Raw genomic sequence first — 144,179 nt, 5'->3', positions numbered from 1 at the left:
AAAAACAATTCAACAAGAATGTGGCTAAATTTTTTAACCTGTAGTAATACTTATTTTCTTCTTAAAAGCCCAAGATAATAACCAGAAAAAGAGCAGTTATAATTATAGACATGTGCTATTTTACTTTTTTATAGCAACTCAGAGTTCTAGCATCTTCTCAGCAATGATGTTGGAGTTTCTTAAATTTCGTATCATCAGGGAATTAAAGCTGTTACTGTTTTTTGTTTGTAGTGATTTGTTTGATACCTGTTATAGGTATGTTTTGTGATAAATGTACAGATTATTTTTCATTTGTATTAAAATTATTGAAAGATATTTTAATTTTATGTTGTGTCTTGGTGCTTTAGTTTGTCAAAAACAAATCAATCAGTCAAGGAGAAGAGGAAATTTGGATGACAACAAATGCCGCATAACAGAAATGTGAATATACTTATGATTTGTTATAATAACAACGAGGGCAAAGAAGAAAAACAAAACATATCAGTCTTGAGTTTTGATTTGTTGTATGTTTTACGTCCCATATATGATTCGAGAATTTTTCACTCGTATGGAGACGTTGAGTTTTGAACTAATAATTACCACCTGGTCAGTTACACATTGAAACTGTTGATTAAATACGGGGCTAATAGATTGGGCATTCTGGTAATCATTACTTTTGTTAGATAATAATTTTATCAAGAATGTATTCTTTGGGAAAATGTTTGTTATATACATATATGTAAGACTCTAACTAATATGAGACCTCGGTTAGATTAGATGACTGCTTAACTTTTGGAAAAAGAAAAATTGCCAGATTCTGAGGTCGCTTCTACTTGTAAGGTTTAAAAAAAAATAAGGGACAATAATCAGCAATGTTAGTTATGATAATTATAACCATCCTCAAACATAAGCAGCTTAATTCGTAAGGGATAAATATTTCATTGAAGGCAGTCATCAAATCCTGCGGCTTTTTGTTTTTAATAAGAGGTGAATCATCATAGCGACTTACATTTTATAATTCTTAGTGAATAATGATCTGATCTGAAAAAAATTATAATAAAATATTTAGTCTCCTTTTACCATAAACATTGGATCCCTTTCTTTTGCAGCAAAACAATATTTTGACGATGATTGACCGCGACGTATGGTCATATTTATTGACAGATCTAGGGTTCAGATGAACACAACGTCAGTTTTTGAATGTATGTTACATACGTTCCACTTCTAACAATGGGTCAGATTCTCCATACGGGAGACATACTAAAAAATAATAGGTTTAGCAAAGAATGCAATACATGTATATGAGATATACTTTAAGATTCTTAAAAATAGTATGACTATTTCAATTACAAATAGACTACATTTTCTGTCATTACTCATTACAGATGTACACGTACATTGGACATACGAAAATTATAATGCAATTTCATATGCAATCTTTCAACTTCTGGAAGCCAGATTTGTTTACTAACTAATTTATATTTATGTCAAACTTCAAAGCGGTTGTAGGACGTATTTCTGTTTTCAAGACAGTGACGTTAAGTTTTCAGATACTGTATACAGGGAGATTTTCTTCCCCGTTTTTAGCACACCTGAGCTGAAAGCTCAAGTGAGCTTTTCTGATCACCCGTTGTCCGTCGTCCGTCCGTCCCTCTGTAAACTTTTCACATTTTTGACTTCTTCTGAAGAACCACTGGGCCAATTTTAACCAAACTTGGTACAAAGCATCTTTGGGTAAAGGGGAGTTTAAATTGTAAAAATGAAGGGACAAGTCCTCATCAAAGGGGAGATAATCAAGATAATACAAAAATTGGGTGGGGTCATTTAAAAATCTTCTTCTCAAGAACCACTGGGCCAGAAAGGCTGAAACTTATGTGGAAGCATCCTGGGGTAATGTAGATTCTAAATTGTTCAAATCATGACCCCCGGGGGTAGGGCGGGGCCACAATAGGGAATCCAAGTTTTACATTGAAATATATAGTAAAAATCTTTAAAAATCTTCTTCTCAAGAACCACTGGGCCAGAAAGGCTGAAACTTATGTGGAAGTATCCTGGGGTAGTGTAGATTCTAAATTGTTCAAATCATGACCCCCGGGGGTAGGGCGGGGGCACAATAGGGAATCCAAGTTTTACATTGAAATATATAGTAAAAATCTTTAAAAATCTTCTTCTCAAGAACCACTGGGCCAGAGAAGCTGAAACTTATGTGGAAGCATTCTGGGGTAGTGTAGATTCTAAATTGTTCAAATCATGACCCCCAGGGGTAGGGCGGGGCCACAATAGGGAATCCAAGTTTTACATTGAAATATATAGTAAAAATCTTTAAAAATCTTCTTCTCAAGAACCACTGGGCCAGAGAAGCTGAAACTTATGTGGAAGCATTCTGGGGTAGTGTAGATTCTAAATTGTTCAAATCATGACCCCTGGGGGTAGGGCAGGGCCACGATAGGGAATCCAAGTTTTACATTGAAATACGCAGAAAAAATCTTTAAAAATCTTCTTCTCAAGAACTACTGGGCCAGAAAGGCTGAAACTTATGTGGAAGTATCCTGGGATAGTGTAGATTCTAATTGTTTAAATCATGACCCCTGGGGGTAGGGCGGGGCCACAATAAGTACTACGGAGGGGGTGTGTGTGAGAGAAATCGGGTGAAAAACAGCAAGGCCAAAATTACTTAGGTGAGCGCTGTGGCCCATGGGCCTCTTGTATTTTCGCCCTTTCTCCCTACTCACAGGTGGGCAAATTTTAAAAAGGGGGGGAGGGGAATTCAAAGAAAACAGTATAATTTCTTAAGCAGAATTTTGACTGGGCGAATTTGAAACGGGGGAAAAGTGTGAAAGGGCGAAAATAACCCTGTACACAGTATATCTATCTAAATGTTAACAGGCATTTAATATACAGGTACCTCACGAAGATAGAGGTATAAAATATCGAAATCAGGGATTTTCTGTTTGTATCTTAAGTAAAATCTAACAGAGCCCTGAGCTAAAAGAGCCATTGGTATGATACAAGCTGGTTGCAGCATAAAAGAGGTCAGGTTCTGCAATTTTCTCTGTTTCAGTGGCTATTTTCATTACTATGAGAACCTTTAATTTTGATTCCCAAAACATTTGTGCATATTTGCTAAAAAAAAAGAGAAAAATGTGGACAGTCAAAACGTCGGGTAACTATACGGCTCATCGTTATATTTACATGATTTCGCTTTAGAGAAACCTGAATTTAAGTGTCGAACACTTATCCGTTTAATTAGTGGTATAACATTAATTTCACAGGTATTTCATCCAATATCAATTAATAATGAAATATTAATTTAAAAAAAAGAAAGAAAAATTACTTATCAATTGTTTTTTTTAAATAATCTTAATGTTACCGCTAGTAATATCGCATAATATACTGAAACGCAAAAGAAACGCAACAAGCAGTGATCTACAAATTCTTGAATTCTTTATCTGATGATTTTCAAAATAAATACAGTAAGGTAAAACACGATTTAAAAACATCAGAGATTTGATAAAAATGTTAAATGATTATCCTTTAACCTTAGAAAGTAACACATGACTGTTAAAACACCCCCACCCCACCCCGGCCACTCAATTACAGCGTGCAAGACTGCCAAGCACAACAATTGCAGCTTGATTTCTACGATGCAATAGGTTTATCTATCTCGAGATCTGAGCGAAAGAAATATTCTTTGCCATTTTAAATGCCCGTTTTTCAGATGATAAGGTCGAATTTTCTCTAGCCTAGCGCAATGTAGTAAACCTTGGACTTCCGGTCCAAGGACTGTCATTCATGCTAATGATAGGTAAGAGTCTCTTGAGGCGTGATGTAGTGCATATTTGCATCTGCAATTCTCCATCACCTTTATTTTGAGATTTTCCAGCAAGAGCAATGGAAATGAGTACTGACATCATTTTCACGAAGCCTTGGCATCGCTTACGGAAAAGAAAGGAAAATTTATTTTTCGGAATATTGCTTCATGACTTGTGATAAACAGATACCAACCTTTAAAACCCCATATTATTGCCAAATATTTTGTTAGACATGGCATTGCAATTTTTTATTTCTGTTAAGCGGACTCAAACTTAACTTCCGGTAATGGTATGAAAATCATTCAACCGTTAAATTACCGACATTTACAAAGTTGAAGATGTCCTTACTTTTTAGATACAAAATTATATCCTATATGTAATATTTCCCCCTAAAATAGGATGTTGCGTTTCTTTTGCGTTTCAGTATATAACGTCAGTACCTGTGCGTGTACATTAGAGTTTTGATTAGTATACTTGAGTCAAACGTTGTATTGTTCAGGTATTTCTAAGTTTAAATAAATAACATGTTCCCAGTACGTTATTTTTCTTGGCTTAGTGGACAAAAGCAGACTAAAATCTGTGAATTTCTGGACCTATCAGAAATTATATTCCGGTAAAATAAAGCACAAAAAAGAAACTTGAGTTACAACCAAAATCATTAAAGAATACATTTTATTTCAGATTAAATTGAAAAAAAAAAATTATCAACCAAATGTTTTAAAGTATAGTGAAAACAAACATTTAGTTGATAATTATCATTTAAAAAAATGCAATGGTATGCTGGCAAAATAATGAATTGTCACATATCTTACATGTAAAGTTGCAAACAGATAAGCAGCGAAAAATAAATCTGCGTTATTTTTCGAGGCAGGAAACCTGTATTTTGATGTCTAAGTTTATATTCCAAAAATGTTTCTGAGTATGGTTGATTTAAAGTCCCCAGATCTATTTTCAATCTTATATCTTATAAACACAGAATTAGATACCGGTCTCCATCCCTCCGAAGGTTTGAAAGATGAACACAGTTTCTGAAAAAACGGGAAGAAGAAAAGTATCGATTATTAGAAGAATTATGAAAGCATATCAAAATCATATTAATTAATGGCTTGTGGGATTATTTGACGAGTGGCAACCTGACGATCTTAAAATGTTTAAATCATTCATTCATGTTTTCTTCTGTTTAAAAACGTTGAAATACTAAACGTTATCAGATGCACAGAATATCAAATCATCTGAATCATTCGACTGTTGATAGAACCTTAATTTTACATGAGAATTTTAAGTATCTGCTTTGAAAAACTTCGTTTCTATTCATTTTTCTTCCAAGCCTCAAAACGTATTGCCGAGGACATTCCCGTTTAAGTGTGAGTTTTAAAAAATAAAACATCAATGAACTGGAACAAATTTATAGAAAAACTTAATCATTATCTTTTTATAACTGACTTCATGTCATTGGTTAATTTTTGATTGCCAATCAGATATTTCCCTTACCAACAGCTACTAATCAAAAGACATAAAGGTACATACAGATGTAAATGAAAAATCTTAGTAGATAGACGACAAAATCTCAGCAGAGAATGGCTTTACCTTCCATACTGTATCACCTTTAGACCGTCTTATGGCTCTTATCGCACAGATGGGTAGAGGTACCATAGGAAGGAAGGCCACGATCCAGCCAATAGCCCGACCGTACGCCGGATACGTGTAAGAACCAACCATTGGCGGCCGGTACGTGTATATAGAAAATACGGATAACATCTGGTAAAAAAAATAAAGATGTGAAATTATAATATAGATTATTATTGATAAAATTTGACAATGAAATAAAATGCTTTCTATATTTGTACAAATGAATTCAATTTCTGCATAGTTCTCAATTTGAAGCGTCACTGATGCAGTATTTCATCGCTTACCACTAACAGGAAGGGCGTAATCACACACCACAAAATCCTCATATAAATAGGTACACCTCTTCCAATCATCATTTCAATGTCACGTGACAAGTTATCTGCCCCTTAAAGTCATACATAATAACGCATCATTATATGTTAAGATATTTATTTGTTAATGTGTGAAGTTTTATTCCATATGATTAAATGGAAATCATGTTACTTAATTTTAAAATCATTATGGTTTTTTTTTTTACCAAGGAGCACACTTAATAGCAGTATAACATCAAAACATAATGTAATGAGTTTCTTAAAGATACTTTCCTTTATACATTTCACATAATAGTCTGGCGCCATAACGAGCTATTAATTAAAAAAATTCTATATCACTTGGCATTTAGTTTAATTACAGTTATTCGTTTGTCGAAAATAATCAATTTTTGCTAACTTCGATATCCTATCTTTTGAAATTGATTTCTTTTCACAATTTGGCATTTGAAATGATGTAACAATTCTTGCTATGAACAATATTTTCCCCCTGTTTTTAACCACTTAACAGAGAAATGACTTAAATTCAGACATTATTAAATTGTATTGTTCGTAAATTATTAAATTTTGACTCTTTCCATGATTCCAATTTGGAAGCAGTTTAAATTTGAAAAAAGTTTAAAATATATGAAAACGATTTTAAAACTTTTATTTTAAATCTTTCGAATGTATTGTTATACTGTAAAATAAATTATTTTTGGGGGGTCAATTTTTCGTGGTTTGAGGAAAAAATATTGTTTCGTAAGGATTTCATTTGGTGGTTGAAGAAAAAACACATTATATTGTAGTTATGAATTTAAATATTAAGTTGGGACATGAATTCGTTGGTCTTTCCATACCACAGAAACGACGAAAATTACCCCCCCCCCCCCCCCGAATATATAATATGCCTACCATTGGATATGAGATGACGTTTTAAAGTAAAAAGATATGACAGAGGTCAGCGAACTTTTTGAACAGCCCTCGTACAGTGTATACACATGTATGTTTTTTCCGTATATCGACTATAACCTTTCCCCCTTTTCAAAGGCTTGACTATGCAAGACATTTTATTGATCGAGAAATGAGTCTAGCAAAAAAGATTCGCACGCCTTATGAAAGCCGAAAACCAAGCAAAAATCATTGCTAGAATTGAGTGATAACTATCGTACCATTAAAAAGTCATTAAAGATATACACGCTATATAAACGCGATTTTTTATTTGAAACAAAACGATTAAATGATTTGAAAAACATGATGTGTAAAAAAATAATTACTTTCCACAAAGTTTTACTAAATAAGTCGTTGTAATTACAAAACAATTAAGCAAGATTTGCAAATTAAGAATTTTGCCTATTCATGAATATTGATGAAGGAAGTGCGTAAACAGTATATAGACACGCATGTCCGCGAGAAATCATAGACAACGAGGTACATTTTGACTACGATTTTGAATAAGAGTTAATATCTCTCATTTCAGAGTAGATGGATAATACTGGTTGTTTTAAAAGATAATACCGCATATTTGAGCTCGTCTCACAATATGCGTCGTTATCAAAGCTCTACCCTGTTATTAATGTCATCATTCGCCTCTTATTTTGCGTGAAACTGATGATTGAGTAAAGTCGGAATTTTGTTATCCACCCATACAGTGTTGGTACTTAGTCACTATGTTTCCGGGTTATCTCCCCTTTTCTATGCAAGTGAAAGGTGGGTGATGAAAGTATCTGATTTAATTTTTTGTATTTTGAAATACCCTCCGACCTCAACCCTTGAGCTAGGTGTTTAAGTATACCCTTTCTCCTTTCGTACATCTACGTAGTTTTACATAATTGGGCTATACCTATATTTATTGACAGTTATGGAAATGTTATTGAGATTCTTTTCTGCTTTGGGTTGTTTTGTTTTTGTCTTTTCAGAAATTAGCGGTGCCATTGAAGGAGACCAACAATGTTGATCAGGATTGCCGGTTATTTCCGTTAAGGACCTTTTGAATGATTTGGGCCAAATACAGTATCCTTCCGAGGAGTTCGGGGAAAACCATACTTCACAGTGGTCAGATTGGCGAAATCGGTCACCTTCAATTTAACCATTGAACTATTTATATTCTTGACTTTTTGTGGTTGATGTTGATATATGTGATGTTTGATGTTGATATGTGTGATGTTGACTTTGAAAATTATATCTCATATAGAGTAAATCTAAAGCAAAATTATGTAATATAATTGATATAATTAATTATAATTAATATAATTAAAGATAATTTATGTTGAAATGTGTCCGTAGCACGATTGAGGTCAACCCAGCGTGCTACTTTTCCCGTCAGGGAGGGCACAACTTAATTGTTGATGTTGGGGGATGTGCCAGTTTGCCGGCTGCCCCACTGTTGTGTAGACCACTGTGGACAATACCTGCCAACTCGAATAAATCATATAAAATAAATAAGGCATTTGTTTTAAATATATTAAGGTCTTTGATAAGTATCTTTAAGCATAAAACGTATGTCATCCATGTCAAAAGGTATTTTGTATACCAAACGGCCTACCTCGTTTTCTTGACGCCAGTTTTGTTTATCAATCTAAAAGTAGCGACGGTGTCACATGATGCATGAATTTAAATAAAGGTATTACTTTCCTAGTAGGATAATAATAATTATAATTTGAGATCTTTATAATTGTCAATTGTTTGATACATATATATTGACTGTTTTAAATTATGGGTGTGAAATTTGGGACTTCCATAGATCACCTGAAATAGAACGCATTCATCTTATGTTTTGTAAAAACCTACTAGGAGTTAAAAGATCTACTTGTAGTTATATGTTTTATCGTGAATTAGGTCGTTATCCATTAATCATAACCAGGAAAATAAGAATTATGAAATACTGGTGTAAATTACTTCGTACAAATAACTGTATATTGAAATCTTCTTATGAATATTTATTGTATAATGCTGAAAATAAATTACATTCCAAACTTAACTGGGCAAGGGATGTTAAAGAGGAGTTGTTTAGAATGGGACTTTTTGGATCAATCAAGATTTTATTAATCCAACACAGTTTATATCTCTATATAAGGAAAGACTGTTGGATATCTACTTTCAAGATTGTAATGCATTTTTTGAAAATTCAACAAAGTGTTTCTTGTATGAGAACATTGTGTGAGACAATTTTTCCAAAATTCATGCATATTTGACAAAACCTATTAATTCTAAGTTAAAGACGTATATTACTAGAATAAGGCTTTTTTCCCATAGCTAAAAAATAAATTCAAGTATACAAACAGGAAGATATCAGAAAATAGAAAGAAGTAATAGAATATGTCAATTTTGTAATGATCACCGTATCGAAGATGAATATCATTTTTTGCTTGAATGTCCTGTATATGATCCTTTAAGAAGAAAATATATCAAACCATATTATTTCAGATCTCCAAATATGTACAAGCTTACTCAGCTACTCAGCTCTCTTGATGTTGGTGTTTTAGTTGGATTAGGGAAATTCATTCTTCATGCAATGATATTAAGAAATGATGAATAATTTAATTTATATGTATATTATGTATAGATATTTTTTCATGTGTTAATGGAGAGTTTATAATGCTTACTGTAATTGTTGTAGCTGAGGAGTCGGACAGATGGGGGTTCCACCCCCGTAGACTCTCGCCATGCGTTTATATTTATGTTCATTTTGTATATGCTGATGGGCCGTATGGCTTAAAGTTGTTTAATAAAGAATTATTATATCATAATGCGTTCATTTCCAATTGTGTAATTTACAATATTTTCGTAACTTTATTCGGTAAACAAAATAAATAAATTTCCAACTTTATTTTTAACTGACGCAAGTTATAGCGTGTATATCTTTAAGCAAATTGAAGTGATTGCTGGATCAACGTGCATTTAACAAATTCTCGTCTTACATGTTGGTGGAACGGAGATGTATTTTCACTTTGATTTGTCAAACTCGATATTGAAGAATTGATTCTGTGCTATCTCATTAATTTATTTTCTCTCATAGAACTTTGGCGAATGTTTACCATAAATCCAGCCAAACACCAAACATTCAATCACTCCAAAAAGAGGTATACTAAAGGCTGCAATGTACCAGTCTAACAGCTGGAAAATGTAGATTCCACACTAAGGAATAGAGAAATGAAAAAAATATTGTAATTTCAAACTTCGTGTTATTTTCATAAAAAATATGCATTTGTAAAGGGTTTTCTTTACACATGAAATCGACTAAAACCAAAATTATTACAAACTAACACTTTTCAATTTTTTTTACAGATATTTATCAGAGATTATAAATATGTTAAACTGATCATTGCACATCATGCGGATCATGACATATTTGGTTTTTATTCCAGCCACATGAATCAGTATACATGTCGTAAGTATACTTACCCCAGTGCATAGTAGCAATCCAACGAGAAAGAGAAACAGACAAGAAGACATTGCCATTAAGGCCTTGTGATTCCGCATACGAGGAAAAATATCTGTGAAAGCGGTCAAACAGGATTCCAGGGTGGTAAACTTGTGTAAATTAAAGAAGAATACAATATTATTTAAATATTTGAGAGAAAATATCAACTCTCGTATGCGCAAAGAATAAGAAAAAAAGTAAAATTCAAGTAAAATTAATAAGCTTGTCATTTAAAAAATGACGAAAATCGCTACGGTTACAACAAACTGCCTAGTTGAAATGCAAACAAACAGGGTTCAGCAATTCTAGGTGATATGCCTCATCTCAGAATTATGCAAGATATATTACCATGTTATAAGTAAAGAAAATATAACGGATTGAAATTTTTTTTAAAAAATCAGTTTTGCTGCTGATGCAAGAAAGACATTTAAAAAAAATCTTGTGAAGGTGATGACACACCATTTTTTTTTTTACGGGGGGGGGGGGTGGCTTAAAATTCTTACATGTAGGAAATAAAATGCAACAACAATATGTAGTTTCAAATAATCAAAATCCATATATACTATAGATTCCTTTCCATATTTTTAAAAAGATGATGATCCTTGATTCTATTTCATTCGCTTTACCTGACTGTCTAATCCAACAGTAAACAATGTTAAGAAGAACAACACAGCCCAGACATTTGGCAAAGGAAGCAGCGAGAGAGCTTCTGGATAAACAAGAAAAGCCAGTTCGGAACCTGATGTGAAATCCGAAACAAAGGTCTTTCTTTAGTTCATCTGTGAATATTTTGTACCTAAAGGATACTTTTGGTGATTACTATCCAAATCAATATATCTGTGACTTTTCATGATTTATAGCAAGGAAGTAAATCAAAAAAGCGAATGCATATTGAACATATGGAAACAATCACTGTGTGTGTGTGTGTGTGTGTTAGGGTGTGTGTGTGTGTGTGAAATTAGTGTTTTGTGCCTACCTGCCTGTACCACTTTATCCACTGGTTTACCCGCAACATGAGCCATGTAACCAACAATGGTGAAAATGGCAAATCCTCCAAATATACTTGTTCCTTCGCTTATCATAGATAATATGATTGAATCTCTGTCATATAAAATTAATTTTAAATAATGTGCTTTTGAAATAGATGATAATTTGCTAATGAATAAGATGTATCTCCTTAAAAATTATGTCTTCGTACAATTAGTTATAGTTCTATTTACCTGTAGCAGTTATTGTTGAATTTATTGAAGCTAGCCATGGTAAAGAGAGGTCCCCATGCGGGTCCTAGAGAATAGAAGACTTGAATTCCTGCTTCTAACCATACCTATGAAAACAAAATAATTCTCACTTTATTGAATATACATTTGTTGTCTATAAAAAGGTACAGGAATTATACAAACGTAGGAAAAAATACTTACTCAATATATATAATTTAGATATATGAACTGTCATAAAACTAAATCAAAACATATTCAAATTCGAGTGCATTTTAAACAATTGAAATACTCTATAAATTATGATTAATTAGATTTAAATTCATTTTATTATATCATATATATAAGAAAGATAAAATAAATTTAATCAATCATGATGTATTGAGTATTTCAATTGTTTAAAATGCACTCAAATTTGAATATGTTTTGATTTAGTTTTAAGACAGTTCATATATCTAAATTATAATTCTATACCTTCATTCAAGGGAATATTAATCCAGTTTTATGATATTTTTTTTTTTACTATATACTTACTTGAACACTGGTAAGTTTATCAAAGTCTGGTCTGATGTAGAAAAGGATGCCATCAGTTGATCCAGGAAGCGTCAGGCCCTTGATAAGAATGACGATCAGTAATAAATAGGGAAGGGTCGCTGTGATGTAAACAACCTATAATAAAGTTTTTTTCATTGTTTATTTAAAAAATGTTAGCTATCAACCCGTAGGATTATTTTCTTTCCAGTAAAATATTGTAGTGAGAGGGTGATTAAAGATTACAATGAAAAAAAATTCTTTTGTTATATGTTTTGAAGTACATAATTATCGCGTACCTTCCCAACAGATTTCACTCCTTTGATCAGACATATGCAAACCACGATCCATGCTACGAGAAAGCAGATTGTTAGGCGCCAGTTTAATCCTCCAATATCATGGAGTCCCTCTGACATACGAAGAACACGATAACTGTATAAGAAATTTTATATTAGTTAAATTATTTGATTCATTCTATTGCATAGTTACCATTGTATGTTTTTCCTAAATATATGACGATTCTTCAAGTAAACAGCTATTCGATGCTTTATGGATCTTAATATAATTTTATTAAGTAACACTTGGTAGTAGTATATTGTTTTATATATTTTATTTACCCCTAGTAAATTAATCACTTTTTTCTACACACTTTTTTCTTATAGAATACTTGCAAAGATATAAGATAAATGCGGTTTCATTGTTCTTTAAAGATGAAATATGTGGAGAAAACGAACAGTATTCGAGCTCAAATGTCCATTAAACATTACAAAATAGGAGCAGAGCAAACACGGACCTCTAAGACATCAGAGGTGGGATCAGGTGCCATGGAGGAGTGAGCATCCCCTGCCGACCGGTCACACCCGCTGTGTGCTCCTTGTCATGATCGGAAAATAACGGAAAAAATCCGTCGACAATTCAGTGTATAAATAATGACCTAACAATTAGTATGAAAAAAGTCAGTCAGCATTTGACTTACTGAAAGATTGTATTTGCTGACAAGGTCATTGTATCGACCATAGAACTTAACAAATGACGACTATAAACGAGTCTGCTGACATTCTTGTTTCATCAACTTCTTTGTCAATAACTTACCTCGTTTTAGAAATCGTTCATACGTAGAGCATGCTCTGGCGTATCGAATCAACTGAGAGATATAAACCCCGTATGCAGGTGATAAGGGTATATTGCTGCATAAGTTAGGGAAGTTGACGATTGAAAAGTTAAACTCATCACGTTTATCATAAAGCTTTGTTGTAAGATTACCATTAACGTCTTTTTCTAATAAAATATCAAAATATAAAACAGATGTGTCAGACTCTGTGGTATCTTTTATCTCAAGCTCAACGGGATATATCGTGTCGACATAAGAATGGAAATAACTCCTGTTAATTGACAATACGTCGTCGATATATCTAAATGTCGAGTTGAAGGCCACAGCAAGTGTTTTATTCTTTTCATGTAAAAGATTTTGAATAAATTCTGCTTCATAAGAATACAAAAATAGGTCTGCTAATAACGGGAGCAATTGGTACCCACGGGGATTCCAATAGATTGTTGGAAGACCTGGTCTCCAAAAACCACATAGATATTGTCAATCAGAGACTCGAGTATCTTTTTAATGTCAACTTCAGAGTACTTGTGTGTACAATCAGATTGCTTTTTAACAAAGTAATTTTGCAAATGACCAATGACAAGGTAAGTAAATTTTCGAGTTCCATTTTTGTTGAAAAAGCAGTTGTCAACGATCTCAGAAAGTCTGGACTTTAATTCTTTGTGGGGAATAGTTGTATATAAAGTTGAAAAAATGTAAGTTTTTATGTTGCTGATTTTGGTAAAATTTTGTGGTTTCAAATGTTCCAAAAGTTCATTGGAATTTTTTAATATCCACATCTGATTTACACCACTTCTCGAATATATTGTTGCACAGTACTCTTGAAGTTTCTCCTTCACTACTGTTAATATCTTAGTGAGGAGTAAAATTTGTTATAGATCAAGTGAAAGAAATCAAAATAAAGTTTGGTGAACATATGTTTCTCATAAATGTAAGCGTTGTTTTTATAAAGTATAATGCTTTAAATTATTGAATACCGGTATTTACCTTTACATAGTGAATTCAAAATATGCAACAAGATAAAAATTGTACTTTTTTATTTGAATATTCTCATGTTTCAATTTATCCGTAATCTAAGCAGATATCGATACATAAAATTAGATTTTTAAAACTGAATTTAATAAATTTAACATAATCACTCACAACCAAAATTCCTCTTCACTTGTTGAGCTAAGTATAGTTTCTTTTGTTATGTTCTCTACAAGGGAGGCAGCTCCGTTGTAGTGATACATTTTTGAATAAGTTTTAGACAAGTTAGATGTGTTATACGACTCTTTTGTTGATCCATTAGAATCATGCTGAGAAGACATGTTTGAAATGCCATGGAAACATTCTAGAGTATTCCAATCATTTTCACAGACTGCCCATGGAAGAGGCGAGAAAAAGGAACTTCCGAGATAGAAGATGGTCCAGGTGATGATGACATTGTAGTACAGTGTGATTACAAAGAGAACAATGAACATCCCCACTCCAAGACCTTGGTAAATAACAATCTGTCATGAGTATACCAGTATTTTTATCAATTCGACACTAAAAGTCCTATGCTTTATTCGTTAATATGTATTTGTCGATCAAATTTATGCTATAAGTAAGGGTTTATTTTATTGTGATAAAAATAGAAAAGGAATCTTTTACCTTCGAAAAAAGGACAAGCCTTCCAGACATGAAAAAAACTTCTCCCTGTAAATTGTCCAACAGAGCTTTCCAGAAAAAATAATGGAAGACCAGCAGCGAGGAGGAAAAATATAAATGGGATCAGAAAAGCACCTACAATAGTGGATAGTTTTAATACAATTCAGGATAATTTTTTCTACAATATATACATAAATAAGTATAGATATCTGTAAAACCATGTTATCCCTATACATCAATGTTTCTAAATAGCATTATCCATCTGAGAAAAAAAAATAACACTCCGAACATCCGTTATATACTTTTATGCATGCATTGTTTGAGAAGCGGTGGCGGATAGGAACATCTAATTTTAATTAGATTGACCAAAAGTGTATTCAAAGTTTGAGGTGAGAAACTCTTTAATTAAAAAATCTTCAGTACGATAACAATCGTTTTTCTAACTTACCTCCTCCATTTCTCATACAAAGATACGGAAATCTCCAGATGTTACCGAGTCCAACACAAAAACCCACCATAGAAAGCATATAGTCTAACTTTGCTCCCCATCTTCCCCTCTTGTTTTCTAATTGAGCTCTCTCAGTATTTGATAATTTGTCCACATCGTCCAAGTTACTGTCTTGATTCATCTCCATTATCTGAAATATAGATTATATTTTATCATTTTTGAACATTGATAGATATATCTGAAAGATTTAATTATCTACATATATATATTCCATTTCATGAGTAACATTTTAATCGCTTATCTACAGTTTTTTTATGTAAAGGCCATTCTATTTTTACGACAAATCTATTCCTATATCCCTTCTTTCAATAAACATTATGTTTTTGTGTAATGTAAGCGTCTTTATTTTGACAAATAAAGGACCAGAGCCAATCAAGCTATGTGTATTTGTTAAATCAATTACTAGTATGTGTAAATGTGCAAACTTTTTCCCCGTTATTTCCCAATCATGACAAGGAACACACGGCGGGTGTGACCGGTCGGCAGGGGATGCTCACTCAATCATGGCACCTTATCCCACCTCTGATGTGTTTAGAAGTCTGTGATTGTGCTGCTGTTATAATGGACTTTGAGCTTGAATACTGTTTGTTATCTCCATATTTCATTTAGCCATCTTAAAAAAAATTACATTTTGCGTGCTAACTGACGTCCCTTTTGTAATAAGGGTGTCCTCCAAACACCCACAGTTTATTGTTTTCATATTAATGAGCATCATTTTAATCAGGCAAATCAGCATTTTAAAACTGGCCAGAAATTGAAACATGATTTACACTGATTTTTTTTAAAAATTTAATTTTATAGGTTTCAAGATATTTCCCCCATCCATTCAGTCTAACTGTCAGTGCACAAACTAAATAAAACCGGATGTAAAAGGTTTTTTTTTCCTCGGTACACGTCACAAGTCAGCGGGTGTGAAATACCCTTAAACATGAAATTCTGATGAATGCAGCACAAAATTCTTTCATTTCTTTATGTGTTCTCAAAGTGTTCTCAAATTTTATTTTTACAAGCACGATATGTATTTCTAATAATTTTTCTCGTTACATTTCTTTATATTTTCATGATCAGAGTTATTTGGGAAATGGCAATCATTTATTGTACAACCGAACATGTTCTTTAGACAACAGAGGCATTGAAATTTCAGTGTGTTTTAATGACGTCAAATATGTCATTTTCAAAGACCCATATTTTTAAAAGATGTAAAATTGTTTCTTTTCTTCCTTAGAATAATGCTTTATTTTTTTTTTAAATACCTTGTATTTTGTTCTAGAAAACAAAATCTCTCACTATAAACTGTATAAATAAAAAAAGGTGAGGGTCTCGAACAGTGATCGATCTAAAAAAAAAAAAACCCTACAAACAATTCAAATCTGTGAACACGGCATAAAACACGGACCCCTGGAAATTCCAGAGGTGCGATCAGGTGTCGAAGAGGAGTATGCATCCCCTGTCAACCGGTCACATCCATCGTAAGTCCTATGCATTGATGAGGTAGATGGAATATTCAAAATTTTATTCAAATTTAAAATAAAACAAGGACCTAACAATTGGTATATTGCACATATGAAATATGTCAGTCAAAATACGACCCAAAGGAAGCTTATATTTGCTAACAATGTCATTAAATTTACAAAATACTGATATTACACGAGGTTGTTGAAATCCCTGTAACATCAATTTATCTGTCAGTAACCTGCCTCTAATTAAAAATTGATCTTGTACTTAGAGCATGCCTTTGAGTATCGAATAAGTTGGAAGACATTAACACCATATGAGGGAGATAGCAGAATATTACTACATAAATAAGGAAAGTTGACCATGGAAAAGCTGGAGTCATCTCGTTTGTCATACAATTAAGTTGTCAGTTGGCCCTTATCGTCTAAAAGTCAGAAAAACATTCAGTTATGAAACAGATGTTGTGGCCTCTGTAGTTTCTTTTACTCCGAATTCACTGAGATATATTGATTCGACATACGAATGAAAATAACTATTGTTAATTGATAAAATGTCGATATGTCGAGTTAAAGACCAAAGCAAGTGTTTCTACTCAGAAATGTTTTATGAAATCTACTTCATAGGAATATATAAAAGGTCGGCTAATAAACGATAAACAATTAGTGCCGATCAGAAATGTTATGCGATTTTAAATTATCTAAAATTCTTTGGAATTTTTGAGAATCCAAATTTGCTTTACACCACTTTTAGAATATGCGTCAGCACAGTACGTCTGAAGTTTCTCCTTTACAGAAGTTAAAATGTTTGTGAGGAGTAAGGATAGGAGCTTTGAATAGCATTATCTAGACCTGGCAATGTATCTTTCTAACGACTTTTAAGAAGTTTGGGAATCCACTATAGGTAGGGTAGAGCGACCTCACCTTCGTTGACTGGAATGTTAAAAGTATTAAAGACTGAAATTTGATTTTTGAGAATTTCATCATTAGAAAGTGAGCTATAAGTAAAGGTTGGATAAGTATAAGATGATAAGCCGCCACATTGGAAAGGAGAGTACTTCCCATATAAGAAAAGACTATAACCAGTAATTTGGCGTATAGACCAGAGTATAAGCTCCATACAACATGCATGAAATGGCATTTTTAACATTCTTAGATATATCAATATTTTTTTAAAAATCAAATGCAAAATTATATTGATAAAAGGAAAATGAGCTACAAAATACATATAATCTTCAAAATGTGGCAAATCACAATCACACGGAAATTTTCTTTATCATTTATTTTGGCGATTAAAGGCAAATAACAAATCCACAAGGGTTAACAATCATAATACCACATTGGCTAAGATAGTCAGAATGTTTTCTGAAATATTTTCAAAAGTAATCAATCTATTTCAATCTTTTTCTTTATCTAATCGCCGCTCACTGTAGCTCAGTCTGTAGAGCGCTCGTTCCGTGATCGGAAGGTCGTGAGTTCGCATCTCTGCCACGACTGACCTAAGTCGAAACAAGAAAGGTAGCAACTGTTCCTTCGCCAAGCGCTCGGTACTTTGACGTAAGAGTTGCGGGTTCTTCGGATGAGACCTTAAAATTCGAGGCCCCGTGTCACGGCAGGCGTTGACACGATAAAGATCCCTCACTGCTCAATGGCCCTGAGTGCCGAGTAAAGGTCTAAATTTGAAGTCCTTCGCCGGTATATATGAGTTATTGGCAAACACTGAACGCTTTGAGAACGATGATAACGAGCGGCTGGGGAACGATGAACGCAAAACTGAACGATGAGCTCACGGTGAACGCATGCTGAACTAGGAGCGAACGGCAAATGGGTACTTAGAACTAGGATTGTAGTTATTAAATGTAAACTTAATTAAGAGATGATCATATTTTATCGCCTTTAGCAATGCTTCTTGTTCACTTCTTTTCAATTGATTAATCATATAAAAGCATATAGAAGCTTGCTTGGCTCCAGGTGTGCATTTGCGATTGTGCTCCTCAGTTGATGATGAAGATAACAAAAGAATTTAAGAGCGTTATTTTTTGTATGTTTACAATATAAGAAGAATTATGAAAGATTATCAAATCATTGTTTGTTTTTTTTTTCTGGTTTTTTTTTTCCAATTTTAATTTTGGCTGGTATAATCTTTAGAAACATTTGAACACCTCTATAGCAGTCCAAAACGTTTTCAAATGCCCAAGATCCTTTTCAACATAATCAGTTGAATGTGAATTTAATACTGATTTTACATTATTTTTTTAAAGAGATTTCAAGTATACTCTATTGAAAAATAAATTCGTGTATTATTGTATCATGCAGGCCTCAAAATTTTTTGCAGAGGGCAGATTCAAATTTCCGTATAACGATTACTATAAAATCGACAAATTAAACATACATTTCTATTATCAAAAGACATTTATCAACAGACATGCAACTTATCAACTGAATCACTGAAGTATCAGAGAATGGCTATAGTTTACCTTCCATACAGTTTCAACTGCCCAATGACATATAACACACAGGTAAGTAGATGAACTATGGGAAGAAAGGACACGATATAATCGATACTCCAAGCATAAACGAAATAAGTATGACAAAAGGTATAAGGAACAACGATTGACAAGCTGGACGTGTAAATTGATAATACTACTAACATTTAGTAAGAGGATACAGATGTTTTGTAATTGTATGTAATCTACATCGTGCTTATTAAGAAAATTAACAATGAAATAAAGTGTATTTCTTTTCTATACTTGCACACATAATTTTTGCATCTGAATGTCAACTTATATAACAGAGTCAGCTGAATACAATGTGCAAAAAAAAAAAAAAAAAAAAAAAAACCATTCACCGGGTTGGGGGCTATCTTACCATAATAACACATTTCCTTAGTTAAATTGATAGATGTCTTCCAATCAGCATTTCAATGTCGTCACGTGACAAGCTCTTTGCCGCTAAAAAACATTCTATGCATTTAAATTTATATATGCAGTAAATCTATTAATTATGAATTGCCAAGTAAAGGCACAAATTATATTGGAACCTATAAATGAATCTCCAAATATCAATATATGTATTTTTTCCTATATCGACTGAAACCTTGCTTCGTTTTCAAAATCATTGTGTAACAACATTTTTGAAATAACAATACGATTTTCCGGTTACCAGATCTGCAAGATTCGTGCGTTCATTGCACTATGACACAAAATTTAGGTTGCCTCCACTAGACTGATTAGGATTGCTCTTGCACCCAGACGAGATATATGGTTTAGTCCTCGCACATTATTCGATTGGGTAGGCTTTGTTTCACGAGGGAGAGATTAAGGTTAGATCTCACATAACTGGTAACACCCAAAAGTATTTTAAAAAGAGATACAATGTTTTAAATTAACAAGACGTTACGCGCAATGTTAATGCCATTTTACAATTTTAGTACCTGACCTATTAAACCCATCGGTGATTAAAAAAAACAAACAAATCGCAATATGGGTGATATTGATATGAATGGACAGGTTTTGAACAGAACTACCCGATTCCAGTCAGAAAATAACATTAAGATAAATTTTATGCAAAATATAGAATTTTAAGCGTGTAACGCGTTACATTTTTTAAGCAGGGATCGCGCATTTTTCCTGTGTATAGTGTTCAAAAAAGAATCTCGAGTTTTCATTTTTCTCACAAAACCAGAGGAATCCATGTCGTTTTTGACTTCATTAGCGGTTCTGTATTCCATGGTGGCAAGAAAAAGAAAGCGATAGTTATTTACATAATAAGAATCTGTAACGCTATTAATCAAAAACGTGCATGTCAATATAGAGATTGATTTTACTCATTTACAAAAAGTTTAAATAGAAACAATTTAAATCAAAATAATGTGCTTTTCTTATATATTTTAAATATTTCATCAATGTTGATATTAAACTGCATGCTTTATACTTAGTTTATGGATTACAAGTTCAACAGAAATTTCCAGCGTCTAAAATGACGTAAAAATGAGATCAATCCGTTTTTCTAGGGGTTAGATTCTATTTTTTTTTTTCATCGATTATGAAAAAAATTATATGTTAAAAATGTGCTAATATAAACGATCATATTGAATGACAGATTAATATATTTACTCTATTAATTATTATTTTACTCAACATTTAGGAGGTTCAACATATTTGTCCGGTGGACGTTCTTGACGCGTTATTCGTTTTGCTTCAACGTAATGCATGTAAGTGCGTTTGAGAGTGCTTTGAGTAATTAACAAACTTTATCAGATACAAATCGAAAGCACCCTTTTTTAAACTGGTTTAATTACAAGTAGCCTATGATTTTTTTTACTCATATTTCAAGTACAAAGACATAGCGATATGGTACCAGTCAAGCTAGTAACACTATTACATTGTAGAAGCATTACATCAATTTTTCCATAGCGCTATAAAAACGTAACGTCAAACGTCACCAACATCACGCGTAACGTCCTAATATAATCAGTTTAATTAAACATTCCAAGATATCTGTTGTGAAATATGGACATTAGTATTTTCTTAATTTACCTTTGATTTAGCATGTTTAATTAAATGACTTTTACTGAACTATGACGTCATAATGCTATGACGTCATAGAGGTGGCTATGACATTATGTATACAACAAGAGGAGTTCAAAATAAACCACTTTACGATACAGAGGTGTTTTACTTTAGCTACATTCCTAACATTGGTGCCGTGACCAAAGAGTTATGATTTCAAAACTAAGAGCAGTCCGAGCAGGACAGAGAAGTGCAGTAACTAGACTTTTGAAAAGACTGGATGAGGAAAACACAGATTCAGAGGATATTGAAACAATTCTGGATACACTGACAGAAAAGCAAGAAGTTCTCAGAGATCTTGATGAAAAAATCTTAACAGAAACAGCAGAGGAGGAAACTGAGAAAGAAATACTGGAGACAGATGAGTACAATTTGAATCTAAATTCTAAAATGCGGAAATTTAAAAAACAACTGTTAGTACAGAAATCAAGTTTAAATGAAACTGCCACCAGTTACTCACACCACAATGAGAATTCGCAATTCGGAGAGAATGGTCAGTCATCACATAATTTCAGTGAAAATTCCAGAGCTATAAGCTTTCATTCTAATTCCAATTCCAGTAACAGTTCTAACTTTCACAAATAACCAAAACTGAACTTGCCTATTTTTGAGGGAAATGTGTTGGAGTGGCAGTCATTCTGGGATTCATTTGATTCAGCTATTCATAGCAACAACACGTTGACTGAAGTACAGAAGTTTAACTATTTAAAGTCTTTAGTAGAGGGAGAGGCATCAAACACCATTGCAGGATTTGCACTCACACATTCCAATTACAACAGAGCGATTGAGCTTCTACACGAAAGGTTTGGACAAAAACACAAGATAATTCAGTCCTACATGTAAGCACTTTTAGAACTACCTGCTCCCAAGAATAATCTCACAAGCCTTCGTCATTTTCATGACCAAATGGAGACATATGTCAGAGGATTGGAATCCTATGGTCAAGCTCAAGAGACATATGGTTCACTTCTTCTACCTGTGATTCTTAATAAATTACCTAGTGAATTACGCAAAAATTTGGCTCGTGAGCATGGATCCACCAACTGGTTATTAGGTGACTTGAGAAATAGTCTTTACAGGGAACTTGAAATATTAGAAGCTGGAGCAAGTATTAATGCAACAGAACCAAGCGCAACAGCTACCTTTTATACCCACTCAAAGTCCAGTAACAAGCAACTTCAACGTAACTCTAGTCAAAGGAAACCTCAGGTATCCTGTGCATTTTGTAAAGAGTCGCATCGTTCAAATGATTGTACAAAATACAAAAATTTCAATGACCGCATGAGAATTGTCAAACGAGACAAGTTATGTTTTAACTGTTTAGGCAGGCATCGTGTTGCAGATTGTCAATCTAAATTCAATTGCAAAACTTGCAAAAAACGTCACCACACAAGTTTGTGCTCAAATCACGAGGAAGTCAAACCCATTAAGGAGAGTACCCCTTCATTTCAATCAAAGATTACAGAAAGAACTGAAACATCAGTGATGCACTCATCTTCACATAGAGATCAACCAAATGTTTTGTTACAAACTGCAGTTGCTCCTGTCACATTTGGAAAACTAACAACTGATGCTAATATTCTGTTTGATGAAGGAGCTCAAAGATCATTTATCTCTAGGAGTTTGGCTGACAAGATAGAATTAACACCAACAGGATACGAGGATATCAACATTCTTGGATTTGGGGATTCAGGAAAAGACAAAAGAGTTCAAAAGTTACAGACAGCTCTAATCAAGGTCCAAACTATACAGAGAGAAGAAATACCTGTCAAAGTCTTGGTGGTCCCTGAGATAGCAGCTCCAATTAAAACGCATGTAGAGACTGCAGCAAAATTATCGCATTTAAGGAATTTGAGATTGGCACATCCTGTTGCCCAAGATGACGCATTCCAAATTGAATTACTTATTGGAGCAGATCAGTACTGGAATTTGGTGGAGGATGAGATAGTTAGAGGAAAGGGTCCAACAGCCATCAAATCCAAACTTGGATATTTACTTTCCGGACCATTATATGGATCACAATTCCATGTAGTTGAATACAACACATCAATGATGAATGTTATGGTGTCACACAAAATGGAGGAACACAATATTGAGAAGTTTTGGCAGATTGAGGCAATTGGAACTGAGAAAGAGTATGAGGTATCAAGTAACCAGGATTTTCACCTATCATATGAGAAGGATTCCATACGATTTCAAGACAATCGCTACCATGTAAGGCTCCCATGGAAAGAGGACCATCCTACATTGCCCTTAAATAAAGATAAAGCATACCATAGAACGGTCAGTGTTATAAATCGCCTCAAAATTGAACCCAAAATGCTAATCAAATATGGGGAAATAATTGCTGAACAGGAGAGACGCGGATTCATAGAAAAGGTAGACAGCGAACTTCCAACAAATCGTAAAGTTCACTTCATACCGCATTTCCCAGTAAAAAAGGATTCAGTTACAACTCCTGTAAGGATAGTATATGATTGTAGCTGTCATGAAACGCCTAACACTGCATCTCTGAATGATTGTTTAATGAACATCCCACCACAATTGAATGATATTGCTTCGATATTACTAAGATTTCGTCTCAACAAATACGCGGTGACAACAGACATCGAAAAAGCATTCTTAAATGTAGGATTGGAAGAGGAAGACAGAGATGTTACAAGATTCTTCTGGTTTGATGAACCCACAAATCCTAATGGACAGTTAGTGAACTACAGATTTAAATCTGTCTTATTTGGAGCTACTTGTTCCCCATTCATTTTAAATGCTGTTCTGATGAAGCATTTAAAGGAGAATGCATCTACATGGACACAGAAGTTAACAGAAAACCTTTATGTTGACAACATAATTTCAAGTTTTCCAACAGAAAATGAATTAATTTCATTCTACAACTGCTCTCGTACTTTGTTTGCCAAAGCTGGATTTAACCTTCGATCATGGGGATCAAACAGTGAAATCCTACAAGAGCATGCTAAGAAGGATGGAGTGTTAGACAAGGATAGTGTTGTCAAAGTTTTAGGAATGAAATGGAATGTCAAAGAGGATACTCTAACCTTTGCTAAACAAGAAATAGCCAACACAAAGAAAAACAGCGTAACAAAAAGAGAAGTGGTGAAACAATCTTCAAAAATATATGATCCTTTAGGATATATTAGCCCGATAACAGTCAAGGCAAAGATGTTTATTCAAGAGTTGTGGAAAAAGAAAATAGACTGGGATCAAAAACTGCCACAGGAACTAGCTGACAAGTGGATTGAAATTGCACAGAACACAGAAAAAGCTACCTCCTTGGAAATACCTCGTATGTGTATTCATGAAAACCCACCAGAAACGACTGTACACATATTCAGTGATGCAAGCATCAAGGCCTACGGAGCATGTGCATACATTGTTTCAGGAGACCAAAGTTCACTAATTATGGCCAAAAACAGAGTTGCCCCATTAAAAACACTTACAATACCTAAACTGGAATTAATGGGAGCATTACTTGGAGCTAGATTATTAAAATTCATCAAGAAAAACATCCAGTTTTCAGAAGCAGTCTTATGGACAGACAGTCAAATTGTCTTGAGCTGGTTAGAAACAACAAAAACTTTAGGTACATTTGTGAGGAACAGAATACAAGAAATCAAGAAGTTAACTGAACAGTACAAATGGAGATACTGTCCAACAACCTCAAATCCTGCTGATATTTTATCTCGCGGTACTGACTTCGACAGATTTAGGAAGAATGAATTGTGGTCAAAAGGACCAACTTGGATTACTGACACATACAAGTGGCCCATATATGACAAAACAGAAAGTCATATTCTTGCAAACATAACAGAATCTGAGAAATGTGGATACCAGGAAGACTCACAAGAAAAGAGAAACGTCAAGCTTGGCGCCAGAGAACAAAAAATTTCAGAAATTATTGATATCTCAAAGTTTAACAATTACAGAAAATTGTTGAATGTTACCTCTTATGTCCTAAGATTCATACAAAACTGTTCCAAAAAACAAAAAGTTACAGGTCCACTGACAGTCTCAGAAATTGAACAAAGCTCACTGATATGGATTATAAATGCTCAACAGAAAAACTATCCAGATATTTTTGGAGAATTACAAAGAGATGGAAAATCTAAAAATTGTCTATCAAAACAACTGAAATTATATCTAGACAATGAGGAACTGATCCGATGTGGAGGGAGAATACAAAATGCACCAATCAGCAAAACAGCAAAGCATCCAATACTCCTACCGCCAAATGATCAACTGACCACATTGATTATTTTAGATGCACATAGAAGAAATTTGCACTCAGGTGTCAATAGTACAGTCACATTGTTGAGACAGAATTACTGGATACAAAGAATTCGCCAGAGTGTAAAATCTGTATTGCGAAAATGCATTACATGCAGAAAAATCATGGGAAAACCTTATCCCATTCCAGAAGCGCCGCCTTTACCTAAAGACAGATTGAAAGAAGAACCTCCTTTTACTGTAACTGGTGTGGACTTCACTGGTGCCCTGAAGGTACGAAAAAAGAATGGACATGAAGGCAAAGTATACATATGTCTTTTCACATGTGCTAGTACAAGAGCTGTCCACCTGGAACTGGTAACGGACCTCACTGAAGAACAATTCATTTTAGCCTTTAGAAGATTCTCCAGCAGGAAATCACTTCCAAAACTTATGATATCTGACAATGCAACCACCTATGTTGCTTCTTCTAAGGAAATTGAAAAGTTAACATCTTCACACAGTCTACAAGAAACCTTAAACACCCATGGTACAAGATGGAAGTTCATACCTAAGAGAGCACCCTGGTATGGCGGATTCTGGGAAAGACTAATAGGACTCACAAAGAACTGCCTAAAGAAAGTACTGGGACGATCCTTTGTGAATTTAGATGCCCTAAACACAATCATTGTAGAAATTGAATGCATTTTGAATGACCGTCCTCTAACGTATGCATCAGCCGACCCATTGGACGAAGATCCCTTAACACCATCTCATCTACTATATGGTAGGAAAATCAGGTCATTACCTTATCCTGGGAGTTCTATTGATGTACATCTAACAACTGATTTGAACCACTCATCTGCAAACAAAACGTACAATATTCAACAGCAAACTATTCAACACTTTTGGGAACGTTGGAGAAAGGAGTATTTAACGTCCTTGAGAGAATATCATCGCATCCATGGAAAAAATAAACAAAACATTCAGGTGGGGGACATAGTTCAAATTTATGATGAAAACCCTAGAATTTTGTGGAAACTGGCAAAAATTGAGGAGCTTATTCCAGGCCAAGATGGACTTACAAGATCTGTTTTATTAAAGACCAAAAATGGTGTTACTTCTCGACCAATTTCAAAACTGTATCCTTTAGAACTGAATTCTGGAGACGAGAATAAACATTCCATACCTTTAAAAGATCGAAAGACCAAACTTAAAGCAATGGAACAGATCCGCGCTTGTACAAAGTGAAATAATTTTTTTTTTATGAGACGTTGTAAATAACTTTTTTTTAAGAAAACAATGCATTTTTTATTTAAAGACCGCTTCTTATTTTTTGGTCCAAGGACTTACTCAATTCATACCTTTGTGGGCCGGATAATGTTGTGAAATATGGACACTGTTGTGGGCCGGAGAATGTTGTGAAATATGGACACTGTTGTGGGCCGGAGAATGTTGTGAAATATGGACATTAGTATTTTCTTAATTTACCTTGATTTAGCATGTTTAATTAAATGACTTTTACTGAACTATGACGTCATAATGCTATGACGTCATAGAGGTGGCTATGAAATTATGTATACAACAAGAGGAGTTCAAAATAAACCACTATACGATACAGAGGTGTTTTACTTTTGCTACATTCCTAACAATATCCTCTACTGACCCTCATCCGAATATATATATATATATATAGAGAGAGAGAGAGAGAGAGAGAGAGAGAGAGATTGAGAGAGAGAGAGAGAGAGAGAGAGAGAGAGAGAGAGAGAGAGAGAGATGTCTCTCCTTCAGAATTTACATTACAACTGCATGGCTAACTACAAAATAAATTCCACTGAACATATTTTATGTCAAATTTCAGTGTGTAAATAACATTATTCATGAACATTCTTCAGAATAAACTAATGTCAGATACTAGTGATTAATAATAGCTGCCACCTTCATAATGTTCCTTAGATATTTGTCATTGGTCCTTATCATGTGAGTAGAATTGAGGAGAATTAAGCACACTACCTAGGTAACCTTGATAAAAATTTATCGTAGATTCTTATGAATATCACGTCAAATTTTCAGGACATGTTTTCTCGGGAGATTGTTTATGCTGTAAATCCTCGAGCTAACTTAACATTGCAGTTTTTTGCAGTAATACCTCGCTTATTTGAAATTATAATCATATGCTTTTTCTACAGGTAAATACATTGAAATAGTCTGTTTAATCGACCTAAAATTACAAATTCTTTCAAAAATATTTGCTAGGAACTACACATTGATATATTTACATTTCTAACTGTTTTCTCTGTGATAACTCTTTGAAAGTTAAGCGTATCGATTCTCCGATATTTACGACTATATGTAAATTTCGCCAAGTGCCTAATATGGATGTCAATTTTTCGCGGCTGTCATTTTGTCTGATGTCAGAGGGCGGGGACCATGGAAATTTATAAGGAATGACTCGTGTTCCTGTACGTATTTCAAATCTTTATATTTTTATTCACTTATAAATGTAAATATAAGGAATCCTGTCCATTTTGCTGGGTATCTATGACCATTAACGACAGTTGGAACGTGTAATAATTTATGCATTTTATGCGAATTTTTCCTGTTTCTAACTGTCGTTAATGCCCTAGCATATCCAACAAAACTAGGTAGTGATTCCTTAAACATACGTATATAATTTTGCATTTCATCTTTAAACAATATATTTGATGCAGTAGTAATAATTCGTCGTTAATTAAGGGCAGATGATACAAACAAAACGAAGATATTAAAATGGGTATAAATTTAACAAAAAAAAAATCAAATTTCTAAAAAGTCTTATTAAAAATTGTCAACTTTCTATAATGCTCAAAATTCTACCTTTCTGAAATTACCATTATAAATCTATACAATTTTTATCACTTTATAGGACATTCTTCGTGAAATAATTGAATGAAAAATTAAATTATTTGCGGATAAACTTATTCATTTTACTTACATACAAATGACAAAAATTGTCATTTTTATGGTTTTAAAAAGTTTGTTTTTATCGTCTGTCCTTAGGATAAAAACATGTTTACTTTTCTCCATTTATTTTGTATATTTTTGCGTAATAAATAAAAGCTAACTAAAATCTGTAAATTCCTGAAATCACCAGAAAGTGAGGTCCAATGAATCAAGTCGAAAACAAGAAAAGAGTTACAACATCTCTAGATAATGCATGACAAAAAATCACGTGTATATGACATTACGACCTTATCCATGTAATATTTGTCAAAAGGGCTAGGATATCATTTTCGATCAATGTGAAAGAATGAATAATTTTTGATAAGACAGTTTATGAAATATTTAAAAAGTTGTCCGGAATTAGATTAGTTCTTTTAAATAGGGATCTAGATTGACAAGTCTAAAATGCAATTAATTTGTGTTCATTGACATTAAATTGGTTTTTATGAGGAACATTTTAGTATTAAAATCAAAACTTATGACGTATTTTGAATGTAAAACTGTTTGCAGAAAAGGGAACAAATCTGTCTTAGGTTTCTAAACAGATATCTGACAGTGTTTTTTGGTCGTCTAAGCTTTTTTTTTCCAAAAATGTTTTTGAGTATGGTGGATTTAAAGTCTCCAGATCTGTTTTCAATCTTATATTTTTCACACTCAAAATTAGAAACTGGTCTCCATCGCTCTGAAGGTTTCAAAGATGAACATAGTTTCTGAAAAAATAGAAAAAAGTGTCAATAAATTACAAAATCGTAAAAGTTGATCAAATCATAACTTAATTTCCTCATGGTTTAAGTACAGCTTGTGAGATTTTTTTTAAGGTTGCAACTTGACGATCTACTAAAACGTTTTAATTATCTATCCATCTTCTCTTCTATTTAGAAACTTTGGAACACTTCTATAACAATCCCAAAACGTAGTAAAATACCCAAGACTTTGATTATCCTGAATCAGTCGAATGTTGATTGAACATTGATTGCACATTTAATATTCTATAAGAGAGTTTCAAGCATATTCTGTAGAAACCAGGACTTGTATTATAGAAGACTACTCCGTAAAAGTATTATTTCGAAAGGTTTTATCGTGGAGGGTCCTTAATCATTGGTATTCCCAAATTGGTGGCATTTCAAACCAAGAAATTTATGCATTTTTGTGTAGCCTGCAGAGCATAGCGACGCTTAGGAATCACTTTATCCGGCGTCTTTGTCTGTCCATCTGTCTGTCTGTCTGTCTGTCACACCTTATATCTCAAGAACTGTAATAGGCATAGATTTAATATTTTGCACACATATTGCTTGGCACATTGACTTTTTATAAACTTGGTTACCGACCTCATCACCTTTGAACTTGACCTTTGACTTACTTTTCAAATTAGTTCAAAGTGCCGATATACAGCATATTTTTTACTTTTAAGTGGTAAGTTTCTGCTGTTTGACATATGCATTGTTTGTCATAAAATATTTTTAAAAAATATTAGCATAACAGGCCACTTGACCTCGACCTTTGACCTACTTTGCAAAAAATACTCCGGACTGTGTAATTTAACTGATGTCTTAGTTTTAAGAGGAAGAGTTTTGATAATTAGCATTTATATGTGCTTTTGAGCTCATGACTCTGTACTTTGAAACTGTAAAATATACAGTTACCACATAAACTATGAAAATACATTGGGGTCAGTATACCAAAAGACCCCTTTTGGGGTCCCTTAAGAACCCTCTTAAGAACCCTTAAGACTAACAATTGCAGTAAAGACAAACTGAAATCCTTTTGGAGAATTGTTGGAAAGATGTATTAATAGAATGATTAATAATTATTTCTAATAATTTCAATTTCATACTTTATTTTAGCTATGAGGGCTGGGGAGTATTATTTGTATTTCATCGTAAGATTTTCTCGCAGTCCTACTATCTGCATACCTTTCTTTGCAGGCCAATGGATGAACAATAACGCTAGTAGCAAATAAATAGCTGACCACTCCTCGATTTATTTACATTTTTATAAAGCTATATAGCAGCGACACATGCGTTCTTTGGAACACTCTAGTGTTAAATATATCATATTGCTTGTTAATATGGTGGTTAACAGTAAATAATAAAATAAAACTTTGAAAATTCCAAAGAAACAATTAGATTCGCCATTGTTTTAAAAAAAATTAGAAAAATATGCTATAATTTTTGTAAGGTAATATATTTTAAGTGAAAAAAATTTAAATTAGAATTCCTTAGCAGTATGCAATCAAAAACAAAATCTGCGCAAAAGTTTATCATCTATACATTAAACATAATGTGATTGTTGTTTAATGTTCAATCATTAGTAAAACTACAGGGGACACCAAAAGGTTTATGTCTATTATGCGTTCCGTGAGTATTTTTTAAAAGACCAGTTATATTTAGATGGTAAATAAATTTACAATAAATACACACTTATAGTTTAAATGTACTTTTACAAGGTTTAAAAGAGAAATGTTTTATCAGTAAGCATTTCTGACTAGAGCAGGTGTTTGTCACATGATCCCAGTGTAGTCATGAAGTGTGACCGTTACACCATTTAAGTTTTACTCAAAGGAACACGTTATCATAAGAATGATAATTTTTTTCATCAAATATGAGAGTTATCCAAAAAACTGTAGACAATGTCTACAACTTTGTAAATATTCATCAATAGAAGTCAAATTTTACATGAGTATTATTTATTCGATGTTTGTCAAAATTATGGTTTTGAAAATATTTCTGTCAAAACAATAAAATAAAACTGATTAATAACAAGGTCGATATGGTCCGTTCTTGCAAAATCAAAATCCGGAATAATTTTTGTCTATAACCATCAATTGTGCTCCTTTTTCTAATAATATAGGCAACATTAAATTAAGATAAAGGAAAAAGTTCGAGTAATATGTCATTTTAACATAAATGAATTCATAGACACAGGAGTGGAGACGTAGTTTTCAAAGCTTACCCTGAATTGAGTTTGCCGCAAATGGCGTCGCGAAAAACACTACTAGAGCATAGAGATATGATGAAATACATGTACGTGTATTTTGTTGAATATGGAAAAAAGTTATAGAAATGACTACAACACAGAGAAACGTTAAAAGAGCAGTTGTATATAAATAACATAAGATATTCAAGGACAGTTTGACCTTGAGGATATATATAACATACACAAATATTTAATGCATGAATTCATATATATTTTTTTGACTGATTTTGAGAAGAAATGACATAAGTAAGTGTTTATAGAAAAATCGTAAATTTTCTTTGGTTCTTAAATATGCGACTTTGTACCGTTTTCAATGTTAATCTTTACAAATTCTGCACACATTTTTAACATTATTTTAAAATCTTAGAAAAGGTTTGCACTAACCCTGGCAAACATTATTCAGGTTACCTACATGAACATAAATGTATGTGATATATTGCTGATTTTTCAATACCGAAAAAGGAATACCGAAGAGGAAGAGTAACTACTGTCAAATTCAGAGGGTGAGAAAGACTATGGATCGAAATCAAACTTTGCGTATTTTTCTTACTGAAGGTCGCCTTGCGAGAACTGAAATTTGAATCTGATGACGAAATTAGACAAACAATGATGAATTTCAATTCATCCCTGGATGGTTTGCCAGTATACGTGACAAAAGGGTGCGACGGCGCGAGAAGTGTGTTTTGAAAATGAGCGATCATGACGTTACTAAAATCATAATTTACGTTAAGTTTCTTTCGCTAATATGCTTCCGTTATTTTTACATAAAATGTGTTATTATGAAACTTGAAATTAAAGATTGTTAAAGATTGTTTTTTTTTCACTTCTTGCTTATTTCCAACGAAATACGTTCCCCGGGGGATATTATTCAAACTTCAATGACCATAGAACACATTTTTAAAGCAGAGAAAATACTTTAATCGGAACTGTTGATATCAGATCTAAATTGGCAATATAAATACATTTCTCTTTTTAAAAAAATACTTTTTTTTCAACAAATATATCATTTGTTATATTCATTTGAAAAAGGATAAATTTTAAAAGATAAACACTAATAATTTAAGAGTTGAATCACTAAAGTAATAGCGAATAACTATAGTTTACCTTCCATACAGTATCACCTTTAGACCGTCTTATGGCTCTTATCGCACAGATGGGTAGAGGTACTATAGGAAGGAAGGCCACGATCCAACCAATAGCTCGACCGTACGCCGGATACGTGTAAGAACCAACCATTGGCGGTCGGTACGTGTTTATAGAAAATGCTAATAGCATCTGTTAAAGATACAGATGTTGTTTCAATCTTACAGTTATATTCAATATATTGAATTTTAGGAAAATAAACGATTAAATAAAGTGCATTATATATATATATATATATATATATATATATATATATATATATATATATATATATATATATATATATATATATATATATATATATATATATATATATATTTATAGAAATGGTTTAAACATCTTAATGTCAAGTTGCAGAATCAGTCAAGTGCAATGTGTAAGAAGGTATTTTAGCAGGGAAAACGCACCACTAAAAGGAGGGGTGTAATTACACACCACAAAATCCTCATATAAATAGGTACACCTCTTCCAATCATCATTTCAATGTCACGTGACAAGTTATCTGCCCCTAAAAGTTAAATTCAAAATTTTATATATATATATATATATATATATATATATATATATATATATATATATAATATATATATATATATATATATATATATATATATATATATATATATATATATATATATATATATATATATATATATATATATATATATTGCTGATTTCTGAACGAGTTTTCTCAACACCGAAAAAGGAATACCGGTATATGTTCATCAAAAATAAAAAAAACTGTAAAGTTTGAATTGCCAATCATAGACGTTAATTGTATGGAAACTTATAAATGAAGGGCCCCAAATCGCAAGGAATATATAATTTTTCTATAATAATCAACTATATACATTTAATTGTATTATTACTTTGAAGTCATTAGCAAAGTAAACCCATTGTTTTAATGCAGATCAAATGTGCAATTTTATACATTTATCGACCGATTTTCAACACTCACGAAGATGGAAGGGAGTTGTATTCTCTACATTGTATGAAGTATTATCAAGTCTCAAACCCCACACTGAAATATGGGTGGATTACCTCTGTGTCATTCCATATATATTTGCTTTTATAATAGTTTAGCAAACAATTACCATAAATCCAGCCAAAAATTAAACATTCAATCACTCCAAAGAGAGGTAAACAAAAGGCTGCAATGTACCGGTCTAACAGCTGAAATATGTAGATCCCACACTAAAAGAATACAGAATGAAACAGTTATTATAATTTCACATTTCATGTTATCTGCGTCACAAATATAGAAAATTTGTAAGGCCGCTTATACAAAAAATTGAGCATAGGTAATTTCATTACGTAGTAAACATTTTTACATGTTTTATTGAGGTTTCCATCAGAAATAACCTTATTTATACTACTTATCACTACCTATCATACTGACCTTGACGCGTTCGGTTTTTATCCAGCCACATGAATCAGTATACGTATTAAGGTCAAGATCTAGTGAATGAAAGGTGCCCACAGATTTCTCAAATTTGAGATACACATTCTTTTAATGATCCTTTACGAATATATCTTGGTAAAATAAGGTGTATCCGGATATAATTTTGGGGTAAACTCGTCGGAAAAACGTATTATAAACTGCCTATTTTCAATAAAAAATGAAGAAAGTCTGGTATAATTAAGGGAGTTTTTTTCCATCTCAGACAAAAGAAATGTATCAATATTGCCTACAGTCTCTCAGAAAACGGTTTTTCATATCTACTTGATCTCTACTTTAAAATGATATTAAATGGAATAAGGGTATCGGGGTTACATTTGACATGATTTCAAATTGAATTCCATGAAAGTGCTTTATTTTCTACATGATTCTATTGAAGCCGCAAAGTACGGGAAAAATTAAGTTTAAATCAATTATGACGTCATAATGAACTAGCACCAAGAAGAAAGTCTAAACTCATTTATTAGATCTTGACCTTAAGTATCCTTACCCCAGTGCATAGTAGCAATCCAACGAGAAGGAAAAACAGACAAGAAAACATTGACATATCAGTCTTGAGTTTTGATTTGTTGTATGTTTTACGTCCCATATATGATTCGAGAATTTTTCACTCGTATGGAGACGTTGAGTTTTGAACTAATAATTACCACCTGGTCAGTTACACGTTGAAACTGTTGATTAAATATGGGGCTAATAGATTGGGCATTCTGGTAATCATTACTTTTGTTAGATAATAATTTTATCAAGAATGTATTCTTTGGGAAAATGATTGTTATATACATATATGTAAGACTCTAACTAATATGAGACCTCGGTTAGATTAGATGACTGCTTAACTTTTGGAAAAAGAAAAATTGCCAGATTCTGAGGTCGCTTCTACTTGTAAGGTTTAAAAAAATAAGGGACAATAATCAGCAATGTTAGTTATGATAATTATAACCATCCTAAAACATAAGCAGCTTAATTCGTAAGGGATAAATATTTCATTGAAGGCAGTCATCAAATCCTGCGGCTTTTTGTTTTTAATAAGAGGTGAATCATCATAGCGACTTACATTTTATAATTCTTAGTGAATAATGATCTGATCTGAAAAAAATTCTAATAAAATATTTAGTTTCCTTTTACCATAAACATTGGATCCCTTTCTTTTGCAGCAAAACAATATATTGACGATGATTGACCGCGACGTATGGTCATATTTATTGACAGATCTAGGGTATGGAACGCCATAGCTGTCTTAAGGTATGATACATCATATTACATGGTGTGTTCTATATAATAAAGGGTTGATTCAATATATTAAATGGTCATCACTCCTTGTTAAAGGGTGAAGGGCACATAATACATGGTGCGTTCAATATAATAAATGGTCGGTTCATTATGTTAAATGGTCAACATTACTTGTTATAAGGTGAAACGTACCTAATAAATGGTGTGTTCAATATAATAAAGGGTGGGTTTATTAAGGTAAATGGTTACTGCCACTCATCATAGAGTGAAACGTACATAATACATGGTGCATTCAATAAAATAAAGGGTTGGTTCGTTGTGTTAAATGGTCACCACTACTTATTATAGGGTAAAACGTACATAATACATGGTGCGTTCAATATAATAAAGGGTCGGTTCATTGTGTTAAATGGTCACCACTACTTATTATAGGGTGAAACGTACATACATGTAATAATTGGTGCGTTCAATATAATAAAGGGTCGGTTCATTGTGTTAAATGGTCACCACTACTTATTATAGGGTGAAAGTACATAATAACTGGCGTTTTCAATATAATAAAGGGTCGGTTTATTCTGTTAAATGGTCACCGCTACTTGTTATAGGGTGGAACAAAATAAATGGTTAGTATTGCATTACAAAAGATACGTCAAGTACATTACTTGGTGTGCAGCTAACAATATGTTGGCTTAAATGGTGTCTTTGGAAGGTTTAAAATGCCACACTCTTCTTTTGATATTCTTATTTTAATTTTGTGTGTCAGTATGTGTGTGTGTAGGGGGGGGGGGGTACCCAAACTTAAAGAATAAGGGGGGATACGCAAACTTGAAAAATCTAGTTTAGTAAGGGGGTTAGGTACGGTCTAGGTCAGATTATTTATTTTCGCCCAAGTGGGAGACAGATTGTTTATTTTCAACAATTTCATGGACAGATTATTTATTTCCAAAATCTTCCAGACCTCCCCTACCTCAGAATCAGTCAAGTTTATCTGACACAATAAAATAAAATATCAATTAAGTATCGATGTAGGCCTGTGGTTCGAGGGGGAAGGGTGCACCGATTTGATATGAAAATTTTCATTCAAAGGCTGCCTGCCGCCCCCCCCCCATATTTTTGTAGCAGCATGGTTGAAATGTGTCCCACTTTAATGCATTGATTTAAGACAATGTCGAAAAGTTATAGAAAGATACTACAACCAACCCCCAACCAACCCCCCACCCCCAGTAGGTTTTTTTAAATTCTTGTCAATTTTTTTTTATCCCCCGTTTAAAAATGTTGCTATGGGCCTATGTGGCAAATTAAAAGCGTTGTATACTGTATAGACACGACCCCTCCTCCAGTTTCCACACAAGGGGGGGGAATAATTTTTACGAAAGGATTGAGAGAGGTGTGGTCTTTCTATAAACAATTTTTTTAACATAGAAAAATGATATTTTTACAGAGGAGGAAATATTATGTAATAAGTGACTGTGATGTTCCTTAGAAGATTACACATTACGTACGGCAAAAAGAAGATGACACTAAACTCTCCCTACCCTTCCATCAGCCGTTCTTTTTTATCAATCGTACTTGATAACGATATACATTTAAAGATACATGACATTTGTGTACTAAAGGCAAGTACCAAAAACGAGTACTGATTCACATCACATTTCTTATAGAATTAAACGAAAACACAGAAGAATATTATGGAAAGTAATTTGATTTTGTGTTGTTGGGGCTGGGAGATTCTAGATATAAATTATACTAGTATTCCCCCACTGCGAAGAAAAATAAATAAATGGACCTTGTTAGGTGGTACCACCCTGAAAATATAGAGTTTGGGTACCTCCCCGCAATAAAATATTTTTTGGCATGTCAATCTTAATGAACATGAAGAGGAAAATTAAATCTGACCCAGATCACCTTTAAAATAAGTTATCCGTCCTATACCGACATAAAAATAAATAATCTGACACTGAAAAATTTGCCAACGCCCCCCTTTCAGAATGAAATGGCCGATTCCTAAAATGTTCCGGGAAATATAGTTTTACGGTACGTTTCATTGATAGTTCGCACAAGACCTCAATGTATATTCAAATTTGCATAAGAGGTCGCAGCGCCCCCTTTCGTCCTAATTTGCTTAGAAAATTTGACCCGGATTACTCATTCTAACTTTCTTATTTTAACATTTTTACTATTACTTACTCTTAATTTCTAACTCCGCCTTTACACATTTTTTACTGAAATAAAGGAAGGTGTATATACTGAAATAAGATTTTGAAAGTTTCTTAAAGAATCAAGTGTCTTTGGAATATAATCTTTCAATTTCAGCCTCATAAAGTAAAAAATAAAAGCTGTACGGTTCTTTCGGTGACCAAGTAAATATTCAAATTTAGAAAGTCTGTAAAAAGGTCAAAATGAAATGAAAAATTGAATTGGAAAAACAAAATGTTAGAACAAAGATAATAAATAAATGAAATATTAAAATAAAATTGGAAAATCAATAAATTAAAGTAAGAATACTAAAAGAGAACTGTGCCACGGAAATCTCTCCATAAACACCAGTTAATTAAATCAACATAGCTAACTTTTAATGTGTGTTTTCTGAAACCATGTGAAATTAGCTGCACACTAATTATATGTACTTAACGCATTTTTTAAAACGTGTTAATTTCTATTTATTATGTGCCTTTCACCCTATAACAAGTAGCGGTGACCATTTAATACAGTAAACCGACCCTTTATTATATTGAACACATCATTTATGTACCTTTCACTCTATAACAAAGAGTGGTGACCATTTAACATACTAAACCGACCCCTTGTTATGTAGAATACACTATTTCTTAGACACCCTTAACCGTATGACAAAGGATGGTGATCATATAACATAATGAACCGACCCTTTATTATATTAAACGCACCATCTATTATGTACGTTTCATCCTATAACAGGTAGCGGTGACCATTTAACATAATGAACCGACCCTTTATTATACTGAATGCACCATTTATTATGTACGTTTCACCCTTAAACAAGTAGCGTTGACCATTTAACATAATAAATCGACCCTTTGTTATATTGAATGCACCATTTATTATGTACGTTTCACCCTATAATAAGTAGTGGTGACCATTTATCATAATAAATCGACCCTTTATTATATTGAATGCACCATTTATTATGTACGTTTCACCCTATAATAAGTAGTGGTGACCATTTATCATAATGAACCGACCCTTTATTATATTGAACGCACCATCTATTATGTACGTTTCATCCTATAACAGGTAGCGGTGACCATTTAACATAATGAATTCACCCTTTAGTATATTGAACGCACCATTTATTATGTACGTTTCACCCTTTAACAAGTAGTGGTGACCATTTAACATAATGAACCGACCCTTTATTGTATTGAATGCACCATTTATTATGTACTTTCACCCTATAATAAGTAGTGGTGACCATTTAACACAATGAACCGACCCTTTATTGTATTGAATGCAAAATTTATTATGTACGTTTCACCCTATAATAAATAGTGGTGACCATTTAACATAATGAACCGACCCTTTATTATATTGAACGCACCAGGTATTATGTACGTGTCACTCTATAACAAGTGGCGGTGACCATTTAACATGGTTAAATGATCCTTTATTATATTGAACGCACCATTTATACACCTTTCACCCTATGTGATTAGGGGTGATTACCATTTAACATACTAAACTGACCCTTTATTATATTGAACACACCATATATAATGTATTTTTCACCGTACAACAAGTAGTGATGACCATTTAACATAATGAACCGACCATTTATTATATTGAATGCACCATGTATTATGTGCTCTTAACCCTTTAACAAGGAGTGGTGACCATTTAATTTACTGATTCAACCCTTTATTATATAGAACACACCATGTAATATTATGTACCATACCTTAAGACAGCTATGGCGTTCCATACTAGGGTTCAGATGAACACAACGTCAGCTTTTGAATGTATGTTACATACGTTCCACTTCTAACAATGGGTCAGATTCTCCATACGGGAGACATACTAAAAAATAATAGGTTTAGCAAAGAATGCAATACATGTATATGAGATATACTTTAAGATTCTTAAAAATAGTATGACTACTTCAATTACAAATAGACTACATTTTCTGTCATTACTCATTACAGATGTACACGTACATTGGACATACGAAAATTATAATGCAATTTCATATGCAATCTTTCAACTTCTGGAAGCCAGATTTGTTTACTAACTAAGTTTTATTTATGTCAAACTTCAAAGCGGTTGTAGGACGTATTTCTGTTTTCAAGACAGTGACATTAAGTTTTCAGATACTGTATACAGGGAGATTTTCTTCGCCGTTTTTAGCTCACCTGAGCTGAAAGCTCAAGTGAGCTTTTCTGATCACCCGTTGTCCGTCGTCCGTCCGTCCGTCCGTCTGTAAACTTTTCACATTTTTGACTTCTTCTGAAGAACCACTGGGCCAATTTTAACCAAACTTGATACAAAGCATCCTTGAGTAAATGGGAGTTTAAATTGTAAAAATGAAGGGACAAGTCCTCATCAAAGGGGAGATAATCAAGATAATACAAAAATTGGGTTGGGTCATTTAAAAATCTTCTTCTCAAGAACCACTGGGCCAGAGAAGCTGAAACTTATGTGGAAGCATCCTGGGGTAATGTAGATTCTAAATTGTTCAAATCATGACCCCCAGGGGTAGGGCGGGGCCACAATAGGGAATCCAAGTTTTACATTGAAATATATAGTAAAAATCTTTAAAAATCTTCTTCTCAAGAACCACTGGGCCAGAGAAGCTGAAACTTATGTGGAAGCATTCTGGGGTAGTGTAGATTCTAAATTGTTCAAATCATGACCCCCAGGGGTAGGACGGGGCCACAATAGGGAGTCCAAGTTTTACATTGAAATATATAGTAAAAATCTTTAAAAATCTTCTTCTCAAGAACCACTGGGCCAGAGAAGCTGAAACTTATGTGGAAGCATTCTGGGGTAGTGTAGATTCTAAATTGTTCAAATCATGACCCCCGGGGGTAGGGCAGGGCCACAATAGGGAATCCAAGTTCTACATTGAAATATGCAGAAAAATCTTCTTAAAAATCTTCTTCTCAAGAACTACTGGGCCAGAAAGGCTGAAACTTATGTGGAAGTATCCTGGGATAGTGTAGATTCTAATTGTTTAAATCATGACCCCTGGGGGTAGGGCGGAGCCACAATAAGTACTACGGAGGGGGGGGTGTGAGAGAAATCGGGTGAAAAACAGCAAGGCCAAAGTTACTCAGGTGAGCGCTGTGGCCCATGGGCCTCTTGTATTTTCGCCCTTTCTCCCTACTCACAGGTGGGCAAATTTTAAAAAGGGGGGGGGGGAATTCAAAGAAAACAGTATAATTTCTTAAGCAGAATTTTGACTGGGCGAATTTAAAACGGGGGAAAAGTGTGAAAGGGCGAAAATAACCTTGTACACAGTATATCTATCTAAATGTTAACAGGCATTTAATATACAGGTACCTCACGAGGATAGATGTATAGAATATCGAAATCAGGGAATTTCTGTTTGTATCTTAAGTAAAATCTAACAGAGCCCTGAGCTAAAAGAGCCATTGCTATGATACAAACTGGTTGCAGCATAAAAGAGGTCAGGTTCTGCAATTTTCTCTGTTTCAATTGCTATTTTCATTACTATGAGAACCTTTAATTTTGATTCCCAAAAAATTTGTGCATATTTGCTAAAAAAGAGAAAAATATGGACAGTCAAAACGTCGGGTAACTATACGGCTCATCGTTATATTTACATGATTTCGCTTTAGAGAAACCCGAATTTAAGTGTCGAACATTTATCCGTTTAATTAGTGGTATAACATTAATTTCATAGGTATTTCATCCAATATCAATTAATAATGAAATATTAATTTAAAAAAAAAGAAAGAAAAATTACTTATCAATTGTTTTTTTTAAAAAATCTTAATGTAACCGCTAGTAATATCGCATAATATACTGAAACGCAAAAGAAACGCAACTAGCAGTGATCTACAAATTCTTGAATTCTTTATCCGATGATTTTCAAAATAAATACAGTAAGGTAAAACACGATTTAAAAACATCAGAGATTTGATAAAAATGTTAAATGATTATCTTTTAACCCTAGAAAGTAACACATGACTATTAAAACACCCCCACCCCACCCCGGCCACTCAATTACAGCGTGCAAGACTGCCATGCACAACAATTGCAGCTTGATTTCTACGATGCAATAGGTTTATCTATCTCGAGATCTGAGCGAAAGAAATATTCTTTGCCATTTTAAATGCCCGTTTTTCAGATGATAAGGTCGAATTTTCTCTAGCCTAGCACAATGTAGTAAACCTTGGACTTCCGGTCCAAGGACTGTCATTCATGCTAATGATAGGTAAGAGTCTCTTGAGGCGTGATGTAGTGCATATTTGCATCTGCAATTCTCCATCACCTTTATTTTGAGATTTTCCAGCAAGAGCAATGGAAATGAGTACTGACATCATTTTCAGGAAGCCTTGGCATCGCTTACGGAAAAGAAAGGAAAATTTATTTTTCGGAAAATTGCTTCATTACTTGTGATAAACAGATACCAACCTTTAAAACCCCATATTATTGCCAAATATTTTGTTAGACAAGGCATTGCAATTTTTGATTTCTGTTAAGCGGACTCAAACTTAACTTCCGGTAATGGTATGAAAATCATTCAACCGTTAAATTACCGACATTTACAAAGTTGAAGATGTCCTTACTTTTTAGATACAAAATTATATCCTATATGTAATATTTCCCCCTAAAATAGGATGTTGCGTTTCTTTTGCGTTTCAGTATATAACGTCAGTACCTGTGCGTGTACTTTAGAGTTTTGATTAGTATACTTGAGTCAAACGTTGTATTGTTCAGGTATTTCTAAGTTTAAATAAACAACATGTTCCCAGTACGTTATTTTTCTTGACTTAGTGGACAAGAGCAGACTAAAATCTGTGAATTTCTGGACCTATCAGAAATTATATTCCGGTAAAATAAAGCACAAGAAAGAAACTTGAGTTACAACCAAAACCATTAAAGAATACATTTTATTTCAGATTAAATTGAAAAAAAAGAATAAAAATTATCAACCAAATGTTTTAAAGTATAGTGAAAACAAACATTTAGTTGATAATTATCATTAAAAAAAATGCAATGGTATGCTGGCAAAATAATGAATTGTCTCATATCTTACATGTAAAGTTGCAAACAGATAAGCAGCGTTATTTTTCGAGGCAGGAAACCTGTATTTTGATGTCTAAGTTTATCTTCCAAAAATGTTTCTGAGTATGGTTGATTTAAAGTCCCCAGATCTATTTTCAATCTTATATCTTATAAACACAGAATTAGATATCGGTCTCCATCCCTCCGAAGGTTTGAAAGATGAACACAGTTTCTGAAAAAACGGGAAGAAGAAAAGTATCGATTATTAGAAGAATTATGAAAGCATATCAAAATCATATTAATTAATGGCTTGTGGGATTATTTGACGAGTGGCAACCTGACGATCGTAAAATGTTTAAATCATTCATTCATGTTTTCTTCTGTTTAAAAACGTTGAAATACTAAACGTTATCAGATGCACAGAATATCAAATCATCTGAATCATTCGACTTTTGATAGAACCTTAATTTTACATGAGAATTTTAAGTATCTGCTTTGAAAAACTTCGTTTCTATTCATTTTTCTTCCAAGCCTCAAAACGTATTGCCGAGGACATTCCCGTTTAAGTGTGAGGTTTAAAAAATAAAACATCAATGAACTGGAACAAATTTATAGAAAAACTTAATCATTATCTTTTTATAACTGACTTCATGTCATTGGTTAATTTTTGATTGCCAATCAGATATTTCCCTTACCAACAGCTACTAATCAAAAGACATAAAGGTACATACAGATGTAAATGAAAAATCTTAGCAGATAGACGACAAAATCTCAGCAGAGAATGGCTTTACCTTCCATACGGTATCACCTTTAGACCGTCTTATGGCTCTTATCGCACAGATGGGTAGAGGTATCATAGGAAGGAAGGCCACGATCCAGCCAATAGCTCGACCGTACGCCGGATACGTGTAAGAACCAACCATTGGCGGCCGGTACGTGTATATAGAAAATACGGATAACATCTGGTAAAAAAAAAATAAAGATGTGAAATTGTAATATACATGTAGATTATTATTGATAAAATTTGACAATGAAATAAAATGCTTTCTATATTTGTACAAATGGATTCAATTTCTGCATAGTTTTCAATTTGAAGCGTCACTGATGCAGTATTTCATCACTTACCACTAACAGGAAGGGCGTAATCACACACCACAAAATCCTCATATAAATAGGTACACCTCTTCCAATCACCATTTCAATGTCACGTGACAAGTTATCTGCCCCTTAAAGTCATACATAATAACGCATCATTATATGTTAAGATATTTATTTGTTAATGTGTGAAGTTTTATTCCATATGATTAAATGGAAGTCATGTTACTTAATTTTAAAATCATTATGGTTTTTTTTTTTACCAAGGAGCACACTTAATAGCAGTATAACATCAAAACATAATGTAATGAGTTTCTTAAAAATACTTTTCCTTATACATTTCACATATAATAGTCAGGCGCCATAACGAGCTATCAATTAAAAAAATTCTATATCACTTGGCATTTAGTTTAATTACAGTTATTCGTTAGTCAAACATCATCAATTTTTGCTTACTTCGATATCCTATCTTTTGAAATTGATTTCTTTTCACAATTTGGCATTTGAAATGATGTAACAATTCTTGCTATGAACAATATTTTCCCCCTGTTTTTAACCACTTAACAGAGAAATGACTTAAATTCAGACATTATTAAATTGTATTGTTCGTAAATTATTAAATTTTGACTCTTTCCATGATTCCATTTTGGAAGCAGTTTAAATTTGAAAAAAGTTTAAAATATATAAAAACGATTTTAAAACTTTTATTTTAAATCTTTCGAATGTATTGTTATACTGTAAAATAAATTATTTTTGGGGGGTCAATTTTTCGTGGTTTGAGGAAAAAATATTGTTTCGTAAGGATTTCATTTGGTGGTTGAAGAAAAAACACATTATATTGTAGTTATGAATTTAAATATTTAGTGGGGACATGAATTCGTTGGTCTTTCCATTTTCCATACCACAGAAACGACGAAAATTACCCCCCCCCCCCCCCCGAATATATAATATGCCTACCATTGGATATGAGATGACATTAAGTAAAAAGATATGACAGAGGTCAGCGAACTTTTTGAACAGCCCTCGTACAGTGTATACACATGTATGTTTTTTCCCTATATCGACTATAACCTTTCCCCCTTTTCAGAGGCTTGACTATGCAAGACATTTTATTGATCGAGAAATGAGTCTAGCAAAAAAGATTCGCACGCCTTATGAAAGCCGAAAACCAAGCAAAAATTATTGCTAGAATTGAGTGATAACTATCGTACCATTAAAAAGTCATTAAAGATATACACGCTATATAAACGCAATTTTTTATCTGAAATTAAACAAAACGATTAAATGATTTGAAAAACATGATGTGTAATAAAAAATAATTACTTTCCACAAAGTTTTTTACTAAATAAGTCGTTGTAATTACAAAACAATTAAGCAAGATTTGCAAATTAAGAATTCAGCCTATTCATGAATATTGATGAAGGAAGTGCGTAAACAGTATATAGACACGCATGTCCGCGGGAAATCATAGACAACGAGGTACATTTTGACTACGATTTTGAATAAAAGTTAATATCTCTCATTTCAGAGTAGATGGATAATACTGGTTGTTTTAAAAGATAATACCGCATATTTGAGCTCGTCTCACAATATGCGTCGTTATCAAAGCTCTACCCTGTTGTTAATGTAATCATTCGCCTCTTATTTTGCGTGAAACTGATGATTGAGTAAAGTCGGAATTTTGTTATCCACCCATACAGTGTTGGTACTTAGTCACTATGTTTCCGGGTTATCTCCCCTTTTCTATGCAAGTGAAAGGATCTGATTTAATTTTTTGTATTTTGAAATACCCTCCCACCTCAACCCTTGAGCTAGGTGTTTAAGTATACCCTTTCTCCTTTCGGACATCTACGTAGTTTTACATAATTGGGCTATACCTATATTTATTGACAGTTATGGAAATTTTATTGAGATTCTTTTCTGCTTTGGGTTGTTTTGTTTTTCTCTTTTCAGAAATTAGCGGTGTCGTTGAAGGAGACCAACGATGTTGATCAGAATTGCCGGTTATTTCCGTTAAGGACCTTTTGAATGATTTGGGCCAAATACAGTATCCTTCCGAGGAGTTCGGGGAAAACCATACTTCACAGTGGTCAGATTGGCGAAATCGTCACCTTCAATTTAACCATTGAACTATTTATATTCTTGACTTTTTGTGGTTGATGTTGATATATGTGATGTTTGATGTTGATATGTGTGATGTTGACTTTGAAAATTATATCTCATATAGAGTAAATCTAAAGCAAAATTATGTAATATAATTGATATAATTAATTATAATTAATATAATTAAAGATAATTTATGTTGAAATGTGTCCGTAGCACGATTGAGGTCAACCCAGCGTGCTACTTTTCCCGTCAGGGAGGGCACAACTTAATTGTTGATGTTGGGGGATGTGCCAGTTTGCCGGCTGCCCCACTGTTGTGTAGACCACTGTGGACAATACCTGCCAACTCGAATAAATCATATAAAATAAATAAGGCATTTGTTTTAAATATATTAAGGTCTTTGATAAGTATCCTTAAGCATAAAACGTATGTCATCCATGTCAAAAGGTATTTTGTATACCAAACGGCCTACCTCGTTTTCTTGACGCCAGTTTTGTTTATCAATCTAAAAGTAGCGACGGTGTCACATGATGCATGAATTTAAATAAAGGCATTACTTTCCTAGTAGGATAATAATAATTATAATTTGAGATCTTTATAATTGTCAATTGTTTGATACATATATATTAACTGTTTTAAATTATGGGTGTGAAATTTGGGGCTTCCATAGATCACCTGAAATAGAACGCATTCATCTTATGTTTTGTAAAAACCTGCTAGGAGTTAAAAGATCTACTTGTAGTTATATGTTTTATCGTGAATTAGGTCGTTATCCATTAATCATAACCAGGAAAATAAGAATTATGAAATACTGGTGTAAATTACTTCGTACAAATAACTGTATATTGAAATCTTCTTATGAATATTTATTGTATAATGCTGAAAATAAATTACATTCCAAACTTAACTGGGCAAGGGATGTTAAAGAGGAGTTGTTTAGAATGGGACTTTTTGAATCAATCGAGATTTTATTAATCCAACACAGTTTATATCTCTATATAAGGAAAGACTGTTGGATATCTACTTTCAAGATTGTAATGCACATTTTGAAAATTCAACAAAGTGTTTCTTGTATGAGAACATTGTGTGTGACAATTTTTCCAAAATTCATGCATATTTGACAAAACCTATTAATTCTAAGTTAAAGAAGTATATTACTAGAATAAGGCTTTTTTCCCATAGCTAAAAAATAAATTCAAGTATACAAACAGGAAGATATCAGAAAATAGAAAGAAGTAAGAGAATATGTCAATTTTGTAATGATCACCGTATCGAAGATGAATATCATTTTTTGCTTGAATGTCCTGTATATGATCCTTTAAGAAGAAAATATATCAAACCATATTATTTCAGATCTCCAAATATGTACAAGCTTACTCAGCTACTCAGCTCTCTTGATGTTGGTGTTTTAGTTGGATTAGGGAAATTCATTCTTCATGCAATGATATTAAGAAATGATGAATAATTTAATTTATATGTATATTATGTATAGATATTTTTTCATGTATTAATGGAGAGTTTATAATGCTTACTGTAATTGTTGTAGTTGAGGAGTTGGACAGATGGGGGTTCCACCCCCGTAGACTCTCGCCATGCGTTTATATTTATGTTCATTTTGTATATGTGGATGGGCCGTATGGCTTAAAGTTGTTTAATAAAGAATTATTATATCATAATGCGTTCATTTCCAATTGTGTAAATTTACAGTATTTTCGTAACTTTATTCGGTAAACAAAATAAATAAATTTCCAACTTTATTTTTAACAGATGCAAGTTATAGCGTGTATATCTTTAAGCAAATTGAAGTGATTGCTGGATCAACGTGCATTTAACAAATTCTCGTCTTACATGTTGGTGGAACGGAGATGTATTTTCACTTTGATTTGTCAAACTCGATATTGAAGAATTGATTCTGTGCTATCTCATTAATTTATTTTCTCTCATAGAACTTTGGCGAATGTTTACCATAAATCCAGCCAAACACCAAACATTCAATCACTCCAAAAAGAGGTATACTAAAGGCTGCAATGTACCAGTCTAACAGCTGGAAAATGTAGATTCCACACTAAGGAATAGAGAAATGAAAAAAATATTGTAATTTCAAACTTCGTGTTATTTTCATAACAAATATGCATTTGTAAAGGGTTTTCTTTACACATGAAATCGACTAAAACCAAAATTATTACAAACTAACACTTTTCAATTTTTTTTTACAGATATTTATCAGAGATTATAAATATGTTAAACTGATCATTGCACATCATGCGGATCATGACATATTTGGTTTTTATTGCAGCCACATGAATCAGTATACATGTCGTAAGTATACTTACCCCAGTGCATAGTAGCAATCCAACGAGAAAGAGAAACAGACAAGAAGACATTGCCATTAAGGCCTTGTGATTCCGCATACGAGGAAAAATATCTGTGAAAGCGGTCAAACAGGATTCCAGGGTGGTAAACTTGTGTAAATTAAAGAAGAATACAATATTATTTAAATATCTGAGAGAAAATATCAACTCTCGTATGCGCAAAGAGTAAGAAAAAGAAGTAAAATTCAAGTAAAATTAATAAGCTTGTCATTTAAAAAATGACGAAAATCGCTACGGTTACAACAAACTGCCTAGTTGAAATGCAAACAAACAGGGTTCAGCAATTCTAGGTGATATGCCTCATCTCAGAATTATGCAAGATATATTACCATGTTATAAGTAAAGAAAATATAACGGATTGAAATTTTTTTTAAAAAATCAGTTTTGCTGCTGATGCAAGAAAGACATTTAAAAAAAACTCTTGTGAAGGTGATGACACACCATTTTTTTTTACGGGGGGGGGGGGGGGCTTAAAATTCTTACATGTAGGAAATAAAATGCAACAACAACATGTAGTTTCAAATAATCAAAATCCATATATACTATAGATTCCTTTCCATATTTTCAAAAAGATGATGATCCTTGATTCTATTTCATTCGCTTTACCTGACTGTCTAATCCAACAGTAAACAATGTTAAGAAGAACAACACAGCCCAGACATTTGGCAAAGGAAGCAGCGAGAGAGCTTCTGGATAAACAAGAAAAGCCAGTTCGGGACCTGATGTGAAATCCGAAACAAAGATCTTTCTTTAGTTCATCTGTGAATATTTTGTACCTAAAGGATGCTTTTGGTGATTACTATCCAAATCAATATATCTGTGACTTTTCATGATTTATAACAAGGAAGTAAATCAAAAAAGCGAATGCATATTGAACATATGGAAACAATCACTGTGTGTGTGTGTGTGTGTGTGTGTGTGTGTGTGTGTGTTGGTTTCACCGATCTCCCGAGGACTATGGTGTGAAAAAACACCTTTACTCCGAGGACGTAAATTTCTTCCGAGGACTTTTTCCACGTCCTCGGAAAAAAATTGCTTGTATCGTCACAAAATATCGAACTACATCACGTGGTGAAATTTGGTGAAAGTCCTCAGAAGAATAGTAAGATGTGAAATTGTGTTACACCATCACACACTTTTATCGTCTGCCATAACACACATTTGATATTTTAGACGCGCGCTCATGCGCGCGCATCCAAACAGGATATTTCCGATGCGCACTGATGCATGCGCATAGGAATGGCGGAAATGATGAAAGGTCTTGACTTTTACTTCTCAATATGTAAGTATTCACAGTATATTTACTAAACGTTGTTTTCATTAATGAAAAATAAATAATCTTAGATAAAAACAGACATTTAACAATGAATTTTAATACTAGTATCTGTACTTACATGTAGATGTAAACAGATAGGACATATATGAACATTAATAGGAAAAGACATAAACAGATAAATGATAGATCTCATTTGACTACTTAAAATCGTGTAATTGAGGAAAACTGTCAATGAAGAAGGGGAAATGATAAGTACGGAAAACATATGTTTATACCATGTTCATTTCTATGAGCCTTTCAGGTTTTTAGGTGACATTAACTTGTTGACAAAACGCTTGCTTATATTTAACCCCCCCCCCCCAAGATTTTTTTTAATGACAAAACACTTGTACAAGCAATGATACGTGGCACTGGTTTAATTAATTCACACGAATTAAGGTAGGATTATTAAAAATGGCTGTTTGCAAATTTAGAATTTACAGAGGGAAGAGCCAAAATTACTGAAAAGGGAAACTAAAATTTCGATCATTTATCTTCACATGACAATCTTAGATTCCTCACTTTTTCATTGTAGAGACTTTTTATTTGGAATCGAAAACAATGTATAGTTCCTTTGACATAGATTTCAGAAATGGAGCAGTAGATTAACTTGTTAAAAAAGTAGCATGCATGCAAATCTTTAATTTATGGAAAAGCAAAATTTAAAAAAAAAAAAATATTCTATTCTTTTGGAAAATCATGGTTAGGTTTTATGGGTCTGAAAAGCAGTGGTGATCAAGAAAACAAGACCAACCGTACTCAGTATTTATAACTTAACAAACTTTCAGAAACTTATAAATGGAATATTAAGGTAATGGATTTTGTTTATGTTTGTTGTTGTAAAACTCGAGATTAGTATAAATACTTTTGCACACTTCAATTCATTTAATGTTCCTTACCTTTCATCTTCAAAACACAAAACTGATCTCCATGTTTTTTCACTCATATTAAAAAGCCACCACTTGCCGGTGGAGAGCTGCAAATTTAAAACTGTACTCAGTACTTATGGCTTTTGAGCACTGAGGGATCTTTTTCATGCCAGCACTTACTGCGACACAGGACCTCAGTTTATAAGGTCTCCTCCAAAGACCGAAATCCATGTTCTGCTATTTGAATCCACAATGTAAGGATCATCTTACTCCTTGACTCTAAAGCAAATGCTCTAACCATTGCACCATGCAGGTGACTTTGATCTCCATGCCTCAGAGGAAATGACTTGATAGCCTCTTATAGGAGTAATTGTCACTGACTATATGCACTACTTATGTAGTCACATAAACCAAATACTGCTGCTCTTTGAGACATAGTTTATAAGTCTTCTATAATGCACTTAAAATAAGTCAAGATTCCAAAGAATTTCAAACATTCCATTCATTCAAAGAGTTAAAAATAATCAATAATCAGGAAGTTTCGACAATTCTTAGATTTGAAAAATATTGCTCAAATTGAATTAGATTTCATATTTTATTCTGTTTATGTCAAACATGATATTCTATTTATTACAATTGATTTCTCTCCTTGGTAAAATGATTTTTTACTGTTTATTTAACATCCCTTCGAGAATTTTTTACTCATGTTAAGAAGCCACCACTTCCCTGTGGAGGGCTGCAAAATTAGACCTGAACTCAGCACTTATGGCCATTTATATTAGCAGTAAGGGATATTTTGTGCAAACACCTACTGCAACAAAGAACCTGCTTTATACGGTTTCATCCAAAGGACCGGTTTTCAGGTCCCACAATGGGATTAAAACCCATGAAGTAAGGATCAACTCCTTACTTTGCAACTCTGGAGCAAAAGCTCTATACTCTATGCCACGTGGCGACTGGTAAATTGATAAACATGCACTAAATATGTTGACTCTACCACAGGCCTCTATGTGACCTCTAAAATTTAGGCACCAACTGGCTCCTTATGAAAAAAAAAATTTAGTCACAAATGCAAATTTTCAGCCACCAGGTAAATTTTTCTTAGGCACCAATCTAAAAACTGATATTAGTCAATATTAGAGACATGTCTATTGCTTCTTTTCGGCTCTTTATAAAAAAAAAATTAAAATGTTTATAATTCAGTAATTTGATGATCACCAAGCCAATTTTAAATGGTCACCAATTTGGCGAATTCTAGAAAATTTTTAGGCATCAATCATAATTTTTAGGTGCTATGGCGACTTAATTAGTCGCCAATTAGACCTATACCATATATCGCATACCCTGTATTTGTTTTCACTATCTGCACATTTTTGATTTTTTTGCCTTTACAAATCAACTTGGTTATAAAGATACATGACTGTATAATTTTTGTAAAACAGCTGGATTTTTAAGTTAAATTTCTTTTGATTTAAAGCTAAGAAAACTTAGATATTATAGCCAAAGGACTGGTTATTAAGGGACAAGCTTAAGTATTTCTGACACATTTATTCTATCCCCTTTAAAATTACCATGGGGCTATAGACACAGGTTGGTCATGTGATCAAATCCCATGGAATCCAAAGGGCTTTATGGTAGGTAACAACATATGACTATAATCCCATAGATGATAAAATATTATACTTTTTCATGTTACATTTTGCCCATATATGAAGCATTAGAGTATTATAAATTGTGTATAAAACATTAATGTTTTTACTTTGAATTTCAAATGTCAAGCGTCACCTGTGTGGAGCAGTGGTTAGAGCATTTGCTCTAGAGTCACGGAGTAAGGAGTTGATCCTTATGTCGTGGGTTCGAATCCCACTGTAGGACATGGAGACCGGTCCTTCGGATGAGACCATATATATCGAGGTCCAGTGTCGCAGTAGGTGCTGGCACGAAAAAGATCCCTCACTGCTCAATGGCCCTGAGTGCCGAGTACAAGTCAAAATTTGCAACTCTCCACCGGCAAGTGGTAGCATTTCCACATGAGTGAAAAATTCTCGAGAGGGATGTTAAACAACAACAACAACAAAAATCAAATGTCAAGCTAGAATAAGGAACTACAGCATTGAACTATTGACCCTTTTTAGTCATTCATAGTTATGAGTCTCCTTGAATCCTAATATTTCTCAGGAGAAAGCACTGCAATTTTAAATAAGTGTTTATTTTCTAGAAACTTTTGTTTGTGCAGGTGTATCAGATGCATACCAAAAGTGTTCAGTCACTGAAAAATTAAATACAGTTGAACTTTGGTATCTCAAGCACTGATAACTTGAATGCCATGGATATGTCAAAGTTAACTGGAAGTCCGAACCACTTATTTTTTAAGAAATTAACACTCTTGAATACTCCTATATCTCTAAGTTTTTTCAGTTCCATCTATTTTAAGATAATGAGATTTGACTGTACATGTTTCTTATTTAGCATTTGATGAATTTCATATGAATCACCAACAAGTTTTCACATTTTGATGCAAACTTTTATAGTTCTAAACAACCAACCACTCATTAATCAATTACTACATATAATTTAAATAAAATAAATTAACAATTAGTTAAAAGTTCATAATTATATACATTTTACCAACTCTTTTTATGTATTTAACTACAAGATATTATATACATAATTTAAATAAATTTAAATTGATCAGAAATGTCAAAATGGAAAGTTTGAGAAACCTGGCTTCATTTACTGGACAGTACTGAAATTGTAGAAAAGAAGTTAATTCATTCATTTATAATTTTTTTGATTTGTTCTAGGAACAGATCAGAAAATATGTTTCAAAAATATGTAGTATCTATTAAAATAATTAAAAAATCAAAGTGAAGGAACACTTTAGCATATGTGCCTGCCTGTTCCTCTATTTGCAATCATACTAATAAATATACAAAGCTGATGTATCAAGATAACAAATGCTACTATATAAGTGAAGCATTTCAAGTAAATCTTTTGGTTGTAGCCATTATAGCATTTTGTCGTGTTAAACAGAAAAAGTAATCTAACTGTGAAGTAGCTCCCAAGTAGTCCATGTGCAAGTTCTTCCGAGTTTCTTTGTAACAACCAGTTTTGTACCCATTTTTGCAGATGAGTAGGGCAGTATACATGGACCATATTCAAAAGCTTTAGAGATATTTATGAAATAATGAAAAAGTTTGGTAAAATAATTATAATTTCATTGCCTCAATTGATATAATTCATGTTTCTTTGGATTGAAAAAATCTTTATATATCCTTCAATAAAAGTCCTTAATTATTTCCTATGTATCTTAAAACACGAGATCTGATTGGTTAGCAAGCGGGGTGTAAATTTCCTTACACCCAGCTAAAGCTGGGATGGGGTTAAATAATGTGACATCACAAAGAATAGTTTCTATATCAAATAAACACCATACAACATGATGTCACGATGTATTGAAGCATGTAGTAAATCAATAGTTTAAAATATTAGTGGAATTGGGTTTACAGAGAAATTATTAGGTTATATAGGAAATAAAGATTTGTTATCCAGGTTTAATCAAGGGTGTACAAAGATTTACCTGTTAGCAAATATAACCTATCACTGGGTTGTATTTTGGCTGACTTGCTTCATACCAATTGTTAGGCCTTTGTTTATATGCTAAATTTGACTATCGAATGTTCCATCTACTTGATCAATATATAGGGCTCACAGTGGGTGTGGCCGGTCAACAGGGGATGCTTAATCCTCCTTGGCACGTGATCCCACCTCTGGAATTTCAGGGGGTCTGTGTTTATGCAGTGTTCAAAGATTTGTATTGTTTATAATTTTTATGAAATAGATCACTGTTCATTATCTTCTCTTTTTCATTCCATATCCATACCCCGCAATCATAACTTTGACCTTTTGACTCCAGAATCAAGAGGAATCATCCTCTCCACTGGAGTAGAAACTGATCTAAAAGCCAATTTGAAAGCAACTAAACCACTAGACACAAATTGAATTTCTGATGTACATGTACCCTAAATTAAATTAGTGACTATTGTCTGCCCCAAAATAAATACAGGGACCCAAGACTTTATCTTTAAAATAATTAAAAATTCTTTTAAACAATGTATAAGTACTGCACAACAAATGTAAATCACATAACACATAAATATGCATAAACATTTAACACATACAACAGGGTGATTGGGCTATGTGTATGATTAAGGTGTGCAATAGAACAACTCCTATGACACGATACAATATTTTACTAGATGGTGCGTATATATCGAATAAACTATGTAATATTTTGTTAGTATATTACTATATATAAGGTCTCTGGGTATTGCTAAGAGACCCCTAATATAGAATGAAATGCAAGTTGGGACCCATGCACATAGTTTTCTCGTTTATTTAATTAGACGCATGCAATTCCTTCACTTTAAGAGTATATTTTATGATTAAACAAATGTCATTTCAAACTCTACCAGATATACTGTAATACAGTGCCCTACACTCAGTCTGTGTCAGTATGTGTACTGGGTGATAAAAAATACATTATCAATATTGCCATTTATCATGTTTATTTACCAATAATTTCAAAACTTTTTAATTCTGCATTGCATATTTATGAAAAAATCATGACGATACTATCATAAATTACTTGCAATAGGATTAATCAATAAAATAAATGAATTGTGCATTTCTGTCCTCATCACCATCTTTCTTCAGCATCGACTAATACGAGGTTCGACATGGCAACTATAAATAAATATTTATCTTTTTATTCTGTCCTCAAATGCTGTACAGCTGGTCTGAAAAAATGTGATGGATTACCAGAGGAAATAAGATCTGATTTATTAGAATTCAATGTTCTGTATTTAAAAAAAAAAAAAAAACGGGTTGGCAATTTACGAAACAATAGTGGGTCGGGTTATTTAGCCAACCAAAATGGCAGTACAGGCTCCGACCGAGGACTGAGGAAGCTTAGGATGACTAATAAGAATGGTTGCGGCGAGTGTTTTGTTGTGGAAGTATTAGAAGAATGTGTAAGAAACATACGGTTAGTCGCCTAAGTTCAAATCTATCAAATTCAAAGTTTTAGTAAAAAGATATCTACAATTCTACACTTGGACGATACACTGATACACAGTCATTTAGCTGGTACAATCACTAGTTTTAGCTACGTAGCTTGAATTACCTACATAGCTTTATTTACCTACCTGAAGTAGTTTTATTTAACTACTAAATCAAACTTATTTCTTTAATTAGCTTTTTTCTCAAGATGTGCAGAAAATCGCACTTTCGTGCAGTGATAATTTTCAACTTTTAGCTCATCTGAAAACAATTCATCATGTTCATGAAAAAATTTCTCTTGAAAATGTGTCTTTCTCTGCGCAATTGCACTCAAAGTTATAAAAGTTTTAGGGCTGTATACAACGCTCAGTTAATTTGTGACCAAACAGTTACTTCTTGAATGGATTAACAAAGAAGATCAGTTCAGGTGAACTTGATAATTGATTGGTAATTATTCAGCACAATGTGAAGTAATCGTACTTATCCATGCCTAACCGCACACAAAGTGGTGTATGGTTACTCAAACAGCAGAAATACATCTGTATTCCGAATGTCACAAACCCGCGCTTCACGATTCATGGTATTTTACCTTGCACAGTTACGTCTGTTCCTCGCGTGACATATCCACACATTTGACAACCAACAAGTCATGAACATGCATGGTACACATGTATGTATAAAATAAAAAATTTAATTCATAGTTTAACTTGCTGTAATCCTTGTAACAACAGTAAAGCAGTGGAGATACCAAACACCAAAACCAAAAAATATAAAAACTCATTTTTTGTTTGCACTGCAATAGACTGGAGTCATCTGGAAGAGGAAGTAGTTGTAGATAGAATTTTCTAATCATTAAAATAATAATGTGCTTCAGACCCGGTTTAAGAGAGGTGTGGTGAGGGCTCGTCTGGAGATGCAGTTAGATTATTTAACTAATTTAAAAGTAGTTCATGCCCCAAAGCTATTAAAGAGTTTTAAGACCGTGTTACAACATCCTGGTGACTAAATGCACCCTCCTCCATCACATTAAAACCCAAGAAGATTCTTATAAATTTATACTGGTACATAAACAAATTGATTGAAGAAATGCCCATGTAGAAAACGCATGGTTTTTTCTCGTCAATGTCGTAGCATTATATTGGTAGATGAAACTTGACATATTAGTATTGATAGAATACTTCCAATTACAATTACTTGTTTTTGATTTTAACCCAAAATCATTAAAGTCATGACTGTATTTGTAGACCCCTACAGTTTGGGGTATTTCAAATCCTGTGTGTACATGAGAGCAGATGAATAAAACACACATGCTGCACACTTGTTATATTTACATGTCAGATGTACACTCAATTTTAAGACAGGACCAAACTTTTACTAGTCAGTGTCGATCAGACATGCCTTATAAATGTTAAACCCTGTGTCCGAATGCATAAATATTTTTTACTTGTCTGATTCTGAACAGATTTAAAGAAATTTGTTGAACTTAATGAAGGCTAAATTAGCTATAAAATTAACTGACTTATTTAGATTTGTGTTATCATGAAGATAGAAATATTAATTGCACTCCTCCTCTCATTAGCAATATTTATCGAGGTATAACTGAGCGTTAAAGATGGAAAATTTATGCTATGCTTCAAGTACATATTTTAACTTCAGTATCTTGAATTGTAGGATATCACAAAGTTTTTTTCTAGGACCCATTAGGTTCGATGTTTATAATCTACACTGAAATGCTTAAAAATGATTTTTTATACTACTAGTATCATTTACATTTTTGAAATACATTTTTTAATAATTTTTTTTATCATGTTTTTATCACATAGTTTCACTATATATACCATGAAGAATTCACATCACATCAGAAACAGTTAATAACAAATGCCAGAAACAAATACAACAAAACAGAAACAGTTGTAACACCCTCTTGATTATCCTCGTGTGCTTTTATGCTACATATTATAATAGCTCGGGTTCGAGATTTAATGCTGTTGGTTGCTATGCAAATGTAAACAAAAAATGGGGCAAAGTTCCAGGGTTAGACATTGTACGCTCATCCACTTGTCCAGTACATGTACCAGTAAAATTTTTCATGAACAAGTGATAATTGCTGACCACTTGTCCGATTTGACAAGGGATATTTTTCTAGGAAGAATTTTTTATAGCTGAGCATGAAAACTTAAAGAATTAAAATTTGTTGTCAACTTTTTATCGGAGGTTCAAAATGAAAACATGCCATGCATGCGGTTTGTAAATAGTTAAATGTTGATCCTGCTCGTAATAATGATGGCCCTGGTTGTCAAACTTGATCAGGAACAATGTTACTATGAAACTTGTCTGAAATATCTGATGTTTTTCAGGCATTTGTCACAATTTTAATTTTAATATTTAAAGTACCATGAAGTTGACTACTTAGAACTACAGTAACTTTGAAATGCACTCAAAATCTCAAAAACAGACTCCATGAAAGTATTATAGACTATTGTAATGTACAATATTTTTTCAAATTGTTAAATACAATGTAGGTCTTTTATGAAATATTTTCATACAAGTAAAAGTTATGTTCAGACAAGTAAATTTCACAATCACTTACTTTGAGGGTAACATGCCAGAATATTTTCCCCAATTGTGTCACCCAATGTCGAATGCATATCTTGTCATTTAATTATTCAGTTTTATTTATTTTAATATATTTATATCCAAAAACCTTATTGCTTATGTAATTGCTAGTCATGAGGACCCCCTGGAGATAAGCCTATTATGGCAATAGATGGGACTGAAAAAAAAAACCCTTTGAGAAACAGATAATTGAGGTTTCAAGAATAGAGGGTAAAGTTCATAAACTCACTGAACTTGAGCACTTAGACATATCCATGGTATTTGAGAAAGAGTTTTAAAATACATAAGTAAAACTGTCATTAACAATAAATTTTATTTCTCCATCTTTTATTTTAGCGCACCTGAGCCAAAGGCTTAAGAGAGGTTTTCTGATCAAAATTTGTCTGTTGTCTGTCACTGTTGTTGTTGGAGGCAGCGACATAAACTTTTCACATTTTCATCTTTTTCTCCAGAACCACTTTGCCAATTTAAACCAAACTTGCCACAGAGCATCCTTGGGTAAAGGAAATTCAAGTTTGTTCATATGAAGGGCTACACCCTCTTTCAAGGGGAAATAATTAAGAATTGTTGTAAATTTAATGGCATCTTTAAAAAAAATTTCTTCTCAAGAATCAGTGGACCAGAAAATGAAATTTCTGTGAATTTTAAAGCTTCATTACTGTGGGCCAGAAAATGAAAATTCTCTGAAAGCTTCATTACTTAGTGTACATTCAGGTTTGTTTAAATCATGACCCCCCAGGGTAGGGTGGGGCCACAATGGACAATCAAATTTTTACATATGAATAAATATACATCATCATGTGTAGTAAAAAGAAAAGTAGAACAGCAAGGCCATAGTGACTCGGGTGAGCATTGTTGCCAATGGCCACTTGTTCTTTTTACAGGCATTTTTTACTTTGACAAATTGCACTTTAATAATATAATTATAAGCATAAATTGGATAATATTTTATTAACCATAACATTGTTAATCAAACTTTGGTGAAACTGTGAAATTAACTTGTCAAATGACTAGAAATTTCTTACTGAATCTAGATATGGATATACATGTACAGTTCTACAACATTTAAAATTTTACTGTGGCTCAGCACACATAAACAGAAATTTTTGGAGATCAATAACATTTTGTCGAAATCAAAGACAAAACCAAATGCTTGGGTATTTATTTACAAAGTTTGATTTGTTAATTTTTTACCATATGAATAATTTACCCTTTCTTTCCAGTAGACCCTTGTTATGCCATGCTTAGCTTAGAGCCAGGAATAGCAAATCAAAATGAACTTAGTCAGTTGTTGTTCTTTGTAGAAAGAGACAATTTCTTTTCAGGTTTTCTTTTTCGGTTTCTCATTTTAGGCCTACAGTATTTATTTTTGACTCAAATATTAGGAATATTATACTTGTGGGCAATCAATGAATTTAAGGAATACTCTTTTTTTAGGTGTTGATGATGCAATTTCCTGGATGGTGTGTAAACTGTTTATCAGCATGTGAAATCCACATGATTGAAGGTATCTTACCTATCAATAATATCATTTTTCTCTATTAAAAGCTGCATAAGGAATATATTTTATTTCTGATCTCAAATTTTTGTCCAAGCATCATTCATTTTTTCTTCATCTTTTATCTAGTGAGGGTCATATTAATTGATTAATTTAATCAAGGCTTTATAGTAAAATGTAGTGAAATTATTTCCTTGTGTATGACCTTTAAAGGGGCATAGACTCAGATTTGAAGTTAATATTTTCTCAAATTAGATCATGACATATGTGTGGCTATAGTATTTCACAGGGAAATATCATAAAAAAACTTTACCTGGAAATTATTGAAACTACGAATTTAGGGACGCATTTGATTGACACATCCTTGCACTTTCACAAAGTAAACTTCATCCTTAATACTTAAAAAAAGTAGAAATTTTGTTGTGTTTTAATGAAAAAAACTAAAGATAAAATCCAGAAAATTCACAGTTGAAATGTGAGAAAGCAAAACCAACGCATCAGTATTGTCAGTCCGTGCTCAGTGATGTGTGCAGAGTTTAACAAATTGAACACACCCGAAGGAACGTAAACTGTTTTGTCTTCAATTTGTTAAACTCTTCACACATCACTGAGCACGGACTGACAATACTGGTTCGTTGGTTTTGCTTTCTTTCATTTCTACTCTTAATTTTCTGGATTATATTTTTTTATATTTTTTCATTAATATGTATCAAAAAACCTACTTTTCTTAAGTATTAAGGATGAAGTTTACTTGTGAAAGTGCAAGGATGTGTCAATCAAACGCATCCCGAAATTCATAGTTTCAGTAATTCACAGATAAAATAAGTTTTTTATTATATTTCCATTTGAAATGTTATAGCCACATATATGTCATGATATAATACAGACAATTTGAGAAAATATTTCAAAATGTCGAATCTGTGTCTATGTCCCTTTAAGAGTAACAGGTAATTTCACTTTTGAATTTTTCTTATTTCAGGAGAAGTCTCCCTTGTTAAAGATCAGCAACGGCAGATAAACAATGCATGATGCAATCTACTCACTAAAAAGATTACACCAATACATCCAATGCATGTATTTCTACCTATCACCTATGTAACCTTTGTCATGCTCTTCAGAGAGGTAAGAAAACAAAATTATGAAAAAAAAATTTTGGTAAAAGCGACACTTAGAGATCACTTTACATGGTGTCTGTCTGTCTGTCATACCCTAGATCCTGAGAACTGTAAGAGGAATGGATTTGATACTTTGCACTTGCACTGCTTGGCACTTTGGCTTTTGTAAAATACCATATACAGTTAAACTCGTTTACATTGAAATTTAAGGGACCTTGAGATTTATTTCAAATTAACCGAATTTCATTATATCTGTGTGCTATGAATTACATAAAAAATGTAGATACAGTTGAACTTCGTTATCTGGAACACTGATATCTTGAATACCATGGATATGTCGAAGTGATTTGCTGTCCCAACCACTTATTCTTTAAATATTTTACCCTCGATATCTCGAATCCTCAGATATCTCGAAGTTTTTTCTCGGTCCCTTCAAGTTCGAGGTAACGAGGCTTGACTGTACAGTAAAAAAAACATATACATGTGAGAATTCATATTTTTTACATAACATTACATGCAGTGTTTCAGAAATGTACTTATCTCTATTTTTCAAAAAAGTCCTAAATTTTTTTTACTGTTTTATTTATTTTTTTTTTTTGATTTGTGTTAGAAAACTATCAAGACTATTTATACACGAAAAAAGTATTGCTTTATAAAATATCTTATCGAAATATTTTGATCAATATACAGCCCTATTCTCCACACACCAATTTACACATGACACCTCTGCATATTTTATCCATGTCAGTCTTAAATGCTGTAGTTAGAAAATAAAAATGGCGACTAATATGTTCCGGTGAGAAATGCTTAATGATTATTGTTTTATCTATACAACACATAATTAAATTTGTACAGGTCCACCAACATCAAATCACCTTTGAAAAATTAACACGTGCTAGACTTCGTATATAGTCAGTCACCTGAGTCCACTCGTCGCAATTGGCAACTTCAATGTACCCGTTATCAAAACTGCTATAAGCTTTGTGTTCAGCGGACCCCAAAATCACTTCAAATTAACAGAGTTTTTCAAGTTAACCGATTTCAATCTAAACGAGTATTTATTGCAAAGAAACTGCACCAGCATTTTAGGAGAAACCAAATTCATTTCAAACAAACTGATTTTTCAAACAAAGAGAGTTCAATGCAATGTGTTCGTTACATTACAATTCAGTTGACCTTGACCTTTGGCTTTATAAAATCACTCTGGTGGTTGATTGAATTATTATTATTATTATTTATTTTTTTTTTGATTTTGAGAGGCAGGATTTTGATAATTAGCATTTATATCACATGTTACTGTATATGAGCTCATGACACTGTACTTTGAAACTGTATGCAATATAATCACACAAACTGAAATTTAAATACAATGAAAAGACATCAGGATGGGTATACCAAAAGTATCGATACAGACTGAAGAGAGACTGAAATCTCTTTTGGAAGATATCTTGGATAAAGATATATTTATTAAAAATAATTATTTTAGTTATACCCCCACTCCGAAGGAGAGGGGGGTATACTGTTTTACCCTTGTGTGTCTGTCTGTCTGTGTGTCTGCCTGTCTGTCCGTAACAAATATTTCGTCACAGTTTTCTCAGCAACTACTCATTGCAGATGCTTGAAATTTTTGCACACACTTTGTTGAGGTATGCCATATGGTGGGATTCATTTTTGTACGAATCTGATTTTAACTTCCTGTTTATCCGTGCGTCTGTCTGTACCATACATAACAAATTTTGGTTGCAGTTTTCTCAGCAACTACTAATTGCAGATGTTTGAAATTTTAGCACATTCTTTGTTTAGGCATGCCATATGGTAGGATTTATATTTGTACGAATCCGATGTCAACTTCTTGTTTATCCGTGCATCTGTCCGTACCATACATAACAAATTTTGGTCGCAGTTTTCTCAGCAACTACTGATTGCAGATGCTTGAAGTTTTAGCACACTCTTTGTTTAGGCATGTCATGTTGGGATTCATTTTTGTACGAATCCGATGTCAACTTCCTGTTTATCCGTGTGTCTGTCCGTACCATACATAACAAATTTTGGTCCCAATTTTCTCAGCAACTACTGATTGCAGATGCTTGAAATTTTAGCACATTCTTTGTTTAGGCATGTCATATGGTGGGATTCATTTTTGTACGAATCCGATGTCAACTTCTTGTTCACCCTTGTGTCTGTCCATAACTGAACTTGTGTATATTCACATCAGAATGTATATTCACATCAAAGCGGGGGTATTACTAGTGAACATTGGCTCACAGACTTCTTGTTAATTTCAATTTTATAATTCACTTTAGCTTTGAAGGGTGGGGAATCATATATCTATTGTCAGATTTAATATGATAAATGCTATTCTGTATTGGTCTTACTATTTGTGGATTTTTTTTCTTTACTATATAAGGGCTATTTTGAAATTAATGAGACATTTACTTTTACTCCATAAAAGAAAGACATAAATTCATGAAAATTTGTCAACATTTTAACAAGAACAAATAAAACAGCTATGCAAAATTTCTAATTGATAGGATGATTAGACATGTCCCATTAGAATTATAAACTTGCATATGTCTATTGACCTAAAGCAGCATTGCTTCTTCATTTTCATCTCATGCCAGCCATAGATCTTTACCATGTTGAGACAGTCTGGAAGCTTTAATGCTTCTTTCTCTGTCATCACAGAAACTAATCAACTGATTGAGATGAAACCTTTTTAGGGTTAACAGGCATGTTGTGTAGATGTGCAGAAGGAAGGTCATTTTACCCACACTTACATGCACATGCGTGAGCGTGCAAGGAGTGAAATGACTGAAGCAATTGAAACACCATTAACCTTCCTGTTTTTTATGATATGCTTTGAACTTCATTGTATAGACTTGTATTAGTGGTGTAGACAAGAAGAGGTGGTTGAATTAGCAAGAAATCAGTTGATGTGCATGCATGTGTGCTTTGCTCTGTTTGACTGACACAAAAAATCTCAATAACCTTTGTGTTTTTTGATGAAATGCTTTGAAATTTAAAACATAGTCATACACAACAAGGCTCTACATTTTGATATAATATATGAGATATTGTGAAAACACGCTCATGCAAGTGTGCTGCAATTTGATTGGCTTAAACTAAAAATGCCTGTTACAGTAGTAACTTTCTTAGTTTTTAACAAAACTGGATGGAATTCAGAATATAAATAGGTGTAATGGGTGCCTACATTGTGCTACTATGAAAATTGAATGCAAGAACGTGGGATTCTGATTGGCTAATACTTATATGGCTGTATCTCTCATAGTTTTCAATGAAAATCTTTAGATTTCTTACATAGCTATTTATTGTGAGTCTCTTCACGAGGAAGGAATATGAAATATTTAGAAAATATGGGCATGTGCATGTGCTAGAGGTGTAACGATACAGCAATACATCAATCGTATTGATCACAAGGGCTCACAATACGCGTATCGCCATGTATGTATTGTGATACAGTAGAAGATAATTTTCATTGTTTTGTTTGTAACTACATTCAACCTAACAAATATTAATGTTTTAAAATGGCTAAAAAAAGGTAGCAAAGAAAAAATACAATATCAAGACTATAAATCCACCTTTTATTAACTTTGATAAGGGTTATCAAGATATTCTTTGTATATTTTCTATAACTGTGGAGTTAGCAAAGAATTATATGTTTAGATAAAGCTTAATTCAATTGGTGACAGCTGTATCATGGTACATGTTGTATATCACATGACTGTATCATGATATGTATCATATTGTTAGGTAGTTTGCGATACTCAGGCCTAGCATGCGCTGAAATCCAGTTGGTTAATACTCGAAGAACTATACCAGTGTTGTTTTTCGAATAAATACTACTGAAAATAAAGCATAGATTTATTAAACAAAAGAATTGCATAATGAAATGAAGCCTGTAATGAATGGGGCCCATAAGAGAATGGGGAAGTTTTTGAGGAACATCTGAAACAGTTCCTGTTACAGTTAGCACTAGTTGTTATTGTTTTAGAAGATCTTTTAGTCTGGAAAAGAGTTCTCCACAGAGCTACGTAAAATTCTAGGTATGCTTGCTGTGTCGTGTTGACATCAAAATCTATTTTATTGATGTAATCAGATATCTATACCAAGCTTAGATTTTTTTATGATCTCCGTATTTCTGATTGAAATTCTAAGAAGCTTGCACAAAATGAATTGAAATGAAATTGAAAAAATAAATACCGATATATAATTTGAATTATTTTCGCTCTTGCTGTATATGGGTCCACTGGGAGTTGGAACATAGGTATAACATATTTCAATATATGATTTCGTGACGGCACCGGGTACCCCTTCTATTTACCCATTAATATACCATTGAAAAGAAGAAATAAAATATTTGTAAAATATTTGTTGCTTTTATTAATTCTTAGTGTTTGTCAAACGTATATGCCATTTTTCACCAAAAGGCATTACTTGGAAAGAAAAATAAACACTGTGTACTAATAATCTCTTAACAACCCTCATAATGCTTGTATCAAATAATATTTGACCACCCTTAGATTTTCTTTTAATCTTAAATAATGATGATGTTCATCAGGCGACACACATGTTCCTTGGAACAGTCTTTTAATTTTAGCTAGCAAGATTATTTGGACTTAAAAGTCAAGTCAATAATCTTCTAACAAACATTTTCTTCTGTCATGTTTAATTCATAGTCACTAGGCAACACTGAAATTTCCACTCATTGCTTTTCAGTCATCGACAGGAAAAGGAATTACCGGTAAGTTGACAGGACTTTCCACACTGTTTCTGGTAGCAGCTTATGATTGAATTGATGGTAGAAGACATGGCCCACTTAATCAAAGGTAAATCTCATGGAATAGTGCTAATAGTACTGATATTTTTTTTTAACTCTGTTTTGCATTGAAGCTTTAGGTCAAAGGCAAATTTTCTTTGTGTGGATTCTTTTATTCTTCTCAGAAATGTGTGGCTGCTAATTAAGCCATAGCTGTCTGTTTTCTTTGAGAATCAAAGAATTGCAGCAAGTCTTTTAGGTTTTCAATGAAATTTCCTTGTTTTTCAGATAATTTGTATAGAGTGGCACCTTAACCATCACTGGTGAAATAGAAGATGACTAGTGGATGGTCATCACTTTGCAGCTCACTTTCACTTTCTGCAGCCCATCTCTTCTCACCCACAATCATTGTCTTTGGAGGAATGGTGACAGTGCAGTCCTCATGGCTGGGCAGGTAACTTCCTTTCCTTTATTTCTCAGCTTTCACCTTTCTTACAAAATTTATTTTCATAGAACACTGCTACAATATTCTTCCTCTAAGAACACAGTATATGTCACTTGGGTAGCACCTTAGAATTGGGTTTTCCCAATGGCACTGAAGGTGGCATTTTTGTATTGAGCATCTCCTTCCACTCTGATACGTGTATCAGGAGTCCCCATTTTTCATTTAGATCCTGAATGTTCTGTCTTATATTCATCATGCTGGTCTTCTACCCCCACAATAAAGGTTGGGGGAATATATAAGAATCACCTTGTCAGTCTATCGGTGCCAACTTGTTGGTCATTGGAAGCTCAAACTTGGTACAAAGAATGTTTATGACCTGTTGGTGTGTCAAGATCTTGACCCAAGGTCATTCCGGCTAGTTCAACAGGGTTTGACACTAAGGCATGTTTGACCCAGTCTAGTAAATGAGTGGTCCAGTTGTGTAAAAGACCAATTGGTCGTATTGATAAAATAACTGTTGAACCCCCATTTCAGTCCTTCAAATAAATAATCTAAAAACTTTCAAAGAAAGGACAAGGTATAGTAACGGCTGGATCTGGCCCCTTATTTGATGTAAAAATCAGAACACAGTTGTTTTAAAACCAGCACTAATTTTGATTCAAAGCTAACACGGAGGCCACAAGAGGGTGTAGAAGTAGGTTATTTTCCAGAATTTCCTCAATTCTGGTCGCATTTCGTCAAATTTGAGATACTTTTCACTTTGGGAAATATAGAGCACAAGGCTGCCTATCTGAGATTTTTATACATAAGATGCATCTGATACTAGTGTATGAAATATATAAATTTGGTAGATAGGCAAGCTTGTGCTCTATGTTTTCTGAACCAAAATGTGCTGTAAAATCAATGAAAATTTGCATAAAATGAGAAAACTGACATATTTCCTAACCTTCCTGTGGCCTCTGTGTATCCCATAACTTAGAAACAATACTCAATTTATGGCAGGGGTGACATCAGGTTTTTAACTGAAAAACTGTTGCAACATTCTAAAAGACACCCCAAACCAGGGGCCAAAAAGGGATCTTAGCCTATCTTATCCTTTCTTATATGTTAGATTGTAAACAGTCATTGCTGTGTAAAGAAAAAATCCCCACATGACCCAATCACTATTTTTAGCCACAGCTGTTATTAACAAGTCGAGGTCTAAACTACTTTTGTTCAGTACAATGTTTCAATATGATGTAAATAATTATGTTTAGTATAGTTTTAAACTAATTTATTAGTATTAACGATAATTATTTTATGAAAGTTTGTTGAATCTTTAGGGCTCATATTGCTCAAATGTCCTGATGAACCCGACTTGATTGGCAGGATCCTATCAAACAGTCTGTCAAAATTCAAGGTCACTGACAGAAAAGATATAAACTTCTTGTCCAGGATATCAGTTTGCAATGGAGAATCACTGAGGCTCATTCTTGGTACAAAGATTATTGAAGACCTGAGAGTATGTCATGACCTTGGCCCATGGCAATTCTGGCAAGTTCAAGGTCACTGGCTTAGAAAGGTATAAAACACTTGTTTACGCTGTAACTTTGTAATGGAGAATCATTGGAAGCTCTTACTTGCTACAAAGATTGTTTATGACCTGGAAGTTTGTCTTGACTTTGACCAAGGTCATTCTGGCAAGTTCAAAGTCACTGGCAGATAAGAGATTACATTCTTGTCCAGTCAATAACTTTGTTACTGAGCTTTAATTTGCTACAAAATTTTTTTTTGACCTGAGGGTCATTGTGACAAGTTCAAGATCTCTGGCAGAAAAAAAATGCAAGTCTATTATTTTGTATTAATGGAGAAAAATTGGATGTCCATATTTCACTCTTAGATTACTCATGTCCAAAGATCTGTCATTTTTTAACCAAAGTCATTTTAGTAAGTTCAAGGTCACATTTACACATTCTAAATAAAAGAATTGCAGCAGGGTTATAACCTTATTATTTTTTGAGATCGCTCACAGCACCTTTAGCTGACATAAGTGATGTAATAATTTTTCTCACTTTGTTTCAGGTCTACTGCATGTTGACAGCTGATACTTGTTCTCTATTTGCTCCGAGAGGCCTACTACACATTACCTCAGTTATGACTGTACTCATGCTGGCTTCTATGATGTTAATTTCCTTTACCTGCACTGCGTTAAACTTGGTCAATACTGTTACTGTCGCTCACCAACAGATGAAAATAAGATTTAGCTGATCCTGCCAACATTGTGACATAAGCGGTCCAATGTCCAATATCTCACTCTGCAGTCAAACATCATTTTTTAGCTCTACTGGTCAGAGACCAGAAGAGCTTATGCGATAGTAATGTGTCCGTCGTCCGTCCGTCCGTCTGTCTGTCTGTCTGTCTGTCTGTCTGTCCGTCCGTCTGTAAACAATTTTTCAAAATGCTACTCCTCCTACAGTTTTGGTCTGATTTTAATATAACTTGGCACACAAGTAGACTACACTAAGATACATAATTCTGTGTATCGGTTTTTGATTTCGATGAACGGTGTTGCCATGGTTACTAAAAATAGAAATTTCTGTGAAAAACATTCAAAATGCTACTCCTCCTACAGTTTTGATCTGATTTCAGTATAACTTGGCACACAAGTAGACTATACTAAGATGCATAATTCTGTTCATCGGTTTTTGATTTCGATGAATGGTGTTGCCATGGTTACTAAAAATAGAAATTTCTGTGAAAAACATTCAAAATGCTACTCCTCCTACAGTTTTGATCTGATTTCAATATAACTTGGCACACAAGTAGACTATACAAAGATGCATAATTCTGTTCATCGGTTTTTGATTTCGATGAATGGTGTTGCCATGGTTACTAAAAATAGAAATTTCTGTGAAAAACATTCAAAATGCTACTCCTCCTACAGTTTTGATCTGATTTCAATATAACTTGGCACACAAGTAGACTACACTAAGATACATAATTCTGTATATCGGTTTTTGATTTCGATGAACGGTGTTGCCATGGTTACTAAAAATAGAAATTTCTGTGAAAAACATTCAAAATGCTACTCCTCCTACAGTTTTGATCTGATTTCAATATAACTTGGCACACAAGTAGACTATACAAAGATGCATAATTCTGTTCATCGGTTTTTGATTTCGATGAACGGTGTTGCCATGGTTACAATAAATAGAAATTTCTGTGAAAAACATTCAAAATGCTACTCCTCCTACAGTTTTGATCTGATTTCAATATAACTTGGCACACAAGTAGACTACACTAAGATACATAATTCTGTATATCGGTTTTTGATTTCGATGAACGGTGTTGCCATGGTTACTAAAAATAGAAATTTCTGTGAAAAACATTCAAAATGCTACTCCTCCTACAGTTTTAATCTGATTTCAGTATAGCTTGGCACACAAGTAGACTATACTAAGATACATAATTCTGTTTATCGGTTTTTGATTTCGATGAACGATGTTGCCATGGTTACTAAAAATAGAAATTTCCTTGAAATACCTTCAAAATGCTACCCCTACAGTTTTGGTCTGATTTTAGTATTACTTAGCATACAAGTAAACTACACTAAGATACATAATTCTCTGTACCAGTTTCGGATTTTGATGAATGGTGTTGCCATGGTTACTAAAAATAGACATTTTCTTGAAATACTTTCAAAACGCTACTCCTCCTACACTTTTTGTCTGATTTCAGAATAATGTGGCATACAAGTAGACTACAGAGATACATAATTGTTGTTATTGTTTTTTGATTTTGTTGAATGATGTTTCCATGGTTACTTAAATCAAAATTTCAGTAAAATTGTTTTAAAAGGCTACTCCTCCTACAGTTTTAGTCTGATATAATAATAAATCTTGCCAAAAAGAGACTAAACCAAGGATCATTATTCTATTTATTGCTGTTGCAAAGTTTCAAGTCCAAGTGCTACTTTTATCTTCCTTTATAAATACAACCAGTAGAGCTACAGTCTCATCAGAGACTTCTGGTTTTATGAACGCTCAGTAAAACATTGGAAATGTTAGACATTTTTAGTATTGATTTATATAGTTATATATTTTTAAAGTAATAACAATTCTTTTTATTGATGTATGTTTAAGTATGCAAAAATGAACATTGATGATATTTATCTTCTGAATAAAATTTTATATCGATAATTTATGCTCTTGTTTATACAAACTGCAAATGAGGCTTTCTATTCATTAGGAACTGGACCCATAATTACTTTCTTAAGGAGGAATGCCACACCAAAATTTTATTCCATTGGTCTTAAGACATCCATGTTAAGGAAGCTCTAAACAACTAATGAAAAATGCTTTTTGGGCTTTGAGAAAAATATATCATATAAAGGTGCACATATTCAGTGTATCAAGTTCATTTTCAACATAGGGTACCTGCCTTATTTCTGCAGAAAAAAATGTTCAAAGACAATGAACTATTTGTGAACAGAAATCACTGTTGTTTACTAGCATCAGGAAAATTAATGAAAATAATGTATTCAATTACTTAATCTTGGTCTAACATAACATTAAGAATAATTCATAAGAAATTGTGTCATTAACTGTAGATTCCCATTTATACTATTTTTCTTCTAAGGGCAAATCACTCAATAAAAAAACCCTACGAATAGAACTCTTTAGTGTGCAGTGTTTAGAGCTTCCTTAAGTCAAGGTTTCAGCATTGAAAGGCCTAGCTCTTAATTATTTTATAAGAATTTTCTCCAATTTTTCATAGAAAATGAAAAAAAAATGTTTTATTTGCAAATAAGATGCTTTATAGTTAAAAATTTGTTGTGAATGAATGCATAATGTAAATATCTCATAAAATATGTGAAGAAAAGCCAGATAGACATTTTAATTCTTTTACTAAAATTTTTTTTTTTCGAAAAAGTACATTATTTGTGAATTTCTTCAAAACATATGGATAATATATTCAAAAAACAAGTCACAGCTACAAAGGATATGTTAGACAATCATATTTGAAAAAGAAATTGAAACGAAATTGCGAAATTTTAGAGAAATTATTTTTTACAAATTTTAGCCGATCCCGATCGAATTTAAACTGATCCCAACCAGAATTTTATAATAATTGATAATAGATAATATTTTCACAAGGAATACAAGTTTGTTTAGGTGTAATACGCGTTAAAAAGTAATTGAACTTGATAAATAAATAAATTTCTTAGTGGTAAATACTTAAAGAAGGCAATAATTTCATCTTATTTATTTTGTGTTAATTTTGATCGGGATTGGTCTAAATATTGAAAAAAAAAATAGTTTCCCTAAAATTTTGCAATTTCAATTTCTTTTTAAAATATGTCTGACTAACATGTTCTCCATAGTTCTGACTAGTTTTATGAAGATTTTATCCATAGGCTTAAAAAAATATTCACAAATAATGTGTTTTATTTTCATAAATAAATTTTTTACTTAAAATATTTAAATGTCTATCTAGGTTTTCTTTAGATATTTTATTACACATTCATATTATATATACATTAACAGCAAATGCTTAAATTTGTTGTTTATATCAAAAATATTTGTAAAAAAAAAAAAAAAAAAGCTTTCCAAGAACTACATGTGTAAAAGTTTTTGGTCAGCAAAGATGCATTTCATGCGAGAGGCGCACCAGTCATTGTCGGATTATTTTTTTTAATATTCACTGGTATTAAGCCGATATCTGTACCAGTAGGTACGCATATCCCAAGATGACGTCGAGCTTGACAGGTTCATGAGTTTACACCGCTTGATTTTGTTATTTTTGTCATATTTCATTAAATGAATCAAAGTGCATTGTAGATTTATTGAGTCTTAACAATTAGCTAGCGACAAGCAGAGTTGAATAAAACCTCCAAATAAATCATATATCTCGTATGAAGGTGATAAGCGTACCTTGATGTTTTGGACATAAAAACCATGTGTAAATGATATCGGTACCTGCTAGTTTTATTTTTTCTAATTCTTTGCATTTTAATAATTTGCGCATAAATGTATCTGTCAAATATTTCAAAAGAACGTAGCATCGTTTTTGAAAAAAAAAAGGGGGGGGGGGCAGCAAGAGAAAAAAAAATCAACATACTCGAAAATCCTATTTCGTGGGAGGTGTAAGTGGGGGAGGGTAGGTGTTCCATCTTTCAGTACCAAATTTTATTAATACATTACCCTGAATTGACTATACTGCAACAAAAAAGGGGGAGCTGCCCTTTCAATGAATGAAATATATGTAGATAACGAACGGTATTCAAGCTCAAATGTCCATTAAACAATACAAATCGGGAGCAGAGCAAACACGGACCTCTAAAATGTCAGAGGTGGGATCAGATGCCATGGAGGAGCAAGCATCCCCTGCCGACCGGTCATACCCGCCGTGTGCTCCTTGTCATGATCGTGAAATACGGAAAAATCCGTCGACAATGAACCTTTTCAATCGTGAAAAGTAAAGTTTGTAGTTTCAAGTCTGTAACAATGTATTTTTTAAGGTGGAGAGGGGTTGAGCCACAGGGAAACATTCAGGATTTTTTTTAAATGTTAAAAAAGCAAAATGTTTACAAGCAATAAAGGGAAATAGGCTGTTGACTATTTTACAAAACTTAAATTCTTAAAACTGAGAAAGGAGGGGGAGGGGGTGTTGTAATACTCTCATTTTCTTTCCTGCACGAAATATATTCTGTACAATACGGTGCAAGCGGTTCAACGCTACCACAGAAAAGTGTGGAAAGTGTGTGTTTGGGGGGGGGGGGGGGTTCTCAGTTTAAATAATACCATGCATACAGGTGTATCTGCAAAAGACGGATGGGTCCAAATCCAAATCTTACGTGGAGAAAGAATACATATACTTTTACATGTACCGGTAAATACAATGTATAAAAATGTTTGTTTGTTTGTTTGCTTAGTTGTTTAACGTCCCTTCGAGAATGTTTCAATCATATTGAGACGCCAACACTTGTTGGTGGTGGGGGGGGGGGGGGCTGCAAATTTAGACCTGTACTCGACACTTGCGGCTTTTGAGCAGAGAGAGACCTTTTTCGTGCCAGCATCTACTGCGACAAGGGACTTCGGTTTATACGGTCTTATCCTAAGGACCGGTCTCCACCCTATACAGTACGGAAATAATCCATACATTGTAAAAACAGTTTAGAAATGAGGCAAAAATAATAATTATATACATTTTTGTATGCTACGAAGAGATGCAAAAACAGATATATTCGAGGAGCCGTAACATATTTGGAGATTCGACCGTACATTATTTCGCCTACCACAATATCGAAGTGTATGCTTAAATCTTTGATAAAGTCCCAATATTTAATTACATTGTGACCCATATTCTTTTTCTTGAAATTTCGGGTTTTCTTTGGTGATTATTCAGATTTTCAGCGCTATAATCATTTCCTTTGATTTAATGTATCGTATAAAGGTATATGTTGCAAATTTCTCTCTGCTTTATAGAAAAAAAATGTTTCCTCATCAAATCGGATAACAATTATTTCTATTTTCTGGAGAAAGAGAGAGAGAGAGATTATATTTCATGTAACGCATATCCAGTAACTCGATCACAAAATGACATGGTACATATATATCTTTTTTTTCATCAGGGTTTCCATTTACGCGTTAAATATCTATTCTGCATTTCTGGATTAATCTGCATAAAGCTATGTTTAAAGACTATATGTATATATATTCAAATCATTTTAATTCACCAACAGATTGAAGGGATATATAAGTATATCTTTAGATGTAAACTCTCGAAGCTGTGGAGCTTTTCGACATCTGAGGATACATGTATGCGTACCTACTGGTACGGATATCGGCTTAATACCACTGATTTCGGTCACTGGAGGAGATATTTTTTATACATGTATTTTCAAGAACAGATTCTTTATTTCCAAAATCTGCCAGCGTCCCCCTCTTAATCCCCCCCCCCCCTTGAATGAAAATTGTCGTGCCCTAAAAGATATTGATGATTTCTTTAAAAGAATAGATTGGATAGAAGTTTCTAATCTGAATTAAATTCAAACTATTCGGAAATTGAAATTATTATTTGTCTTCTGCATCAAGCGTATGAGAAAAGCAAATTTGGATTGAAAATTAACTTCAAGCTAGAATTTCAATCAATTTTTCTCAGACGTCCGACACGAATTCGTTTTCTATCACCAAATCATATGCGGCTTTTCCCCAACCAACTCAGAATCAGCAGCATACTTTGTACATATCTTAGGACTATCTTAAGATACGTCTTTGGATGTAAAACAAAAGCATCTTAGGAATATCTTTAGTTAAGATGTCGTAATTGGGGAGGGGGGGGGGCGTGGTCATGGGATCAGTTCCCCTTGGGATTTTTAGAGTTGTTGAAATGATATTAATAGTAAACCCAATCTCTCTAGAAAACACGGACCCCTGTTACAATGGCATAGAAAGTCACATACATTTATACATCGTCTGTATATCTATAAAGGCAAAGCGATTTAACACCCCCTCCCCCTCCAAAACGAAATAGCTATATAAGGTATGGATAAGTTTATGGTTTTTTATCCTTGCTTGACAATAATTTCTGAGTCCTCTTTTTTTGAGTGCGCGGCTGTGTACCCTCCTTCCCCCTCCGGAAAATGCCTGTATCCGCGCTTGATATGTATTGGTAATAATAAAATGTTTCAGAAATTTTATAAATAATCGCTATTCCTCTTTTTTTTTCAAATTTTTTATCAGGTTTGTCCATTCTTATCCCGTTTTCATGTATTGAGCTGTAACAGATATAATAGAGAAATAAAATTAAAAAACAGAAAAGAAAATATATATGCATTTTTTTTAAAACATTTATATTAATAGATAAGTCAATTTGAAAAAAAAAAATTGAAGCATTCCCTTTTTGATAAACAATAAAAATTAACATTATGATATATTTATAATTCACATATAAAGAACAATTGAGATTAGTAATAAGATTTATTTTCAAAATATCACTTCTTGTGGTTGTTCGTCCCCAGATGTAACAGACCCCCCCCCCCCCTCTCTGTAGAAAGGTTGGAGGTAGTGCCCGTCTGCATCCGTGCCGTAGTCACGCTTGTGAACGTTTTAACCTGCTACATGTTTCATTCATCAATTAATAAATGTATTTTCATTTATCACTTTCTCTTTTTCTATTTGTACGGTTAAATGCATACATAAACAGTGACACGGCACAGTGTCTACTTAATTGATTTAATTCATAAAAGAAATTAATATTTTTACAAAAACTATTGGATTAAATTATATAAGCTCTGTAAATTCAAAATATTCTAGTTGTTTTCCTGGCAACAGCGCTTCTGATATCATTTAGATATGTCTTAGGATAAGCACATCGTCGTCTTGAAGTTAGGGCAAAGATAAGGAAGTCTCCTAAGATAGGATAGCTTCGTTGCCCCCCCCCCATCTCTCTCCTCCCTATGATATGCCGTAAGCTCGTCCCAGGAAAGCTTCAAAAGCATGCCTGCAACTCTAGAAAAACATACCATTCTTTGACAAAGAGAGAGAGAGAGAGAGAGAGAGAGAGAGAGAGAGAAATTTATGACGCCAAGTGCAAGGAATATATATATATCGGAAATATCTATTTTAAAATTTTATTCTTAATTGCAAATATAGATAGGTTCCTACAGGCATTCAGTTACATGTAATAGGAACCCATTTACTTATTTAAAATTAAAAAAAAAAATAAAAATAAAAAAAAATCTCTAGGAAAGACAATAAATCAATTATTGTTACATGTATCAACATTATTGTATATATGTCGATATCATGTTACAATAACATTGATTTCATAAATGAAGTGTGATAAATTCATTTGATAGCTATTAGAACTTCGAAGATATAGTGACTAAAATAATTAAACTCTCTGATTGATCAAAAACAAAATTAGAAAAAAAATATTGAACTTTTAAAGCGAAATTATTTGTAGGTGGCATTTTTAAAATTTCAATTAGCCAATAATGCGCTTTTGGTTAGATGAATATTTTAATAGGTTGAAGGAGTGGCAAATTGAATCCTGTGTAGGATTTCCTACCATTCTAGTTATTTCAGTGGAGAAAATCCTACAACTCTATAGTCATTTTTTTCTTGGGAGAATCCTACTCTAGAGCCAGTTTTCCGCGGTGAGGGGGATTTGAGAGGAAAAGCCTACTCTAAAAGACTAACTAGGAGGAATGAGACACCTATTTTGCTAAGCATTTCGTTAAATTAACATTGAATTAACATAATAATTCAATTTATATCTTCGAAAAATAGAGAAGGGGGGGGGAGGTTTTTTTTCTCTATCATTTGTCACCAATTGACCAACATCTCTCTCCTTCTAGATCTCTCTCTGCTTTACGACAGATTCAAAATGTTTGGAGGAAGGGAGGAGATTAGGGATGTGAGTCTGCAACTATATAAGCCAAGTGTTCACATAGTGCAGTTTTGATTTATTAACTATGCTGTATTTATTATATAAAGGCATGGAATAAAATGTAATAATAATATACGTCATTATAATAGTGGTTGTTACATGATTTTGGGGAATGCGAAAGAGAATCTGCTTAAATGCATGTAAAATTTTAATTTTTGCACTCAATATAATTATGTGGGTTGCAAATTTCGAATGTTCATTACGTCATACATGCACTGAGGTTTTCATCATCTCAACCCCTTAACAGCATACAATTCATCTAATTCTTGAAAAATATTCAATGACTAAATTAAATTACATGAAAGTTTATACCTGTATGAAATCCGGGAAATGGAGGGGGCTAAGTATCTCAATTTTGACTCATCTTCACGTACCTAAATTAATTCTTTCTTCCTGTTCAACTATATCTACTTTTGGTTTCGGAATTACATTGTAATTAGTTATCAGTTAGTTGATCAATAGTCAGTTAGGATTTAGAGCTGATGAGGGAATCCGTACACCTACCCCTGGGATTTTCAGTCTTAAGCTTTATAGAGTCAAATAACCTTCCCCCCAACCCCATAAGGAGAGGAAACGCAGAGCTTTCGGAATTCATAAAATGTACATGCATTTACAAGAAGGAAAGGGGTCTGTCAGTGTAACCCCTTTTCTAGTTAATTTTGTATCATTCATTTGATTTATGCCCAATTCTTTTTAGATGCATGTATAATATTCCTCTAGTCCCTTACAAAGTCTTGTATGATGTTTCCTTTTTTATTACATGTGCACTGCATGCATCGCTTGATATTGGAAAAAAAACATCTAGTTCAGAACATTAATAAAAGTGTTAAAGTTCTGCCGACAATTAATATTTCGTAGTAAATAAGGAAATTCTAAATACTAAATTTGGAGATTTTTCAAATTGTTCCGCTCATATCTCAGTCCTTGTCCCAGTTTATATCAAATCAATGTAATTAAGAATAGTTTGATTAATATTAAGATTTGGGTTGTTAAGCGCAACATCTTGTAATTTTTGCTAACCAATGCAAAGTAACATGCACCGCATGCACCAATCACCTTTGCCTAGTGAGTACTGAATCTATAAGTATTAGTATGCTGCCACGGTTGTTAAATTCCTGTTAAAGTACATCATTGAAAGAGTTAGCAAGATTCCAGTTCCCCAAGGCCAGGACTATTTCCCGAGGCGAAGCCGAGGGAAATAGTCCTGGTCGAGGGGAACTGGATCTTGCTAACTCCCTCAATGATACACTTTTAACTGTTTTATTATACCGATACAAACGTAAAATTTAGAGGATTCGGATGGTGTGATTTCAAAGCAGGGATTAGCTCACTGAACTAACACACGGGGATTAGTCCATTCACATATCATACCAATGTAAAAGTAAAATCATTTCGGATAACCGGGAATTAGCTTTCGAAGGAGGGATTAGCTCATTTGACTAACGCGCGGGGATTAGTCCATTCATAACGATTTCCAGGGAATTAGTCACATCTAATGATCTAATGTTATATAGGGAAAAATCAGTAGAGGTATAACAAAATAAAACGTTTGAGATGTTATTTTTTAATTTAATTGCACAACATGAGCAATAATGTATGATAATTATAATAGACTTTTGACATTACTCAGTGAGTTTTCCTTTGAAGTAACATACAATAACTGCGATACAAACACTTCGTGGTCGTTTCATTTTGTAAATGAGCAGAAACTGTACAATAACTACAAAATATTAACAATACAGAACTGTTTAATTTTAGCTATGATGGAAAGCTGTATGAATCATTCAAATTACATGACAGCGCTGTTACGTATTTACTCAAAATTTTAGATGAATTTAGGATAGAAGTGAACAGCGGCGGATCCAAAATTTTAGAAAGGAAGGAGGAGGAGCAGTTCACGGATAGTTTTTCTTTGACAAAATAAAGAAAAGAAAAAAAATTGTCCAAACTCTAAAATCGTATTTCCTGGGTTAGGGATACTAGCTCATCATTAGTCCTGAAACTATGTGCCTGGTCGTTACATGTGGATAAATTAAAAGTGTATACAAGTTAAGCAAACACAATTTACGAAAGCCAAAAAGAAAAAAAAAACCTCAAAGTTGGGGGGGGGGGGGGTTGATGCCCGACGCGCGCCAGTATGTGCTGGATCCGCCTTTGGCTACTTCTTTACTCTTCCTCCCTCCTCTTTCATCAGATTCTGTTTGTTTTAGTTTTGAGCCAGGAATACTGTACATGTATCTGACGACCGGTGGATAACATTTCTCTTAGAATTCAATCTGCCAGAAACATTTTTGCTTGATACTATTAAAGAGTTTTGACTGTACACATTAAAAAAATTCTTTGCTTGATTATAGCATAATCTAGAGGAGTTTTGAAAAAAAAAACTTAAACAAGGTTTTGATAAAATGCATTCTTAATTTCTGTTTACCATTTGTCATTTTTCCTCATTCTTTCTTCATATATGCACTCAATATACAGTCACATGATTTTTTTGAGTTTAAGCTAAAATTTCAGTTTCCTTGAAGGAGGCGTTCTGTCTAATTTTATGAGGTACATGATTTCACACCTACATGTAGGGCTTTCTTCCAAAAGTATGTATCTATTTTTTTCACCTTCTTTGGCATATTTTATAAATATGCATCCTTGCTTGCACTTATTCACATGGTTTATTTGTCAATCTTTGGAATTTTTTAAAAGTTAATGTAGCATATGCACTCAGAATAGCACATAGCACCTGCATGGAATTAGCATCTAGCACCTGCATGGAAATATCTCTTATATGTACATGTAGCACCTGCATGAATGAACGTAATTTTGAATATTGACGCCCACATTGCCAACACATTCATGTACATGTATAGTTCTGTCCTGTGATTTACAGTTTTCTATATCATTTGTCTACTAAATTATATATACATATATTAATTTCAGAACATATTTACTGAAACCTTGTTCTTTTTTTCAATGAAGAATGTTCTTTTGAAAAAAAAAACTAAGATTAGAATAATAGTATATTTACTGAAAAATTGAAGAGGGGGGCTAATTTGAAAGGGGGCTAAACCAACCCCCACCCCCCAAAAAAACGTTTGGGGACTATGCCCCAATTTTCAAAGCCTATATTATGTTTATCTTTGAAAAAATAAGTTTGGGAGGCTGCCCCCTCTAGCCCTTCCTCCCGTTCCGACGCCTGTTAAAAGTTTATTACGCATCGCTTCTTATCATCAATATTTCACATTATCAATTTCTATAATGTAATATTAAGAAAGACTTTTTTTGGGGTGGGGTGGGAGTTAAATTTTATTTATTTCTTTCCTTGGTGTTTTTTTTTTAATTTATTTATCTATAATTTATTCATTTTGAGGGAAAGTTCATCCTACGTTAAAAGATGGAACAAAAATTCTTAAAAAACACGGGGCCAAAGTATACGTGTAGTTTGAGTAAAAAAAAATCAATCCATGTCACTTTTGATAACTAGTAATTAATAAATCCGATATGGTTTCAGTTTTACATGATTTCTCGTAATTATGCGTAGAAAGGTTTGTAATCTATATAGAAAATGAGGAAATATAACGCATTAAATTATATGACAATTCTACATTATAAATACATTTAAGTATGGAAACCTATGTTATTGTTATACAGTACTTTTTGTAATGACAAAATGTACTGCCATAGGGGGTTGTGTTTGGACTTTTGTTGCGAGGATAAACATGGCAGTGCATGTCCATAAAAGATTTATATTTTCTTTTCAAAGATTTGCTTTTGTATTATGAAATGCATGTAATGAATTATAATATCTAATAATATCTATTTTCATGAATGTAAATAAAGGAAGAAAAAGAACACTATGGAAACCTAGCTCTTTATATCTGTTCTATAATGCTTTTTGTTGGGCCAAATGCCATTAAAATCATCAGCCTTTGTAAGTTCACTTATTATTAAAGTAGTACTATCAAGGGTGTTGAAGTTCTTTTATTATTTTCCTTAATCGGCAAAAATTATGAAAAATATAAAACAAAAGACGAAAAACTAAATTTTAGGTGGAGAGAAAATTGACTTGAGGGGTAGTCACACTTTATAGCTTTTAAGCTGTGTATGATCTCTCGTAAATATTGGTTTTCTTTAGGAGAAATCCTTCTCTAGATCCAGTTTTTCCGGGGGACTCCCCCTCTAGAACCATTTTCCCGGGAAATACTTGAGGGGGGGGGGGGTCAACCGTACTAAGTTGGTACTTTTGCTGGTTGGAACAATGTTGAGGTCTACATGAATATTTTATGTGTTTGAAGGGTCGAAGAAGGTCTTGATTAAAACTATGTAAATTAAGATTTATGTCCGACGCTATCCCCCCCCCCCCCCCCGCCTGTGTATGACGAATGATGACCCTTATTGTCAACACACATGGCGCACGTTCTTATAGCGCACCGTAAGAATGATTGAAAACAAGAAATGTGTTTCCTAACTTTGTTTACATCTCTTTTGTGGGGGATAAGCAAAACGTCCTCTATCGGATAACACATCGTCCTCTCAAGCTTAACACAGCGTCCTCGCAAGGTTAACACACCGTCCTCGCGCGGTTAACACACCGTCCTCGCAAGGTTAACACACCGTCCTCTCACGGCTAACACACCGTCCTCGCAAGGTTAACACACCGTCCTCTCACGGCTAACACACCGTCCTCGCAAGGTTAACACACCGTCCTCTCACGTTAACACAACGTCCTCTTACGTTAACACAACGTCCTCTAAAGCATAGTGAAAAAATCATGCTTTAATTTTCAAATTACAACATAATGCAACCCCCCATCGTGTAACTAGTGCCAAACCTTATAAATATACCAAATCTTGAAAAAATATCTCAATTAGAAAGTATGGTCCTCGGAGGAAGGTGGAGTGTCATAGTCCTCGAAAGGTCGGTGATGCATGTGAGGGTGTGTGTGTGTGTGTGTGTGTGTGTGTGTGTGAGGGTGTGTGTGTGTGTGAAATTAGTGTTTTGTGCCTACCTGCCTGTACCACTTTATCCACTGGTTTACCCGCAACATGAGCCATGTAACCAACAATGGTGAAAATGGCAAAACCTCCAAATATACTTGTTCCTTCGCTTATCATAGATAATATGATTGAATCTCTGTCATATAAAATTAATTTTAAATAATGTGCTTTTGAAATAGATGATAATTTGCTAATGAATAAGATGTATCTCCTTAAAAATTATGTCTACGTACAATTAGTTATAGTTCTATTTACCTGTAGCAGTTATTGTTGAATTTATTGAAGCTAGCCATGGTAAAGAGAGGTCCCCATGCGGGTCCTAGAGAATAGAAGACTTGAATTCCTGCTTCTAACCATACCTATGAAAACAAAATAATTCTCACTTTATTGAATATACATTTGTTGTCTATAAAAAGGTACAGGAATTATTCAAACGTAGGAGAAATACTTACTCAATATATATAATTTAGATATATGAACTGTCATAAAACTAAATCAAAACATATTCAAATTCGAGTGCATTTTAAACAATTGAAATACTCTATAAATTATGATTAATTAGATTTAAATTCATTTTGTTATATCATATATATAAGAAAGATAAAATAAATTTAATCAATCATGATGTATTGAGTATTTCAATTGTTTAAAATGCACTCAAATTTGAATATGTTTTGATTTAGTTTTAAGACAGTTCATATATCTAAATTATAATTCTATACCTTCATTCAAGGGAATATTAATCCAGTTTTATGATATTTTTTTTTACTGTATACTTACTTGAACACTGGCAAGTTTATCAAAGTCTGGTCTGATGTAGAAAAGGATGCCATCAGTTGATCCAGGAAGCGTCAGGCCCTTGATAAGAATGACGATCAGTAACAAATAGGGAAGGGTCGCTGTGATGTAAACAACCTATAATAAGTTTTTTTCATTATTTATTTAAAAAATGTTAGCTATCAACCCGTAGGGTGTATTTTCTTTCCAGTAAAATATTGTAGTGAGAGGGGATTAAAGATTACAATGAAAAAAAATTCTTTTGTTATATGTTTCGAAGTACATAATTATCGCGTACCTTCCCAACAGATTTCAGTCCTTTGATCAGACATATGCAAACCACGATCCATGCTACGAGAAAGCAGATTGTTAGGCGCCAGTTTAATCCTCCAATATCGTGGAGTCCCTCTGACATACGAAGAACACGATAACTGTATAAGAAATTTTAAATTAGTTAAATTATTTGATTCATTCTATTGCATAGTTACCATTGTATGTTTTTCCTAAATATATGACGATTCTTCAAGTAAACAGCTATTCGATGCTTTATGGATCTTAATATAATTTTATTAAGTAACACTTGGTAGTAGTATATTGTTTTATATATTTTATTTACCCCTAGTAAATTAATCACTTTTTTCTACACACTTTGTTCTTATAGAATACTTGCAGAGATATAAGATAAATGCGGTTTCATTGTTCTTTAAAGATGAAATATGTGGAGAAAACGAACAGTATTCGAGCTCAAATGTCCATTAAACATTACAAAATAGGAGCAGAGCAAACACGGACCTCTAAGACATCAGAGGTGGGATCAGGTGCCATGGAGGAGTGAGCATCCCCTGCCGACCGGTCACACCCGCCGTGTGCTCCTTGTCATGATCGGAAAATAACGGAAAAAATCCGTCGAAAATTCAGTGTATAAATAATGACCTAACAATTAGTATGAAAAACGTCAGTCAGCATTTGACTTACTGAAAGATTGTATTTGCTGACAAGGTCATTGTATCGACCATAGAACTTAACAAATGACGACTATAAACGAGTCTGCTGACATTCTTGTTTCATCAACTTGTTTGTCAATAACTTACCTCGTTTTAGAAATCGTTCATACGTAGAGCATGCTCTGGCGTATCGAATCAACTGAGAGATATAAACCCCGTATGCAGGTGATAAGGGTATATTGCTGCATAAGTTAGGGAAGTTGACGATTGAAAAGTTAAACTCATCCCGTTTATCATAAAGCTTTGTTGTAAGATTACCATTAACGTCTTTTTCTGATAAAATATCAAAATATAAAACAGATGTGTCAGACTCTGTGGTATCTTTTATCTCAAGCTCAACGGGATATATCGTGTCGACATAAGAATGGAAATAACTCCTGTTAATTGACAATACGTCGTCGATATATCTAAATGTCGAGTTGAAGGCCACAGCATGTGTTTTATTCTTTTCATGTAAAAGATTTTGAATAAATTCTGCTTCATAAGAATACAAAAATAGGTCTGCTAATAACGGGAGTAATTGGTACCCACGGGGATTCCAATAGATTGTTGGAAGACCTGGTCTCCAAAAACCACATAGATATTGTCAATCAGAGACTCGAGCATCTTTTTAATGTCAACTTCAGAGTACTTGTGTGTACAATCAGATTGCTTTTTAACAAAGCAATTTTGCAAATGACCAATGACAAGGTAAGTAAATTTACGAGTTCCATTTTTGTTGAAAAAGCAGTTGTCAACGATGTCAGAAAGTCTGGACTTTAATTCTTTGTGGGGAATAGTTGTATATAAAGTTAAAAAATGTAAGTTTTTATGTTGTTGATTTTGGTAAAATTTTGTGGTTTCAAATGTTCCAAAAGTTCATTGGAATTTTTTAATATCCACATCTGATTTACACCACTTCTCGAATATATTGTTGCACAGTACTCTTGAAGTTTCTCCTTCACTACTGTTAATATCTTAGTGAGGAGTAAAATTTGTTATAGATCAAGTGAAAGAAATCAAAAGAAAGTTTGGTGAACATATGTTTCTCATAAATGTAAGCGTTGTTTTTATAAAGTATAATGCTTTAAATTATTGAATACCGGTATTTACCTTTACATAGTGAATTCAAAATATGCAACAAGATAAAAATTGTACTTTTTTATTTGAATATTCTCATGTTTCAATTTATCCGTAATCTAAGCAGATATCGATACATAAAATTAGATTTTTAAAACTGAATTTAATAAATTTAACATAATCACTCACAACCAAAATTCCTCTTCACTTGTTGATCTAAGTATAGTTTCTTTTGTTATGTTCTCTACAAGGGAGGCAGCTCCGTTGTAGTGATACATTTTTGAATAAGTTTTTGACAAGTTAGATGTGTTATACGACTCTTTTGTTGATCCATTAGCATCATGCTGAGAAGACATGTTTGAAATGCCATGGAAACATTCTAGAGTATTCCAATCATTTTCACAGACTGCCCATGGAAGAGGCGAGAAAAAGGAACTTCCGAGATAGAAGATGGTCCAGGTGATGATGACATTGTAGTACAGTGTGATTACAAAGAGAACAATGAACATCCCCACTCCAAGACCTTGGTAAATAACAATCTGTCATGAGTATACCAGTATTTTTATCAATTCGACACTAAAAGTCCTATGCTTTATTCGTTAATATGTATTTGTCGATCAAATTTATGCTATAAGTAAGGGTTTATTTTATTGTGATAAAAATAGAAAAGGAATCTTTTACCTTCGAAAAAAGGACAGGCCTTCCAGACATGAAAAAACTTCTCCCTGTAAATTGTCCAACAGAGCTTTCCAGAAGAAATAATGGAAGACCAGCAGCGAGGAGGAAAAATATAAATGGGATCAGAAAAGCACCTACAATAGTGGATAGTTTTAATACAATTCAGGATAATTTTTTCTACAATATATACATAAATAAGTATAGATATCTGTAAAACCATGTTATCCCTATACATCAATGTTTCTAAATAGCATTATCCATCTGAGAAAAAAAAATAACACTCCGAACATCCGTTATATACTTTTATGCATGCATTGTTTGAGAAGCGGTGGCGGATAGGAACATCTAATTTTAATTAGATTGACCAAAAGTGTATTCAAAGTTTGAGGTGAGAAACTCTTTAGCTAAAAAATCTTCAGTAAGATAACAATCGTTTTTCTAACTTACCTCCTCCATTTCTCATACAAAGATACGGAAATCTCCAGATGTTACCGAGTCCAACACAAAAACCCACCATAGAAAGCATATAGTCTAACTTTGCTCCCCATCTTCCCCTCTTGTTTTCTAATTGAGCTCTCTCAGTATTTGATAATTTGTCCACATCGTCCAAGTTACTGTCTTGATTCATCTCCATTATCTGAAATATAGATTATATTTTATCATTTTTGAACATTGATAGATATATCTGAAAGATTTAATTATCTACATATATATATTCCATTTCATGAGTAACATTTTAATCGCTTATCTACAGTTTTTTTATGTAAAGGCCATTCTATTTTTACGACAAATCTATTCCTATATCCCTTCTTTCAATAAACATTATGTTTTTGTGTAATGTAAGCGTCTTTATTTTGACAAATAAAGGACCAGAGCCAATCAAGCTATGTGTATTTGTTAAATCAGGTACTAGTATGTGTAAATGTGCAAACTTTTTTCCCGTTATTTCCCAATCATGACAAGGAACACACGGCGGGTGTGACCGGTCGGCAGGGGATGCTCACTCAATCATGGCACCTTATCCCACCTCTGATGTTTTTAGAAGTCTGTGATTGTGCTGCTGTTATAATGGACTTTGAGCTTGAATACTGTTTGTTATCTCCATATTTCATTTAGCCATCTTAAAAAAAATTACATTTTGCGTGCTAACTGACGTCCCTTTTGTAATAAGGGTGTCCTCCAAACACCCACAGTTTATTGTTTTCATATTAATGAGCATCATTTTAATCAGGCAAATCAGCATTTTAAAACTGGCCAGAAATTGAAACATGATTTACACTGATTTTTTTTAAAAAATTTAATTTTATAAGTTTCAAGATATTTCCCCCATCCATTCAGTCTAACTGTCAGTGCACAAACTAAATAAAACCGGATGTAAAAGTTTTTTTTTTCCTCGGTACACGTCACAAGTCAGCGGGTGTGAAATACCCTTAAACATGAAATTCTGATGAATGCAGCACAAAATTCCTTCATTTCTTTATGTGTTCTCAAAGTGTTCTCAAATTTTATTTTTACAAGCACGATATGTATTTCTAATAATTTTTCTCGTTACATTTCTTTATATTTTCATGATCAGAGTTATTTGGGAAATGGCAATCATTTATTGTACAACCGAACATGTTCTTTAGAAAACAGAGGCATTGAAATTTCAGTGTGTTTTAATGACGTCAAATATGTCATTTTCAAAGACCCAGATTTTTAAAAGATGTAAAATTGTTTCTTTTCTTCCTTAGAATAATGCTTTATTTTTTTTTTTAAATACCTTGTATTTTGTTCTAGAAAACAAAATCTCTCACTATAAACTGTATAAATAAAAAAAGGTGAGGGTCTCGAACAGTGATCGATCTAAAAAAAAACCCCTACAAACAATTCAAATCTGTGAACACGGCATAAAACACGGACCACTGGAAATTCCAGAGGTGCGATCAGGTGTCGAAGAGGAGTATGCATCCCCTGTCAACCGGTCACATCCATCGTAAGTCCTATGCATTGATGAGGTAGATGGAATATTCAAAATTTTATTCAAATTTAAAATAAAACAAGGACCTAACAATTGGTATATTGCACATATGAAATATGTCAGTCAAAATACGACCCAAAGGAAGCTTATATTTGCTAACAATGTCATTAAATTTACAAAATACTGATATTACACGAGGTTGTTGAAATCCCTGTAACATCAATTTATCTGTCAGTAACCTGCCTCTAATTAAAAATTGATCTTGTACTTAGAGCATGCCTTTGAGTATCGAATAAGTTGGAAGACATTAACACCATATGAGGGAGATAGCAGAATATTACTACATAAATAAGGAAAGTTGACCATGGAAAAGCTGGAGTCATCTCGTTTGTCATACAATAAAGTTGTCAGTTGGCCCTTATCGTCTAAAAGTCAGAAAACATTCAGTTATGAAACATATGTTGTGGCCTCTGTAGTTTCTTTTACTCCGAATTCACTGAGATATATTGATTCGACATACGAATGAAAATAACTATTGTTAATTGATAAAATGTCGATATGTCGAGTTGAAGACCAAAGCAAGTGTTTCTACTCAGAAATGTTTTATGAAATCTACTTCATAGGAATATATAAAAGGTCGGCTAATAAACGATAAACAATTAGTGCCGATCAGAAATGTTATGCGATTTTAAATTATCTAAAATTCTTTGGAATTTTTGAGAATCCAAATTTGCTTTACACCACTTTTAGAATATGCGTCAGCACAGTACGTCTGAAGTTTCTCCTTTACAGAAGTTAAAATGTTTGTGAGGAGTAAGGATAGGAGCTTTGAATAGCATTATCTAGACCTGGCAATGTATCTTTCTAAGGATTTTTAAGAAGTTTGGGAATCCACTATAGGTAGGGTAGAGCGACCTCACCTTCGTTGACTGGAATGTTAAAAGTATTAAAGACTGAAATTTGATTTTTGAGAATTTCATCATTAGAAAGTGAGCTATAAGTAAAGGTTGGATAAGTATAAGATGATAAGCCGCCACATTGGAAAGGAGAGTACTTCCCATATAAGAAAAGACTATAACCAGTAATTTGGCGTACAGACCAGAGTATAAGCTCCATACAACATGCATGAAATGGCATTTTTAACATTCTTAGATATATCAATATTTTTTTAAAAATCAAATGCAAAATTATATTGATAAAAGGAAAATGAGATACAAAATACATATAATCTTCAAAATGTGGCAAATCACAATCACACGGAAATTTTCTTTATCATTTATTTTGGCGATTAAAGGCAAATAACAAATCCACAAGGGTTAACAATCATAATACCACATTGGCTAAGATAGTCAGAATGTTTTCTGAAATATTTTCAAAAGTAATCAATCTATTTCAATCTTTTTCTATATCTAATCGCCGCTCACTGTAGCTCAGTCGGTAGAGCGCTCGTTCCGTGATCGGAAGGTCGTCAGTTCGCATCTCGGCCACGACTGACCTAAGTCGAAACAAGAAAGGTAGCAACTGTTCCTTCGCCAAGCGCTCGGTACTTTGACGTAAGAGTTGCGGGTTCTTCGGATGAGACCTTAAAATTCGAGGCCCCGTGTCACGGCAGGCGTTGACACGATAAAGATCCCTCACTGCTCAATGGCCCTGAGTGCCGAGTAAAGGTCTAAATTTGAAGTCCTTCGCCGGTATATATGAGTTATTGGCAAACACTGAACGCTTTGAGAACGATGATAACGAGCGGCTGGGGAACGATGAACGCAAAACTGAACGATGAGCTCACGGTAATCGCATGCTGAACAAACTAGGAGCGAACGGCAAATGGGTACTTAGAACTAGGATTGTAGTTATTAAATGTAAACTTAATTAAGAGATGATCATATTTTATCGCCTTTAGCAATGCTTCTTGTTCACTTCTTTTCAATTGATTAATCATATAAAAGCATATAGAAGCTTGCTTGGCTCCAGGTGTGCATTTGCGATTGTGCTCCTCAGTTGATGATGAAGATAACAAAAGAATTTAAGAGCGTTATTTTTTGTATGTTTACAATATAAGAAGAATTATGAAAGATTATCAAATCATTGTTTGTTTGTTTGTTTGTTTGTTTTGTTTTTTTTTTTTTTTTTTTTTTTGTTTTTTTTTTTTTCCAATTTTAATTTTGGCTGGTATAATCTTTAGAAACATTTGAACACCTCTATAGCAGTCCAAAACGTTTTCAAATGCCCAAGATCCTTTTCAACATAATCAGTTGAATGTGAATCTAATACTGATTTTACATTATTTTTTTAAAGAGATTTCAAGTATACTCTATTGAAAAATAAATTCGTGTATTATTGTATCATACAGGCCTCAAAATTTTTTGCAGAGGGCAGATTCAAATTTCCGTATAACGATTACTATAAAATCGACAAATTAAACATACATTTCTATTATCAAAAGACATTTATCAACAGACATGCAACTTATCAACTGAATCACTGAAGTATCAGAGAATGGCTATAGTTTACCTTCCATACAGTTTCAACTGCCCAATGACATATAACACACAGGTAAGTAGATGAACTATGGGAAGAAAGGACACGATACAATCGATACTCCAAGCATAAACGAAATAAGTATGACAAAAGGTATAAGGAACAACGATTGACAAGCTGGACGTGTAAATTGATAATACTACTAACATTTAGTAAGAGGATACAGATGTTTTGTAATTGTATGTAATCTACATCGTGCTTATTAAGAAAATTAACAATGAAATAAAGTGTATTTCTTTTCTATACTTGCACACATAATTTTTGCATCTGAATGTCAACTTATATAACAGAGTCAGCTGAATACAATGTGCAAGCAAAAAAAAAAAAAAGAAAAAAGAAAAAAAAAGAAAAGAAAAGAAAAAACACCATTCACCGGGTTGGGGGCTATCTTACCATAATAACACATTTCCTTAGTTAAATTGATAGATGTCTTCCAATCAGCATTTCAATGTCGTCACGTGACAAGCTCTTTGCCGCTAAAAACATTCTATGCATTTAAATTCATATATGCAGTAAATCTATTAAGTTTGAATTGCCAAGTAAAGGCATAAATTATATTGGAACCCAGAAATGAATCTCCAAATCTCAATACATGTATTTTTTTCCTATATCGACTGAAACCTTTCTTCGTTTTCAAAATCATTGTGTAATAACATTTTTAAAATAACAATACGATTTTCCGGTTACCAGATCTGCAAGATTCGTGCGTTCATTGCACTATGACACAAAATTTAGGTTGCCTCCACGAGACTGATTAGGATTGCTCTTGCACCCAGACGAGATATATGGTTTAGTCCTCGCACATTATTCGATTAGGTAGGCTTTGTTTCACGAGGGAGAGATTAAGGTTAGATCTCACATAACTGGTAACACCCAAAAGTATTTTAAAAAGAAATACAATGTTTTAAATTAACAAGAAGTTACGCGCAATGTTAATGCCATTTTACAATTTTAGTACCTGACCTATTAAACCCATCGGTGATAAAAAAAAACAAAAAACAAACAAATCGCAATATGGGTGATATTGATATGAATGGACAGGTTTTGAACAGAACTACCCGATTCCAGTCAGAAAATAACATTAAGATAAATTTTATGCAAAATATAGAATTTTACAGCGCAAATAAAAGGAATCTTAAGCGTGTAACGCGTTACATTTTTTAAGCAGGGATCGCGCATTTTTCCTGTGTATAGTGTTCAAAAAAGAATCTCGAGTTTTCATTTTTCTCACAAAACAAGAGGAATCCATGTCGTTTTTGACTTCATTAGCGGTTCTGTATTCCATGGTGGCAAGAAAAAGAAAGCGATAGTTATTTACATAATAAGAATCTGTAACGTTATTAATCAAAAACGTGCATGTCAATATAGAGATTGATTTTACTCATTTAGAAAAAGTTTAAATAGAAACAATTTATATCAAAATAATGTGCTTTTCTTATATATTTTAAATATTTCATCAATGTTGATATTAAACTGCATGCTTTAAAGTTAGTTTATGGATTACAAGTTCAACAGAAATTTCCAGCGTCTAAAATTACGTAAAAATGAGATCAATCCGTTTTTCTAGGGGTTAGATTCTATTTTTTTTTTCATCGATTATGAAAATAATTATATGTTAAAAATGTGCTAATTTAAACGATCATATTGAATGACAGATTAATATATTTACTCTATTAATTATTATTTTACTCAACATTTAGGAGGTTCAACATATTTGTCCGGTGGACGTTCTTGACGCGTTATTCGTTTTGCTTCAACGTAATGCATGTAAGTGCGTTTGAGAGTGCTTTGAGTAATTAACAAACTTTATCAGATACAAATCGAAAGCACCCTTTTTTAAACTGGTTTAATTACAAGTAGCCTATGATTTTTTTTACTCATATTTCAAGTACAAAGACATAGCGATATGGTACCAATCAAGCTAGTAACACTATTACATTGTAGAAGCATTACATCAATTTTTCCATAGCGCTATAAAAACGTAACGTCAAACGTCACCAACATCATGCGTAACGTCCTTATATAATCAGTTTAATTAAACATTCCAAGATATCCTCTGCTGACCCTCATCCGAATATATATATATATATATATATATATATATATATATATATAGAGAGAGAGAGAGAGAGAGAGAGAGAGAGAGAGAGAGAGAGAGATGTCTCTCCTTCGGAATTTACATTACAACTGCATGGCTAACTACAAAATAAATTCCACTGAACATATTTTATGTCAAATTTCAGTGTGTAAATAACATTATTCATGAACATTCTTCAGAATAAACTAATGTCAGATACTAGTGATTAATAATAGCTGCCACCTTCATAATGTTCCTTAGATATTTGTCATTGGTCCTTATCATGTGAGTAGAATTGAGGAGAATTAAGCACACTACGTAGGTAACCTTGATAAAAATTTATCGTAGATTCTTATGAATATCACGTCAAATTTTCAGGACATGTTTTCTCGGGAGATTGTTTATGCTGTAAATCCTCGAGCTAACTTAACATTGCAGTTTTTTGCAGTAATATCTTGCTTATTTGAAATTATAATCATATGCTTTTTCTACAGGTAAATACATTGAAATAGTCTGTTTAATCGACCTAAAATTACAAATTCTTTCAAAAATATTTGCTAGGAACTACACATTGATATATTTACATCTCTAACTGTTTTCTCTGTGATAACTCTTTGAAAGTTAAGCGTATCGATTCCCCGATATTTACGACTATATGTAAATTTCACCAAATGCCTAATATGCATGTCAATTTTTCGGGGCTGTCATTTTGTCTGATGTCAGAGGGCGGGGACCATGGAAATTTATAAGGAATGACTCGTGTTCCTGTACGTATTTCAAATCTTTATATTTTTATTCACATATAAATGTAAATATAAGGAATCACTGTCTAGTTTGCTGGGTATCTATGACCATAAACGACAGTTGGAACGTATAATAATTTATGCATAATGGGTTTCGCCCATTGTGCAAATTATCCCCGTTTCTAACTGTCGTTAATGCCCTGGCATATCCAACAAACTAGATAGTGATTCCTTAAACATACATATATAATTTTGCATTTCATCTATAAACAATATATTTGAGGCAGTAGTAATAATTCGTTGTTAAGGGCAGATGATACAAACAAAACATAGATATTAAAATGGGTACAAATTTAACAAAAAATCAAATTTCTAAAAACTCTAATTAAAAATTGTCAACTTTCTATAATGCTCAAAAGTCTACCTTTCTGAAATTACCATTATAAATCTATACATTTTTTATCACTTTATAGGACATTTTTCGTGAAATAATTGAATGAAAAATTAAATTATTTGCGTATTATTTTACTTACATACAAATGACAAAAATTGTCATTTTTATGGTTTTAAAAAGTTTGTGTTTATCATCTGTCCTTAGGATAAAAAACGTGTTTACTTTTCTCCATTTATTTTGTATATTTTTGCGTAATAAATAAAAGCTAACTAAAATCTGTAAATTCCTGAAGTCACCAGAAAGTGAGGTCCAATGAATGAAGTCGAAAACAAGAAAAGAGTTACAACATCTCTAGATAATGCATGACATAAAATCACGTGTATATGACATTACAACCTTATCCATGTAATATTTGTCAAAAGGGCTAGGATATCATTTTTGATCAATGTGAAAGAATGAATAATTTTTTATAAGACAGTTTATGAAATATTTAAAAAGTCCGGAATTAGATTAGTTCTTTTAAATAGGGATCTAGATTGACAAGTCTAAAATGCAATTAATTTGTGTTCATTGACATTAAATTGGTTTTTATGAGGAACATTTTAGTATTAAAATCAAAACTTATGACGTATTTTGAATGTAAAACTGTTTGCAGAAAAAGGAACAAATCTGTCTTAGGTTTCTGGACAGATATCTGACAGTGTTTCTTGGTCGTTTAAGCTTTTTTTTCCAAAAATGTTTTTGAGTATGGTGGATTTAAAGTCTCCAGATCTGTTTTCAATCTTATATTTTTCACACTCAAAATTAGAAACTGGTCTCCATCGCTCTGAAGGTTTCAAAGATGAACATAGTTTCTGAAAAAATAGAAAAAAGTGTCAATAAATTACAAAATCGTAAAAGTTGATCAAATCATAACTTAATTTCCTCATGGTTTAAGTACAGCTTGTGAGATTTTTTTAAGGTTACAAGTTGACGATCTACTAGAACGTTTTAATTATCTATCCATCTTCTCTTCTATTTAGAAAATTTGGGACACTTCTATAACAATCCCAAAACGCAGTAAAATACCCAAGACGTTGATTATCCTGAATCAGTCGAATGTTGATTGAACATTGATTGCACATTTAATATTCTATAAGAGAGTTTCAAGCATATTCTGTAGAAACCAGGACTTGTATTATAGAAGACTACTCCGTAAAAGTATTATTTCGAAAGGTTTTATCGTGGAGGGTCCTTAATTATTGGTATTCCCAAATTGGTGGCATTTCAAACCAAGAAATTTATGCATTTTTGTGTAGCCTGCAGAGCAGAGCGACGCTTAGGAATCACTTTATCCGGAATCTTTGTCTGTCCGTCTGTCTGTCTGTCTGTCACACCTTATATCTCAAGAACTGTAATAGGCATGGATATAATATTTTGCACACATATTGCTTGGCACATTGACTTTTTATAAACTTGGTTACCGACCTCATCACCTTTGAACTTGACCTTTGACTTACTTTTCAAATAAGTTCAGAGTGCCGATATACAGCATATTTTTTACTTTTAAGTGGTAAGTTTATGCTGTTTGGCATATGCATTGTTTGTCATAAAATATTTTTTAAAAATATTAGCATTACAGGCCACTTGACCTCGACCTTTGACCTACTTTGCAAAAATACTCCGGACGGTGTAATTTAACTGATGTCTTAGTTTTAAGAGGAAGAGTTTTGATAATTAGCATTTATATGTGCTTTTGAGCTCATGACTCTGTACTTTGAAACTGTAAAATATACAGTTACCACATAAACTATGAAAAAACATTGGGGTCAGTATTCCAAAATGAACCCTTAAGACTAACAATTGCAGTAAAGACAAACTGAAATCCTTTTGGAGAATTGCTGGAAAGACGTATTAATAGAATGATGAATAATTATTTCTAATAATTTCAATTTCATACTTTATTTTAGCTTTGAGGGCTGGGGAGTATTATTTGTATTTGATTGTAAGATTTTGTCGCAGTCCTACTATCTGCGTACCTTTCTTTGCAGGCCAATGGATGAACAATAATGCTAGTAGCAAATAAATAGCTGACCACTCCTCGATTTATTTACATTTTTATAAAGCTATATAGCAGCGACACATGCGTTCTTTGGAACACTCTAGTGTTAAATATATCATATTGCTTGTTAATATGGTGGTTAACAGTAAATAATAAAATAAAACTTTGAAAATTCCAAAGAAACAATTAGATTCGCCATTGTTTTAAAAAAAATTAGAAAAATATGCTATAATTTTTGTAAGGTAATATATTTTAAGTGAAAAAAATTTAAATTAGAATTCCTTAGCAGTATGCAATCAAAAACAAAATCTGCACAAAAGTTTATCATCTATACATTAAACATAATGTGATTGTTGTTTAATGTTCAATCATTAGTAAAACTACAGGGGACACCAAAAGGTTTATGTCTATTATGCGTTCCGTGAGTATTTTTTAAAAGACCAGTTATATTTAGATGGTAAATAAATTTACAATAAATACACACTTATAGTTTAAATGTACTTTTAAAAGTTTTTGAAAAGGTTTAAAAGAGAAATGTTTTATCAGTAAGCATTTCTGACTAGAGCAGGTGTTTGTCACATGATCCCAGTGTAGTCATGAAGTGTGACCGTTACACCATTTAAGTTTTACTCCAAGGAACACGTTATCATAAGAATGATAATGTTTTTCATCAAATATGAGAGTTATCCAAAAAATTGTAGACAATGTCTACAACTTTGTAAATATTCATCAATAGAAGTCAAATTTTACATGAGTATTATTTATTCGATGTTTGTCAAAATCATGGTTTTGAAAATATTTCTGTCAAAACAATAAAATAAAACTGATTAATAACAAGGTCGATATGGTCCGTTCGTGCAAAATCAAAATCCGGAATAATTTATGTCTATAACCATCAATTGCGCTCCTTTTTCTAATAATATAGGCAACATTAAATTAAGATAAAGGAAAAAGTTCGAGTAATATGTCATTTTAACATAAATGATTTCATAGACACAGGAGTGGAGACGTAGTTTTCAAAGCTTACCCTGAATTGAGTTTGCCGCAAATGGCGTCGCGAAAAACACTACTAGAGCATAGAGATATGATGAAATACATGTACGTGTATTTTGTTGAATGTGGAAAAAAGATATAGAAATGACTACAACACAGAGAAACGTTAAAAGAGCAGTTGTATATAAATAACATAAGATATTCAAGGACAGTTTGACCTTGAGGATATATATAACATACACAAATATTTAATGCATGAATTCATATATATTTTTTGACTGATTTTGAGAAGAAATGACATAAGTAAGTGTTTATAGAAAAATCGTAAATTTTCTTTGGTTCTTAAATATGCGACTTTGTACCGTTTTCAATGTTAATCTTTACAAATTCTGCACACATTTTTAACATTATTTTAAAATCTTAGAAAAGGTTTGCACTTACCCTGGCAAACATTATTCAGGTTACCTACATGAACATAAGTGTATGTGATATATTGTTGATTTTTCAATACCGAAAAAGGAATACCGAAGAGGAAGAGTAACTACTGTCAAATTCAGAGGGTGAGAAAGACTATGGATCGAAATCAAACTTTGCGTAATTTTCTTACTGAAGGTCACCTTGCGAGAACTGAAATTTGAATCTGATGACGAAATTAGACAAACAATGATGAATTTCAATTCGTCCCTGGATAGTTTGCCAGTATACGTGACAAAAGGGTGCGACGGCGCGAGAAGTGTGTTTTGAAAATGAGCGATCATGACGTTACTAAAATCATAATTTACGTTAAGTTTCTTTCGCTAATATGCTTCCGTTATTTTTTCATAACATGTGTTATTATGAAACTTGAAATTAAAGATTGTTAAAGATTGTTTTTTTTCACTTCTTGCTTATTTCCAACGAAATACGTTCCCCGGGGGATATCATTCAAACTTCAATGACCATAGAACACATTTTTAAAGCAGAGAAAATACTTTAATCGGAACTGTTGATATCAGATCTAAATTGGCAATATAAATACATTTCTCTTTAAAAAAAAAATACTTTTTTTCAACAAATATATCATTTGTTATATTCATTTGAAAAAGGATGAATTTTAAAAGATAAACACTAATAATTTAAGAGTTGAATCACTAAAGTAATAGCGAATAACTATAGTTAACCTTCCTTACAGTATCACCTTTAGACCGTCTTATGGCTCTTATCGCACAGATGGGTAGAGGTACTATAGGAAGGAAGGCCACGATCCAACCAATAGCTCGACCGTACGCCGGATACGTGTAAGAACCAACCATTGGCGGTCGGTACGTGTTTATAGAAAATGCTTATAGCATCTGTTAAAGATACAGATGTTGTTTCAATCTTACAGTTATATTCAATATATTGAATTTTAGGAAAATAAACGATTAAATAAAGTGCATTATATATATATATATATATATATATATATATATATATATATATATATATATATATATATATATATATATATATATATATATATATATATATATATATATATATATATATTTATATATTTGTAGAAATGGTTTAAACATCTTAATGCCAAGTTGCAGAATCAGTCAAGTGCAATGTGTAAGAAGGTATTTTAGCAGGGAAAACGCACCACTAAAAGGAGGGGTGTAATTACACACCACAAAATCCTCATATAAATAGGTACACCTCTTCCAATCATCATTTCAATGTCACGTGACAAGTTATCTGCCCCTAAAAGTTAAATTCAAAATTATATATATATATATATATATATATATATATATATATATATATATATATATATATATATATATATATATATATATATATATTGCTGATTTCTGAACGAGTTTTCTCAACACCGAAAAAGGAATACCGGTATATGTTCATCAAAAATAAAAAAACTGTAAAGTTTGAATTGTCAATCATAGACGTAAATTGTATGGAAACTTATAAATGAAGGGCCCTAAATCGCAAGGAATATATAATTTTTCTATAATAATCAACTATATACATTTAATTGTATTATTACTTTGAAGTCATTAGCAAAGTAAACCCATTGTTTTAATGCAGATCAAATGTGCAATTTCATACATTTATCGACCGATTTTCAACACTCACAAAGATGGAAGGGAGTTGTATTCTCAACATTGTTTGAAGTATTATCAAGTCTCAAACCCCACACTGAAATATCGGTGGATTACCTCTGTGTCATTCCACATTTATTTGCTTTTATAATAGTTTAGCAAACATTTACCATAAATCCAGCCAAAAATTAAACATTCAATCACTCCAAAGAGAGGTAAACAAAAGGCTGCAATGTACCAGTCTAACAGCTGAAATATGTAGATCCCACACTAAAAGAATACAGAATGAAACAGTTATTATAATTTCACATTTCATGTTATCTCCGTCTCAAATATAGAAAATTTGTAAGGCTGCTTATACAAAAAATTGAGCATAGGTAATTTCATTACGTAGTAAACATTTTTACATGTTTTATTGAGGTTTCCATCAGAAATAACCTTATTTATACTACTTATCACTACCTATCATACTGACCTTGACGCGTTCGGTTTTTATCCAGCCACATGAATCAGTATACGTATTAAGGTCAAGATCTAGTGAATGAAAGGTGCCCATAGATTTCTCAAATTTGAGATACACATTCTTTTAATGATCCTTTACGAATATATCTTGGTAAAATAAGGTGTATCCGGACATAATTTTGGGGTAAACTCGTCGGAAGAACGTATTATAAACTGCCTATTTTCATTAAAAAATGAAGAAAGTCTGGTATAATTACGGGAGTTTTTTCCATCTCAGACAAAAGAAATGTATCAATATTGCCTACAGTCTCTCAGAAAACGGTTTTTCATATCTACTTGATCTCTACTTTAAAATGATATTAAATGGAATAAGGGTATCGAGGTTACATTTGACATGATTTCAAATTGAATTCCATGAAAGTGCTTTATTTTCTACATGATTCTATTGAAGCCGTAAAGTATGGGAAAAATTAAGTTTAAATCAATTATGACGTCATAATGAACTAGTACCAAGAAGAAAGTCTAAACTCATTTATTAGATCTTGACCTTAAGTATCCTTACCCCAGTGCATAGTAGCAATCCAACGAGAAGGAAAAACAGACAAGAAAACATTGACATATCAGTCTTGAGTTTTGATTTGTTGTATGTTTTACGTCCCATATATGATTCGAGAATTTTTCACTCGTATGGAGACGTTGAGTTTTGAACTAATAATTACCACCTGGTCAGTTACACGTTGAAACTGTTGATTAAATATGGGGCTAATAGATTGGGCATTCTGGTAATCATTACTTTTGTTAGATAATAATTTTATCAAGAATGTATTCTTTGGGAAAATGATTGTTATATACATATATGTAAGACTCTAACTAATATGAGACCTCGGTTAGATTAGATGACTGCTTAACTTTTGGAAAAAGAAAAATTGCCAGATTCTGAGGTCGCTTCTACTTGTAAGGTTTAAATAAAATAAGGGACAATAATCAGCAATGTTAGTTATGATAATTATAACCATCCCAAAACATAAGCAGCTTAATTCGTAAGGGATAAATATTTCATTGAAGGCAGTCATCAAATCCTGCGGCTTTTTGTTTTTAATAAGAGGTGAATCATCATAGCGACTTACATTTTATAATTCTTAGTGAATAATGATCTGATCTGAAAAAAATTCTAATAAAATATTTAGTTTCCTTTTATCATAAACATTGGATCCCTTTCTTTTGCAGCAAAACAATATTTTGACGATGATTGACCGCGACGTATGGTCATATTTATTGACAGATCTAGGGTATGGAACGCCATAGCTGTCTTAAGGTATGATACATCATATTACATGGTGTGTTCTATATAATAAAGGGTTGATTCAATATATTAAATGGTCATCACTCCTTGTTAAAGGGTGAAGGGCACATAATACATGGTGCGTTCAATATAATAAATGGTCGGTTCATTATGTTAAATGGTCAACATTACTTGTTATAGGGTGAAACGTACCTAATAAATGGTGTGTTCAATATAATAAAGGGTGGGTTTATTAAGGTAAATGGTTACTGCCACTCATCATAGAGTGAAACGTACATAATACATGGTGCATTCAATAAAATAAAGAGTTGGTTCGTTTTGTTAAATGGTCACCACTACTTATTATAGGGTGAAACGTACATAATACATGGTGCGTTCAACATAATAAAGGGTCGGTTCATTGTGTTAAATGGTCACCACTACTTATTATAGAGTGAAAGTACATAATAACTGGCGTTTTCAATATAATAAAGGGTCGGTTTATTCTGTTAAATGGTCACCGCTACTTGTTATAGGGTGGAACAAAATAAATGGTTAGTATTGCATTACAAAAGATACGTCAAGTACATTACTTGGTGTGCAGCTAACAATATGTTGGCTTAAATGGTGTCTTTGGAAGGTTTAAAATGCCACACTCTTCTTTTGATATTCTTATTTTAATTTTGTGTGTCAGTATGTGTGTGTGTAGGGGGGGGGGGTACCCAAACTTAAAGAATAAGGGGGGATACGCAAACTTGAAAAATCTAGTTTAGTAAGGGGGTTAGGTACGGTCTAGGTCAGATTATTTATTTTCGCCCAAGTGGGAGACAGATTGTTTATTTTCAACAATTTCATGGACAGATTATTTATTTCCAAAATCTTCCAGGCCTCCCCTACCTCAGAATCAGTCAAGTTTATCTGACACAATAAAATAAAATATCAATTAAGTATCGATGTAGGCCTGTGGTTCGAGGGGGAAGGGTGCACCGATTTGATATGAAAATTTTCATTCAAAGGCTGTTTGCCGCCCCCCCCCTCCCATATTTTTATAGCAGCATGGTTGAAATGTGTCCCACTTTAATGCATTGATTTAAGACAATGTCGAAAAGTTATAGAAAGATACTACAACCAACCCCCAACCAACCCCCCCCCCCCAGTAGGTTTTTTTTAATTCTTGTCAATTTTTTTTTATCCCCCGTTTAGAAATGTTGTTATGGGCCTATGTGGCAAATTAAAAGCGTTGTATACTGTATAGACACGACCCCTCCTCCAGTTTCCACACAAGGGGGGGGGGGAATTTTTACGAAAGGATTGAGAGAGGTGTGGTCTTTCTATAAACAATTTTTTTAACATAGAAAAATGATATTTTTACAGAGGAGGAAATATTATGTAATAAGTGACTGTGATGTTCCTTAGAAGATTACACATTACGTACGGCAAAAAGAAGATGACACTAAACTCTCCCTACCCTTCCATCAGCCGTTCTTTTTTATCAATCGTACTTGATAACGATATACATTTAAAGATACGTGACATTTGTGTACTAAAGGCAAGTACCAAAAACGAGTACTGATTCACATCACATTTCTTATAGAATTAAACGAAAACACAGAAGAATATTATGGAAAGTAATTTGATTTTGTGTTGTTGGGGCTGGGAGATTCTAGATATAAATTATACTAGTATTCCCCCACTGCGAAGAAAAATAAATAAATGGACCTTGTTAGGTGGTACCACCCTGAAAATATAGAGTTTGGGTACCTCCCCGCAATAAAATATTTTTTGGCATGTCAATCTTAATGAACATGAAGAGGAAAATTAAATCTGACCCAGATCACCTTTAAAATTAATTATCCGTCCTATACCGACATAAAAATAAATAATCTGACACTGAAAAATTTGCCAACGCCCCCCTTTCAGAATGAAATGGCCGATTCCTAAAATGTTCCGGGAAATATAGTTTTACGGTACGTTTCATTGATAGCTCGCACAAGACCTCAATGTATATTCAAATTTGCATAAGAGGTCGCAGCGCCCCCTTTCGTCCTAATTTGCTTAGAAAATTTGACCCGGATTACTCATTCTAACTTTCTTATTTTAACATTTTTACTATTACTTACTCTTAATTTCTAACTCCGCCTTTACACATTTTTTTACTGAAATAAAGGAAGGTGTATATACTGAAATAAGATTTTGAAAGTTTCTTAAAGAATCAAGTGTCTTTGGAATATAATCTTTCAATTTCAGCCTCATAAAGTAAAAAATAAAAGCTGTACGGTTCTTTCGGTGACCAAGTAAATATTCAAATTTAGAAAGTCTGTAAAAAGGTCAAAATGAAATGAAAAATTGAATTGGAAAAACAAGATGTTAGAACTAAGATAATAATAAATGAAATATTAAAATAAAATTATAAATATCAATAAATTAAAGTAAGAATACTAAAAGAGAACTGTGCCACGGAAATCTCTCCATAAACACCAGTTAATTAAATCAACATAGCTAACTTTTAATGTGTGTTTTTTGAAACCATGTGAAATTAGCTGCACACTAATTATATGTACTTAACGCATTTTTTAAAACGTGTTAATTTCTATTTATTATGTGCCTTTCACCCTATAACAAGTAGCGGTGACCTTTTAATACAGTAAACCGACCCTTTATTATATTGAACACATCGTTTATGTACCTTTCACTCTATAACAAAGAGTGGTGACCATTTAACATACTAAACCGACCCCTTGTTATGTAGAATACACTATTTCTTAGACACCCTTAACCGTATGACAAAGGATGGTGATCATATAACATAATGAACCGACCCTTTATTATATTAAACGCACCATCTATTATGTACGTTTCATCCTATAACAGGTAGCGGTGACCATTTAACATAATGAACCGACCATTTATTATACTGAACGCACCATTTATTATGTACGTTGCACCCTTTAACAAGTAGCGTTGACCATTTAACATAATAAATCGACCCTTTGTTATATTGAATGCACCATTTATTATGTACGTTTCACCCTATAATAAGTAGTGGTGACCATTTAACACAATGAACCGACCCTTTATTATATTAAACGCACCATCTATTATGTACGTTTCATCCTATAACAGGTAGCGGTGACCATTAAACATAATGAATTCACCCTTTAGTATATTGAACGCACCATTTATTATGTACGTTTCACCCTTTAACAAGTAGTGGTGACCATTTAACATAATGAACCGACCCTTTATTATATTGAATGCACCATTTATTATGTACTTACACCCTATAATAAGTAGTGGTGACCATTTAACACAATGAACCGACCCTTTATTGTATTGAATGCAAAATTTATTATGTACGTTTCACCCTATAATAAATAGTGGTGACCATTTAACATAATGAACCGACCCTTTATTATATTGAACGCACCATGTATTATGTACGTGTCACTCTATAACAAGTGGCGGTGACCATTTAACATGGTTAAATGATCCTTTATTATATTGAACGCACCATTTATACACCTTTCACCCTATAACAAGGGGTGATGACCATTTAACATACTAAATTGAGCCTTTATTATCAGTCTAGACGAACTCCAAAAACAGCGTTTCCGGAAGTAAGAAATTGAGACTGAAAAAGACTCCGAAAATAGAGTCCGCGCATGCGCGCACACACAAAAAATGGCGATTTTTCGGCAAAAATGATGGGTCTACAAAAACTGTCCGTGCAAAGTTTTGGAAAGTATGGCAATTATACCAGTACTCAGAAATGCTAAATAAAAGACTTTGGAAGAGATCGTATTTGTCAGATTTTTGATTTTATTTGCAAAAAAGGAGATATTTACTTTCAAAGTTAACGTTTCATGTCAGATCAATTACAGAGAAAATGATACGTTTTGAGGAGTAAATATGCATAATAATAGGGATATATATGCAAAATGGGACAATATATGTTGTAACTGTTAAAAACCTGACTGAATTTTGCACATAAATTAGCATTCCGGTTTGTAATTTGTGTACGACATCTGAATTGAACGCTTAAGTTTTTACCATCGTTATTTACCGATTTTTTTATCACATACGAACAGATATTATTATGAAAACATTTTTAAACCTATTATCTGTTAATATGAAGACTTTAAAAACCACTCTTCTAGATATTAAGGGCACAACATGTCTTCTAAAAATGAACTTGCCAGAAAGGCTGAAACTTATGTGGAAGTATCCTGGGATAGTGTAGATTCTAATTGTTTAAATCATGACCCCTGGGGGTAGGGCGGAGCCACAATAAGTACTACGGAGGGGTGTGTGTGAGAGAAATCGGGTGAAAAACAGCAAGGCCAAACTTACTCAGGTGAGCGCTGTGGCCCATGGGCCTCTTGTATTTTCGCCTTTTCTCCCTACTCACAGGTGGGCAAATTTTAAAAAGAGGGGGGGGGGGAATTCAAAGAAAACAGTATAATTTCTGAGCAGAATTTTGACCGGGCGAATTTAAAACGGGGGAAAAGTGTGAAAGGGCGAAAATAACCCTGTACACAGTATATCTATCTAAATGTTAACAGGCATTTAATATACAGGTACCTCACGAAGATAGAGGTATAAAATATCGAAATCAGGAATTTTCTGTTTGTATCTTAAGTAAAATCTAACAGAGCCCTGAGCTAAAAGAGCCATTGGTATGATACAAACTGGTTGCAGCATAAAAGAGGTCAGGTTCTGCAATTTTCTCTGTTTCAATTGCTATTTTCATTACTATGAGAACCTTTAATTTTGATTCCCAAAAAATTTGTGCATATTTGCTAAAAAAGAGAAAAATATGGACAGTCAAAACGTCGGGTAACTATACGGCTCATCGTTATATTTACATGATTTCGCTTTAGAGAAACCTGAATTTAAGTGTCGAACATTTATCCGTTTAATTAGTGGTATAACATTAATTTCATAGGTATTTCATCCAATATCAATTAATAATGAAATATTAATTTTAAAAAAAGAAAGAAAAATTACTTATCAATTGTTTTTTTTAAATAATCTTAATGTAACCGCTAGTAATATCGCATAATATACTGAAACGCAAAAGAAACGCAACAAGCAGTGATCTACAAATTCTTGAATTCTTTATCCGATGATTTTCAAAATAAATACAGTAAGGTAAAACACGATTTAAAAACATCAGAGATTTGATAAAAATGTTAAATGATTATCTTTTAACCCTAGAAAGTAACACATGACTATTAAAACACCCCCACCCCACCCCGGCCACTCAATTACAGCGTGCAAGACTGCCATGCACAACAATTGCAGCTTGATTTCTACGATGCAATATGTTTATCTATCTCGAGATCTGAACGAAAGAAATATTCTTTGCCATTTTAAATACCCGTTTTTCAGATGATAAGGTCGAATTTTCTCTAGCCTAGCGCAATGTAGTAAACCTTGGACTTCCGGTCCAAGGACTGTCATTCATGCTAATGATAGGTAAGAGTCTCTTGAGGCGTGATGTAGTGCATATTTGCATCTGCAATTCTCCATCACCTTTATTTTGAGATTTTCCAGCAAGAGCAATGGAAATGAGTACTGACATCATTTTCAGGAAGCCTTGGCATCGCTTACGGAAAAGAAAGGAAAATTTATTTTTCGGAAAATTGCTTCATTACTTGTGATAAACAGATACCAACCTTTAAAACCCCATATTATTGCCAAATATTTTGTTAGACAAGGCATTGCAATTTTTGATTTCTGTTAAGCGGACTCAAACTTAACTTCCGGTAATGGTATGAAAATCATTCAACCGTTAAATTACCGACATTTACAAAGTTGAAGATGTCCTTACTTTTTAGATACAAAATTATATCCTATATGTAATATTTCCCCCTAAAATAGGATGTTGCGTTTCTTTTGCGTTTCAGTATATAACGTCAGTACCTGTGCGTGTACTTTAAAGTTTTGATTAGTATACTTGAGTCAAACGTTGTATTGTTCAGGTATTTCTAAGTTTAAATAAACAACATGTTCCCAGTACGTTATTTTTCTTGGCTTAGTGGACAAGAGCAGACTAAAATCTGTGAATTTCTGGACCTATCAGAAATTATATTCCGGTAAAATAAAGCACAAGAAAGAAACTTGAGTTACAACCAAAATCATGAAAGAATACATTTTATTTCAGATTAAATTGAAAAAAAAAATTATCAACCAAATGTTTTAAAGTATAGTGAAAACAAACATTTAGTTGATAATTATCATTAAAAAAATGCAATGGTATGCTGGCAAAATAATGAATTGTCACATATCTTACATGTAAAGTTGCAAACAGATAAGCAGCGAAAAATAAATCTGCGTTATTTTTCGAGGCAGGAAACCTGTATTTTGATGTCTAAGTTTATCTTCCAAAAATGTTTCTGAGTATGGTTGATTTAAAGTCCCCAGATCTATTTTCAATCTTATATCTTATAAACACAGAATTAGATATCGGTCTCCATCCCTCCGAAGGTTTGAAAGATGAACACAGTTTCTGAAAAAACGGGAAGAAAAAAAGTATCGATTATTAGAAGAATTATGAAAGCATATCAAAATCATATTAATTAATGGCTTGTGGGATTATTTGACAAGTGGCAACCTGACGATCTTAAAATGTTTAAATCATTCATTCATGTTTTCTTCTGTTTAAAAACGTTGAAATACTAAACGTTATCAGATGCACAGAATATCAAATCATCTGAATCATTCGACTGTTGATAGAACCTTAATTTTACATGAGAATTTTAAGTATCTGCTTTGAAAAACTTCGTTTCTATTCATTTTTCTTCCAAGCCTCAAAACGTATTGCCGAGGACATTCCCGTTTAAGTGTGAGTTTTAAAAAATAAAACATCAATGAACTGGAACAAATTTATAGAAAAACTTAATCATTATCTTTTTATAACTGACTTCATGTCATTGGTTAATTTTTGATTGCCAATCAGATATTTCCCTTACCAACAGCTACTAATCAAAAGACATAAAGGTACATACAGATGTAAATGAAAAATCTTAGCAGATAGACGACAAAATCTCAGAAGAGAATGGCTTTACCTTCCATACGGTATCACCTTTAGACCGTCTTATGGCTCTTATCGCACAGATGGGTAGAGGTACCATAGGAAGGAAGGCCACGATCCAGCCAATAGCCCGACCGTACGCCGGATACGTGTAAGAACCAACCATTGGCGGCCGGTACGTGTATATAGAAAATACGGATAACATCTGGTAAAAAAAAATAAAGATGTGAAATTGTAATATAGATTATTATTGATAAAATTTGACAATGAAATAAAATGCTTTCTATATTTGTACAAATGAATTCAATTTCTGCATAGTTTTCAATTTGAAGCGTCACTGATGCAGTATTTCATCACTTACCACTAACAGGAAGGGCGTAATCACACACCACAAAATCCTCATATAAATAGGTACACCTCTTCCGATCATCATTTCAATGTCACGTGACAAGTTATCTGCCCCTTAAAGTCATACATAATAACGCATCATTATATGTTAAGATATTTATTTGTTAATGTGTGAAGTTTTATTCCATATGATTAAATGGAAATCATGTTACTTAATTTTAAAATCATTATGGGTTTTTTTTTTACCAAGGAGCACACTTAATAGCAGTATAACATCAAAACATAATGTAATGAGTTTCTTAAAAATACTTTCCCTTATACATTTCACATAATAGTCTGGCGCCATAACGAGCTATTAATTAAAAAAATTCTATATCACCTGGCATTTAGTTTAATTAAAGTTATTCGTTTGTCAAACATCATCAATTTTTGCTTACTTCGATATCCTATCTTTTGAAATTGATTTCTTTTCACAATTTGGCATTTGAAATGATGTAACAATTCTTGCTATGAACAATATTTTCCCCGTTTTTAACCACTTAACAGAGAAATGACTTAAATTCAGACATTATTAAATTGTATTGTTCGTAAATTATTAAATTTTGACTCTTTCCATGATTCCATTTTGAAAGCAGTTTAAATTTGAAGAAAATTTAAAATATATAAAAACGATTTTAAAACTTTTATTTTAAATCTTTCGAATGTATTGTTATACTGTAAAATAAATTTTTGGGGGGGTCAATTTTTCGTGGTTTGAGGAAAAAATATTGTTTCGTAAGGATTTCATTTGGTGGTTGAAGAAAAAACACATTATATTGTAGTTATGAATTTAAATATTTAGTGGGGACATGAATTCATTGGTCTTTCCATACCACAGAAACGACGAAAATTACCCCCCACCCCACCCCCGAATATATAATATGCCTACCATTGGATATGAGATGACGTAAAGTAAAAAGATATGACAAAGGTCAGCGAACTTTTTGAACAGCCCTCGTACAGTGTATACACATGTATGTTTTTCCCTATATCGACTATAACCTTTCCCCCTTTTCAGAGGCTTGACTATGCAAGACATTTTATTGATCGAGAAATGAGTCTAGCAAAAAAGATTCGCACGCCTTATGAAAGCCGAAAACCAAGCAAAAATCATTGCTAGAATTGAGTGATAACTATCGTACCATTAAAAAGTCATTAAAGATATACATAAACGCAATTTTTTATTTGAAATTAAACAAATAATGATTTGAAAAACATGATGTGTAATAAAAAATAATTACTTTCCACAAAGTTTTACTAAATAAGTCGTTGTAATTACAAAACAATTAAGCAAGATTTGCAAATTAAGAATTCAGCCTATTCATGAATATTGATGAAGGAAGTGCGTAAACAGTATATAGACACGCATGTCCGCGGGAAATCATAGACAACGAGGTACATTTTGACTACGATTTTGAATAAAAGTTAATATCTCTCATTTCAGAGTAGATGGATAATACTGGTTGTTTTAAAAGATAATACCGCATATTTGAGCTCGTCTCACAATATGCGTCGTTATCAAAGCTCTACCCTGTTGTTAATGTCATCATTCGCCTCTTATTTTGCGTGAAACTGATGATTGAGTAAAGTCGGAATTTTGTTATCCACCCATACAGTGTTGGTACTTAGTCACTATGTTTCCGGGTTATCTCCCCTTTTCTATGCAAGTGAAAGGATCTGATTTAATTTTTTGTAATTTGAAATACCCTCCGACCTCAACCCTTGAGCTAGGTGTTTAAGTATACCCTTTCTCCTTTCGTACATCTACGTAGTTTTACATAATTGGGCTATACCTATATTTATTGACAGTTATGGAAATGTTATTGAGATTCTTTTCTGCTTTGGGTTGTTTTGTTTTTCTCTTTTCAGAAATTAGCGGTGCCGTTGAAGGAGACCAACGATGTTGATCAGGATTGCCGGTTATTTCCGTTAAGGACCTTTTGAATGATTTGGGCCAAATACAGTATCCTTCCGAGGAGTTCGGGGAAAACCATACTTCACAGTGGTCAGATTGGCGAAATTGTCACCTTCAATTTAACCATTGAACTATTTATATTCTTGACTTTTTGTGGTTGATGTTGATATATGTGATGTTTGATGTTGATATGTGTGATGTTGACTTTGAAAATTATATCTCATATAGAGTAAATCTAAAGCAAAATTACCGTATATACTCGCCTATAAGTCGGATTTTTGGGAGTTAAACTTTGGTCCAAAACTCTATGTCCGACTTATAGGCGAGTTATAAAAAGATTGATATTTTAGAAGGTCAGTCCCTCTAATATAAGTTTAAAAAATAAAACCGACTTATAGGCGGACCGACTTATAGGCGAGTATATACGGTATGTAATATAATTGATATGATTAATTATAATTAATATAATTAAAGATAATTTATGTTGAAATGTGTCCGTAGCACGGTTGAGATCAACCCAGCGTGCTACTTTTCCCGTCAGGGAGGGCACAACTTAATTGTTGATGTTGGGGGATGTGCCAGTTTGCCGGCTGCCCCACTGTTGTGTAGACCACTGTGGACAATACCTGCCAACTCGAATAAAACATATAAAATAAATAAGGCATTTGTTTTAAATATATTAAGGTCTTTGATAAGTATCTTTAAGCATAAAACGTATGCCATCCATGTCAAAAGGTATTTTGTATACCAAACGGCCTACCTCGTTTTCTTGACGCCAGTTTTGTTTATCAATCTAAAAGTAGCGACGGTGTCACATGATTCATGAATTTAAATAAAGGTATTACTTTCCTAGTAGGATAATAATAATTATAATTTGAGATCTTTATAATTGTCAATTGTTTGATACATATATATTAACTGTTTTAAATTATGGGTGTGAAATTTGGGACTTCCATAGATCACCTGAAATAGAACGCATTCATCTTATGTTTTGTAAAAACCTACTAGGAGTTAAAAGATCTACTTGTATTTATATGGTTTATCGTGAATTAGGTCGTTATCCATTAATCATAACCAGGAAAATAAGAATTATGAAATACTGGTGTAAATTACTTCGTACAAATAACTGTATATTGAAATCTTCTTATGAATATTTATTGTATAATGCTGAAAATAAATTACATTCCAAACTTAACTGGGCAAGGGATGTTAAAGAGGAGTTGTTTAGAATGGGACTTTTTGGATCAATCAAGATTTTATTAATCCAACACAGTTTATATCTCTATATAAGGAAAGACTGTTGGATATCTACTTTCAAGATTGTAATGCATTTTTTGAAAATTCAACAAATTGTTTCTTGTATAAGAACATTGTGTGTGACAATTTTTCCAAAATTCATGCATATTTGACAAAACCTTTTAATTCTAAGTTAAAGAAGTATATTACTAGAATAAGGCTTTTTTCCCATAGCTAAAAAATAAATTCAAGTATACAAACAGGAAGATATCAGAAAATAGAAAGAAGTAAGAGAATATGTCAATTTTGTAATGATCACCGTATCGAAGATGAATATCATTTTTTGCTTGAATGTCCTGTATATGATCCTTTAAGAAGAAAATATATCAAACCATATTATTTCAGATCTCCAAATATGTACAAGCTTACTCAGCTACTCAGCTCTCTTGATGTTGGTGTTTTAGTTGGATTAGGGAAATTCATTCTTCATGCAATGATATTAAGAAATGATGAATAATTTAATTTATATGTATATTATGTATAGATATTTTTTTCATGTATTAATGGAGAGTTTATAATGCTTACTGTAATTGTTGTAGTTGAGGAGTCGGACAGATGGGGGTTCCACCCCCGTAGACTCTCGCCATGCGTTTATATTTATGTTCATTTTGTATATGTGGATGGGCCGTATGGCTTAAAGTTGTTTAATAAAGAATTATTATATCATAATGCGTTCATTTCCAATTATGTAATTTACAATATTTTCGTAACTTTATTCGGTAAACAAAATAAATAAATTTCCAACTTTATTTTTAACTGACGCAAGTTATAGCGCGTATATCTTTCAGCAAATTGAAGTGATTGCTGGATCAACGTGCATTTAACAAATTCTCGTCTTACATGTTGGTGGAACGGAGATGTATTTTCACTTTGATTTGTCAAACTCGACATTGAAGAATTGATTCTGTGCTATCTCATTAATTTATTTTCTCTCATAGAACTTTGGCGAATGGTTACCATAAATCCAGCCAAACACCAAACATTCAATCACTCCAAAAAGAGGTATACTAAAGGCTGCAATGTACCAGTCTAGCAGCTGGAAAATGTAGATTCCACACTAAGGAATAGAGAAATGAAAAAAATATTGTAATTTCAAACTTCGTGTTATTTTCATAAAAAATATGCATTTGTAAAGGGTTTTCTTTACACATGAAATCGACTAAAACCAAAATTATTACAAACTAACACTTTTCAATTTTTTTTTTACAGATATTTATCAGAGATTATAAATATGTTAAACTGATCATTGCACATCATGCGGATCATGACATATTTGGTTTTTATTCCAGCCACATGAATCAGTATACATGTCGTAAGTATACTTACCCCAGTGCATAGTAGCAATCCAACAAGAAAGAGAAACAGACAAGAAGACATTGCCGTTAAGGCCTTGTGATTCCGCATACGAGGAAAAATATCTGTGAAAGCGGTCAAACAGGATTCCAGGGTGGTAAACTTGTGTAAATTAAAGAAGAATACAATATTATTTAAATATTTGAGAGAAAATATCAACTCTCGTATGCGCAGAGAGTAAGAAAAAAGTAAAATTCAAGTAAAATTAATAAGCTTGTCATTTAAAAAATGACGAAAATCGCTACGGTTACAACAAACTGCCCAGTTGAAATGCAAACAAACAGGGTTCAGCAATTCTAGGTGATATGCCTCATCTCAGAATTATGCAAGATATATTACCATGTTATAAGTAAAGAAAATATAACGGATTGAATTTTTTTTTTAAAAAAATCAGTTTTGCTGCTGATGCAAGAAAGACATTTAAAAAAAAAAAATCTTGTGAAGGTATTGACACACCATTTTTTTTCTTACGGGGGGGGGGGGGCTTAAAATTCTTACAAGTAGGAAATAAAATGCAACAACAACATGTAGTTTCAAATGATCAAAATCCATATATACTATAGATTCCTTTCCATATTTTTAAAAAGATGATGATCAATCCTTGATTCTATTTCATTCGCTTTACCTGACTGTCTAATCCAACAGTAAACAATGTTAAGAAGAACAACACAGCCCAGACATTTGGCAAAGGAAGCAGCGAGAGAGCTTCTGGATAAACAAGAAAAGCCAGTCCGGGACCTGATGTGAAATCCGAAACAAAGATCTTTCTTTAGTTCATCTGTGAATATTTTGTACCTAAAGGATGCTTTTGGTGATTACTATCCAAATCAATATATCTGTGACTTTTCATGATTTATAACAAGGAAGTAAATCAAAAAAGCGAATGCATATTGTACATATGGAAACAATCACTGTGTGTGTGTGTGTGTGTGTGGGTGGGTGTGTGTGGGTGTGTGTGTGAGGGTGTATGTGTGTATGTGTGAGGGTGGGTGTGTGTGTGTGTGTGTGAGGGTGTGAGTGTGTGTGTGTGAGGGTGTGTGTGTGTGTGAAATTAGTGTTATGTGCCTACCTGCCTGTACCACTTTATCCACTGGTTTACCCGCAACATGCGCCATGTAACCAACAATGGTGAAAATGGCAAATCCTCCAAATATACTTGTTCCTTCGCTTATCATAGATAATATGATTGAATCTCTGTCATATAAAATTAATTTTAAATAATGTGCTTTTGAAATAGATGATAATTTGCTAATGAATAAGATGTATCTCCTTAAAAATTATGTCTACATACAATTAGTTATAGTTCTATTTACCTATAGCAGTTATTGTTGAATTTATTGAAGCTAGCCATGGTAAAGAGAGGTCCCCATGCGGGTCCTAGTGAATAGAAGACTTGAATTCCTGCTTCTAACCATACCTATGAAAACAAAATAATTCTCACTTTATTGAATATACATTTGTTGTCTATAAAAAGGTACAGGAATTATTCAAACGTAGGAGAATACTTACACAATATATATAATTTAGATATATGAACTGTCATAAAACTAAATCAAAACATATTCAAATTCGAGTGCATTTTAAACAATTGAAATACTACTCTATAAATTATGATTAATTAAATTTAAATTCATGTCATTATATCATATATATATAAGAAAGATAAAATAAATTTAATTATTACATTTTCAACAGTGTAATACTGTGATTTATTTATTGAATAAAAGTGATATTCTCTCACAAAGTGAAAGGATACCAAAATGATATTCTCTCACAGTGTGAAAGGATATCAAAGTAAGTAAAATATAATTTCTGGCCTGTCATAAGATAGAGATAGTAACTAAGCATCTTGATAGAGCTAAAACAGCAATTTTCTTCCCAAATATGTTGCTAAAATCCATGCTATGTAATGTTTTCAATCACACAACTGCTAAACTATGACGTCTCAACCACTCAACTATGACGTCAAGCCTATGACACTGTGTTAAGAAAAGACAGAGGCAAAGGGAAAATCAAAGAAAATGTAATAAACAGAAAATTCAATGTTTTGTAGATGAATATGGAATTTATTTCACTCGTGAGACAGGATTTTTTTATATTTTCACTCGTGCTTCGCACTCGTGAAAATATAAAAAAAATCCTGTCCCACTCGTGAGATAAATTCCATATTCATCTACAAAACATTGAATATCCTCTATTTAATCATGATGTATTGAGTATTTCAATTGTTTAAAATGCACTCAAATTTGAAAATGTTTTGATTTAGTTTTAAGACAGTTCATATATCTAAATTATAATTTTATACCTTCATTCAAGGGAATATTAATCCAGTTTTATGATATTTTTTTTTACTGTATACTTACTTGAACACTGGCAAGTTTATCAAAGTCTGGTCTGATGTAGAAAAGGATGCCATCAGTTGATCCAGGAAGCGTCAGGCCCTTGATAAGAATGACGATCAGTAACAAATAGGGAAGGGTCGCTGTGATGTAAACAACCTATAATAAGTTTTTTTCATTATTTATTTAAAAAATGTTAGCTATCAACCCGTAGGGTGTATTTTCTTTCCAGTAAAATATTGTAGTGAGAGGGTGATTAAAGATTACAATAAAAAAAAATTCATTTGTTATATGTTTCGAAGTACATAATTATCGCGTACCTTCCCAACAGATTTCACTCCTTTGATCAGACATATGCAAACCACGATCCATGCTACGAGAAAGCAGATTGTTAGGCGCCAATTTAATCCTCCAATATCGTGGAGTCCCTCTGACATACGAAGAACACGATAACTGTATAAGAAATTTTAAATAAGTTAAATTATTTGATTCATTCTATTGCATAGTCACCATTGTATGTTTTTTCTAAATATATGACGATTCTTCAAGTAAACAGCTATTCGATGCTTTATGGATCTTTAGTATAATTTTATTAAGTAACACTTGGTAGTAGTATATTGTTTTATATATTTTATTTACCCCTAGTAAATTAATCACTTTTTTCTACACACTTTGTTCTTATAGAATACTTGCAGAAATATAAGATAAATGCGGTTTCATTGTTCTTTAAAGATGAAATATGTGCAGAAAACGAACAGTATTCGAGCTCAAATGTCCGTAAACATTACAAAATAGGAGCAGAGCAAACACGGATCTCTAAGACATCGGAGGTGGGATCAGGTGCCATGGAGGAGTGAGCATCCCCTGCCGACCGGTCACATCCGCCGTGTGCTCCTTGTCATGATCGGAAAATAACGGAAAAAATCCGTCGACAATTCAGTGTATAAATAATGGCCTAACAATTAGTATGAAAAAAGTCAGTCAGCATTTGACTTACTGAAAGATTGTATTTGCTGACAAGGTCATTGTATCGACCATAGAACTTAACAAATGACGACTTTAAACGAGACTGCTGATATTCTTGTTTCATCAACTTGTTTGTCAATAACTTACCTCGTTTTAAAAATCGTTCATACGTAGAGCATGCTCTGGCGTATCGAATCAACTGAGAGATATAAACCCCGTATGCAGGCCTAGGTGATAAGGGTATATTTTTTTAATATCCACATCTGATTTACACCACTTCTCGAATATATTGTTGCACAGTACTCTTGAAGTTTCTCCTTCACTACTGTCAATATCTTAGTGAGGAGTAAAATTTGTTATAGATCATATGTGAAAGAAATCAAAAGAAAGTTTGGTGAACATATGTTTCTCATAAATGTAAGCGTTGTTTTTATAAAGTATAATGCTTTAAATTATTGAATACCGGTATTTACCTTTACATAGTGAATTCAAAATATGCAACAAGATAAAAATTGTACTTTTTTATTTGAATATTCTCATGTTTCAATTTATCCGTAATCTAAGCAGATATCGATACATAAAATTAGATTTTTAAAACTGAATTTAATAAATTTAACATAATCACTCACAACCAAAATTCCTCTTCACTTGTTGATCTAAGTATAGTTTCTTTTGTTATGTTCTCCACAAGGGAGGCAGCTCCGTTGTAGTGATACATTTTTGAATAAGTTTTTGACAAGTTAGATGTGTTATACGAGTCTTTTGTTGATCCATTAGAATCATGCTGAGAAGACATGTTTGAAATGCCATGGAAACATTCTAGAGTATTCCAATCATTTTCACAGACTGCCCATGGAAGAGGCGAGAAAAAGGAACTTCCGAGATAGAAAATGGTCCAGGTGATGATGACATTGTAGTACAGTGTGCTTACAAAGAGAACAATGAACATCCCCACTCCAAGACCTTGGTAAATAACAATCTGTCATGAGTATACCAGTATTTTTCTCAATTCGACACTAAAAGACCTATGCTTTATTCGTTAATATGTATTTGTCGATCAAATTTATGTTATAAGTCAGGGTTTATTTTATTGTGATAAAAATAGAAAAGGAATCTTTTACCTTCGAAAAAAGGACAGGCCTTCCAGACATGAAAAAAACTTCTCCCTGTAAATTGTCCAACAGAGCTTTCCAGAAAAAATAATGGAAGACCAGCAGCGAGGAGGAAAAATATAAATGGGATCAGAAAAGCACCTACAAAAGCGGATAGTTTTAATACAACTCAGGATAATTTTTTCTACAATATATAACATAAATAAGTATAGATATCTGTAAAACCATGTTATCCCTATACATCAATGTTTCTAAATAGAATTATCCATCTGAAAAAAAAATAACACTCCGAACATCCGTTATATATTTTTATGCATGCATTGTTTGAGAAGCGGTGGCGGATCGGAACATCTAATTTTAATTAGATTGACCAAAAGTGTATTCAAAGTTTGAGGTGAGAAACTCTTTAACTAAAAAATCTTCAGTACGATAACAATCGTTTTTCTAACTTACCTCCTCCATTTCTCATACAAAGATACGGAAATCTCCAGATGTTACCAAGACCAACACAATAACCCACCATAGAAAGCATATAGTCTAGCTTTGCTCCCCATCTTCCCCTTTTGTTTTCTAATTGAGCTCTCTCAGTATTTGATAATTTGTCCACATCGTCCAAGTTACTGTCTTGATTCATCTCCATTATCTGAAATATAGACTATATTTTATCAATTTTGAACATTAATAGATATATCTGAAGGATTTATTTATCTACATATTTATATTCCATTTCATGAGTAATATTTTAATTGCTTATCTACAGTTTTTTTTATGTAAAGGTCATTCTATTTTTACGACAAATCTATTCCTATATCCCGTCTTTCAATAAACATTATGTTTTTCTGTAATGTAAGCGTCTTTATTTTGACAAATAAAGGACCAGAGCCAATCAAGCTATGTATTATTTGTTAAATCAGGTACTAGTACTTGGAAACTTTTTTCAACTTTACAAATACATTCTAGAAAACAATTTTTTACCTAAAAATAAGTATCTGCATTCATAATTTCTTTCACAATGCTGGTCGATACAATGACCTTGTCAGCAAATACAATCAGTATCATTAAGTCAAATGCTGACTGACGTTTTTCATACTAATTGTTAGGCCATTATTTACACACTGAATTGTTGACGAATTTTTCCGTTATTTCCCGTTCATGACAAGGAGCACACGGCGGGTGTGACCGGTCGACAGGGGATGCTTACTCCATCATGGCACCTGATCCTACTTCTGATGTTTTTTGAGGTCCGTGTTTGCTCTGCTGTTTTAAAGGACTTTGAGCTTGAATACTCTTCGTTATCTCCACATTTCATTCAGCCATCTTCAAAAAAATATTTTACATTTTGCGTGCTAAATGACGTCGTTTTTGTGATAAGGGTTCCCCAAACACCCACAGCTTATGTTTTCATATTAATGAGCATTATTTTAATCAGGCATATCAACCTTTAAAAAATGGCCAGAAATTGAAATATAATTTACGCTGATTTTTTAAAAAAATTTAATTTCATAAGTTTCAAGATATTTTCCCCATCCTATTCAGTCTAATTGTCAGTGCACAAACTAAATAAAACCGGATGTAAAATTAATTTTATCCTCGATAAACGTCACAAGTCAGGGGGTGTGGAGGACCCTTAAACATGAAATTCTGATTAATGCAGCACAAAATTCTTTCATTTCTTTATGTGTTTTCAAAGTATTCTCAAATTTTATTTTTACAAGCACGATATGTATTTCTAATAATTTTTCTCTGGTTTTTGGATACTTCTTTACATTTTCATGATCACAGTTATTTGGGGAATGGCAATCATTTATTGTACAACCGAACATGTTCTTTAGACAACAGAGACATTGAAATTTCAGTGTGTTTTAATGACGTCAAATATGATATTTTCAAAGATCCTGATTTTTAAAAGATATAAATTTGTTTCTTTTCTCCTTAAGAATAATGTTTTATTTTTTTAAATACCTTGTATTTTGTTCTAAGAAACAAAACCTCTCACTATAAACTGTATAAATAAAAAAAGGTGAGGGTCTCGAACAGTTATCGATCTGAAAAAAACCCTACACACAATTTAAATCTGTGAATATGGCATAAAACACGGACCCCTGGAAATTCCAGAGGAGCGATCAGGTGTCGAAGAGGAGTATGCACCCCCTGTCAACCGGTCACATCCGTCGTAAGCCCTATGCATTGATGAGGTAGATGGAATATTCAAAGTTGTATTCAAATTTAGAATAAAACAAGGATCTAACAATTGGCATTGGCACCTATGAAATATGTGCCAAAAAATAACGACCCACAGATAGCTTATATTTGCTAACAAGGTCATTAAATTTACAAAATGCTGACACAAGGTTGTTGAAATCCCTGTAACATCAATTTATCTGTCAGTAACCTGCCTCGAATTAAAAATTGATCGTGTACTTAGAGCATGCCTTTGAGTATCGAATAAGTTGGAAGACATAAACACCATATGAGGGTGATAGCGGAATATTACTACATGAATAAGGAAAGTTGACGATGGAAAAGCTGGAGTCATCTCGTTTGTCATACAATTAAGTTGGCAGTTGGCCCTTATCGTCTAAAGTCAGTAAAACATTCTGCTATGAAACATATGTTGCGGACTCTGAGATATATTGATTCGACATATGAATGAGAATAACTATTATTAATAACTATTATTAATTGATAAAATGTCGATATATCGAGTTGAAGGCCAAAGCAAGTGTTTCTACTCAGAAATTTTTGAATAAAATCCACTTCACAGGAATATAAAAAAGGTCGGCTAATAAACGATAAACAATTAATGCCCATCGGAAATCCAAGAGGTTGTTGAAAGACTAGGTCACCAAAGACTAGATAGATATTATCAATGAGGAACTCCAGTATACTTTTAATATCAACATCAGAGTACTTATTTGTAGAATTAGAGTGACCTTCAACAAAATAATTTTGTAGATGACCAAACACAAGCTATGAAATTTAGAAGTTCCATTTTAATTGAAGAAGCAGTTATCTATGTTATGTTATCTATGTTATCAAAAATTGTGAGGAATGTTATATGAAGTTGAGAAAAGTCATACATTTTGATGTTACTGGCTTTTGAAATGTTATGCGATTTTAAATTATCTAAAATTCTTTGGAATTTTTGAGAATCCAAATATGCTTTACACCATTTTTAGAATATGCATCAGCACAGTATGTCTGAAGTTTCTCCTTTACAGCCGTTAAAAATGTTTGTGAGGAATAAGTATAGTAGCTTTGTAGAGCATTTTCTAAACCCGGCAATGTATCTTTCTAAGGGTTTTTATGAAGTTTGGGAATCCACTACAGGTAGGGTAGAGCGAACTCACCTTTGTTGACTGGAATGTTAAAAGTATTAAAGACTGAAATTTGATTTTTGAGAATTTCATCATTAGAAAGTGAGCTATGAGTATAGGTTGGATAAGTGTAAGATGATAAGCCGCCACATTGGAAAGGAGAGTACTTCCCATATAAGAACAGACTATAACCAGTAATTCGGCGTACAGACCAGAGTATAAGCTCCCTACAACATGCATGAAATAGTATTTTCAACATTCTTAAATATATCAATATTTTTCAAAAATCAAATGCAAAATTATATTGATAAAAGGAAAATGAGCTACAAAATACATATGATCATCAGGATGGATTTCAGCATATCAAGAAAATTAGATGATACAAATACATTCTGCCCCTGAGTACTTGAACTTTTGTCTACACAGGTCTTTGAGCTACAATTTAGAATTATATACTAGAAAGGAGGAAAGGTTTAAAAAAAGAAGAAGAAGAAGCATTTTATTTTTTGTACGAACTTTATTTTTTGCCTATATTTTAATGAAGAGATATCAAATTGTTTTCTGAGTTTAAACAGACTGAAACAGGTTCCTGTATGAATACACTGAGTGGACTGGCGACATAACTAAAGTACCCTATCAACAATTAAATACTAGTTGTATTTATGTCACATTGACACAAACCTTTATAGAGTTGTATTAATTTTAGGTAACACTGACACATTTCTTTATAATTGTACTTATATCACACTGGCACACTTCTGTATAGAGTTGTTCTTATGTCACAGTGACTCACTTCTTTATATTTATGTCACATTGACACATTTGTTTACAGAGTTGTATGTATGTCACACTGACATATTTCTTTATAGACTTATATTAATGTCTCACTGACACACTTCTTTAAAGAGTTGACTTATGTCACACTGACACATTTCTTTAGTGTTGTACTTATGTCACACCGACACACTTCTTTAAAGAGTTGTACTTATGTCACACCGACACACTTCATTAAAGAGTTGTACTTATGTCACACCGAGACATTTCTTTATAGAGTTGTACTTATGTCACACTGACACAATTCTTTCTAGAGAGTTGTACTTATGTTACACTGACGCACTTCTTTGAATATTTTGCCACACTGACGCATTTCTTTATAGAGATGTACGTATATTATGTCACACTGACACATGTCTTTATGTAGTTGTACTTATGTCACACTGGCTCAATTGTTTATAGAGTTGTTCTTACCTCACACTGACACAATTCTGTAGAGTTGTATTTATTTTATACCGACACACGTTTTATGTATGTTTGATAGTAAACTGTACGATGTTTTTAACAAAGTAGAAACTACAGTAAATGGGGGGGAAATATGCATATTATTTGCATATCGTGTTATTTGACTAATTATGATCCAGTTGGTTTTGAGAATAGTTTAAAGATTATTTGCAATCATTCTTGTATGCTATGATTGCAAAAATATTATCTACGCAATATATGAATTTCATCATCTTAATTTGATCGAGTGATGCAGGATTTGTTTTCTTTGTTGAGTGGACGCTAAATAAACACACGATTGGCAAACACTGAACGCTTTGAAAACGATGATAGCGAGCGGTTGGGGAACGATGAACGCAAAACTAAACGATGAGCTCACGATGAACGCATGCTGAGCAAACTAGGAGCGAACGGCAAATGGGTACTTAGAACTAGAACTGTAGTTATTGAATGCAAACTTAACTAATTAAGAGGTGATCATATTTTATTGCCTTTCGCAATGCTTCTTGTTCACTTTTCAATTGATCAATCATATAACAACATCTAGAAGCTTGCTTGGCTCCAGGTGTGCATATGCGATTGTGCTACTCAGTTGATTATGAAGATAACAAAAAAAATTTAAGAGCGTTATTCTTTGTATGTTTACAATATAAGAAGAATTATGAAAGCTTATCAAATCATGGATTTTTTGTTTGTTAATCTTGACTGGTGTAATCTTTAGAAACATTTGAACACCTCTATAGCAGTCCAAAACGTTTTCAAATGACCAAGATCCAATTCAACATAAATCAGTTAAATGTGAATTAAATACTGATTTTACATTTATTTTTTTTATGAGATTTCAAATATACACTATTGAAAAATAAATTCGTGTATTATTGCATCATACAGGCCTCAAAGGTTTTTGCAGAGAGCAGATTCAATTTTCCGTATTACGATTACTATAAAATCGACAAATTAAACATAAATTTCTATTATCAAAGGACATTTATCAACAGACATGCAACTTATCAACTGAATCACTGAAGTATCAGAGAATGGCTATAGTTTACCTTCCATACAGTTTCAACTGCCCAATGACATGTAACACACAGGTAAGTAGATAAACTATGTAAAGGAAGGACACGATACAATCGATACTCCAAGCATAAACGAAATCAGTATGATAAAAAGTATATAAGAAACAACGATTGACAAACTGGACGTGTTAATTGATAATACTACTAACATTTGGTAAGAGGATACAGATGTTTCGTAATTGTATATAATCTACATCGTGCTTATTAAGAAAATTAACAATGAAATAAAGTGTATTTCTTTTCTATACTTGCACACATAATTTTTGCATCTGAATGTCAACTTATATAACAGCGTCAGCTGAATACAATGTGCAAGCCCAAAAAAAAAAACATCATTCACCGGGTTGGGGCTATCTTACCACAATCACACATTTCCTTAGTTAAATTGATAGATGTCTTCCAATCAGTATTTCAATTTCAATGTCACGTGACAAGCTCTTTTCCACTAAAAAACATTCTATGCATTTAAATTCATATATGCAGTAAATCTATTAAGTTTGAATTGCCAAGTAAAGGCATAAATTATATTGGAACCCAGAAATGAATCTCCAAATCTCAATACATGTATTTTTTTCCTATATCGACTGAAAACTTTATTCGTTTTCGAATTGAGAAGAATTGAGCACACTACGTAGGTTAACCTGATAAAATTTATCATAAATTCTTATGAATATCACGTCAAATCGTTTTCTCGGGAGATTTGTTATGCTGTAAAGCATGGAGCTAACTTAACATTGCAGTTTTTTTAGCTCGTAATACCTTGCTTGTTTGAAATTCTAATCATATGCTTTTTCTACAGGTAAATACATTGAAATAGGCTGTTTTATTATCGACCTAAAATTACAAATTCTTTCAAAAATATTTGCAAGGAACTACACATTGATATATTTACATTTCTAACTGTTTTCTCTGTGATAACTCTTCAAAAGTTAAGCGTATCGATTCCTCGATATTTACAACTGAATGTAAATTTCGCCAAGTGAAAGGTCAAGTGCTGAATATGCATGTCAATTTTTCGCGGCTGTCATTTTGTCTAAGACGGGTACCATGGAAAGTTTTGAGGAATGACTCGTGTTCCTGTACGTATTTCATATCTTTATATTTTTATTCACATATAAATGTAAACACAAGGAATCACTGTCTAGTTTGCCGGGTATCCATGACCATTAACGCCAGTTGGAATGTGGGATAATTTATGCATAATGGGCTTCTCCTATTATGCGAATTATCCCCGTTTCTAACTGTCGTTAATGCCCTGGCATATCCACAAACTAGGCAATGATTCCTTAAACATACATATATAATTTTGCATTTCATCTATAAACAATATATTTGATGCAGTAGTAATAATTCGTCCTGAAGGGTGGATGATACAAACAAAACATGGATATTAAAATAGGTACAAATTCAAAAAGAATTTCAAAATTTCTAAAATCTCTTATTAAAAAATTGTCAACTTTCTATAATGCTCAAAATTCTACCTTTCTGAAATTAACCTTATAAATCTATTTAATTTTTTATCAGTTTATAGGACATTTTTCGTGAAATAATTGAATGAAAAATTATTTGCGGTTAAACTTATTCATTTTACTTACATACAAATGACAAAAATTGTCATTTTTATGGTTTTAAAAAGTTTGTTTTTATCATCTGTCCTTCGGATAAAAAACATGTTTACTTTTCTCCATTTTATTTTGTATATTTTTGCGTAATAAATAAAAGCTAACTAAAATCTGTAAATTCCTGAAGTCACCAGAAAGTGAGGTCCAATGAAAGAAGTCGAAAACAAGATAAGAGTTACAACATCTCTAGATAATGCATGACATAAAATCACGTGTATATGACATTACAACCTTATCCATGTAATATTTGTCAAAAGGGCTAGGATATCATTTTCGATCAATGTGAAAAAATGAATAATTTTTGATGAGACAGTTTATGAAATATTTAAAAAGTTGTCCGGAATTAGATTAGTTCTTTTAAAAAGGGATCTAGATTGACAAGTCTAAAATGCAATTAATTTGTGTTCATTGACATTAAATTGGTTTTTATGAGGAACTTTTTAGTATTAAAATCAAAACTTATGACGTATTTTGAATGTAAAACTGTTTGCAGGAAAGGGAACAAATCTGTCTTAGGTTTCTAGACAGATATCTGACACTGTTTCTTGGTCGTCTAAGCTTTTTTTTCCACAAATGTTTCTGAGTATGGTGGATTTAAAGTCTCCAGATCTGTTTTCAATCTTATATTTTTCACACTCAAAATTAGAAACTGGTCTCCATCGCTCTGAAGGTTTCAAAGATGAACATAGTTTCTGAAAAAATAGAAAAAAGTGTCAATAAATTACAAATCGTAAAAGTTGATCAAATCATAACTTAATTTCTTCATGGTTTAAGTACAGCTTGTGAGATATTTTTAAGGTTACAACTTGACGATCTACTAGAACGTTTTAATTATCTATCCATCTTCTCTTCTATTTAGAAACTTTGGAACACTTCTATAACAATCCCTAAACGCAGTAAAATACCCAAGACTTTGATTATCCTGAATCAGTCGAATGTTGATTGAACACTGATTGCACATTTAATATTCTATAAGAGAGTTTCAAGCATATTCTGTAGAAACCAGGACTTGTATTATAGAAGACTACTCCGTAAAAGTATTATTTCTAAAGGTTTTATCGTGGAGGGTCCTTAATCATTGGTATTCCCAAATTGGTGGCATTTCAAACCAAGAAATTTATGCATTTTTGTGTAGCCTGCAGAGCAGAGCGACGCTTAGGAATCACTTTATCCGGCGTCTTTGTATGTCCGTTTGTCTGTCTGTCTGTCTGTCAGTCAAACCTTATATCTCAAGAACTGTAATAGGTATGGATTTAATACTTTGCACATATATTGCTTGGCACATTGATTTCTTATAAACTAGCATGGTTACCGACCTCATCACCTTTGAACTAGACCTTTGACTTACTTTTCAAATTACTTCAGAGTGCCGATATACAGCATATTTTTTTACTTTTAAGTGGTAAGTTTATGCTGTTTGGCATATGCATTGTTTGTCATAAAATATTTTTTAAAAATATTAGCGTTACAGGCCACTTGACCTCGACCTTTGATCTGCTTTGCAAAAAATACTCCGGACGGTGTAATTTAACTGATGTCTTAGTTTTAAGAGGAAGAGTTTTGATAATTAGTATTTATATGTGCTTTTGAGCTCATGACTCTGTACTTTAAAACTGTAAAATATACAGTTACCACATAAACTATGAAAATGCATTGAGTCAGTATATCAAAAGGAATCCTTAAGACTAACAATTGCAGTAAAGACAAACTGAAATCCTTTTGGAGGATTGTTGGAAAGAAGTATTAATAGAATGATTAATAATTATTTCTAATAATTTCAATTTCATACTTCATTTTTAAGCTTTGAGGGCTGGGGAGTATTATTTGTATTTGATTGTAAGATTTTGTCGCAGTCCTACTATCTGCGTACCTTTCTTTGCAGGCCAATGGATGAACAATAATGCTAGTAGCAAATAAATAACTGACCACTCCTCGATTTATTTACATTTTTATAAAGCTATATAGCAGCGACACATGCGTTCTTTGGAACACTCTAGTGTTAAATATATCATATTGCTTGTTAATATGGTGGTTAACAGTAAATAATAAAATAAAACTTTGAAAATTCCAAAGAAAACAATTATATTCGACATTGTTTTAAAAAATTAGAAAAATATGCTATAATTTTTGTAAGGTTATATATTTTAAGTGAAAAAATATTTAAATTAGAATTCCTTAGCAGTATGCAATCAAAAACAAAATCTGCACAAAAGTTTATCATCTATAATTTAAACAAAATGTGACTGTTGTTTAATGTTCAACCATTAGTAAAACTACAGGGGACACCAAAAGGTATATGTCTATTTTGCGTTCCGTGAGTATTTTTTAAAAGGCCACTTACATTTAGATGGTAAATAAATTGACAATAAATACACACTTATAGATTAAATGTACGTTTAAAAGTTTTTGAAAAGGTTTAAAAGAGAAATGTTTTATCAGTAAGCATTTCTGACCAGAACAGGTGTTTGTCACATGAGCCCAGTGTAGTCATTAAGTGTGACCGTTACACCATTTAAATTTTACTCCAAGGAATACGTTATCATAAGAATGATCATTTTTTCATCAAATATGAAAGTTATCCAAAAAAATTGTAGACAGTGTCTACAACTTTGTAAATATTCATCAATAGAAGTCAAATTTTACATGAGTATCATTTATTCGATGTTTCTCAAAATTATGGTTTTGAAATATATTTCTGTCAAAACAATAAAATAAAACCGATAAATAACAAGGTCGATATGGTCTGTTCGTGCAAAATCAAAATCAGGGATAATTTATGTCTATAACCATCAAATGCGTTCCTTTTTCTAATAATATGGCAACATTAAATTAAGATTAAGAAAAAAGTTCGCGTAATATGTCATTTTAACATAAATGAATTCATAGACAGAGGAGTGGAGACGTACCCTGAATTGAGTTTGCCGCAAATGGCATGGAGAAAAAACATTCCTAGCTCATAGAGATATGCTGAAATACATGTACCTCTATTTTGTTGAATGTGGAAAAAAGATATAGAAATGACTACAACACAGAGAAACGTTAGAGGAGCAGTTGTATATAAATAACATAAGATATTCAAGAACAATTTGACCTTGAGGATATATATAATATACACAAATATTTAATGAATTCATATATATTTTTGACTGATTTTGAGAAGAAATGACATAAGTAAATTTATAGAAAAATCGTAAATTTTCTTTGGTTTTTAAATATGCGACGTTTTCAATGTTAATCTATACAAAATTCTGCACACATTTTTAACATTATTTTAAAATCTTAGAAAAGGTTTACACTTACCCTGGCAAACATTATTCAGGGTACCTACATGAACATAAATCTATGTGATATATTGTTGATTTTTCAATACCGAAAAAGCAATACCGAAGAGGAAGAGTAACTACTGTCAAATTCAGAGGGTGAGAAAGACTATGGATCGAAATCAAACTTTGCGTGTTTTTTCTTACTGAAGGTCACCTTGCGAGAACTGAAATTTGAATCTGATGACGAAATTAGACAAACAATGATGAATTTCAATTCGTCCCTGGATGGTTTGCCAGTATACGTGACAAAAGGGTGCGACGGCGCGAGAAGTGTGTTTTGAAAATCATGACGTTACTAAAATCATAAATTACGATAAGTTGCTTTCGCTTATATGCTTCCTTTATTTTTACATAAAATGTGTTATTATGAAACTTGAAATTGAAGATTGTTAAAGATTTCTTTTTTCACTTCTTGCTTATTTCCAACGAAATACCTTCCCCGGGGGACATTATTCAAACTTCAATGACCATAGAACATATTTTTAAAGCAGAGAAAATACTTTAATCGGAACTGTTGATATCAGATCTAAATTGGCAATATAAATACATTTCTCTTTAAAAAAAAAATACTTTTTTTTCAACAAATATATCATTTGTTATATTCATTTGAAAAAGGATAAATTTTAAAAGATAAACACTAATAATTTAAGAGTTTAATCACTAAAGTAATAGCGAATAACTATAGTTTACCTTCCATACAGTATCACCTTTAGACCGTCTTATGGCTCTTATCGCACAGATGGGTAGAGGTACTATAGGAAGGAAGGCCACGATCCAACCAATAGCCCGACCGTACGCCGGATACGTGTAAGAACCAACCATTGGCGGTCGGTACGTGTTTATAGAAAATGCTAATAGCATCTGTTAAAGATACAGATGTTGTTTCAATCTTACAGTTATATTCAATATATTGAATTTTAGGAAAATAAACGATTAAATAAAGTGCATTTTATATATATATATATATATATATATATATATATATATATATATATATATATATATATATATATATATATATATATATATATATATATATATATATATATTTGTAGAAATGGTTTAAACATCTTAATGTCAAGTTGCAGAATCAGTCAAGTGCAATGTGTAAGACTGTATTTTAGCAGGGAAAACGCACCACTAAAAGGAGGGGTGTAATCACACACCACAAAATCCTCATATAAATAGGTACACCTCTTCCAATCATCATTTCAATGTCACGTGACAAGTTATCTGCCCCTAAAAGTTAAATCCAAAATTATATATATATATATATATATATATATATATATATATATATATATATTGCTGATTTCCGAACGAGTTTTCTCAACACCGAAAAAGGAATACCGATATATTTTCATCAAAAATAAAAACTGTAAAGTTTGAATTGCCAATCATACACGTAAATTGTATGGAAACTTATAAATGAAGGGCTCCGAATCGCAAGGATATATAATTTTTCTATAATAATCAACTATATACATTTAATTGTAATATTACTTTGAATTCATTAGCAAAAGTAAACCCATTGTTTTAACGCAGATCAAATGTGCAATTTTATACATTTATCGACCGATTTTCAACACTCACAAAGATGGAAGGGAGTTGTATTCTCAACATTGTTTGAAGTACTATCAAGTCTCAAACCCCACATTGAAATATGGGTGGATTACCTCTGTGCCATTCCATATATATTTGCTTTTATAATAGTTTAGCAAACAATTACCATAAATCCAGCCAAAAATTAAACATTCAATCACTCCAAAGAGAGGTAAACAAAAGGCTGCAATGTACCAGTCTAACAGCTGAAATATGTAGATCCCACACTAAAAGAAAACAGAATGACACAGTTATTATAATTTATCTGCATCACAAATATAGAAAATTTGTAAGGCTGCTTATACAAAAAATCGAGCATAGGTAATTTCATTACGTAGTAAACATTTTTACATGTTTTATTGAGGTTTCCATCAGAAATAACCTTATTTATACTACTAATCACTACCTATCATACTTACCTTGACGCGTTTGGTTTTTATTCCAACCACATGAATCAGTATACGTATTAAGTATCCTTACCCCAGTGCATAGGAGCAATCCAACGAGAAAGAAAAACACACAAGAAATCATTGACATCAGGGCCTTGTGGTTCCGTATACGAGGAAAAATATCACTGACAGCCGTCAAGCAGGTTTCAAGGGTCGCAAACTGTTAAATTAATTAAGAATACAATTAAAACACTTTACACTTGAGAAAAAAGTAAGCTTTTGTGTTTATAAAAAAATATACAAAAGTATTCGTGTACGAGGGTTGTTCCAAAAGCATTGTTGCAACTCCTGAAAAATCTTTAACGATATTATATTTACACTCCACATGTATTTTTTTATAAAGTGTGAGAAAAACTACGGCATTCAAGACACCATAACACAGAAAAGGTTAAAGTATGCGTTTTATTTTGACGTCACAAACTTTGAACGCCGTGGAAGTGCAGCGTCATAAGCAAAATTCAAAATTCACGTTCACATTGAATAGAAGCTCTTACATATGTACAATGTCTCTTCCGATAATTGTAACTTACCCGAAGGATAATACAGGGATTTTGATAATAACTTTTGCAGTCAAGGCAAGGAGTTAAAAATGTAATTATAAGCATTGAATCATAATAATTTTGAAAGATATAGTCTCATAATTGCAACGGTGTGTGCAAACAATTTTTCATAACGCGCTAATTACTGAATTTGTTTGCACACACCGTTGCAGTGCAAGAATGTTACCGACATCGTTATGACGTTACTATTCGGCTCAAATTCTTAGGTCATCCATAAACCCCTTTAATATTTCATATTTACGTTTTATTTTATGTACATTCCCAACTTGTACTAGAGTGTCTAGTTTTGAACAATTAAAAATATTTTAACTTTACATAGTGCATCTGCATATCCATTCCGCCGTGGGTAAGAGTAGAACGGGCATAGCGGCAGTTTCAAGTAAGTAATGTGAAAGGCTAATCTTCCACGCACGTTCTTCTTCCAGCCATCTGTCCATCCTATGACTTCCATTCACATTATGCAACTTTCGTATCTTTATACCGTTAATTATTTCCCTTATTAGTTGTCAATGTTTGGGACGTCAAGTACGGCGTTAGGTCAGGTTATCAACCTTTTCAATATTTGAACTGAGGAAGAAGAAAGTGAGTAGATGATCAGTCAACCCTTACTCTTGAAGCTACGATATATAAGATCTAAGCAAAAGGAATAAATACAGAAAAAAATGGACAAATTTTAAAAATTTGAAACCTGCAACCCAAAACAAGATGCTTTATATCAAAGTTGCAGTAAAGATTATTTTAGGAATGACTCTAATTCTTGGCCATATTATTCGAGTATAACCTGGTTTGGATCAGTTTACGTTTTATAATCCGCGAAGCGGATTATAAAACAGCGTAAACTGACCCAAACCAGGTTATACTCGAATAATTTGGCCAAGAAGTAGAGTCATTCCTTATAATTTAATTTTAAAATCATTAAATAACTATGGGCGTAAAATTTCCTTGCTTTTTATTAGTTCAAATTTGCCGCTCAATAATACAACAGTAGTAACGGAAGTGATGGGAAGCAAGGGGAGGTAAAAACTGATACATAGGCCTAGCAGCCTTGTTGTTTTTTTTTACATGTGGTAAGATCGAATTATTGTTTGAAGTTAAAGGTACATTTATTAAATCTGGAATTTTCCATGAATCCCGAGGACTGGAAATGAGAGGATTGTATGGTTACAGATGATTCAGCTGGTTGTCAGGGGGGGGGGGGTGTCCCCATACCGAACATGGTTATACAGAAATAATTTGTGTTCCTTTTTGGATATTAACCAGTCAGAGGCTAGAATACAAACAAAATTAAATTATTAAACAGAAGCGCGTTAAAGGTTTTAAAGATTTGCGGATAAAAGGAAAATGAGTATCGAAAATTAACGTCATAACGACGTCGGTTATGTTTTTGCCTAACTTAGTTTTATTTAAATATTTTAAAAAGTATTGAAATAACTACTGATAAATGAGATTTTCAAAAGTAAAAATAGTTATTGCCTATTAGTATATGAAATTTTTCCGGTGATATCCGGGTATTAAAGATTTTAAAGCAGTTGTGACATTATTTTTTGGACCAACCTTCGAAAAATACTAATAGACGGTAAGATCATTTGAATATACATGTATATATATATATTTTTTTAAAAAACAATGACTGTACGGCAGGAACAAATTGCCTTGCTGAAACATCATCAAAAAAGATCCACCTATTTTTGTTTATATGTCTTTTCTAAGAATGATGCAAGATATATCAAAATAAATATTATTTTTTTAAAAAGAAACAAAGAAAATATTAAATTTGCTGTGAATGCATCAGAGACAGTTTTAACTTTTGACGATGGTGAAGCACAATAATATTGTTTTCAATAAAACAAAGTCTCTGGAAATACCTGTATCACAAAAACAATAAATTTAAATCCACATTTCGCTTATATAAGGGAAATATCTGTGGAATGAAATTTTTCAAATTAAGATATTGTTAAGAACAAAAGTAGTTAAAAAGCTAAAAAAAAAAAAATCAATGCCATATATCTTTATATCAATTTATAATTATCTTTAAGGAATAATATGTGCCTATTCATAATTTCGAAAAGGATGATATAGCTCTTGATTTTATTTGATATAATTACCTGACTGTCTAATCCAACAGTAAACAATGTTAAGAAGAACAACACAGCCCAGACATTTGGTAAAGGAAGCAGCGAGAGAGCCTCTGGATAAACAAGAAAAGCCAGCCCGGGACCTGATATGAAATCCAAAAAAATCTTTTAATTTGTGCCACAAATTTTGGGTCTGGCAACTTTATTCAAGTAATACATTTAGTGATTATTCTCCATTGCAATACATCGGTGATTTTCCATGTATTGAATAGAGAAAACATATTCTACTTTATAGAAAGAAATCAATGGTTTAAATATCAGATATGCTTTTCTTTTGGACCACAGGATTTGTCATTTGAATGACATTTGTACTGTATGAGCAAGCGATTTCATTTTGCACTTTTTCGCATATTTTTTCTGGTTTTAATACATTTGTATTTGTATTTGCTTGTGCTGGTACTTCTATTTATTTTGCTTCGCTCAATCGATCGATCGATCGATAGATAGATAGATAGATAGATAGATAGATAGATACGTGTGTTTCGTGCCTACCTGCCTGTACCACTTTATCCACTGGTTTACCCGCAACATGCGCCATGTAACCAACAATGGTGAAAATGGCAAAACCTCCAAATATACTTGTTCCTTCACTCACCAGAGTTAAAATGACCGAATCTCTATCATGTGAATTTATCTTGAGTTAATATAAATATATTTTTTATATTTTTGAAATAGATGAACATTTTTAATGAATGAGATATATCTTGTATAATCATGTCTATGAACATTTCATTTTATTATACGTCATGTAAATACGTCTTATCCGATTGGTCGAGAGACGTGTGAAAACATTATATTACCATCTGAGAACAGAAGCAATGCCCTTATAGGGGTTAAATAATCTAGCAACCAGAATCATTACCTGACAAGGGGTGATGCTATGAAATTTATCACGTGCCTGAAATATTCACCGTAGATATTTATGAAACATTGTTTCGAGTGTATTAAAATACCCGATCTATATTGCATTGTTGTGGCACGGTTGACAATGGTTTTCTCGAGATATATAATATTTACTCTTCCCTTAAACTACATGTTTTATTGACCTATAGCAGTTATTGTTGAATTTATTGTAGCTAGCCATGGTAAAGAGAGGTCCCCATGCGGGCCCCAGTGAATAGAAGACTTGAATTCCGGCCTCTAACCATACCTATGAAAAAAAATCACAATATTACTAAAGAGTTGATGACAATGAACTAATCATTGTTACAAGAGTTATATAAAAAAAATGACAAAAATACAAAAAAAAAATACGAAAAATACAAAAAAAGAAGAATAAAATACTTATTCTTATGATTAAAATTACTTTGCATTATCTTGTATAGCAAATAAAAAATATTTGCAATAAATTTTAATACTTGTTGAATGTAGCAAATAGGTAGATTTAAAGAAATTAATTAGATCTGAAGTATACATATCGTATTTCTTTCTCTCGTTTGAAATATTACACATAATTATTTACGCAAGAACTTGGGGGAAATTCTCTTTAATCATACATTGAGCAGATTTAATTAAGAATTTAGTCAAAATGTTGATTTGCGTCAAAAGAAATCTACAAAAAATATTGTCAAGGATTAATTTATCAATAATAATTTTGTTTAAAATACACTAGAAATTTAAGATTCTTTATCTAATATCTTTAATTATTCTCTATTTCTTCTTTTTAAAAGAGAAACCCAATTCTATGATATTTTTTTTTACTATATACTTACTTGAACACTGGCAAGTTTATCAAAGTCTGGTCTGATGTAGAAAAGGATGCCATCAGTTGATCCAGGAAGCGTCAGGCCCTTGATAAGAATGACGATCAGTAACAAATAGGGAAGGGTCGCTGTGATGTAAACAACCTATAATAAAGTTTTTGTCATTATTCATTTAAAAAATATTAGCTATCAACCCGAAGGATGTCTCCTCTTTCCGGTAAAATATTGCAATTAGGATATTGTATTTGAATAGTGATTAAACGTTTACAATAAATGAATAACAATTATTCTTATTTATTTGTCTTAAAGTACCTTTCCAAGAGATTTAACACCTTTTATCAGACACAAGCAAACCACAATCCATGCTACGAGGAAGCAGATTGTAAGTCGCCAGTTTAAACCACCAATATCATGGAGTCCCTCCGACACAACAAGAACACGATTACTGCAAATTAAAGTTTTAAACTGAATTTATTTTGATTTATTTTGTTGCATATAGTCTTTATTTGATGTTTATATGTTTAAATTTTATAACATATGATAAATTTGCTTACATTAGATTATATATATATATATATATATATATATATATATATATATATATATATATATATATATATATATATATATATATATATATAAGGGATGTCAAATCGGTCAATATTTAACAATCGGTTACTCGGACGTTTTTCCGACCGAGTACCCGGGTACTCGGTAAAAATGAAAAAAAAAAGTGTGCTCTTGAGCCCCGTTAAGCTCTGATAAACCCCAAGGTTGTTTTTATCACGTTTATTAATGTATATAAAGATCGATTCCAACGGAAATGGTTTTTGTTACTAGATTTATTTATCAAATAATCACAAAATACAAATTTATACATCGAAAATTACAAATGTTTTACAGTTCTTGTTTAGGATCTACTAGTATTTGATCAATGCAAAATAAGGACAATCTGTTGCGCAGGTTTGATGATCAGACTAGCGAAAGAGAAGGAACGGAATTTGTTGGGATCGCTAGTCTAATATTATTTCATATGTTGGTTGTTTCCCCCGTATACACTAAACTTGCGACGCGAACTGACTCAACATTTTCTGATTCTTTAGTTATTTCTAAATATTTCTTCACTTTTGAAGTGGGTAGCGGCATTTCTATGCATGTCCGATTTCACTGCCGTATATTAGCTAAATAATTTTAAAAGATTTAAAGATAATATCATAGACCATACTTAAATGATGTTCACTGAAAACAATCATTGAAGCCATCCAAAAAATGACCACAATACGTGAGAACAGCTGTGTACGAAATGATTGGTCACTAATTACTGTATATACACAGGCGATATAACGGGTGTTTTACGGGGGTTTGCCAAACGGAGATCAGACTATAATTGCTATCAAAACATATTTCACACCTATTGTTCCATACCTAATTATTGAATGTGTGCAAAACGGGAACACACCTTTTACGGGTGTAGATGACGACACGCTAATTACCGTATGCATATTTAAGTTATTTTTTGATAAGTTTTTGAAAAAAATATGTAGTTTGAAATAAGAAAAAATATACATCCGAGTAACCGAGTACCATTTTTAGTATTCGATACTCGGACGTTCGATCGAGTACCCGGTTAACCGGGTACTCGTTGACATCCCTAATATATATATATATATATATATATATATATATATATATATATATATATATATATATATATATATATATATATATATATATATATATATATATATATCAATGGTAATTTATTTGAAAATTCTCAAGACATATCTTTGTATTACATTATATTTTACAACGATTGTTTCTCATTTTAACTCACAACCAAAATTCCTCTTCACTTGTTGAACCAAGCGTAGTTTCTTTTGTCATATTCTCCACAATAGGGACAGTTAGGTTATTGTGATAAGTGATGGAATAAGTCATTGTTGAGAAGACTGACGTGTTATACAAGTCGTCCATTGTTTCATTAGCACCATGCTCTGAGGTCATTTTTGAAACGTCATGGAAACATTTCAGAGTATTCCAATCGTTTTCACAATCCGCCCATGGAAGAGGCGAGAAAAAGGAACTTCCGAGATAGAAGATGGTCCAGGTGATGATGATGTTGTAGTAAAGTGTAATTACAAAGAGGACAATGAACATTCCAACTCCAACTCCTTTGTAAATAACAAGTCAGCATAAGTAAATTCTTATCAGAATTGCTCTATGACACCTAGAACTGAAGCTAAACATAACTTGCAAGCCCTTAGGAAGCAATTTCAGTTTTGGGGCACAACCAAACATTTTAAGTTGGGCGCACTACCAAGTAAAAATTCTTTTGCAAGCAGAAAAAGGTCATCATAAGTTATTACTGAGGGGGCATAAGCATAAAATAGCTATGTTTTCTATAGTTTACTATATATCGCAAAAATATTGGGGGCATGGCTCGTTCCCCTACCCCTCCCCCCGCCAGTTCCTATGACCACTACAAATCAATATGTATTCGTTGCCAAAATTAATAAGGTATATTTGGGTTTTTTCTTACTTTATCTTGATTTTAAAAAATAGAATTTCAGTCAAAATTCACCTTCGAAAATCGGACAAGCCTCCCATACATGAAAACAGCTCTTTCCTGTAAATTGTCCAACAGAGACCTCCAGAAAATATAATGGAAGACCGGCAGCCAGGAGGAAAAATATAAATGGAATTAGAAAAGCACCTACAAAAACACAGATAGTTCAGTTATGATTATGGATGATATCATCAGAATTAATTGCATTTCATTTTTCCAGCTCTTTAAAGTTTTTTTTCTATTTAAACATTTCGGATTTCGAACGTTTCAGAATGAGCATCACTGAAGAGACATACATATTGGTATCAGAGCAAACACGTACCAAGTATGCCTTCTCTCCGAATGATAGAAGGGAAAGCAATAAACATTGTATACATTGATGCAACGCTAAGCCTTATAAAAAGGCTTCATAAAGAAAGCATAGGTGCCTGTGTACATGACCTCCATCCCTTCTCCATATTTGCACCCTGGCCACATGGATTTTGTTTGATTTGTTTTGTATTTTTTTAAAGAATTTTTTTAAAGGATATATTTAAAATTTATTTTTAAAAATCATACTCTACGTCAATTTGTTGTTTTTTTTTAAATCAATAAACATATTAAATGTCTCTGGGCGGGAGTGTACATATTGAGTGGCTAGGTTCTTGTCCATTGGCACCCATGAAAGATAAGTCACTCTTCTAACTCACCTCCTCCATTTCTCATACAAAGATACGGAAATCTCCAGATGTTACCAAGACCAACACAATAACCAACCATAGAAAGCATATAATCTAGCTTTGCTCCCCATCTTCCTCTCTTGTTTTCTGACTGACCTTTCTCTGTATTTGAATTGTCTGCCTTGTCCATTATCTGAAAGATCGGGCTACATTTGATCACTTTATATAAAACACATGAAACATAAGATTTCTTGTGTAAAGATATTTTTTCAACATCATTACTGATACAAGAACGTTGCATATAGAATCTACGTAAACTTTAATAAATAGTAAACATAAAAATTTGCCTTCAGATTGAAGACAGAGGAATATATGAGGGCTGTCCATAAAGTTTATAGACAAATGCTATAATTTTCTTGATAATGATCAAACTGACAGATGTGTACGACATTATTTTAATATAGACCACGATTTTGTAAAAACATCAAAATTAAATCAATATACACTATCTTACGAAAGTTATAGGTGCATGTAAACAGATTAAATATGCAAGCTGCACGATCCAGTCTGACGCTAAGCAAATTTCATGATATATAACGTCAAAAATGTAGATTTTAAATATTTATCACTTATTCGTGGAGACACATCATATCTTTATTATGCCACACTGTTAATTGTGTGCGATAATATCTACATATCGACAATAACTGAGTATTTTTCATGCCCCCGTAATGGAAGATCTTTGTCTTGGTACCAAATACTTGACCGAATTTTTGAACGATTTGTGATAGGGATTTCATACTTCACTCATTTATTCCTTGTGAGAAGACATTTCCTTGGGTACAAATATTTTTTTTACCTTTTGACCTTGGAGTTTGACCCACTTTTAAAAAACTTAAAACTTGGCCAAAACTTTTGAACGGTGAGTGCTGGGTATTTCATAGTTGTATTTCTTGTGATAAGACCTTCTTTTGGGTACCAACAATTTTGACCTTATGACCTTGACCTTGGAGTTTGGCCTACTTTTGAAAAACTTTAACCTTCTACGATACTGAAATTTCGTTCGTCTTATGTAAAAAATAAAATCGAGAAAAACGAAGTAACCTTAAAATTACATCGAATCAAATGTCAGGTACTTTTTCATGTTATGTTTATATTTAGCAAACAGTTTCTACTTTAAATTTATGGCCGTGGGAACCAGGGCACGGAGAGGGGGGCGTCTCCTCCCCCGAATAATTTTGCCGATATAGAATACTATAGAAATCATTGCTATTATATGCTTGTGCTCCTTCAATAATAACGTCTAGTGACCTTTTATTTTTTACTTATTTATTTATTTATTTTTTTTTTTTTTTGCTTATCAAGGAATTTTTGAATTTTTGGTAGTGCCCCCCCCCCCCACTGAAAATGTTTGGTTCCCCCCCCCCCCCCCAAAAAAATGAATTGCTTCCTACGGGCCTGATAATGATGAACTTGTTAATAATAAAAATACATCATAGAGTGATAGACAGCAGGTTTTGTTTGGAGTAAAGATACATTTCTTTATTACGATATGCTATATAATTTTGTGTCTATGTTTATAGTGAAAACGATACTTTAATGCGTATGCATTTTTACTTCATATCCAAGTTATTGTGATTCTAAACATTGCAAAATTTAAAACCTCGGGTCTCTGAGGCAATATGAAATTAGGTTAAGCAAAACACAGTTCAGCGACATGAAGGATTATTTAAAGCAAGGTTTCTTGCCGCAGAAAAGAAGTTTAGCTAATACTTTACGGTGGACACACAAATGTCTTTCGAGATATTCCTGAGATTTTTTATAGCCAGTCTGCACTAGTAAAGCAGCAAATACAAAGTACATACATTTATTGAGAAATTACATATGTAAATTATCTTTGATATACAGACACATTTTTTTCAGCTTATGATAGTTATCCAGAAATTTTGTGGTCATTTACCTATGACTGTTCTGAATTAGGAAACAAATAAATTAATTGATAACTTTTACTTATAGTATATATATATAAAGGACAATAATACACAACTTACGGGAGTTCAGAGTAATGCTAACGGGATGTCTTGTCATGATTGATTAATTGAATAAAAAATATATCAAAATTACAATATAGCACATTTAAAGGTTGGGGTATTTCAAATCCTACTAATTGAACCAAATTAAATACATATGTAGAAATACATATACTTTCGGAAAAATAACTGATCCTTCTCTGTTACTGACGGTGTCCAGAGGATAATGTTTCATGATGATGTTTTTGCTGACACGTGTTGCCATTAAAATTATCCATAACTTTGCAATTTTAGATAGCAAGTTGTTGATCGACAAACAAAAAGCATTTTCACTTAATCTACAATACTATAAATCCTTGTGATAGTGAATTTTGAATATCTTTAAATCTATACATATTTCTTATCATTAGAATTGATTCAAAAATGTTATAAAAATTTAATGTGCCCATGCTCCCTTTACTGGTTCATTCGGAGACAAGTGTTTCATTCTAATTATCGTAAATTTAATTTAGACAAAAACAAGCTATTGGTGAACCAGTTTATGCAAACTTATCATAAAGAATTCGTGTGTTAGGATAATTTCTTTGGCTTTCAAGAGAAGAAAACTACGGAAGACCGTTGAGGCCAATTCAGAGAAAGAAACATTTTTTATAGCGTTTAAACGCAATAAGTATTGCGTTTAAACGCAAAACATTGCATTTAATCGCAATAATCATTGCGTTTAAACTCAAAAGATTGCGATTAATTGCAATGTATATTGCGTTTAAACGCAAAACACTTTGCGTTTAATCGCAAAAGATTGCGATTAAACGCAATACTTTTTGCGTTTAAACGCAATATTTTTTGCATTTAAACGCAATAATTTTTGCGCGTTTAAACGCAATCTTTTGCGTTTAAACGCAAAGTGTTTTGCGCTTAAACGCAAAGTGTTTTGCGTTTAAACGCAATATACATTGCAATTAATCGCAATCTTTTGCATTTAAACGCAATGATTATGGCGATTAAACGCAATGTTTTGCGTTTAAACGCAATAAAAAATATTTCTTTCTCTGAACTGGCCTCAACGGGCTTCCGTAGAAAACTTATAAATCGTGAAAATTAATTTGGTTGTTTCATTTTTTTTCAAAAATAATAAAAAAAAAAAAAACCAGCATAGGAAATCATTCAGTCAAATTTAATTTCAAAGCATCCACGTGTAAATTTGAGTTGTCCAGTCATTATACAAGAATAAATAGAGAATACTCTTTTAAATCCTTCTCAAAAACAGCAGAATTACATAAACCTGGTCTAGTAGTTCTGAAGACGAGACATCGTGTAAGTAGTTTACAGATGACGGACAGACAGACGTCGGAAGCTTCCATCAGAAAAGAAGTTATGAGATTTTTGGCTCAGATAAACACTTAGTACGCATAATCATGAGAAAGAAAGGAATTAAGTTCCATTCAAACCTGATATCAGATTTTATTTCAATACTGCCTAAGTATCTTTGACTAAAATTCCCTTCAACATATAACCGACTTTTCCTCAAACTTGCATTATTATCATATTTTACTCACTTGCAGCCTGATTTGATGTCTGTAAAATTCAAAATCAAATTAAACTCCTTTTTCTGCTGCTCTATCAGACGACTTCAAGTCCAGTTGTATAGTCACTTTAATTTGACATTTTTGGCAAAGGGCCAAACATTAAATTTAAACTAGAAAATGGAGCATCATGTATGATTAACAAAACTAGAAATTTGTAATGTATCTGTATCCAATGTATTTACAGAAATGTCATTTTGATGTGGGACTTCTTTTCGGTTAAGAAGGTCCGATAACGACAACCACTATTCAGATAGTTACGGTGTGGAACTTTTCCTTTAAACGTGTACATTTCCTTCCACTTTAATAAAAAGGTATATTAAATCCACTAGGTATAAATATTGCTTTTCATCTGCTGAATTATTATAAAAATACCATTCAAAATTATACACGCGTTGACTGCGGCGAGACAAAAGCAAAAATAAGATATTCATTAAACATATATTCGAGATTAGACTAAAGAAAGCTTCAGAACTTTGAAACACCCTCACATTTTTATTTTTTATCATCTTTGGCTTCATCAAAAATTCTAGAAAGTTCGTTTTTTTAAAAAGGCAAGGACAATTTCTTATTCAGATTTAAATACTGTTTTAAACACATCTCGTCAGTAAAAAAACTTTTAGCTCCACCCTAAACCCGGGGTTCATAATTTGAAAACCCACACAACTGGTAATGCTTACATATTAATTTGAGTAAATGTGACCCTTCTCCTTTTGAAAGATTTTTTAAAATTTCCTGTATACTAGTAGTATTCAAATGTAAATCTTTGATCCCCTATTGTGGCCAATTCCTTCCCCCAGCCCCGGGACCATGATTTAAAAATCTTGAATCTGTACGACCTGGGGCTGTTGGCATGTAAATAAATCTAATAAAGGTTCTGCTGCTCTTAAAAAAAAATAAGATTTTACCTTTAAAATTCAAAATGTAAATACTTGTATTTGATTTTTTTATTGTTACCATACGCTAAACCCTGGATCCTATGATTTGAACAAATGTAGTTTGCACGACTTAAGGATTTTGTATATTGATATGATTGATTTATGATCTTGCTGTGCTTGCAAAGAAGATTTTTTAGAATCCCCCATATGATGTATTCCCAATGGCATGTAGAATCTATTCCTTATTAGTCTATCCCTTATCCCCGTATTCAACACATACATGTGTTGAATAAAAAAGGATATTCAATGTTTTGTGGTTGGATGTGGAAGTCATAATGGAGCATGGCATACCCAACAATTTAGACAGTGATTCCTTATATTTACATTTATATGTGAAATAAAATTGTAAACATAAATTTTAAAAAATGCTGTCTAATAGATTTTAAATACACGAGGCCTCACATGTTAATTTCAGTAGTCCCCGCCCACTGACGCCAGACACAAAGACAGCCGCACGAGATTGACATGCATATAAGGCCCCTGACCTTTCACCTGGAGAAATTAACATTCCGGTTGAATTATCTAGAAATCAACTCACCTAACTTTCAAAGCGTTATCACAGAGAAAACAACTAGAAATGAAAATATTTAAGTATATGTCGATATAGACATTAACAATTATTGAATTATTACATTTGAAAAGATGACTCTCGAGCAAAGGAAGTAACCATTCCTGTAATTTGTACGTACGAAAATTATATGAAGTATAAAGTCAACAAGAAAGACCAACAGCCAAGAGAAAAAACAAATCAGGTAAGCACCTAAATAAATAAATAGAATAGATAAAACTAGTGGTCATAGGATAACCAAAATAACGAGAGAGGTTTTTTTAATCGAAATTTATCATTTTTCGTTGTTTTTAGGCTCATATTCATTTGTTACATGGGAAAATCAAAGTAATTTTGTATTTGATGTCAGTCTGTCCCACTTGGTTTCAAGGATATCAACATACCCATTTGAAGTCAACATTTTGCAAATTCTCTTGTCAATACAATGACTTGTAAGCAAATACATTCTATCCTTAATTATGCCAAATGTTGACTGACGATTATCATAAAATTGTCAGACCAATATTTTCACACTGAATTTTCTACCGAGTTTTCCGGCAAGGAGCACACTCGATTGTGACTGGGCAGTGGACAGGGAATGCTTATTCTTCCATGGCATCTCTGATGATTTTAGAGTTCCGTGTTTGCTCTGCTCCCAATTGTATTTCCCAATGGACTTTGGGGCTTAACTACTGTTCGGTATCTTCATATGACATTATGATAGTTAAAACTATAAAGAATAAATTCAAGATCGTTCAAATCCTGACACCTGAGGTAGGGTGGGGCACAACAAAAAGTTTTACATAGGAATATAAAGTAAATATATATTTTAAAATCTTCTCAAGAATAGCAAAGCCATATGTAATAATATTTATATAAAAGCATCCTCAGGAAGTATAGATTCAAATTCTTCAAATTATGATCACCAATAGTAGGGCAGGGCCACAGCAGGTGATCAAAGTTTTACATATGAAGATACATGTATTGGAAATATCTTTAAAAATTTTCTACTCAAGAACAGCTAAGCCATGATTAGTCAAATTAATAAAGAAGCATCCTCAGGTAGTGTAGATTGAAGATTGTACAAATCATGACCACTGGGGGTAAGAAAGGGCTACAAAAGGGGATCAAAGTTATACATAAGAATATATATAATACATGTGTAAAATCTTTTTCTTTTTTTTTTTAAAACTTCTTTTCAAGATCAGCAAATTCTAGATTAGCGACATTAATACAGAAGCATTCTCAGTTGTTGTAGATTAAAAATCAATACTGGTACCAGATTTACATTCAAGACTGTTCAAATCATGAATCTGTTGATGAAGAACAGAAGGACCATAGCTACTTAGCTGAGCGTTATGGCCCATGGGACTCTTGCGTTTTTTTTTTAAATTCTTTTACGTATACAAGTCTTATCATGAACAATTAAAAACATCATATCAATATTGATATGTGCTATATTAAACAGAATTTTGATAGAATTTAGAAAAATAATGAAATGAAACAAGCATTCTGAGAGTATTGCATTAGCAATACTAGTCCCCTACCGGCAAGTGTAATAATCTGGTTCCCGTTAAGAATTGAAAATGCCATAATTCCGTCAAAAATTAATAAAGCGGGACGAAATGCAAACTTGATCTATAACTAATCAAAGTAAAGCTACATACCAAAAATCACCTCAATATCTACAAGCGTTTAGAAGAAAATTGCGGAAAACCCTTAAAAATTGAAAAGGCTGTAATTCCGTCAAAAATCAATGAAGCGGAACGAAATGCAAACTTGATCTGTAACTCATCAAGATACACTCACATACCAAAAATCAGCTCAATATCTGCAAGCGTTTAGGAAAAAAGTGCGGAAAACCAAGTGGGACAGACTGACAGACAGACAGAGGGACAGACAGACAGACAGACAGACGGACAGACAGACAGACGGACGGACAGACGGACGGACAGACTCAGAGGAAACCTATAGTCCCCTCCGGTTTCACCGGTAGGGGACTAATAAAGCAAAGACTTACAGTTGTAGTTAAAGAAAACCAAATTTTAAAGGTTGTCCACTGACTAGTAAATGATTCATTTAGTGAGAGAAATATGCAAAAATTGAAATAAGAGAATCATGCAGAAATTATTTTTTGAATGAGATAATAACATGCAAATTGTCTACAGAGTAGCCATAAATCTTAAACCAATGTCCAAACTTTCCACCTCTAATTCTCCTTCAAAGATGCAAAAGTCTTATATGTTGCCTGGACCATCACAGTTACTCATCAAATAGAGCATGGAATCTAACTTCGTTCTTCTCTCATAGCTCCCCTTTTTTGTGACCTGCAGAGCAGAATGGCACTTAAGGATCACTTTACCAGGTGTCTGTCTGACCGTCCGTCTGTCACACCCTATATCTTGAAAACTGTAAGAGGCATTGATTAATATGATATGGTGGTCATGTATTGCTTGGCTTTAGGTTTTTTTTAAAATTACCATGGTTATCGACCTCGTGACTTTTCAACTTGACTTTTGACCTACTTTTCAAAATAGTTCATAATGCCCATAAACTGCATATATTTGGACATTGAGAGGTAAGTCTGTGCTGTATAGCATATGCACTGTTTGTCATATTATGAAAATTACAATGCAGCGTTACAGTCCACTTTTCCTTGACCTTTTACCTACTTTTCAAAAATACTCTGAACAGTAATTTTACCTAAGGTTTTCTGAACTATGAGACGCAGGGTTTCAATAACTAGCATATACTAGTATATAGATTACATGTTTATGAGCTGTACTTTTAAATTATGTGATATACAATTACAACACAAACTGATATTTTTTAAAATGCTACATTAGGATCGGTATCGTTATATGATAAATAATATTCTTCGCAGTCAATTTTTTCTTTACAGGCAAATGCATGAACAATGTTACTGTAATGCAAATTTTTTGATTTATTTTAATCTTCAATAAAGCAGGCCACACATGCGTTATTTCGGCTTGGAACATTCTACTTTTCTTTTTGATGTGCTTTATCCCCTTTTTAACTTTCATTTCCATTGACTAAAAGATGTTTTTCCCGTTATATCTTTTTTAAGACACACGAGTATGAAATTATATTTGAGAAACTCTCAGATCGGCCATTAAATTTTTATACCTAACATGAACTTTGCTAAATTTCATGTCTTCCTATCGTTTAATGTATACAAAATTTTATGACATTAACTT

At 32.7% G+C, this 144,179-nt stretch overlaps 4 protein-coding genes and 3 long non-coding RNA genes across 7 annotated transcripts; 1 reads left to right on the top strand and 6 right to left on the bottom strand.

Annotated features, from left to right (window-relative positions):
• Nucleotides 1-4,685: 4,685 nt before the first annotated feature.
• Nucleotides 4,686-19,107, bottom strand: LOC133181284 (sodium- and chloride-dependent glycine transporter 2-like). The gene is made up of 14 exons (XM_061315814.1): nt 19,055-19,107; nt 15,067-15,256; nt 14,622-14,753; nt 14,130-14,463; nt 12,175-12,307; nt 11,879-12,013; nt 11,351-11,454; nt 11,107-11,231; nt 10,757-10,869; nt 10,112-10,240; nt 9,745-9,844; nt 5,705-5,805; nt 5,379-5,549; nt 4,686-4,819 (listed from the first exon to the last, which is right to left on the bottom strand). Exons 2-14 carry the CDS (start codon nt 15,251-15,253, stop codon nt 4,688-4,690), a joined length of 1,896 nt encoding a protein of 631 aa, XP_061171798.1. The 5' UTR covers nt 15,254-15,256; nt 19,055-19,107; the 3' UTR covers nt 4,686-4,687.
• Nucleotides 19,108-55,052: 35,945 nt separating this feature from the next.
• On the top strand, nt 55,053-68,065 carry LOC133178233 (uncharacterized). The gene is made up of 6 exons (XR_009719968.1): nt 55,053-55,190; nt 59,258-59,327; nt 60,298-60,440; nt 65,171-65,280; nt 65,499-65,664; nt 67,717-68,065. It is a non-coding gene; the product is annotated as an uncharacterized LOC133178233 (long non-coding RNA).
• Nucleotides 68,066-81,077: 13,012 nt separating this feature from the next.
• On the bottom strand, nt 81,078-81,986 carry LOC133181272 (sodium- and chloride-dependent creatine transporter 1-like; the record flags this gene model as incomplete). The annotated part of the gene is made up of 3 exons (XM_061315806.1): nt 81,078-81,213; nt 81,333-81,436; nt 81,858-81,986. Coding segments are annotated over 3 exons (369 nt in total), but the record flags the coding sequence as incomplete, so codon positions are not given.
• Nucleotides 81,987-84,686: 2,700 nt separating this feature from the next.
• LOC133189464 (uncharacterized) lies at nt 84,687-89,147 on the bottom strand. Its single transcript, XR_009721471.1, has 3 exons — nt 89,067-89,147; nt 85,043-85,232; nt 84,687-84,729 (listed from the first exon to the last, which is right to left on the bottom strand). It is a non-coding gene; the product is annotated as an uncharacterized LOC133189464 (long non-coding RNA).
• Nucleotides 89,148-96,957: 7,810 nt separating this feature from the next.
• LOC133178226 (uncharacterized) lies at nt 96,958-98,503 on the bottom strand. Its single transcript, XR_009719967.1, has 3 exons — nt 98,447-98,503; nt 97,593-97,692; nt 96,958-97,066 (listed from the first exon to the last, which is right to left on the bottom strand). It is a non-coding gene; the product is annotated as an uncharacterized LOC133178226 (long non-coding RNA).
• Nucleotides 98,504-105,383: 6,880 nt separating this feature from the next.
• LOC133178216 (sodium- and chloride-dependent glycine transporter 2-like) lies at nt 105,384-121,292 on the bottom strand. Its single transcript, XM_061312965.1, has 14 exons — nt 121,218-121,292; nt 116,024-116,213; nt 115,580-115,711; nt 115,088-115,421; nt 113,813-113,945; nt 113,517-113,651; nt 112,467-112,570; nt 112,223-112,347; nt 111,779-111,891; nt 111,127-111,255; nt 110,758-110,857; nt 106,564-106,664; nt 106,237-106,407; nt 105,384-105,677 (listed from the first exon to the last, which is right to left on the bottom strand). Exons 2-14 carry the CDS (start codon nt 116,208-116,210, stop codon nt 105,546-105,548), a joined length of 1,896 nt encoding a protein of 631 aa, XP_061168949.1. The 5' UTR covers nt 116,211-116,213; nt 121,218-121,292; the 3' UTR covers nt 105,384-105,545.
• A 1,571-nt stretch (nt 121,293-122,863) lies between these two features.
• On the bottom strand, nt 122,864-139,521 carry LOC133189454 (sodium- and chloride-dependent glycine transporter 2-like). Its single transcript, XM_061324827.1, has 14 exons — nt 139,450-139,521; nt 135,894-136,056; nt 135,220-135,351; nt 134,473-134,809; nt 132,951-133,083; nt 132,648-132,782; nt 131,982-132,085; nt 131,428-131,552; nt 130,906-131,018; nt 128,272-128,400; nt 127,919-128,018; nt 127,328-127,428; nt 126,880-127,050; nt 122,864-123,558 (listed from the first exon to the last, which is right to left on the bottom strand). Exons 2-14 carry the CDS (start codon nt 136,051-136,053, stop codon nt 123,379-123,381), a joined length of 1,920 nt encoding a protein of 639 aa, XP_061180811.1. The 5' UTR covers nt 136,054-136,056; nt 139,450-139,521; the 3' UTR covers nt 122,864-123,378.
• Nucleotides 139,522-144,179: the final 4,658 nt, after the last annotated feature.

Source organism: Saccostrea echinata, unplaced genomic scaffold (assembly GCF_033153115.1).
Source record: "Saccostrea echinata isolate AGI-Se365-2 ecotype Australia unplaced genomic scaffold, CSIRO_AGI_Sech_v1 ptg000001l, whole genome shotgun sequence".
Taxonomy (NCBI): Eukaryota; Metazoa; Mollusca; class Bivalvia; order Ostreida; family Ostreidae; genus Saccostrea; species Saccostrea echinata.
Note: the sequence above shows the minus strand (reverse complement) of the source record. Positions and strands in the feature narration are given on the sequence as shown.

Excerpts from the sequence above, each read along its gene's own strand:
- LOC133181284 (XM_061315814.1), bottom strand. The coding sequence starts at position 15,253 with ATGGAGATGAATCAAGACAGTAACTTGGACGATGTGGACAAATTATCA. Across the intron at positions 12,014-12,174 it reads GAGTGAAATCTGTTGGGAAG|GTTGTTTACATCACAGCGAC; the intron begins GTACGCGATAAT and ends ACTTTATTATAG. Across the intron at positions 10,870-11,106 it reads GGATAAAGTGGTACAGGCAG|GTTCCGAACTGGCTTTTCTT; the intron begins GTAGGCACAAAA and ends ATTTCACATCAG.
- LOC133178216 (XM_061312965.1), bottom strand. The coding sequence starts at position 116,210 with ATGGAGATGAATCAAGACAGTAACTTGGACGATGTGGACAAATTATCA. Across the intron at positions 115,712-116,023 it reads TTGTATGAGAAATGGAGGAG|GTGCTTTTCTGATCCCATTT; the intron begins GTAAGTTAGAAA and ends CCGCTTTTGTAG. Across the intron at positions 115,422-115,579 it reads GGCCTGTCCTTTTTTCGAAG|GTCTTGGAGTGGGGATGTTC; the intron begins GTAAAAGATTCC and ends TTATTTACCAAG.
- LOC133189454 (XM_061324827.1), bottom strand. The coding sequence starts at position 136,053 with ATGGACAAGGCAGACAATTCAAATACAGAGAAAGGTCAGTCAGAAAAC. Across the intron at positions 135,352-135,893 it reads TTGTATGAGAAATGGAGGAG|GTGCTTTTCTAATTCCATTT; the intron begins GTGAGTTAGAAG and ends GTGTTTTTGTAG. Across the intron at positions 127,429-127,918 it reads AATTTTTGGCTGGATTTATG|GGGCAGATAACTTGTCACGT; the intron begins GTAATTGTTTGC and ends TTTAACTTTTAG.